The following is a 142,003-nucleotide window of genomic DNA, read 5'->3' on the forward strand; positions in this document are numbered from 1 at the left end:
CTTGACTCCATGCTGTGTGTGTGTGTGTGTGTGTGTGTTAGTCAGTCATGTCCGACTCTTTGCAACCCCATGGACTGCAGCCCGCCAGGCGCCCCTGTCCATGTGCCTCTCCAGGCAAGAATACTGGAGTGGGTTGCCATTTCCTTCTCCAGGGGATCTTCTTGACCCAGGGATCGAACTCAGGTCTACTACATTGCAGGCAGCCTCTTTACCATCTGAGCCACCAGGGAAGCCCAGCTCCATGCTAAGGGCTGGATAAATAAGAGCCAATCATCCCTGGAACCTGCCCTCAGGTAATGGGGAAGACCTGGAGCTAGGTGCTCTGCAGTGATCTTGGTGGCTCAAGCACTGAGGCAGCGGGAAGCACAGGGGGTTTGGGAACACGAGGAGGCCCAGGGGGCTTAGGGCCCAAAGCCTTCCCAATGTTGCCCCACCATGTGGGAGCCAGGGTCCTGCCGCAGGGGCACACTGGGGCTTGTCCCCACCTCCTGGCAGTGACCTGGGGGCTGCCACCTTCTCAGTGCCTGGACACCTAATTGGACACCAGGAGGCCCTCCCCTGGCTCCTCCACTCAGATGGGTCCCTGTCATCCTTGATGGAGCCAGAGACCTTCCTGATGAGCGGTTGGACCCTGACCTTCTCAGGGTCTCAGGGATAGCTCGCTTCCCTCCCTCCTGCTCACTCGCTCATTCAATGCACACCTCTTTTTGTTTTCAGTTGCGGCGTATAGGACTTTTAGTTGAGGCAGGAAAACTCTTAGCTGCAGCATTTGGGATCTAGTTCCCTCCCTGGGGATCGAACCCAGGCCCCTCGCACTGTGAGCGGGGAGTCTTAGCCTCTGGACCACCAGGGGAGTCCTCTCACAACCCTTCACTGAGACGTGATGGGGTGTTCAAGTTCTGAGCCAAAAGACTTCATTCCTTGGCTCATTCATTCATTCTTTCATTCACTCCACAAATCTCTATGGGGCATCTCCTCTGTGCCAGGCAACCCCTGGGTGCTGGAATTTGCAGGGAACAAAAACAATTAAAAATCTCTGTCTTCGTGGCACATCATGTGGATGGAGATGATAAAAAAATGAGTAAACTACACCGACCGTCAGATTCCAACAGTGTCGTGGAGAAAACACGGCCCGGGTGTGGGTATAGGAACTACTGTAGGGGCCATGCTGTTCCTCCTCCTTTTAATGCTGAGAGGAGCATCTGAGCCCGGCTCCAGGTCTGTGAGTCAGTTCTGAGATTATCCTGATGTCAGAAGTGACCACACAGAGGCCCCCAGAGTGGGTGCCACACTGGCCAGTGTTGACGAGCCAGTCGGAACGGGGCCGCGCCCCAGTCTCCACCCTCAAGCCGTCAGCTCCTGCTTTGGCTCAGACTCCGGAGGCCTTCAGGGATCAGAGGCCTTGCTAAGTGTGTGGCTCATGTGGTCAGTCCTCCTGGGGGTCCCACCTGCCCCTGGTCACAGCTGGGGAAGCAGCGGGCTCAGAGAAAGAGTGCTGGATGGAAGTAAAAGGATTCCAGGCCTGCCCTGGCCTCACCTGCCTTGCGAATTTGAGGTGCCTTTCCCACTCTCTCTGTCTCTCTCCTCATCAGTGGAAGCAAGGAGTTGGGTTGAGATGACCCCTGAGGCTCTGCAGGGTCCACAGTTCAGTTTCCTCTGCACGGGATGCTCTTACACGGACCACACCGGGACAGGCACGTTGACAGCCTCTCCTGCTGATTCAGGGGGAGCCTGTGACATCCTTTCAAAGTCCAACATCCTTTCAAAGTATCTCAATTTTCAAAATGAGATTGGTGTGTGTATTACCAATTAAAAGAACAACAACAACAAAAACGAACTTTAAATGTAAGCCTTTCTAGCAATACGTTTCCTCCTCTTCCAGGAGCCAGTCTGTTTAGGAAAGTACAGCCTCCTGACTTGACCTTGGGGCCACCTGGCTGGTGGCGCAACATCTCAGGACCCGTTGCAGCAGGAGCTTCAACCAACACCCTCTGCACTCGTCCCTGCGAATGTGGGTGTGCCGCCCTCCCCAGGGGCACACCTGCTAGAGTCGGGCCCCTGGGCACCGAAGCCCAGTTGGTTCATCTGGGAAACCCCCTCTCCACCCATCCCCTACCCTGACACCCTGACACACACAGACACGCAGACGCACACAGATATACACGCAGACACATGTACAACCAGCACCCTCTGGGTGCTTTACCCACCCCTTAGTCAGTGATTAAGACATATTTGCTAAATAATAAATGAGCACAAGCTCTCAGATCCAGGAAACCAGAGAGCCAGCTGGGCCCTGCCTGTCTGCAGCTCCGCTGCCTTCCAAGCTGCCTGCAGTCGGCTCAGAGGGAGAAACCGCTGAGCTGGGCTGTCCCACGGAGGCTGGCCTGAATGCTTCTTTCGTAATTTTTGAGACTGGGAGAGCTGGCACTGGTGGGGGGGCACCTCGGGAGGAAGAGAAGATGAAAGGGGTGCTGTGTCCTAGGAAGGGCTTCTGGAAGCAAGGCTCTGGCCTGGCCTGGGAATGTCTCTGAATCCCGCACACCCACCACCTCTGAGGAATTCCCCACCCCCATGTCTGGCAGGGCCCATGAGCACGGAGGGTGCGGACCAGCCAGTCCACATATGCTGAGGCTCACGAGCCCTCAAATATGTCTTCTGTGGTCTGGTCCACCCAGCCTAACTGGCTGCTCCCCTGCTGAACTTGAACTTGACTCTCTCCAGATGCACTGCGGTTCACAGGGAGCCTTGGTCAGCCCACATGTGTCCTGTGTGGAGTTGTCCTGGGGTGCCTCTAAGGAGTCTGCCCTCAGGATCACCGGAGGAATGGACTGGTCCCAGTTCAGCTGGGTGTCTGCTATAGAGTTGGGGGTGGGTGGTGGCCAGTGAACTGAGCATCCAATGGAGCTGAGCTGGCTTGTTGAAGGTGAGGCCCTGTTCTGGCCCCAGAGAGCATCCCTTTCTTACATCAGAACCCCAAGGACACTGCTGCCCCCAGGGGCAGGTGGAAGGTTCAGGAAGGAAACTGTAGGCATTGAGGTTCCAAACTCAGGCCCTGGTGGGAGAAGGAAGCAGGAGGTGGGGGGGGGGGGGAGTGGGGGGGTGGCACAGGAGAGGGTACATCTGAGACAGAATCTACTCCACTCTGGAAGGCCCTTTAGGAATGATCTTGTCCAGTGGTTCACAATCTGGGATTTTTGTGTACCCTGTTAAAAATTACAAAAATAAACGAGAGTTGTCTGACAAAATTACCATTACCAGACCTTATTTTACAAAAGAAATGGCAATACTTAACCTCCAAAATGTAGGAGGAAGGGCGGGTGTGATTTCAAGATGATGGATGGTCCTTCATACAGAAAATGCTGGGCTTATTGGAAATCTCAATATGTAGTGTTTTTATTTCTTCCTTGGGGATAAAAACCTCCTCACTGACTCGCTGCTGTGAGCAGGACAGTGTTTGGAACAACGTGGATGTCGAGGGCCAGAAAGAAGGATGTGTTTGGGATCCCACGGTGAGTGAGAGGCAGAGCAGACCCCGAGTGCAGGGCTCATTCCACAGCACAGGTTCCTGGGAGCTGCGTGGGCTCTGACGGCCTGCATGGGTGGGGATCTGCTCCCCGCTGGAGGCTGGGCAGGACGACTGTACTCAGAGCCCCAGGGGACAGGCAGCCTGGACCCCACCCCTCCCAACCTCCCACGGTGCCCCGAGACCCACTCCAGCACCCGCTCCAGGCTGTAGCTTCAAGTTTTGCTTCCTGCCTGGCTGCCAGCAGTTCCCTCTGGGAACGCTCCGTGCCCTTGGCTGCCAGCTCTCCTGGCATGACGCATCTCCGGTGCCAGGAGAGAGGGGGCCACATGTTCCCCATATGCCACCAGGATGGGTCGTTTCCACTGAACAGCTGAGCTGCCCTCTCCTCCTCCTCCTTCCCCCAACAGACTTCCCTGCCTCTCTTCCCTTTTCGTTCCTCGAAGGACCTCCCACTGCTGACCAAGGAGACAAAATGGGAAGTTTCAGTGTTTACAGGGTCTGCGTACTTTCCAAAGCATGGTCAGCTGCATTGGTTTCAGTTACAAATCTACAGAGCCTGGAATCAAACAGATGCCTAGCTAGTGCCAGGGTCTGCAGAGACAGGTAAAGGTGAGCTCCTTAGGGGATGACCAGCCCTCCATCTCTCCATCCGTTCCCCACGCCATCATCCATCCACACATCCATCTCCCCATTTCTCCTTTCATTCCCTCCTTCCCTTTCTCCATCCTTCTCTCCATTCATTTTTCTCTCTACCTCTCGATTCCTTCCTCAGTCCCTTCTACCATTCTATCTCTCCATCTATCAGTTTCTCTCTTTCTGCATCCTTCTCTTCACCCCTCCCAGATTCCTGCACTCAGACTTCCATTCCTTCTTCCAGTCAATCAATCATTTTTCCCCCTCTCTCTCTCTCCATCCTATCAACCATCCATCCATCCAAGCATCCACCCACCCACCCACCCATTGAGTCACCCATCCATCCATCGACCTCTTAATCCCTCCCCCTCCACCCCTCCGTTCGTCCATCTACTTCCCACCCTTCCATCCCTTCATCACCTCCTCCAGTCCTCCACTCATCCCTTTACCCCTCTCCTTCTATTCTTCCCTCCTCCCTCCACCAATCCCTGCCCCTCTTGACCCTTTTTCTAACCATCAGCCTTCTCTCCACCCCCCTTCTTCCTCTCCAGCCCTCCTCCACCTCTCCTTCCATTTGTCCATTTCTCCATCCATCTCTCCAGCTTTGGAGAGCTCTCCATGAACCAGGCATTACCGCCGTATTCCCTCAGGGGGCCAGCATGCAGCATGCTGTAGTCTTTCAAGAAATGTTCGTTCCCTAGTGGTCTAGGTTAGGATTTGACACTCTCTCAATGTTTGTTGACAGGACCTAATGGTGCTCCTGCCTTCTGGAGTTTACCCTAGCCTGAGAATGAACTCCATAACTAACTCTGATTCTCTTAAGTCGGTGGTCAGGACTAAGTCTGTGCTTGCAGAGCAGGTGGACAGAAGAGAAACCTTGGAAGGATTCAGCTTTCCTGCATACCTACGGTGAGCCAGGAGCCTTACTTATTCTCTCTCTTTTTAGCTCCTAGCAGCAGTGCTGTGAGGCAAATGTGATTTACCCCCATTTTATGCATGAGTGAGGAACTGGGCCAGAGGCCCTGGCATGGGAAGGAAATGAGTCTCTGCCCTGCTGTTAGCTCCACTCGGGGGATCAGATGGTGGTGTCTTTTCTGGTTTCCCTGTAAATTCCTCCTCCGGCACATCCAGCATTCCACCAAACACAGCCTCCACCTCAAGGCTGATTTACTTACTCCTGTTTGTTCCCTCAGTCTGGAATATCCCTGTCTTCTTTTCCACCGGAAGAAATCCTGCCTACTTGCCAACACTGATCTCCATGAATGCCTCCCTCTGGAGGTCTTCTGAGATTACCTCCACCTCCACCACCTTCAGCGAGAGGACATCATTTCCTTTGTTCCCACAAAACTGTGTTTGCTCCCCATTTACATATCACATACTCTGCCTTGTCTGAAGATGTGTTGAGGGAGAGGGTTGCAAGTCTGTCCATCATCTTCCTCTAGGCTCCTCTAGTGGGGTGAGGGGCCTGCTATCTGAGTTACCTTGGTCGTTCCCCCCGCCTCTTATCCCCACACAGAACCTAACACCAGAACACACACAATGGGAAAGCAATATACGTAGCTGGACCAGATTTATTACCAGGGCTGATAGGAAGAATACTTGCCAACCATCAGAGTGTGGACACCGACCCATCAGAAAGCTGAGAACCAACAGGGCATTGTCCTTGTCTATCGTTTCTGAAGAGCTTCAGGCTTTCACTCAGCCCCTCCTGGCCTGATCTCTACTTCAGAACAGGAGAGAGGCCAAGAGGTGGTCAGCCTCTGGGAAGGCTGGAGGACCCCAGCTGTGAGCTTGGGGAGCCCAGGCCCAAGGAGGCCACACTGGACGCCTCCTTATTTTGCCTTCCCGGCCCTAGACCAGCCCTGTCCAGGCCATAGAGCATCTGGGAAGGGAGGAGGAGAATCTGGGAATCAGATAATTAGAGCGAACATGTAACATGCTCTGGGGGCTGAAACTTGACATGCCCCGTCTCATTTAACCCAAACCACTCTCTCAGGGGCACACCTTACTTATCCTCATTTTGCAGACGGAAAAGTGAAGCTCAAGAAGATGAGATGAGAGACTTCCCTGGTGGTCCAGTGGTTAAGAAGCTTCCTTGCAAAGCAGAGGACATGGGTTCAATCCCTGGTTGGGGAACTAAGATCCCACAAGTTGCAGAGCAACTAAGCCTGCCTGCTGCCAACTGCTGAAGCTGCATGCCACAGCTAGCGAGTCCAACTAGAGGGTCCGTGCACCCCAACAAAGACCCTTCGTGATGCAATGAAGCTCTCATGTGCTGCACCTAAGACCCGGTGCAGCCAAACAAATAAATAAACATCAAGAAGATGAGATGATTTCCCCCAAGACTTCCCAGCTAGTAAGCACATGGCCAGGGGAGGAATTCAAACAGTGGGACAGCCAGGGCTCAGAGCCATCCAAATGACCCACTCCCCTACCCTGGCATGGAGTGGGCCAAGAGGGAGCCTGGGCGTAGGTGGCAGGTGGGGCCCTTTTGGACAAGAAGAAGGTTGGAGCTGGGTCACCAGGCCTGTGCCATTCGCCCCCGGTTGTCTCATTTGTGGGAGCTGAGCCTGCAAGGACCATCTGGAAAAGAGGCTGCTGTGTGCTGGCAGGGCCTCCTGCGCCAGCTCTGATGCAAGCCTGGCTTTGCCACCAGCATGGCAAGGCAATTTGCGGGACCAAGGAGGCGTCATTGAACTCTTAGCTTTTATCCATAAAATAGGTGCCATAATATTTACATCGCAGGCTGATTGGGAGGGCGTGACAGGCACTTGCCCTGTCTGTTGCAGGCAATCACCTTAGTCCCCTCGTTCCTCTGGCCCCGGCCTGTACCTGGGTATCCAGGCTGGGCGTGGAGGGGGGTGGGAGTGCGGGTGGGCTTCTGCCACAGCCGAGGTCCCCTCTTTGGCTCACATGGCCTGTCAGCGCAGGTGTCTTGGCTAAGCATACTGCAGGTCCCTCATTGGCCAAAAGACGGGCCACGTATAAGCAGCAGCCAGGATCAACCACAGCCTGGCCAGCCTGGGGCGCTCTCCCTGGCAGTGCTTCCTCAGATCCCCCCTCCCCACTGCCTGGGACACCCAGGATGAGGGCCGCTCCCTCGGTGCCATGCCATGAGGCTCACTGCACAAACACCTGAGCTCTCACTTCACTAGCTATTTTCAGGGCCGTTTGACAGATGAGACAACTGAGGCCCAGAGAGGCTAACCGCTTTGTCCCAGATGGTACACCTGAGGCAGTGGTCAGGCCGAGGCCAGCCCCAGCCGTGTGGCTCCCTTCACTGTCCCTCTCAGGTTCTTGCGTGAATGACAGTGCCCGGCCTCCACAGGCACAGTTCAACCATCATGGGATAAGGTCTGGGCCCCAGGGCACTGGCCAGGAGGGCTGTGCTGGGTCAGACAGCATAGAGGAGAAACAGAGGGCTTCCACAGAGATGAGGACCACCACTTCCTGGGCCTTAAAGGCCCGTAGGAGACACCCTGGCTTCACGGGAGCCCCTGCCCTGGGACCTCCTTATCCAAGCTTCCAAGTGGGAGTCCCTCCCCAGCTTTGGGTCCCAACTCGCCTGATGAAAGTGACACCCATTTCAGTGGCGCCTTCAGCAGGCGGGCAGAAGGGAGTCGGAACCCCCAGCCTCACCAGCATCGTGTGCCCAGGGCCTATGCAGAATGAGTATGGGAAAATAGGCCGCCCTCCCCGCTGGTGGTGCCCCTCTGCAGAGTGAATGGGGAAGAGGGGAGCGAAGGGGGACAGGGTGATGGGACGGAAAGCAGCCACAGAGAAAAACAATTCAGAGCCCAGCTTTTTAAAGTTTCTTCTTTGGGGGACCAGAAACTTGATCTGGGTGGGAGGGGTGCCACCCGCCTGCTCCCATATATCCAGTTTCAAGGCCTCCACCTCTGAGCGGTTTTCTGTCCCTGGGATCCCGCTGCCTCTGGCAGGTGAAGAGAGAGGAAGCTAGACCGGCTGGGAAGGAGGCCCTTTTCCTTCCTCTGGAGCCTCCTCCCACTTTGATCCCTTCCCGGCTGGCTGGAGGAGAAAGGCAAAGTCGCGAAATCCACCCCCCAACTCACCCGCCTGGGCCCCCAGCCACCCTTCCCCTCCCCACGCCCCAGGGCAGCTACCAAGCTGGAAAGCCCTGGAAAAATAGTGGCAAGGATGCCATTGACTGGGAGGCAGTAAAACCCAGCTCCTGGGCCAGGACCAAGCATGGGAATCTCCAAAGCTGCTTCTTCACTGAAAGCTGTGCAGGGAGGGGGGGGTGGGGGTGGGGTGGGGGTGGGACAGGGGCGAAAGGGAACTGACCATTCAGTGGGACCCTTTCGTCTCCTGCAATGGTCACAGCCCTCCCAGGCTTGGTCACATGGGAGAGAACTCAGGGCCTGTGGTCACCGACCGTGGCTGCAGAGTGACCTTCCATGGGGATGCCCAGTCCTGATGATACACCCTACGAAGGACGTGCAAGATGAAAAGTGCCAGGCAGTGGATGTCAGAGTCCAGAGATCTGCCTGGTAGAAGTCTGTTCTTGCAGCTGTACAAGGGATTCATGCCGGCTTTGGGGGGAAGTATGAAAGGAGATCAGGGCTGGGGAAGCTCTCTCCAGGGCGCCCCATAAGCTCCAGCCCCATCACCACCCTTTCAGGCCCGTCTCCATGAGGAACTGGAGAGATAGGGGGCCTGATAGCTCCCGTATACTTTGCTGAAAGGTATCGTCCATGGAGCCCAGGTTTGCTGTAACCCCTGACAAATTTACATATTTGTGTGATTGCTTTTGATTGGGTCTCCAACCCAATCAAAAGCTCTGTGGAACCCCACAAACAATTCTACCCGTATGTTGGTGAGTCCTACTACCTACCCACTACCCAAGCACAAACTCCTTTCCCCCAACAGTCTGTCTCTTTGAGAGCAGAGAGCACCTTCCAGCCACAAAGCCCCATTAGCGGACTGTGCCAGCCAGACCCCAGCTAGGAAGGTGCCTGAACCTGGGAAACCAGGGCGGGGGAAAGGGGGCCAGGGCTGGCATCCCCTGATCCGCCCCAGCTGTTCAAACATCCAAACCCCCTTCCGTCTTCCTTCCAGTGTCCCTGGTCAGCACTCGACCTGACTCACGGTCACCCTGGGTCCCTGCAGTAAACACCCGGCAGAGATTTCCTCCTGGGGCCGGAAGGCCACCAGCTCAGGGCAGCTGCCCCAGGAATGGGACAGAGGGCCATGCTGAGCTCGGCAGTGGGTGCAGGAAAGGGCAGTGGAGGAGCTGAGTGACCCCGAGGGTCGGCTGCACCCAGGTCTTCTTGCCTTTTGCCCATTCTCCCACGGACATTCACATGATGCCACAGCTTCCACCATTGGTGATGGATCCATCTCAGTGCACAGAATTCCTCTCCACCCATCCTTTGTTGCAGCCCACTGACCCCTGTGTCTCTTCGCTCCCGCCTCTAGCTTTGACCACACTGTCCTCTCCTTCAGGCTCTTCTCTGAGTATCTAAATTCTGTCTACTTTCAAGTCCCCCAGTAAAGTGCTTCCAGGTAGGAAGCACCTCTCTCCATCCTCTGACCCCACGGTACCTTGTCTCAGTCATGCTAAGTCATGCTAAGTCACTTCAGTCGTTTCTGACTCTGTGCGACCCCATAGACGGCAGCCCACCAGGCTCCCCCGTCCCTGGGATTCTCCAGGCAAGAACACTGGAGTGGGTTGCCATTTCCTTCTCCAATGCATGAAAGTGAAAAGTGAAAGGGAAGTCGCTCAGTCGTGTCCGACTCTTAGTGACCCCATGGATTGCACCCTACCAGGCTCCTCCGTCCATGGGATTTTCCAGGCAAGAGTACTGGAGTGGGGTGCCATTGCCTTCTCCGACCTTGCCTCTGTGGCTCTGGTCATTTTCTGTCATATCTGATAGCTATTTGGGTGAAGGTCATCCCTGCCTTCCTGCAACTCTTGAGACCAAATGTGAGCTGAGTCCTGCCTTGGAGTCCCCAGCGGGTGCCTAATCCACTGCCTTGGAGATGAACAGGAGGAGCTGACACTTCTTAACCTAGTAACTTTTCACTTGCTGGTACTTCTTACTTTTCTCAATGAGCCCCACACAAACATGGTGCGGTGGATACTGCCATCCACATTTTACAGATGTGGCAGCTATTGTAAAAACTATTTTTTTTTATTATTTACATTTTCCAATGCACTGGGGCACACAAGCAGGATAGATGCTTTTCCGTGTTGATTTTGTATCTGGCAGGCTTGCTAAGTTCTCTTGTTAAACCTAATACTATATCCATGCATGCTTTTGGGTTGTCCATGAAATAATCACATTGTTTGCAAAGAGTTATTATTTTTTTCTTTCTAATCTTTATATCCTTTAATCTTTGAGAAGCTTAACTTTGTCTTATTATCTGTCTTACTGGGCTGAGTGGAACTTCCAATACAATACAACTAGGAGTGGCATTGTGTGCTGAGTTGTTCAGTCGTATCCAATTCTTCGCAACCCTTTGGACTATAGCCCACCAGGCTCCTATGTCCATGGGATTTTTGAGGCAGGAATACAGGAATGGGTTGCCATTTCCTCCTTCAGGGCATCTTCCTGACCCAGGGCTTGAACCCACATCTCTGTCTCCTGCTTTGCAGGAAGATTCTTCACCTGCTGAGCCATCAGGGAAGCTCTCGAAGTGGCATTAGCACGTATGTTTGTCTTATACCCAATTTTAAAGGGAATGTTTTCCATCACTTCTCATGTTTTATGAAGTCTGCACTAGAGTTTCTGAGATACTACTTATTAGGCTAAAGAAATATTTCTTCTATTTCCAGGTTTCTAAGAGTTTTTGTCATGAACAGATATTTACTGCACTTTTTCTGCATCTGTTGATTATTATATAGCATCTGTCCTTTGACTTGTCTGATGCGGCAAATTACATTAATCTGTTTTCTAAAGTCAAACCAACTTTGCATTCCTGGATAAATTGAACAAGTCATGATGTGTTGTCATTTTTATTCTTTAGAAGATTCGGTTTGTTAACATTTGGTCCAGGATTTTATCTCTGTGTTCACTAATGAAGTAGCTTCCTTTTCCATAGTGCTGTGTCTGGCCTGGGTATCATGATTTAACTTGCCTTATAGAAACAAACTGGAAATTATCTTCTTTTTTCCTGTCCTCTGGAATATTTTGTGTGGAATTAGAATTATCTGAAATGATTGTTTGGTAGAACTTGCCTATAAAGTTGCCTTAGCCTGGTGTTTCCCATTTGGAAAGTCTGAAACTTCAGATTCCATGTCTTCTGTGGCTCTAAAACTATTCAGATAGGGGGATGGGGTGGGGATCCTGTGTTTACAATTTTAGAGATATCGTTTTACCTTGCATTTCTTCAGGTTCCAATTTTTTAAGTTTTATTTTTCTAAGAATTCACTCATGTCACATAATTTTAAAAATGTATTTGAAGAAAGTTCACAATATCTTCTGATAATTTGGGCAACTTAATTGAGGTATAAGCTCCATTAACTTTTCACATACAAAGCATACAATTGGATGAGTTTTGACAGATATACACTTGTGAAACCATCACTGCTTTCAAAATAGTGAATATATCTCTTGTCCCCCCAGATTTGCTCATGCCTCTTGGTAATTCCTAGGTCTCCCACACTGCAAGTGGATTCTTTACCATCTAAGCCACCAGGAAAGCCCAAATATAGAGTTACTATCAGTTCAGTTCAGTTCAATCTCTCAGTTGTGTCTGACTCTTTGCGACCCCATGGACAACAGCATGCCAGGCCTCCCTGTCCATCACCAACTCCCGGAGTTTACTCAGACTCAGGTCCATTGAGTCAGTGATGCCATCCAGCCATCTCTTCCTCTGTTGTCCCCTTCTCCTCCTGCCTTCAATCTTTCCCAGCACCAGGGTCTTTTCTAATGAGTCAGTTTTTCACATTAGTTAGCCAAAGTATTGGAATTTCAGCTTCAGCATCAGTCCTTCCAATGAACACCCAGGATTGATTTCCTTTAGGATTGACTGGTTGGATCTCCTTGCAGTCCAAGGAACTCTCAAGAGTCTTCTCCAACACCACAGTTCAAAACCATCAATTCTTCAGTGCTCAACTTTCTTTATGGTCCATCTCTCACATCCATACATAACTACTGGAAAAACCATAACTTTGACTATATGGACCTTTGTTGGTAAGGTAAAGTAATGTCTCTACTTTTTAATAAATGTTGTCTAGGTTGGTCATAGTTTTCCTTCTAAGGAACAAGCATCTTTTAATTTCATGGCTATAGTCACCATCTGGAGTGATTTTGGAGCCCAAGAAAATAAAGTCTGTCACTGTTTCCATTGTTTCCCCATCTATTTGCCATTAAGTGATAGGACCGGATACCATGATCTTGGTTTTTTGAATGTTGAGTTTTAAGCCAACTTTTTAACTCTCCTTTTTCACTTTCGTCAAGAGGCTCTTTAGTTCCTCCTCACTTTCTGCCCTAAGAGTGGTGTCATCTGCGTATCTGAGGTTATCTATATTTCTCTCGGCAATCTTGATTCCAGCTTGTGCTTCATCCAGCCTGGCATTTCACATGATTTACTGTACATATAAGTTAAATAAGCAGGGTGACAGTATACAGCCTTGACGTACTCCTTTCCCAATTTGGAACCAGTTCCTTGTTCCATGTTCAGTTCTGTTGCTTCTTGACCTGCATACAGATTTCTCAGGAGGCAGGTAAGGTGGTCTGGTATTCCCATCTCTTGAAGAATTTCCCACAGTTCGTTGTGATCCACACAGTCAAAGACTTTAGCAGAGACCACGAAGCAGAGATAGATGTTTTTCTGGAATTGTCTTGCTTTTTCTATGGTCCAATGGATGATGGCAATTTGATCTCTGGTTCCTCTCTGTTTTCTAAATCAGTCCCTTTGCCAGATTCCCGAGTTGGGGAATCTGTTGTGGGTCCTAGAACTTTTGCAACAGTGTGAGAACGTCTTTGATATAATTGTTGTCCAGTTTGTGGGTCATCTGCTTGGTGGCTCTGTGGATTTATGCCACATGCTGCGCCTCCCAGGTCTGCTGCAGCCAGAGCCCCTGTCCCGGTGGCAGGCCACTGCTGACCCAGCCTCTGCAGGAGACAAACACAAAGGCAGGTCTGGCTCAGTCTCTGCGGGGTCTCTGGGTCCTGGTGTGCATAAGGTTTTGTTTGAGCCCTCTAAGCATCTCTGGCAGGTACGGGGTTTGTTTCTAAATGGAATTTCGCACCTTCTACCATCTTGTAGGGCTTCTCCTGTGCCCTTGGACGTGGGGTACCTTTTTTTGGTGGGATCCAACATTCTCCTGTCAATGGTTGTTCAGCAGTGAGTTGTAATTTTGGAGTTCTCACAGGAGAAGATGAGCACATGTCCTTCTACTCCGCCACCTTGAGAAAGAGGAGAGTCGCTATATGACTGAGCAATCCCAGTCCTAGTAAACAAATGTCCACACAAAAACTTGTACACAATTGTTCATAGCAGCTTCATTCATACTCGAAAAAAGTAGAAACAACTCAAAAGTCCTTTGGCTAATGAATGGATGGATAAAATGGCTATCAGACAATGGGGTATTATTTGGCAATAAAAAGGCATAAAGTATTGGGTTGACCAAAAAGTTTGTTTGGGTTTTCTGTAAGATGTTACAAAAATCCAAAGGAACTTTTTGGCCAATCCAATACTGAGACATGCTACACATGGGTCAACCTTAGAAGGGTTATGCTGAGTGAAAGAACCCAGTCACAAAATACCGCATAGTGTGTGGTTCCATTCAGCACACACCTGACATCTGAAAAGTCCAGAACAGACAGATCTATAGAGACCAGAAGAGACCAGAAGTAGAACACAGTGGCAACTTAGGACTGGCGATTTTGAGAGAAGTGGGGAATGACTGCTGATGGGCATGGCGCATCTTTTTGGTGTGATGAAAATATTCTAAGACGGATGACTGCACAACCCTGTGAACATACTAAAAACCATTAAATTTCACATTTTAAATTGGTGAATTGTGTGGCATATGAATTATATCTTAATAAAGCTGCTGTTTAAAAGAAGAAAGACAGAAGCATACAAGCAAACATTGGCTCAGACTGAAAAATAACTATCTTAGAGCTAGCATTTAACTTTTAATTGAGTCTGAAAATTTTGTCTTTTAATGAGAACATTTAGTGCATTTGTATTGATTGTGATTACTGGAGTATTGGGCTTATTCCCACCGTCTTATTTTGTGCTTTTTATTTGTACAGCTTTTTTCGTTTCTTTTATGCCTCACTTTGAATTAAACAGATTTAGTCCTCACTGAAGAACTCATTAACTGGAGGAAAACTAACAGGAGGGACAGAAAGTAATGATATCCGCCAATGCCCCCAGATCCGCCCCCAGAAAGGTCAGTCTATTTTGAGGTGAGCTTTAGCTTCTCTGTGGCATTCTGCCCATAGGGCCAGCTGCTCTGTGATCTGCTTATATACCCAGGAATAAGGCGAGGTCCAGATTTTCATGCATGTTGAATTCCACTCCCCCAACTAGTTCGGCAGCTTTATTTTCTATCTATTCTTTTCGTTGTTACCTTTAGTAGTTTCAAATTCTTACTTAGCAAAACAAAGCTCTGCTGCTGCTGCTGCGAAGTCGCTTCAGTCGTGTCCGACTCTGTGCGACCCCATAGACGGCAGCCCACCAGGGTCCCCCGTCCCTGGGATTCTCCAGGCAAGAACACTGGAGTGGGTAGTTCTACTTTAATATGTTGGACTCCCCCTAATTAGACATTATTTGCCTTGTGTGATACAGACATTGTGTTTTGAATTTAACCACATGTTTACCATCATCTGCTCACCATTCTTTCTTTCACTGTTAGTCCTATCAACTCTGAGATATTTGCTTTTCTGCCTAGAGTACATTAAAAAAAAAAAACAAAAAACTGTTTCATCAAGCTACAATTCACATACCATATAATTTATCCATTTAGTACAATTCAGTGATTTTTAATATATTCACAATTGTTCAAGCACCACCCAGTCAACTTTTCATCACCCAGCATGGCTATCCATAACAATAACAGTTACAGTCATTCCACACTCCCCCACAAATCCCGCGGCCCTAGAAGACCACTGAACTATTTTCTGGCTCTGGTGTTGTTGTTCAGTCACTAAGTCATGTCTGACTCTTTGCAACCCCATGGACTGTAGCATGCCAGGCCCCTCTTTCCTCCACTGTCTCTTGGTGTTTGCTAAAATTCATGTCCATTGAATTTTGATGCTATCTAACCATCTCATCCTCTGCCGCCCCCTTCTCTTTTTCCCTTCAATCTTTCCCAGCATCAGGGTCTTTTCCAGTGAGTCAGCTCTTCGCATCACATGACCAAAGTATTGGAGCTTTAGCTTCAGCATCAGTCCTTTAATGAATATTCAGGGTTGATTTCCTTTAGAATTGACTGATTTGATCTCCTTCTAGTCCAAGGGACTCTCAAGAGTCTTTTTCTCCAGCACCGTAATTCAAAAGTATCAGTTCTTCAGCATTCAGCCTTCATTTATGGTTCAACTCGCACATCCGTAGATGACTACTGGAAAAAACATAGCTTTGACCATATGGACCTTTGTCGGTGAAGTGACATCTCGTCTCTGCTTTCTAAAGCGCTGCTAGGTTTATCATAGCTTTCCTTCCAAGGAGCAAGCGACTTTTAATTTCATGGCTACAGTCACCATCCACAGTGATTCTGGAGCCCAGAAAAATAAAGTCTGTCACTGTTTCCACTTTTCCCTCATCTATTTGTCATGAAGTGAGGGGACCAGATGCCATGCTCTTAGTTTTTTGAATGTTGAGTTTCAAGCCAGCTTTTTCACTCTCCTCTTTCAGCTTCATTAAGAGGCTCTCTAGTTCTTCACTTTCTGCCATTAGACTGGTATCATCTGAGTATCTGAGGATGTTGATATTTCTCCCAGCAATCTTGATTCCAGCTTGTGATTCATCCAACCTGACATCTCACAAGATGTATTCTGTTAAATAAGTTAAATAACCAGGGTGACAGTATACAGCCTTGTTGCACTCCTTTCCCAATTTTGAACCAATCGGTTGTATATTTGCTTATTTTGGATGTTTCGCATGAATGGAACTATGCAATATATGGTCTTTTGTGATTGGCTGGCTTCTTTCATTTAGCATAGCATTTTCAAAATTTATCAAACTGTAGCATGCATTGGTACTTCATTCCTCTTTATTGCCAAATAATGTTCCACTGCATGAATATATCACACTTTCTTTATCCATTCATCAGCCAAAGGATATTGGGGTTGCTTCTGCTTTTTATTGAGTTGTTTCCAGTAACGCTGCTCTGAACGTTTGTGTATGATTTTATTTTGTATGGATGTATGTTTTCATTTCCATTAGGTATATATCTAGGAGTGAAATTTCTGATTCATATGATAACTCTATGCTTAATATTTTGAGGAACTGCCAAACTGTTTTTCAAAATGACTGCACTATTTTACATTTCCATCGGCAACATATGAGGGTTCTAATTTCCCCACATCCTCACCAGTGCTTGATATTTTATTGTGAGTATAAAGTGATATCTCATTGTAGCTTTGATTTGCATTTCTGGGATGACTAATAGTGTTCAGCCTGTACTTCTGTTTCCATGCACTAATTGTCCATTTGCATGTATTCTTTGGAGAGATATCTATTTCTAAATCTTGTGCCTATTTTCAACTGAGTAATTGGTCTTTTTACTATTGAGTTGTAAGAGTTCTTTATATATTACAGATAGTTCTTTATCAAATATAGGATTTGCAAATATATTCTCCCATTTTTTGTTTGTCTTTTCATTTCCTTGGTGGTATTCTTTGAAGCATGAAAGTTTTCCATTTTGATGAAGCCTAATGTACCTATTTTTTCTCTTCTTGCTTGTGTTTTTGGTGTTGTACCCAAAAAGGATCTAAGATTTACAGCAAAGTCACTAATATTTACACAAATGTTTCCTTCTAAGAGTTGTACAGTTTAAGCGTTTGCATTTTGGTTTATGATGCATTTTAAGCTGATTTTCATGTGTGATGTAAGGAAGGCTCCAACTTCACTCTTTTGTATGTGGATGTCTACTTGTCCTAGCACATTTGTTGAAAAGACTATTCTTTCCTGGTTGAATTGTCTTGGCACCCATTTCTATAAATGCACTAGCTTATTTCTCTATTCTCAGTGTTGTTCCATTGATCTTTAAGTCTATCCTTATGCCAGTACCACACTGTCTTGATTACTACAGTTTTATAAGTTTTAAAATTAGTAAGTATGTCTCCCACCTTTGTTCTTTTCCAAGTTTTAGCTATTCTTGGTCTCTTGAATTTCCATATGAATTTTAGGATCTGCTTGTCATTTTGCTGGGGGTGGAGAGGGAAATAGCCAGCTGAGATTTTGAAAGAGGTTGCATTGAATTTATAAATCAATTTGCAATGTATTGCCTTCTCAACAATATTAAATCTCCAAATCCATGAACAGGATATCTCTTCCTATTTACTTAGGTCTTCTTGATTTATTTCGCTTGGGTTCAGCAGGTGAAAGCTGGCATTGTATTGATTTACATCCCAGATATCCTGAATTGAAAATCATTTTTGGCCTCTGCAAGTTTTTGTCTTTTAATATTTTATCTGGCTTGTTTTAGTTGATGTATTTAGGAGGGAAAGTCAGAGCAGCTCAGTCATCATATGACTTAAAGAGCCTAAGCATTTTACATGTACAGACTCACTTAGTATTCTTAACAGCCCTGTATATGGGTACTATTATTTCCCCCCATTTACAGAAGAGAAAACTGAGGTGGAGGGAAACTGAGTCATTTCAGCACTACACGGCCAGTGTTGCTGAAGTGGAGATTCTAGCCCAGGGACTCTGACTCGAACCACGCACTCAGCCACTATGGGCCAGCTGCCTCTAAGTGCAGCAGAAGATGAAGCCGGCGGCGGCCTCCAGATGAAAAGGATCCAATGGAGATGATTTGAGTCACAGTGAAGGTCACCCACAGTGGCTGCCATCGGATGACATGCTCTTTGCTAATATCCACAAGCCGCAATGCAACTTCTCAATGACCCAGAGTTGATCAGGTTCATGGAAGCTGATTCACACTTAGTGTGAATGATTCACATCATTCCCAAAGGATGCTGCATAAACCAGAGCGCCAGCTGGTAACGCACAGAACCACCACTGCCTGCATATCACCTCCTCTCTAGGAAAGCCAAGGCTCCGGATGTTTGCATGGGGAGAGGGGAGCTGGATGTGGGATTTGAGTGTGCACCGGTTCCCAGAGTATACTCTGAAACTCACCCCTTCTACAGGATTAGTAATACGGATGTCAGAGAAGTTTGACAAACACCAGAGTAGAATGAACAAAAGGTAAGCCCATTTTAAAAATAAAAATCCAAGCACAGTTGATTTAGAATGGTGTGCCATTTTTAATACCATTTTAGGCGCTGGGGACCCAGTGAAGAAGAGCAAAGCAGATGGAAATCCTTGCTCTTCTGGAGCTGCCAGTCTAGGGAGGCACAGAGGCCAACCGTTATGCTACAGAGCCCATAGCACAGTGTCGGACGGCGCTGTGTGCTGAAGGGAAAGGGGGCTGGGCGAGGCGAGCAGGGCATCACGTCGGGGTGGGGGAGATCTAATTAGGGCAGCCGGGGAGGACGTCAGAATAGGGAACGTGAGCTGAGCCCCGCATGAGTGGAGGAACTTCATCTTCAGTTTCTATTTGTCTCCACGGTGTGACCTTTTAACTGTAACTGTGTGTTATTTTTATAACAGAAACGTGAAGCGTTCACGAAAAGCTAAGATGAGGTCGGGTAGGTGGGAGGTAGGTGAGGAGGGTGTTTTTGCACTGCTTCCTAAACTGATTCAACTACACTGCTATTATTTTACCGGTGGTGGCGGCGGTGCAGGTGGTCTCTGATGAAGCCCGTGCAGGACTGGCAGCCTGGGGGACCACAGCTGGGAGGCGCCTCCTGGGGCAGCCTCGGGGACCTCCTCCCTGTGGGCCTCAGGGCAGGCAGATGACGCTGTTGTTGCTGTTGTTCAGTGGCGCAGCCGTGTCCGACTCTGCGACCCCATGGACTGCAGCACGCTACTCTTCCCTGTCCTTCACTATCTCCTGTAGCTTGCTCAAACTCATGTCCATTGAGTTGACGATGCCATCCAACCATCTCATCCTCTGTCACCCTCTTCTCCTCTTGCCTTCAGTCCTTCTCAGCATCAGGGTCTTTTCCAATGAGTCAGCTCTTCACAACAAGTGGCCAAAGGATTGGAACTTCAGCTGCAGTATCACTCCTTCCAATGAATATTCAGAGTTGATTTCCTTTAGGATGGACTGGTTTGATCTCCTTCCAGTCCAAGGGACCCTCAAGAGTTTTCTCCAGACAGAGGATGCAGGGAGAGCAGTCTCCCAGGTGGAGGGTCTGGGAGGCTCTCCCATCTCCCAACACCAAGATAGCTGCTGCCCTCTATACTTCAGATTCTGGGTCCCAAGTGGCAGGAGGTGGGGATTAACAGCCTCATGGTGTGAGGTTGTTCCTGAATAAAACCTCCATCTGGGTATTTGCTTGTGCGGCACAAGGGCCTTGGCAGGAAGGATGAAGATCTAGTGCTGGGCACTGGGGCTGCAGCCCTGGCTCTGACGGAGGAGCAGGAGTTCGTGCAGACAGAGTAAGACCTGAGCTGGGAATGTGCACACACGGCAGGGCCTCGCGCTGGGGACGGCCGCCGTGGTGCCGGGAGGTGGGTGCTGAGAGCGTGGGTGGGAGGTCCTTGTCCCCTAGCTGGCCACAATGGCAAAGGACCAGACATCTAACTTTGAAATGGACCTTGAGGACTTAGTCATGAGCATCCCACTGCCCAGCAAGATGGCCTGACATTCCCCTTCCCCAGGGCAGGGCCCCGAGGAACGTGATCTCATGTAAGCCTCACACTCCCCCGGTGAGGCCAATCTGGTTACTATCCTTGTTATAGAGATGAGGCTTAAGGGGCTAAAGTTACTCATCCGGGGCCACCCAGCTGGTGGATGGAGAAGCCTGTGGTGTATTCGGATCCCTTGGCACGGCCTCCAGGACCATACTGCTCCAACAAGACAGAGCAGCCTCCAGCCTGGGGCGGGGGGCAGTGGTGGGGAACAGGGCAGCCTGAGCCCCCTGAGCTTGGTTGGGGCTGAGGGCCCCAGGGGACGACTCCTTCCCCCACCCAGGATGTGTCATATTCTCAGGGGCAGCCAAGGGTAAAGGGTAAGCTGGCCGGGGGCAGGGTGGGACTCGGGAGGGTGACGTCACCTCCCTCTTAGTAATGCTTTGGCAGAGCCCGAAGCTCCCACCTTGGGAGGGAGAGGGGGGAGGAGGGGCGGCCCTGGAGCCTGTGGCAAGGAGGCTGCCAAGTCGGAGATCAGGAATGGGCACCCTGCCAGGAGCAGCCGGGACCAGGCCTCCTGGGCAGGGGGGTCTCCAGGAAAAGAGATGCATCCCTAGAGTCCTGGGAGGGGACTCTGGAAGGAGTATGCACATCAGAGGGAGTGTGGCGCATTGGTCTGTCTGTCTGGCACGGCTGGCAGCCAGACGTCCGCTGATCGATGCTCTACTATCTGACGGCCTGAGCGTTCATCCTCCGCAGTGTGGGATGGCCTGTCTGACTTACGTGCCTGGCCCTTGGAGACGGCGGAAAGGATGGGCTGAGCCTCCATCCACTTCTATGAAGCCTGGGGCTAGTCTCTCGCAGGGCCCACGTGTCACCCTCTCTGAGCACCCAGGGTCAGGTTGAAGGAAGGGAGGAAATTAACATCCAAGGGTGGCCAGGTGCCAGAGCTGAATCTGACAAGGACCTGCCCATGACGGCTTGCATTCTGGGAGGGGAGGGCAATTTATATGCATGAAGACAGACCCCAGCCGGCGCTTTGGACAAGCCCACTCACGGAGTGGAGTGGAGAGCCTCTTTACTCTTGTCTTCTCACGTCTCTTTACGAGCCATTTGTGGGAGACAGTTCACCCCCCGTTTCTGGATGAAAACTCGGGCAGTTCCACTACTTTTCTGTCTTCTGCGAGGGGACAAAAATTCTTAGGTCACTTTAAGTGGCAAACATGAAGTCAGGCTAATAACTCAAAGCGTCTGGTCCGCGGTAAGCGTCACACCTTTGAACTTGGCTTAGAGTTACTTCTCCTGCCCTGCTGTCCCCCACAGGCTGTGAGCTGGAGAAGGCCAGACCTTCCTTCACCCCGCACACGCCCTTGCTCCCCCGCCCTCTTCCCTCATCTTGTGTTGAATATTTGAGTTTCAGAGGCTGCCAGAGCCGAGAGAGGAAGAAGCCGAAGTCGAGGGAAGGAAAGGTTCTATTTCACTCGTTCCCTCCTGAGCTGGCTTCTGCTCCCGGGGCCCTGCAGAGGACAGCGCTGACTCTAGGGGTCCTCAGGACCGCTTTCCACCTCCCACGATGTGGGCGTGTGCCTTCTCCACGTGGCTGCTACCCAGTCAACCTCAGGTTCTCCAGGGCCACACAGACTCTGTTTATTGTTTCTCAAACTTACTAGACCACAAGATGGTGATGATGACGGCGATGATGGTGTTGATGTCCTGTATCTTGTAAAACACCTCAGCAGACCAGGCCCATGTCTGGACCACAGAAAACACACGTGTGTCCTGTACATGCTCTAGGGTCCTGGCCCATTCCACCCTAGACACCCCTCCCTTGGCTCATCCCTTTTCTGGCCCTTTCAGATTTCCCTGGTGGGAGCCAGCTGCATCTGGGCCACTGTGTGCCTGACCACTGGACACATGTGTGACCAAGCGAAGCTTCTCACCAAGCCCGAGGGAGGGGGCGGATAGTCCCACCTCCCCCCCTTCACAGGGGCCAGAATCCAAGCCCCCCTAGATCTCCCTCCAGAGAAGTCCTTCTGAAAACATCTCTCTCCTCCTCTCTAGGTGCCTGACCCATTTACACCCTCAACATGGCATACTGTGAACCTGTTTTCTGCCCAAGCTTCCACTACGGCTCCTGCCAAACTACAACCCCTTATCTGTTCCCGGTCATGTTCCCCCTCCAGGCTCCCAAGCTTGTAAATGGCCCTTCATCATACTCAGTTGTCCATGTTGGAATCTGGGAACTTTCTTTGACCCTTCCTCTCTGACCCAAATCAGCCCCCTTGCTCTGGGGCTTCACCCATCCTGGAGTGACCAACCCATCCCATTTGCCTGGGACTTCCCAGTCTTTAGCCTTGACAGCCTCGCATCCCAGAGATTCCCTCAGCCCTAGGCAGACCAGGATGGCTGGCCACCCTCCTCTGTCTCCCCTGCTCCAAATGATCCAGGCTGCCGGCACCTCTTGTTCAGACAACTAGTCTCCCTGCCCCAGTTCAAGCCCTTCCAAACTGCTCTCCACACAGCAACCAGAGTTATTCTTCAGGAGGCCAATGTGGTTATGTCGCCCTCCTCTAACACCCCCCACCCAAATCCTCACTCACTTGCTCTCCACTCACCTCTCCTCCATCCTCTCTCCTCTCACCAGCTCTGTACCTTCTGCCCCAGCCCATGGAAGCTGGGAATTTCCACTGCTAAGGAGAGGCTCAAGCGATTGTTAAATCATGCAAGCGTGGGGCAATGCTCAACGGACTGTTGCCTGACTTCTTCTCTGCATCACCTTACTTCTTTCTGGCATGGAAATCACATTCATTCATTTAGCAAAGAAAGAATGTGAAAGTGTTAGTCGCTCAGTCGTCTCCTACTCTTTGCAACCCAAGGACTGTAACCTGCCAGGTTCCTCTGTCCATGGGATTTTCCAGACAAGAATATGGGAGTGGGTAGCCATTCCCTTCTCCAGGGGATCTTCCTGACCCAGGGATCAAAACAGGGTCTTTTGCATTATAGGCTGATTCTTTACTGTCTGAGCCCCCAGGGAAGCCCAAGAATGATGGCATGGGTAGCCATGGGATCTGGAGCCATGGGCTCCAGGGGATCTTTCCAACCCAGGGATTGAACTCACATCTCTTAAGTCTCTGTCTCCTGTACTGGCAAGCGAGTTCTTTACCATTAGCACCACCTGGGAAGCCCGTTCATTCAACAAGTATGTATGAAATGCCAGTGTGTGCCAGGCATTGTGTTCCAAGCAGGAGGTGTGACAAAGAATAAGTTAGAAGCCCTCCCTGCCCTCAGGGAACCTGGAGTTCAACAGAATATACAAACCGTAACCAACAATTACAATTACTGTCTCCAGAGCCCCAGTGGGAAAACAGTGCCTGGTATCAGGCACTGAGAGCCTGCTCTGCGTCTGCTGGCAGCTTTACACACGCGCCCACTCATTCAGTCCTTCCATCAGCCCTACCTGGTGGGACGGTGATTACGCCCTTTTCTCAGAGGGTTAACTAGAAGGTTAACCCATTTGCTGAGGGCCATACAGCTTGGGAGGTTCTGGATTTGAACCCGTGGCCCGTGTGTTCAGTGCTATCTTGCCTTGGGAGGAGAGGGCCATGGGAGAGCACAGCAAGGCACCAGCGTCACTTGGGGGTGTGGTCAGGGGTCCCCCTGATGGCTGATCTGAAGGAGGAGCGGGGTTAGACAGGAGACCAGAGGGAGATGGTTCCAGACCCAAGCGGAGGATGTTTCTAAGCGCACTAGCACAACAGAAGCGCTCAGGGCAGTCCTGGAGTGCAGGGCTGGCAGCTTAGTCCAGAACACCAGGCAGGCGAGTGTGGGAGGTCCACCTGCCCAGCAGCTGGTGAATCTGGCAGCGTGTCCACATATGTGTAAATGGTACCTCCCCCAGAAAGGAGGCCAAGCCCCCCGGCTGGGAGTCGGGGTGGCTCGGTTCAAATGACCTGTGGCCACCACCCACTTGCCAGCTGTGTGACTCTGGGTGAGCCACTTAACCTCGCCAAGCCCCCTCAGTTTTCCCACCTGTAAATGGGGTGATGGTAAAAGTTCTTAGGTCTTTGGGTTGGTTGGAAAAATAACTAAGAGAATGTGTATGAAGTTCTGAGCACCTACTAAGCGCTGTTTTTTAGTGTCTGTGCATATGTGGCTCTGAGCATTTTCCATCCAGTTTAAAGATGAAGAGACAGAGGTCCAGAGACTTAGAGTAACTTGTCAAAGGTCAGTGAGGGCACCCAGTGCAGGGGTCTTCCCAGTACCCAAGGCCCCCCAGGGGAAGAGAGCCCTGTGTGGTTGTGGGATGTGAAATTCCTGCATTGCCAAGAAGGAGGCCTCCCTCAGGCCTCCTAGCCTAGTACCTCCTTACTCTCCCGCTCCCCCAGACACACCCCCTGGCACTCCTGGACCACAGGAGGGCTCCTTGCAGTTAGACTCTGATCGGCCAGGACACCTGGGTGGGGCCTGATGCCAGCCTAGAGGAGGCAGCCTTGGAGGGAATGGGACTCTGGGAACCTTTGAAGGCCTGCAGCTCAGCCCCCAGCCCAGAAGTATAATCACCCTGGGAGGAGGAGACAGCCGAGACCATCCCTGAGTTCCCCATTTGTAAACAGTTCAGCCAGGAGGGGCAGGGCGCTGTGCCTGGTGCCTGGTGCTGGAAGATGGCTGTGGTCCAGCGGCTAAGCGGAGGGGTGGGGCCGGCGGGTGGGGATGAAGGATGGGCAGGACTTGTTGGCTCTGGGGGCACATGCTCCCTCCTCCCTTACCTGCTGCCACTTGGCAGCATTACCTGAGCATCACGGCAGAGAATCCAACAGTTCTTGGAGTTGGGGAACATTTTCCAACACCCCACTACACTTTCTTTCTCTTCTCAACCTCCCAGTCTCCTATCTGCCATTTTCAAAGCCCAGGGGAAATTTCAAAAAAAAGTCTTTTTTTTTTTTTTTAAAGCCACAGCTATGGTAATAGAGTAAGAAGAGGCTCGACCTGAATTCAATCAAACCTGGAATAAAATCATGTCCCGGCCACTCACTCGTGAGGTGGCCTCAGGTGGCCACGTCACTTCTCTGGAACCTCAGTCTTCCCATCTGTAAAGTGGGGATGACCTTCGCCCCCCCAGTGTTGCTGTCAGGGTTACACATGCTGAGTGAGGGCCTGCCGCTCAGTCGGGGTCCAGGAAACGTCAGCAAAGAAAGAACGCTGTGGGAATAGGCACACGACAGACCCTCGACAGATATTTTCTGATTAAATAGAAGACTGAATAAAAAGGAAATAAATTATCCCGACATCTGTGCTTTTGTCATCTTAAAAGCACACGGGAATTAGAGGCATTGGATGGGGTGAGAGAGGAGCAGGGTGAGACATGGCATAACTCTCAGGGAACGGGAGGCTGAGAACATTCTTAATGACGTCAGCTCCCGTGTGCAGAATACATTATGACCTCAAGTGCTGCTGGCTTGCTCTGACATTGAGGCTTATCTGGGAAGGAGATTCAGAACTGAGTCCACGGAGATAGATTTTAGGTTCCCATCTTGCTTCTGCCTCCAGCCATTCAGGGCAGTTTGGACAAGGCCTGTGCCTTCCCCCGGCCTCAGTTTTCTTGTCTGTAAAGTGAAGACCCAGTTACCAATGTTCAGAGCTGCTGGGAGGGTTACATGGGCTTCCCTGGTGGCTCAGAAGGTACAGCGTCTGCCTACAACGCGGGAGACCTGGGTTCGATCCCTGGGTCGGGAAGATCCCCTGGAGAAGGAAATGGCAGCCCACTCCAGTATTCTGGTCTGGAGAATGCCATGGACAGAGGAGCCTGGTGGGCTACAGTCCACAGGGTCGCAAAGAGCCGGACACGACTGAGCGACTCCACTTTGGCTACTTTCGTGTCGAGGGTTTGGTCCAGTAGGCTCAGCAAATGGTAGCCATCACTGTTATTAGCTGAGCTCATCGCTGTGTCAGTTAGCCGCTGCTGTGTAATGCCCATCCCCAAATTTAGGGGCCTAAAACAGTCGCCGTTTAGTTAGCTCACGGTTCTGTTTAGCAAGCTGACAATTCAGGCTGGGCTCAGCTAGGTGGTCCTTTGGCTCTCCTCTTGTGTCTGAGGTTGGCCACAGTCAACAGATGTCCAGGACAGGAACCCGGTCTCTCGATTCGCAGTGCAGTGACCCTCCCTCAGCTGCCCGCTCTGCCCTGTGACGGCATCAGCAAAGCCCGTGGCTTTCTCAGATACTTCATGGCTCCATACTCCAACCGCAGTCGGAGCCGGGCTGCCCTCTTCAAATCACTGTACCCTTAGGAGATGGAGACCAGACCCCACACAGGCCAGCTGCATGAATCCCATTCACGGAACCCGGTGACCTGCATCCACCAAGAAAACCCCACGGAGTCCCTGCCCCCTCAGGCCTCAGAGGAAGGAAATACACACAGCACCCCTGGACACGCGGAGGTCCTCTGCCCCTCCCCATATGGTCGCCCCAGCTGTCCACCAAATAAGCTCATTGAGCTATCTCTGGGAGCTGGTTTAGACCATCACGAGCTAGCGATAGCTTCTGCTGCCCACATCCAGTGAACAGGAGGCCGTGTCCATTCCCCTTGGTAGGGGTGCCTGGTTCCTGTGCCTCTTCTCAGGTCACCAGCCTCTTGGTGGGGAGGGGGGCGGGGGCGGCAACCCCTGCAGTGCTCCAGGCAATGAGGACATCAGGCGACAATGACCAGTCTGGACAGGCTTCTTCCATCCGCTATGCCTTTACTGGCTGGGAGAGACAGGGTCTTGGTCATGTGTCCCCAACATGGGGCACATTTTCCAGTTTCTGTTTATGGCCCGTGCCCCACCATAGACTGTGAGCTCCATGATGTCAGGGACTGTGGCGAACCCCAGTTCCTTCTACAGACCCTGGCACATAGTGGGTGCCCAATAGCTACTGCACAGATGGACGGATGAAAAGTTGGATTTGACTGCATTGAGTCTCTTCACAAAGGGCTTACTTCCTCTCTCCTTTTCTGAACCAGGAGTCTTTATTCCTATTGGCCTTGAAAGTGAAAATGGCTCAGTCCTGTTCAACTCTTTGCGACCCCATGGATTATACAGTCCATGGAATTCTCCAGGCCAGAATACTGGAGTGGGTAGTCTTTTCCTTCTCCAGGGGATCTTCCCAAACCAGGGATAGAACCCAGGTCTCCCACACTGCAGGGGGATTCTTTACCAGCTGAGCCACCAGGGAAGCCCAAGAATACTGGAGTGGGTAGCCTATCCCTTCTCCAGGTGGATCATCCTGACCCAGCAATCAAACCAGGGTCTCCTGCATTGCAGGCAGATTCTTTACCAACAGAACTGTCAAGGAAGCCCCTTGGCTTTGAGGTCTATCAGAAAGGGCCTGAGCACAGAGCCACTGGCCTGGCGGCCAGGGTGACCGTCATGGGAGGCGGCCATGTGCAGCGGCACAGGTTGCCCACTGCCGCCTCCGGGGGCGTCGTTTCTTCAGACTACAATGTGACTGACTCCTCCGGGGTTAGTGTAGTGGGGCAGTCACAGCAAGTGCCTTAGCTTCTCCAAGTCTCAGTTTCCGCAAACATAGGGGGCATCCAAGGTGCTGGGGTATGAGGGGCAAAGGTTGACACTCAGGGCACGGCGGCCGCTGCGATGGTGATGACAATGGGCATGATGACAGGGAAGGAGGCAGGTGCCAGGGAGACGCGCCCAGCCTGCGTGACTGCTAGCTGCCCGCCTGCGCTCTTCTTACCGCCTGGCACAGGGGAGTCATGCCTTGCCCTGCAGAGCTGGCCCAGCCCTTATTCCCAGCTCCTCCTCCAGGCTCGGTCCTGTTCAGAGCCTGCTTCCCACACTTGCCCTCCCTCTCTCCTCCCTGCAGCTTGGCGGGTGAGCCTGAGCCTCTCCCCCCATCCTATCAGACCCAGGACTGGGACCCCTCCAGTCCCCCGAGACGCCGAGTCCTCCATGAACCGGCAGGAAGAGGGGGTCACCCTGAAAGCCCCAAAGTGGCTCTCCTAGGTGTGTGATGCAGGGCAGGGGGCAGACCCCTCCACACTGGTCAACCTCCATCAGTGCCTTCCTGCCCGCACTGCACCCCCACCCTGAGGCTGCTGGGTCTCTCCGGCTCCCACCTTCCATCCTCCCCTCCCCCCCAGCCCCCCTGTACTTCTGGCTCTTCCTGCTGGTGCCCCCACACCCCCAGCATCCTGCAGGAAGCCCACTCCCGTTCCCAGAGGCGCTGCTGGAGGCATCTGCGGTAACGTTAGGGCGTGAGAGGGGAGCTTGGCTCTGGGCCTGACATTCCCCCGGCCCAGAAGGCAGGTGCTGGGGAAGTGACTTCAGAGGGGGCTTCTGGGGGATGGGGGGGCGTGCATGGCTCACTGCCTTCTGGCAGCCCCTCCTACCCCTCTGCATCTTCCCTCATGGGGCAGGGGGCTGGACACACATTCCTTCCTGCCCGGCCACAGCCTCATAGACCAACCAGCAGTTCCTGGTCTGGAGGCACCGGAGTCCTCCAACCTGCACGTTCACATCCAGGGAGGCCCACCCCAAGGAGATGGGGACCTCCCTGAGGCCTAGGACCGCCCTGGGAATCCACTAACAGGAAGTAGCTCAGGAAGTGCTTTAGGTCATTTGATTCCCACAATAACCCTGGGAGTCAGGAACTGTAGTCCCCATTTCACAGATGAGACTAACAGAGGTGATGTCACTGGGCCTGTCGCCCCCCGCCCCCCAGGACCAGCAGGTGTTCTGAATTTATTTGGTTTGGGCCAGGAAGGGGGGTGCCAGGGGTCGGGGGAGGACTGAGTCCTGCAGAGTGTGGCTGGAGGGGCGGGGGCTGAGTGATGAGCCTCCCACCCGCTTTCCTGTTTGTTCCACTGGCTGTTCATTATGCTACTTCCTTCCACAGGATGCCAGAGGCCTTGGATGGGCCCCAGGGGTCCCCAGCAACACTCAGCATGGACCGTGCTGTCGGAAGCTGGCAGTTGTGTGCGTGTGCGTGTGCGTGTAGGTGTGTACAGGTGAGTGTGCAAGACTCCCCTGCATTCACCAGAATACAAGTGCCATGGAGGTGTCTTTGCAGCTGTGTTCTCAAGGCTGTGCTCTCAAGGGTCTAGTACAGGGCTTGGCTCATAACAGGTGCCCATTAAATGTTCATGGGATGAGTGAATGAATGAATGAGCCCATAGGTTCCCAGGGAGCAGCGGGTCTTCACCCGGAGGCAGTGTGACAACTTAGGTCTCTGTCCCTCTGCAGGGGGCGGAGGTGGTGGCAGTCCTGGCCTAGGAGAGGCGCTGGTGATGGCCACGCCAGCATCACGATGACTCACTTCGCTGATGGCTCCTCGGCCTGGGGAACTTGCTCACCTGGAAGACCCCAGAGCAGGGGCTGGAGGAGTCTCTGCCCTGGAACAGGCACGATTGGGGTCGGTGGAGGGAGGCTCTGCCACACAGGCCTGAAACATTCCAGGCTGGCAGCGTTCGGCCTTTCCTGCTACCACCAGCCACCTGCAGCTGAGAGGAGAGCTGGAGGTCCTGCCATCCAGGAATGGACTGAGCTCAGGAGGTTTCAGGGCCTGTGTGTGTGTGTGTGTGTGCACAGGGCTGACATTCAGAGGTTCTCACCTATACAGCCATGCTAGTTACTAAAACATTGAAATATTTCTCTACCGGTGGAGGCAGTCAGGCCCCCAGGCCTGCTCCCAGGAGACCCTGCACTGCCTGCCAATCCACGCAGAAGAGCCCTATTCTGACCCAAGTGATGGTCAGTGTCCGTGTCACACAGCATCCAGCCTCCTGAACACTTCCTGGGAACCACCGTTGGCTCCCCCAAAACCCAGAGAGCAAAGTGGTGCCCACCTAGGCCTCCTACCTGGCCCCCGGGAGCCGTGAGCAGGCACTGCCCAGGGGTTCAGCACCCAGGCACTGTGGGGGCCCTTTGTGGCCAGTCCCCTGCATAGCATGCCCCCCGGCCTGGGCATCAGTGGGGGAGATGGCAGCCTGGGGGTGGCCCTGCCCCCACAGAAGGTCTGGCAGCCCCTCAGCTGGCCCAGCTCCTGGGGAGGGAGGCAGGAGGCCAGAGCCCAGGGTCCCTGCGGACAGATGACCGGCCCTCGGGGCCAGCTGGGCATTAGAGAAGCCGGTTTATGGTCCTTCCTCATGGAACTTCATGGGCCTGGGGGCAGGGGGAGGGGAAGGAGGTGGAGAAACTGGGTCGTTCCAGGAAGCAGGAGTGAAGCTCAGTGCTACGGTGACTGGGTTTTGTAACACCACCCTGGGGTCGTCCCGGGAAATTGGGGGCTGGAGAGCAGCTGTGGAGGCAGGGGGATGTCCTCAGAGTCAGCTCCCTGCCAGTCCAGGCCTGGTTCTGGCACCCTCCAGCTGCCAGGCCCACACATGCCTCACGAGGTGGGCATGCCCCAGGAAGCGGCCCGGCCCGCATCTCTCTGCCATCGTCTGTCCTCTCTAAGGTATTCGCAGACGCGGTTTTGAGCCCGCCCCCACTCCCTGTGGCACAGGACCCGTGAGGACGGGCCCGGTAGAACCTTCAGCACCCCGCCTCCCGTCCCCTTCACCCGCCTTGGGAGGTGGCCGAGGACCCGTTGAGGTCGCTGGTCAGCAAGCGGCTGGGGAACAGGAGCTACCTCAGGGCTCCCTTGCACCCCCACACCAGCTTCTCGAGACTCCCAGCCTCAGCCCCAGGGCCCCGGGCATCAGAGCCCGGCCCACCCGGGTTTCACATCGTGTTCTCAGCCAGATAACGCTGTTCTGCTGCTGTTCTGTGGGGAGGGCGCTCTGGGCTTTCTGGACCATCCTGGCTGTCCTATTCTGCCACCCAGGCCCAGGGGGATTGAGGAGGAGAGAGGCGCATGCGGAAGAAGTTGGAGGTTTCCTAGTGCTCACCTGACTGCTGGCCCCACACTTGTGTCAGCCCCAACTCCAGGGGCCTGAGGGACCTGAGATGGACCCCAGGCAGAGATCCCCGGGGTCTGACACCCTCCTGCCTACTTGTCCCAGGCATCCCGCTGGGCCCTCCCCCACCCCCACGGGCATTACTGAAGGGCAGGGAAGTTCTGCCCTATGACCACCTAGACTCTCCCCCCACCGCCTCACAGGGCCCCGGGCTCCTCTGGCCCCGCCTCCTGCAGCCCCTCACCCTCCATATGGGCCCCACACCCTCTGCCACCCTGGTCTCAGACAGACAGGACAGACATCTGCTCAGCTGGGCGCACTAGGAGATGGGCAAAGCCCAGGGAGACAGTTGTTCGCTCCGGTTCAGGGTTCCTGGGGGCCCAGGTGCCCACAGGTTCCACATCCTTCATGTGACCTGAGCCTGGCGTGACCCTGTCATCCTCCCAACATTCAGATGAGAAAGGTGAGGCACCAATGGGTGATGAGGTCTGCCAGGGCTCGCATGGCTCCTGAGCCCCTAAGCTTCCTGTTTGAGCCCAGATCTGCCTGACCCACGGACTGAGCCCTTCTCAGGCCAGGGGATGGGTGTCCCCCATCCCCAACCTTGTGCGGTGGAATTGCTGCCTGGGTGCCGAGGGACCACTAAGCTGAACCAGACCCCATCCATGCCCCCGTATGGCTCTGAGTCCAGCTGAAGTACCAGATTTTCCTTGTCTGGCCAGGAACCACAGCCCTCAGCCAAACACCAAGCCTTGTCTCTTTTCTTAGCCTCTCTCCCCCTGTAAGCCCACCGTGGGAGAGGGGTAGCTCATGGGTCCCTTTGCAGGGCAGAGTGATGGTGGTTTGTTTAGTCGCTCAGTCGTGTCCGACCCTCAGCGACCCCGTGGACTGCAGCCCACCAGGCTCCTCTGTCCATGGGGTTTCCCAGGCAAGAATATTGGAGTGGGGTGCCATTGCCTTCTCAGTGGGGTCAGCTCCCAGCTGCCTTGGCAGTAGGCCCACACTCTCACCTGCAGACTGTGCCATCCAATGGACAGGTTATGGCTCCCACTCCTTTTATTTTTAAAATTACTTTTTAATTTCGACTGTGCTGGGTCTTCATGGTAGCACACAGGCTTTCTGTAGTTGCAGCTGGAGGGCTCAGTTGCCCCAAGGCAAGTGGGGTCGTAGTTTCCTGACTGGGGACAGAACCCACGTCTCCTGCGTTAGAAGGCAGGATCTTAACCACTGGACCACCAGGGAAGTCCCTCCCACTCCTCTTAGCAATAGTAGAATGTTGAGGGAACTAGTTAAGCTCTTGTTCTTCATTGTCCTTATCTGTAAACTGGGGGTAATCATGACCATGCACCTCACTGGACTGTAGTGAGCAAATCAGTTAACATTTCAGTGGGACCAGTACAGAGTCAGGGCTGGCCAAGCACCAGCTATGCAGAATGTCACCCGGTGGGTCTGAGCACCTTCACTAGATCTTCCTGGGTCCTCCTTGACAGATAGCACAGCTCCTGTCCCCATTGCCAATAACCAGCTTCAGGTCAGGCCCAGTAGGTCCACTTAAACTTTCTGCTCCTGCCATGAAGGGATTTCAAAGTTTGTGGGTCTGAGAGCTATCTTGGGGACTTTCCTGATAGCTCAGTTGTAAAGAATCTGCCTGCAATGCAGGAGGTTCCAGTAGTCATGTCTGGATGTGAGAGTTGGACTATAAAGAAAGCTGAGAGCCGAAGAATTGATGCTTTTGAAATGTGGTATTGGAGAAGACTCTTGAGAGTCTCTTGGACTGCAAGCAGATCCAACCAGTCCATCCTAAAGGAAATCGGTTCTTAATATTCATTGGAAGGACTGATGTTGAAGCTGAAACTCCAATACTTTGGCCACCTGATGCAAAAAACTGACTCATTTGAAAAGACCCTGATGCTGGGAAAGATTGAGGACCGGAGGAGAAGGGGAGGACAAAGGATGAGATGGTTGGATGGCATCACCGACTCAATGGACATGAGTTTGAGTAAGCTCCAGGAGTTGGCCATGGACAGGAAGGCCTGGCGTGCCGCAGTCCATGGGGTCATGAAGAATCGGACACGACTGAGTGACTGAACTGCCTGAACTGAGCCATCTTGAATTCTAGATTCTGGCCTATTGCAGTCTTCCTAGTGCCTAAGCTAAGGAAACCTTGAGAAATTAAAGCTATATATCTGAAAATTTTCCCTTTATTGCCTTTACCACCAGGAAGCTCAGAGGTAAAATTATATAGGGTTCAACTAAACAACTAGAGCTCAAGGTTGGCAACTGCTTTCACTCTGCATTCCAGCCAGACTGATCAACTGTGCTGAGCTGAGAAGGATTCAGAGGCTGCACTGAGGGAGATCAGCTGGAAGCACAGCCCGAGTACATCTGGGCTCAGAAAATGAGAACCGTGATCAATTAGCGATGTCTGTTGTGAGCGCAGCCATGGGGAACACACTCTGTGCACACCATGCATTTGCCATCACCAGGCTGGCCAACTCAAACTTGTGTTTATTTCATTCAAGTCTATGCTTCTTCACTGTGGTGGCTGTTGTTTAGTCACTCAGTCGTGTCTGCCTCTGCAACCCCATGGACTGCAGCGCGCCAGGCTTCCCTGCCCTTCACTGTCTCCCAGGATTTGCTCAGACTCATGTCCATTGAGCTGATGATGCCATCCAACCATGCCATCCTCTGTCTCTCCCTTCTCCTCTTCCCCTCAATCTTTCCCAGCATCAGGGTCTTTTCTAATGAGTTGGCTCTTCGCATCAGTTGGCCAAAGCATTGGAGCTTCTTCATAAATTTATTATTTTCTCTATTGTTTTATATTTTATTATATGTACTTCCTTTGTGGAATGAGGCAGATTATAAAAAAAAATAAATAAATAAAATCAGCTGGAATGGCTTCACTGGGAGCCCTCAGCCCTCTGAGCTGGGTAAGAGCTCCAGGGGAATCCCTGATTAAGTAAACAGCACCTTGGAGTTAAAGGTTTCTTCAGCCCAGGGCTGTGTCTGATACACCCCACAGGCCCCAACTCGGTTTGCCTAGGGTTTTAGCCACAAAAAGCCTCTGGCAAGAATTTAATTAGGTTCAGATCAAGTGTTCGACTGTTCCTAAGATGTGTCTCCGCCCTCCTTCCTGGATAGACAAGCACTGTCTCCCCCGGCCCACCCTCCAGCCTCGCTCTCTTTGGGGAGGGAGCATCTCTAAGCCACATCTTGTCAGGGCCTGAGAAATGAAAGCGACTTGATTCAGGAATCACCTTGGAGGGCTGTGCAAGATGCTGGCTCATTCTCCCTGGCCCAGATCTGCTGCGCCTTGGAATCAGTACTTTGGCCAGGTGCACCCCAGGGAGAGACCCACGGGGCTGGGAACCATTCTGGGTCTCACCAGGCTCCTGGGATGGGGCAGCAGCGCCACCTGGTGGCTCCTGCTGAAACACCCTACCCACCGCTCTTCCCGCCCCACTTTAGGGAGGTGAGTCCCCCCATCCACCCCCTCCTCTGCCTCCAGGGCCTCAGAGAAGGCAGAGAGGAGGAAACGGTGGAGGGAGTGACCTCCTAGATGGGTCTTTCCCCCGGCCTTCCAGACCAACCACACTTCCAGACCCACCCAGGGGACCCCCCACGCTCATATTCCTAAAGCAGCCGCCAGGGCAGAGCGTCTGCACAGCCCCCTAAGCTTCGTGATGCTGGGCAGGGGTCTGTGCTGGGCTTCAACTTCCTTACTTGAGTAAGTACAAGTAAGAGCTTTCTTTAAAGATGCTTCTTGCATCTTTCAAAACCTCCTGAATTCTGCACATCTTACTCCATCACATTTCTTCAATATGAAACTATTTCCTTCCTTTGTAAAAAAAAAAAAAAAAAAATAGATGCTCTAGAAAGAGGCAGGCTTTATTCTGTGGCTTCACTGACCCACCTCCACAGTCAGCCCACTTTGGGTTTTTTTCTGGGGTCACCTGTACCCTAGGGGTACCATCGACACCTGTTTGAACACACAAATCAAACCCCAGCCACGCCGGGAGCCAGACAAATGAATCAGAGCCAGGCATCACACTTCTCATGTGCCAGCTTGAACTGGGGGCCAGAGGTGCCCCTAAAGGAGCCCCTGTCCTGGGAATAGCAGGGAGGCGCTCCCCACTCTTTCCCACAGGCCCGGCCACCCTGTCCACATCAGCTCGCCCCTTTGGTCCTTCCCGCCTGCCCTCAGAAGCAGCATCTCCACCACGGCAGGCTGGATTGTTACAAATCCTCTTTAATAATCAGTTGTGTGTGTTTTACAGAGCTGTGCCCTGGGCCCCTCCCCACTCCCCTTCAAGGCACAACCTTACCCACCCATTCCCTGGGGGACAGAGGACAGGAGAAAGCATCCTCACTTCCCTGGACTGCTCAGGGCCCTGGTGAATGCAGGGCCAGCTCTGTGCCACACTGGAAGGGTTCACCCCCTGCTTCCTTAAGTGGCCCAGGGCCAGTCCAGACCTTCATGCCCAGGCCACCCCCCTTCAGCCCAGCTCACGCAGGCCCTGCCCCCACAGCGTGGCCCAGACTGGCCTGAGCTGCTGGGTGGGGCTGGGTCAGGCTGAAGAAGGGGTGCCGCTTCTCATGTCAGGTCAAGCCCACCCTCTCCCACGACCTCAAGGAAGATGGAAAAACCAAGGACAGAGCATCGGAGTGGAAACAAAGCTGACCCACGCAGTGGGCAGTGACAACCCAGGGTGCCTTATCCAACCCCCACCCCCCCAGTTTATAACACACTTTCTCCCATACAATATATACAGCCCCCAAGGCAGGTAGAAACCCAGTCCACCTGTGCAGGGAGCATTTTCTTTGGGTTGCTAAGACAACCCTGCCAGACAGGGAGTGCGTGGAGGAGCCACAGAATAGCTGGGGCTTAAGGCTGATGGCAGAAAAGCAAAGGAGAGGGGTTCAAGTCCCCAGGAAGCACCCCCCTCCGACTTCCAGCCAGCACGGGACGGACAAGGGGTCTTGGCAGTGAGGTGGGAGGCGGGCCTGGAGCGGGGGAGCCTAGGAGAGACCCCTAGGAACCCTGAGGTTGGGGGGACAGGCAGGGAGGTGGGGACAGCAGCCGCCTCAGTACTTGGGCACCTTGCTGTAGTCTTCAGAATGGACATGCCGGCATAGGAACATGGACAGGAACATCCCCAGGAGCTGGTGAAGGAGGGGGCAACAGTCAGAGGCGGGACCCCAGAGGAGCATCCCGCAGTCCGGGTCAGCACACAGGGCCTGACCTGGACAAAGCCGATCCTCAGCTACAGCCTCAGGACCAACCTGTGACTCAGGTGGCAGAGGGCCCTGCGAGGGGCAGGGGTCAGGCCAGGCTTGCCACGGGTCCTCTAGAAGCCGATGGGCCTCAACTCACCCCTCCCTCCACCCCGAACATCTGCAGAGCAGGTTGAATCTGGTGGGGGGCAGCACGGGGTGGGGGTAGAGGGGAGGGGACCCAGACCTCGATGACAGCGACGCCCACACACACGCCGAGGATGACGCCCAGATTCTCCTGCAGCCAGCCCTGCACCTTCTCCATGCAGCCCTGTGAGCAGAGAACACAGCCACGCCACCCCACGATGGGCCGCGTCACCCTGACACGCAGGATCACGGGGCGGGGCCACCCCCAGCCCGGAGATCCGGCAGAGCGGGGTCTGGGTGGTCCTCGAATGGATCCACTGATGAATGCAAAGATGAAGGTGCAAATGACGAGCAAACAGATGAATCAAAGGAAGGCGGGAACAGCTCCGTGAAGAAAGGTCGATGGAGCAATAGCCCAGATGAGGCTGGGGGCCGGAGGGTCTGAACCCACCGTGCCCCGAGCCCAGCCCCACCCCGCCGACAACCATCCACGCACCTCGTGGTACACCGGCCAGTCTTGGGGGTTGTTGCCGCTCTGGGTCTTGTTGTCAAAGGGGTCCTCGCAGAAGCCCTTCTGCGGCATCATGAGGGCGTCATCCTCATCACTCTTCTTGCAGGAACAGGGGAAGGTGATGCTGGTGCGATTCATGAGCTCGGTGTTTTCTGTCCAGTTGAGGTAGCTGACCCAGCCGCAGCACTTCACCTGGCCGGGGGAGGGGACAGGGTGCTCGAGCCCACCGCCCGCTCAACTGGGGGCTTCCTGGACAGGCGCTCAGGTCTGCCCTGTCCAGGTCTGCCCCTCAACTCCCACCCCCCACCCCGGTCTCAGCCAAACCCCCAGGATTAGCGTTTAGGTTTCACTTTGGCCTTTGTGAGCCACAAGGAGTTGAAAGAGGCCCTCGGGATACACCATAAACTATGAAAACAGAGGGAAACAAAATCAGAAGCAGCAAAAATAGAAAACAACAGAAGGGATGGTCAAGTTGAAAGGACATGGGCGTGCAGGACATGAGGAGGGCAGATGGCATACGACGGGGGTGTGGGGGCTGGAGTCAGGCTACCAGGGTCAAATTCAGTTCTGCCACCTACTAGCTACTCAACTCTGGTCAACGTGCTGACCTCAACTTTCCCATCTGGAAAATGGGGGAAACTAACTCCCTAACTTGATCTGTTACGAGGATGAAATGGGACGAGGCAGCAAGGTGTCCAGCTCAGGTCAGGAGGGCACAGCGGTCGCCCAGGAGAGGCGGGTTCCACCTGCAGGCCTGAGCACATGCTGGAGCTGAGGTTTGGCTCTGAGCTTCCTGGTTGCCAGAGCGAAAAGCGAGATGTGGTACCTCTGCCTTTTTAGAGGAGAAAATGCTCAAGATGATCCTGACGCAAAGAAACCTCGTGAAGGGGACCCCGAGAGGCTTCAGATCACAGGCAGCTTGAATTACCAATGGGACCGGGATCTCAGGGGCGAGGCCTGTGTCCAGAAAATGCCCCTGAAGGCAGAGCGGAGTCGGGGGTGGGCCCTGTCAAATGTTGGCCCTGCCCCATGCACAGGCAACTTGCTGCACTTCTTTGAGCCCCAGTTTCCTCATCTGGAGAATGGGGTGATGACGGCCACTCTGCTAGGGCTGAAGGGCTAGTACGAGTCAGCTGCGTGCCATCATGCCCGGCACGTGGTCACTTCCCCGCCGGCCTCCTTCCCGTCTGAAGAGACGAGTTCCTGCAAGCAGCCCGGTGGCCAGCAGGGGGCGTGCCAGGCACACTCAGGCGTTCACCCGCTCCGGTCAGTTTCTAGTTGAGGGTTTATCGTCTACCTTGCTCCTTTCTTGCTGGCTGCCTCCTCTCCATCAAGAAAGGCTGGCACCTCTGAGGGGCACCCACAGCCCCTCCCACACCCAAGCAAAGTGAGGCAGCTTCTCTTGGTCGTTCAACTGCACCAGGCAGAGCCCTGCTCACCAGAGCACCCTGCGAGGACACTCCCGTGTCTCAGTGCCCCTGCATCATAACTAAACATCACCACTCACAGGCCACATGATAAGTGCCTCGGGCTTTACAAACTCATCGCACGTGAGCGTGGATCAATAGTCCCATTTAAGAGATGAGGAGACTGAGTCAGAGAAGGCCTGGCCAGGAAGTAGCTGAGTTTTGTATTTCAGTCCCTGGGAGCCTGACTCGCTGCCTGTTTTCTTACCACCATCCCAAGCAGCATCTGATAGACATTAAGTCACCAAGAGGTCCTGCCTGCTGCAGGAATTCCCCCAGTCAGTCCACCTCCTCCCCTGACACTTGTTTATCCTGGCACCCACCCCCCCGCCCCCACCCTGATCTCAGCAAAGGGTCTCGGCAATTGTGGATCAAACCAAAGGTGGGATGACAATGTCTTCCCGTGTGCCTGGAGCCTCTCAGGTGACACAGGCCCCTCGTGTCACCAAACCTCAGTGACACATGTCGGCCAGGAAGTGTCTCCCTCCCCTCCTTCACTGCTCGGAGACCAGATGTGCCCACGTGGCCAGGGCAGAGATCCGCCTCTGGTCTCCGGGGTCTCCTGGTGTCAGGCTTTCCTGTGCTGCCCCTTCCCTGCCCCTCACACCCACAGGCCTCCCCGAAGGCAGTGGGTGGGAGGGCCAGCAGGTCCTCTTGTGACAGACGGGGAGGCTACCGCCCGGGGAGGGCAGGTCCCGGCCAAGGGCGCACAACATCCGGGACCACCCAAGGGGGGCGTCTGGGACCTTATCACCGAGGGTGTTTGCTGTGTGTAGTGACTGGTTTGACATCAAGGCAGGAACACGGACATCAAGGCAGGCTGGGAACCCAGTCAGTCAGTCAACCCGTTTCTCTCTTCCACTTTAATTGAGGTGAAATACACTAAAGTGTGTTGGGCTTCCCTGGTGGCTCAGACGGTAAAGCGTCTGCCCGCAGTGTGGGAGACCTGGGTTCGATCCCTGGGTCGGGAAGATCCCCTGGAGAAGGGACTGGCAACCCACTCCAGTGTTCTTGCCTGGATAATCCCCATGGACAGAGGAGCCTGGTGGGCTACAGTCCATGGGATCGCAAAGAGTCAGACACGACTGAGCAACTTCACTTCACACTGAAGTGAACAAATGCATCTTGACGAACTTTTCTACCCATGTTGTCATAACTGCCACCTGGATCAAAATTTGAATAGAACATTCCTTTCGCCCCGGAAGGTTCCCACGCCACCTCCCCAGAGGCGGACTTCACGTGGGCCTGTGTAACTTCTCAGCCAGGACACGCGGTTTCCTCCAGGGGGAGCGCCCAGCCTGGCTTGAGAGGAGCGGGTGGAGGACTGCCCCCACCTCTCTGGCCAGGGGTGGGGAGAGCGCTGTGAATCCTGGATCAGCCTCTGGGCCTGGGGCCCCTGGGCAAAGAGCTGTGGGGGTAACCGGGGGTCGGGCAGGAAGAGGGGCTGCTCAGGAGCTCCTGACCCCAGCAGACACACACTCACACCACCAGCGTCTGTCGGGCACGCCCGGGCCCACAGGCACCCAGAGGCCTGTGCGCGTGGTCCCTCACCTGAGCCTGCACGTAGTCCCAGGCCTCCTGCAGATTGTCCCCGGAGCCGTCCGTGTAGTTGTGAATGAGCTTGGTCACGATGCTGCCCATCTCCTGCTTCAGCTGCAGAGGAGAGAGCACGAACCACGGTCAGCATACTCGAAACCCACGACCCCATCCCTGGTCACACGTGCTTAAGCTGCCTCTCCGCCATGACCTGAAATGCCAGGGCTATGCTCACTGCTCAGAAGCATGTTGTCACCGGTTCCAACCACTTTCCTGGTCCTCCCTGGGCGCCAGCACCCCCGACCCCAGTGCAGTCAGGTCAGCCACCCCCGCCCGACCGTCTCCTCAGCACTCAACAGCACGTGAGCCTGTGGATGAGAATCTGTCCACATCATTGCTGCAAACTGTCCAGCGGCGGGCATCTCACCAAGCTCGGGAGAAACGCTGCCATCTTCTCAACTGCCCACAAGGCCCTACACCTTTTGGCCAACTCCTTTTGTTTTTAATTAACTCTTTTAATTGAAGGATAATTACTTTACAGAATTGGCCCTGCTGCTTCCAGACCTCGTTTTCCCTGCTCTTCCACCTTCCTTTTCAGTTACCGGGTCTTTGGGCAAGGCGCACTCCTGCCTGGGGCCTTTGACTTGCTGTCCCCTTGGCCTAAAATCTTCTTCCCCCAAATATGAACGTGGCTCATTCTCCTGCTCTCTTTAGAGCTCTCCTCAAATGGCTCCTCCTCAGAACGGCCTTCCTGAACCACCCAGGAAAATCTCAGCCCTTCCCTATCCCCTGCCAGGCCCTCCTTATCCTGTGAGGGGAGGCCCGCTGCAGGTTTTTCCCTGTAGCCTCGTCATAGCACGCTCATCTGCTTCCAGGATTTACAGTCTCTCTCACCACTAGAACATCAGCTCCGTGTGGGGGGCAGTGACTGAGTCTGAGCCAGCCTGGCCAGGGGGAAGTGTGTGGCGAGCATGGAGAATGAACGCACGAGGAACCCTGCCACCTGCCCAGCTCCAGGGCCCCCCAGAGTTCACAACTGCCTAGGCTGGCTGGGGATGTAGGGTCCCTGTGGGAGAAGAGGGAAGCACCTGCTTTTCTCTAACCCCGCAGAAGAAACCCTTGTTTATAAAGAAGGTGGGTGAGAGGTGCCGGGATCAAAAGGCTCCGGCCCCCAAGGCCCCTTTCTGGGCTTTGAACAGAGGATCTCACTATGGCAGCTTTTCAGGAACCAGCCCACTGTGCAGCGGGAGGTGAGACCCAAACCGGCCCCACCTGCAGACCTTGCTCAGGGGCCTCCCCAGGCGCCCCAGCTGGAACAGGCTGCTCATGGTCACCTCTTGCCCCCACAGAACCTCGGGGCAAGGGGCCTGAGAGGAGTGGGAACACTGAGGGGACAGCCCATGCCTGCCCCTCGGTTCCTGAGAAAGAGGAATCTGGGAGGTGGGACAGGGACCTCTAGATGGGGGCTTTCAGAGTGAGCGAGCTCAGAACTCCATGAGTGGGGGCTTCCTCCAGCTCCCCACGAACACAGGGCTCAAAGAACCCACATCCTGCAGACCGCCCTGCGGGCCCGGCCCCCTCCGTTCACCCGCCCCAGGATCGCTCTCTGTCCCTCTCTTACCATAAATTTCTTAGTCAAATATTTCTCTGGTTTTACTGGAGGAGATCTACAACTTGCAAAGCTAGCCTGTCGATAACTAATCACAACAGTATCAGCCAACTTTGATCAAGCTTGTTATTACCAGTACTGGACGAAGGACTTTTAATGCATTATTTGACTAACCCTCCAGGCAGATAGATGGCCTAGGTATTATGGAGAGGCAGAAAACAAGGCCCAGAGAGGTTAATTAACTTGCCCAAGGTCTCACAGCCAATATGTGAAGAGCTGGGGTTTGGACCCATGTCTGACTGATTCCAGAACCCAAGTTTTTATCCATTGAGCTCTATCAGCATTTAAACCACATGGCCATCGCTTGCAATAGGTCATACCAGTTTCTTTTTCTTTTTTTTCTTTAGCACTTAATCTTTAATTGTTTAATTTGGTCAAAATCTATGGAAGTCTACAAAAATCTACAGACCATATGGCTGTGTAACGCAACACATGATAGATTGTAACAGTACCATACGGAGAATGTAAAATGTAAAGTTAGACATTAGGTTAACTCACAGATGTGAATATAGTCTTTTCTCTGGTGATGACAAGGACCACTTACTTTAAAATTCTCTTAACGAATAATTAAAAGCTGCCTAGGTATCATTTTGAACTGTGGTGTTGGAGAAGACTCTTGAGAGTCCCTTGGACTGCAAGGAGATCCAACCATTCCATCCTAAAGGAGATCAGCCCTGGGTGTTCTTTGGAAGGAATGATGCTAAAGCTGAAACTCCAGTACTTTGGCCACCTCATGCGAAGAGTTGACTCATTGGAAAAGACTCTGATGCTGGGAGGGATTGGGGGCAGGAGGAGAAGGGGACGACAGAGGATGAGATGGCTGGATGGCATCACTGACTTGATGGACAAGAGTCAGAGTGAACTCCGGGATTTGGTGATGGACAGGGAGGTCTGGCGTGCTGTGATTCATGGGGTCGCAAAAAGTCAGACACGACTGAGCGACTGAACTGAACTGAACTGAGGTATCATTTTAAGCTCCCTCAGTTCTCTTGTTTGGAATGAAAGCCCTTGAGGTCACTGCAATGAGCAGTTTTAAACCAGAGCAGCTCGGTGGTTTCCCCATGTTACACAGCGAGGGCTGTCTGCCTGCAGAATCTGAGCCTCTTTGCCGACCCTCTCCGCTCCACCTCTGCTCCCCAGTGAGCAGGTGACCCCTGAGGCGCGGAAAGAAGGAGGTCCCCAGGGGCACTTGCAGAGAGAGCGGTCTCCCCCCACATCCTCCCACCAGCCCTCCCCCCACCGACCTGGGCTCTATTTATACCCGGCATGGTTGCCACAACAGCCCCGACTTCCCTGTTTCAGCCCCCAGAAATGAGAAGGTGATGGAAGCTGGGTGGTTTCCACTGAGGCTGGGTGGTTTCCATGGAAACACCACATCCATCCTCCAGCCCAGAATGGGGCCAAGGGACACCACTGGGCCAGGGGGGCCACGGTGGCAGGGTCTGATTCAGCTCGGCATTGATGCCTTGGGACCCCATTGCCCAAGAGGCAGTGTCGGGAGCCCGGGGAAGTTACCCTGGCAACCAGGCTGTTACTGAGACAGGGAGGAGCAGGGAGAAGCAGCTCACCATCTCACTTCATCCTTGCAGGGGCACTCTGTGGTTTCTGCCTGCCCCATGTCCACTCTCCCTCTTTGAAACAGCAACTCCCTTCCTTAGCAGTAAGCACCCCTCAAACCCTCCATGTGGCCGAGGAGTCCTGCCCCCTCGCTGCCAGGGGCAAGCAAAAACCCAGGCTGCCACTTAGCACCTTCTACACCCTGGCACAGTGAGTGGTTCAGGGATGGGCAAGTGACCCGAGGGCCCTCGCTTTCTGCTAATTTGGTGGGATGAGAGCCTGAGTGGCCACCCCAAGCCCCCCTGGGGACATCTGGCCTGAGAAGGAAGCCAACGGAGGTGAGCAGGGCTGAGGATGAAAACAGACAGTGCCAGTGGCAGCCTTTAGAAGCCTGGATCCAGCTGAGCCTGCAGCCAGGTCAGGCCAGTTTCAGTTGGGTTACTGTTACATGCAATAAAGAGGCTTGCCTAGGAATGGCTGCATAATTTACAGCCCAGTGTAAAGTGAAAATGCAGGGCTCCTTACTTCAAAATGATTAGGAATTTCAAGACATCAGCCCAAGCACAGAAACCTTCTCAGTGTGGGATGCTGTGTGGCTGCTCAGTGTGCACTCCTAGGAAGCTGGTCCTGCTCTTGCCCAATACCATCCTCCCTGCTTCCCCAAAGAGAAAACCAAGGCGCAGACAATGAGGACAACTTCACAAGATCAGACCGCGGGCAAGCTGTGGAGATATACCCATCACCAGCCACGTGCATCTCCAGGGCCCTGAGATCCTGTCACAGCAAGCCACCCAGCATCCCCACCCGACCCCGACCCTGCCGCCCTCTGGGACACCTTTCCCCCTGCCCCACCCCAGGCTACGCTTCTATGTCTCTTTGTGGTGCGACTTTTCTGAGAGAGGTACAATCAGAAGACAGCATTTCATCCAAAACGAAGAATCCTTCTCATACTTTTCCAGGCTCTGCTTAAATGCTCCCTATGATGGGAAACTCAGTACCACACAAAGTAGCACATTGCAGGGAGGCTCTTGGTACAATCAGTTCATTTTAAGTTGAGCCCAAATGGCTTATATCCATTGGTTTCCATCCTCCATCTCCCTCCCAAGTCCCAGCTGGGACCACACAGAACAAATCAGATCGTTCTCTCCCAGGACAAACGTCATTCAGATGTTTGAGACCCAACCTCATCTCCCTTTACCCCTTTCTCCCCAGGGTAAATCTCCAGGCTCCTCTGCAGCCTCTTTGGGATGGTGTTCAGCCCTCTCTCCATGCTCTTATGTGCCAAACTGCCTCTCACAATGAGGGGTCCCTGTGCAACTTAAGGGACCCACACCTTCTCGGCCTCTCCCCCTGTACACAGAAGGGGTTGCCAAGCACTTTGAGGCTTCATCCTAAGAACCTGGTAAGAAATGAGGACCCTTTGGCCTGGAAGATGTGGAGGGGGTAGCATTTTCACTCTTAGTGGCCACCTAGGTCTTTCCTGAAAGTCTGGCTGCAATCTACACAACCAGCTACCGAAGAATTCAGCCGGGGGCCGCGCCATGTACGTCTGTCCTGCCCCCATGATGATAGGCTCCCCGAGGGCGGGCCCGAGTGAGGCACTGGAGTCAGACACGCAGGTGCTTGAGAGTGTCTGCCCACTGGTCTCCAGAAGGACAGTCTGGGTGCCTTCTTCCCCTTTCCCGAAAGGGAAGAGAAAGGTCCCCACCACCCCCACCTCCACCCCCGTCCCGACTCCAGCCATCTCCCTGTGGCCATGGAAACCCAAGCTAGTGAATCAGGAAGTTTCCATGGCAGGGAGAGCTGTCTCACAGAACACGCTGTCCCCAAGGAACTCGTTTAATCACCTGTGTGTTCCCTCCTATGGGCACTGGCTGGTTGGCTACTGTGGGCCTCTTGCGTGGGAGAGGGAAGGAGAAGGAAGGGAATAATGGCTTTCCTGGCCGGCCACCCTCTATGCAGAGCACACAGCAGCCCAGCTGAGCCCCTTCACCACCACCAGCCCCCTGCCTCCGCCACGGCGACCACCCAGACCATGCGAGCCCGTCCCCTCACACTCTCAGCCCTCAGGCCTTCTGCTCAAGGTGAAAGTGAAAGTATTAGTCACTCAGTTTGTGACCGTATGGACTGTCGCCTGCCAGGTTTCTCTGTCCATGGAATTCTCCAGGCAAGAATGCAGGGGTGGGTTGCTATACCCTTCCCCAGAGGACCTGCCCAACCTAGAGACTGAACCCGGGTCACCTACGTTGCAGGCAGATTCTTTACCATCAGAGCCACCCAGGGAAGCCCCCTGATGCAAATTCTCAGAGCCTCAGTGGCCTCACACATGCCGGCCTGTGTGAGTGCACCCAGTCTAGCACCCAGCACCTTCTGGGAACCAGTTACTAGTTCACCCTCTCCTGCACTGACCCCTGCCCACCCTCTACCACCCGGAAAGAACAAGCCAGCATCCCAGCGTGACAGAGCTGGGAATGGCCCAAGAGGTCACCAGGGGCTCGGGGAGGCGGAGTAACATGTCCAGGGCCACATAGCAGGCAACGGCAGAACCCAGACCTGAGTTTTTCCCACTAAAGGGGGGCTGGGTAATGATCAGACAAGGACACAGCCAGAGCGAGCTTAACTCCATGCCTAAATGCCGGATCCCACCGCCCTTGCTAACGTGAGCACTGGCATCGCTGACAACAGGAGCAGCTGCCCATTCACTGAGCCCTTACGAGGCGTTAGTGAAGCCGGCAACGGTGACGGGAATAGCAACTCTCGCACTGACGCCAGCACGCATCTGCTCTGGGCCAGGCGGACACTAGGCCCTTCCCCTCTGTCAACGCCTCCACCCTTGGTGCCCTACTTATAAGGTGGCCTTCGGGGCCAGTGCGCCCCGGCACTGAGAAACGGTCGGATTTTAGGCAGGGCTGGAGGGTGGCATGTCACCCCCACAGTCTCTTCCATTCTGTACTTCCCAGGGGGCACCTGAAGGGGGTCAGCCAAGGCCATCAACAAGCTCATTTCCATCCGGGTTCAATTTTGCCACCAAATGAGTTGTGAGTGGTATGTTGGGTTTCTGAAGTGTTTTTTGGACTTTGGAATTATGGCTTAGGGAGAGCGGACCTGTAGGATCACTGCCATTTGACAAAGGAGGAAACTGAGGCACAGAGGGGCTGAGTAACTTGCCCAGGGTCTCAGAGCAGGGCTCCCACATGGGCAGCTTGGTTCTGGGGTCCAGGCCCCGGGCCAACACACCTGTTTTCTACAAGCCTTGAAGTCTGGGCTCCCAGCAACCCTGGGGCTGAGGGGAAGCCAACCAGGTCTATCCTCCTCCGTTGACAGAAGCAGACCCCACAGCTTGGAAGGCCCGTGCTTTGCCCAAGGCGCCCAGCCTCCCCTGCTGCTGCCCTGGGAACGGTGGCTGCTGGGAGGAAGGACACTGGAGACCACTTCAGGGAGACCCCAGGGGCTCAGTCCCTCCCACCTGCTCAGGAGGCCTGGAGAGGGAAGAAGACAGGGCCTGTCACCTTCCAAAAAAGCCTTTTTCCTTCAGGCTCACCCAAGTCCCACCTCCCCAGCTGGGCCTCATCTGCAGGAATAAACACCACCAAGGGCATGTTTAGTCTTCCACTGGGATTTACAATGTGCTGGGGAAGAAAAAATAAATCATTCATTCCAACTCGGGCAATCGGGTGGCGCCAGAACTTCCCCGGCGAAGCCAGGAAATTTCCCCCTGCTTTCCAGAGAAGAAGGTGGGCCAGGGGGAGGTGGGCTGGGGCTGGGGGCATGAAGTGTAGAGTCTGAGGGCTTGGGGGAGGCAGAGAAGGGGACAGTGGAGTACCGTGACACACACAGCCTGGACTAGAGTCAGGAGAGCTGATTCTCCAAACCAGCCCGGCTCTGGGGCTGGGTGTCGCCTCTGGGGCACGGCTCCTGGTTGGCAGCCAAGCAGATTATGCCAGCTAGAGGGGAGGCAGCGTGGAAGGAGAGGGAAGCACAGGCCTCGGGTTGGAGTGGATGGGAATGTCCGCCTGTCGCATTTGAACTACATAGAACCAGGGCCAAAAGTCACTGCCTTCCTGGGCCTCAGTTTCTTAAACTTGAAAATGCCAGTAAAACTAAAACGAGTGTCAAGCGACCAGCTCAGCCCCTGGGACGTGACTGGTGCTCACAGATGGACACCGTCTTTATTACTGTGAGGTGGGACAACACGGGGGTGAAGAGGCGGACTGCCCAACACCGTCTGACTAGCTTCTGAGTCACAGGAACCGCTCACTGCGGCCCCGCTCTCATCCACTCTCTTGGTGATGTGCTCTATGACTACATTGGAAGCTGGCTCCAATGCTCCTAGGAAACAGACTGGGTAGATTATAAATAAGCAAAGCTGATTCAGGTAGGAACCACTATAATGAAAATTTCACCAGTGTGAACTGGGAAGCCAGGTGGCCTGGGTTCAAACCCTGGCTCTGCCACTTACTGGCTGTGTGACCTTTGGCCCAGTGACTTAACCTCTCTGCGCTTGGGTTTTACATCTGAAAAAGGGTACTCATACCCATGACCTCAAAGACTTGCTATGAGGAACAAATAAACGCAGTATATACAAAGCGTTTAGTACCAGGCTTGTTCTAAATTCTATGAAGTATTACTTGATGACGTTGCTGTAATGTTTTCTCAACTTCCTTCCTAGAAGGATCTGTGGCAACTTGACCTTCAAAGTGGCAAAATGTAGGAGTCCACATGGCCACTGGCTCTGCCGGCCCTGTGGGCGGATGGGAACTGTGGTCCTGGAGGGAAGGCAGGATCCAGCCTCAGCTGGGCCCAGGGTGAACTCCGACTGGCCGCGTGGCGCCTGGGCCCTCACCTGGCCTGGCTACTGCCACTGTATGCCCTCAGCCCTCACCTGGAGCATGCGGAGGCGAGGCTCAGGGAGAGCAGGCATGGAAAGTGGCTGACACTGAGCCCAGCATCTGGTGTGTGCTCAGTGGGGATTAGGGATAAGGGGCTATCGTTACTATTACTGATGCTGTCGTTGTTAATCATCTCTCTGAGCATCTGCTTCCCGGCCCATCAACACAAGACTTACACAGCAGAGCTGCTGGGAGGACGAGACGAGATAATGTGCGTAAAGCTTCTAGAAAATAGCCAGTGCACAGAGCAGGTGCTCCATAATGCTAACCGTGACAGTCACGATCACCTGCACACCCAGTGGCCAAGAGAGCCCCCTTCTCTCTTGCGTCTCTGTCTTTAGAGGCTGAAAGCTGGTTACTCACTTTCTCAGCCTCCCTTGAAGCTAGGAGTGCCTTTAAAACTCAGTCTGGAGGAGACTGGTCAGGGGCTTGCTTTTCGGATAAAAGGGATGGCCACGGCCGGCACTGCCCCACTCCCTTTCTCCTGGCCAGAGCAGCACAGATGTCGGGCCTGGTGCTATGGCAGCCGTCTTGTGGTCATGAGACAAGTGGCATGACGGAGGAAAGATGTCATGATGAGCAGGCTGAACAGACAGCCAGAACCAGGGCCTCTGGAGCTTCCAAACCTGACTTCTGGTTAAATCAACAACATACGTCCTTAGAGTTTAAGCCCCAGTATGTCTGATTTTCTATTCCTTAATACTGAAGGTCTTCCCTCTGACATGGGAATAACGTTTTCATGGGCCGTCTCCTCCCTGGGCTTCATCTGCGGACGAGATGCTGAGAATTACGCTAAGTGTTTCGCTAAGATAATCTCACTGAATCATTGCAGCAACCCTGAGAGTTAAATTATTAATGACCCCCGGTTACAGAAGGTGAAGCAGGAACAGAGAGGCAAGCAGCGTGCCAGTGGCCACACAGCTAGAAAGTGGTGGGGTCCAGTCAATATTGGGCCCAGCAGCGACTCCACCCCCCCGTATTCTCCCCACCCACCTCTAGCATCCTGCCATGCGACCACAGGGAACCGGAGGCCCTGGAGGCTGACCTGGCACCTGCGAGTTTCCTTTTTTCTTTCTTTTTCCTGAAACGCATGGCTTGGAGGATCCTAGTTCCCCGACCAGGGATTGAACCCACACCCTTGGCGGTGAAAGCATGGAGTCTTAACCACCAAACTTCCAGGGAATTCCCCACTTGGGTTTCTTCGTGACAACCACGAGGCCTCTTGTCTGTCCCCCACCCCCAAGCCACCCCCACCCCTACTCCCTACCGACGTGGCTAGTCCAGCCCAGGTCAGGGTGGGGACGGGGTCGGGGTGGTGCTCACCTGGCCCATGTTGAAGTAGAAGAAGACCCCTGCAGTCACCTGGGCGATGAGGATCAGCAGGAGGAAAGCAAAGTACTGGGGATGCAGAATAGACACAGAGTCAGCAGGGTCCCCACCATGCCCCCCTCACCTCGGATGCCCCCACCCAGACTGGGCCAGGGCCCCCTGGGAAGGATGAGATGGGGGGCTCTGGGTGGGTAGTGCTGGGGGGACCGTACTCACCATCCCCAGCAGGCAGCGGACCTCTTTGACGGCACCCAGGCAGCCCAGGAAGCCCATGAGCATGGTGAGGGCCCCCACGCTGATGAAGACGTAGGCCGCCACCTTGAAGGAGGTGGAGGAGGTCTCTGCCAGTGGAGAAGGACATTGGATTCAGCCTGTCTCGCCCTTGCTGAGTGCAAAATCGGGGCAGGGCTGCAGCCACATCCCTGCCGTGGGGTCGGGACACTGGGGTCAGCCATCCAGCCAGGCACCTGCTCCCTCCCCCGCTTTGGAAGTGGCCTCCCCTAGATGTGTGCCCCGCCCCCTCCCTGCTTTCCTTTTTCTCCTTAGCACTTAGGGGATTGAAAAGACTCTAGTTTTACTGACTTCTCTCGCTCATCGTCTGTGACTCCTAGGAGCCTGTAAGCTGCATGAGGGCAGGGACCGGTCCCTGCTGAAACCCTGCCCCCGGGACAGTGTCCAGCACAGCAAAGCGCTGTATGAGTCACTTGCTGAATTACGCTGAATTACGTAATTATTGCTGAATTAACGAAACAGACTGGCAGGTTCTGCTGGGGCTACGGACACGGAGGCCTACCTTCCTCCATGTCCATAAACAACGAACGTGGCTCCTCTTGCCCACTCGCTATGCCTCAGGGCTTCACACGTCTGCCAGAACTCTGCCCGGCAGGCACTAGCATGCCCATCTCACAGATGAGGAAACTGAGGCTCAGAAAGGCACATCAGCAAGGGCCAGAGCTGGGATTTGCGAATAGGCAGACCCAATATTTTGTCCACCTGATGCAAAGAGAGACTCACTGGAAAAGACTCTGATGCTGGGAAAGACTGAAGGCAAAAGGAGAAGAGGGCGACGGAGGATGAGATGGTTGGATGGCATCACTGACCCAGTGGGCATGAGTTTGAGCAACCTCCAGGAGAGAGTGAAGGAGAGGGAAGCCTGGTATGCTGCAGTCCATGGGGTTGCAAAGAGTCAGACACGACTGAGAGACTCAACAACAGACTCCCAACGCCAGGCTCTTTCCACTTCTGCACGGGCCATGTGCACTGATGCAGGCGTTTCTCTCCTTTATTTGTTTGGCCCACAGAGATTTACCAGGAACCTCTGCGTACCAAGCGCTATGCCAGTGCTAGGTATGCAGCGGTCAGTCAACCTGCTGAGGTCCCCACCCCACAGAAGTGACGTGTAGTGGGGTGAGGGGTGTGAAAGGCCACGAAGACGCTGAGGCTGGCTAAGATCAAGTGAGCACGGCAGACACCTGAGGCGGGAGGAAGCTCGGGGCACGGGAAGACGGAAAATAAGGTGAGAGAGAGAGGGGAGTCTGACAGGGGATATACGGGGCAGGGGAAGGGGTTGGTGCCTAATGGCAATGACGGAGCACCCCCGGGCAGATGGAGGTCAGAAATCTCGACCAGCATTTCCCAAGAATCCCAACAGATCACGCAGGGAAGAGCTCAGGTCCTCCTCCAGCTCCCAGGTGTAGGGTGTGTGGAGCCCACTCCAAGCCCTGAGGCTGTGACGTGCCAGGAGGGCCCGGGGGGGTCGCACCTCCCGTGGGCAGGGGGCTGCGGGCGCTGTCCTCTGACAGCCCCGGGCACTGCAGGGAAGCTGGTGAAGCACCCTCAGGGTGTGGGGGGGCAGGGGGGCAGAGCTTCCAGACGGCAACAGAACAACCCCGAGAGCCTGAGCGGATCAGGAGGACCGCCATCGGGGATGCAGATTCCTGGGTCCACCACAGCTGGGCAGACTTTGCAGGAGATGACCCGGAATCCGCCTGTTCATTGTGCTTTCCCAATGACTTGGGCACGCCCAGGGCTGCCAAAGGGCTGACTGACAGCGACTCTGGCAGGGTGGGGGCAAACCTCAGAGGGGCTGAGGTCCCCACCTCAGCCACAGAGGGTGCGTGGGGGCCCTTAAGGAATACCACAAAGCTGGCGCATGGGTGGGTAGGAGCGGGTGATCCAGCCCCACTTCCTGGGCACAGACAGAAGGTTCTGGAGCTGAGGAAACGCCCTGGCCAGCCCGCCTCACTCTCGGGCATCAGGGCAGGGCGGCCACCCCACCCAGCTCCCTAAAGGAGACCCAGAAAAGCTGAGCAGAGGCCCCGAGGGGGTGAGTGAGGAGACTTCCTTCTTACTCCAGGCCCTCACCGCCTGGGCTCTCACCCACCAACAAGAGCAGGGGGAGGCGGTCAAATGTTGCTTTTTCTTAAACTTCCTGGGTTTGGGTTTCAGCAAGCCCTCCCAGTGAATCCTCCTCCTCCCAACATCAACTGGCACTGCCTGGAAATCCACGGTGTGCCAGCCCTGAAGAAGGCCCTTTATCCAAACCAGCCTGCTGAATTTCTGCCACGGCCCAGCGAAGGTGGCTGCACACCCTGATCCGTCTGTTGGGGCCCGGAACAGCTAGGAGGCTGCGGACGGGGCCCAAGGGGCAAGGCTGGGGGCCGAGAGCCCGCCGCCGCCACCACCGCCACTCGGGGCCTTCTCCTGGGGGACCAGCCGAGGTGCGAGGTCTCTATTTCCCAGAACATTTTGTCAGTCCCTGTCCTCCTCCAGGGCCTCAGGGCTGCTCCTGATCTGAGCAACATGACGTAGGAAGGGGGCACGCATATAGCCCAGGTCCTATGCACCGAGACTGGCATCCTCTGGTCTTGTTGGGTCTCAGAGGTACCAGCGAAGTGGGCAGGAAGTAGCCCAAACCTCCCAAAGTGCCCAAGGGCCACGCAAAGTCAGTTGCTACCTACCCCCAACTTTGCTGCCAATGGCTCTGACCCCTGTGGGGTGTGGGCAAGCCATTTTCTGGGCTTCTGGCTTGTTTGTTTTTTTTCCTCTGTGAAATAAAACTAGTAATTCTGGTTTCTTAAAGATGTTCTAAGGATCAGATGGTATTATAAACTGATTTAACAATCATTTATGCAGGGTTTACGATTTACTAGAAACCCTTCTAAACTCGTTCAGACATTAACTTGTCTAATTTCTCAGGATGGACTTCATGATGTGGTCTATTATTACCTTCATATTACAGATGAGGAGGTACAGAGGGTGGAGTAACTTGCCCAGGATCACACAACCGGTAGATAGCAGAGCCAGGACCGGAACCCTGGCATCGGGCTTGGTGCTCTAGTCCTGACCTGCCGTGCTGGCTTCTGCTCCTGACGGTGTGAATGCGGGGCATGCTGCGGGGCCCGGTGGTAGGGGGCAAGGGGGGCACTCAGGAGCCATGCCCCTGGTTCCCATCCCTGTTCCCCACCCTCTAACTGTGCCCTTGGACAAGTGTCTACCTTTCCCCTCAGTTTCCTCCATTGTAAGATGGGGCTGGTAATGCCCAGCCCCAGGTACTCCCAGTGAGGACTCAATTAGGTAAGGGGAGAGCCGTGTCACGCAGGCTCTGGGCTCACGCACACAGTAGGCCCTGGGCTCCTGGTTCTGACTCTCATTTGCTGCGAGACTCTTAGCAAGTCTTTTTCTCCCTTTCTCTGAGCCTCAGTTTACTCAAGGGTATAGTGACTGGGCTAACAAATTAGTGTTTCTGAACTCTGGCTGCCCAGGAAACCACCTGGGAAGATTTTTAAAAGCCTCAGGGGGTGCTCTGGAACTCCACCCACACCCCTGGAGTCAGTTCCCTTGGGGGTAAGGTCAGGCCTCGGTATCTGTAAAATCACTCAGGGGCATCCAGGGGGCCTCCAAAGCCTGGCCAACTTGAGATTCTGAGCCCTGAACAGGGAGGACCCTGGGAGCACCGGGCGGGCAGGCCGCAGAGGGCAGGAACGCAGTGGGCTGGCTGGGCCCTGAGACTTTGCCCCGAGGCACAATGCCCGCTGAGTGTGCACCACGGCCCAGGAAGCAGGCAGCCTGGGCCAAGCGAGCGGGGCCAGGGAGAATGTGTCCCATCCTCCTTGCAGGGAGAGCGTGGGGGATGTGGGCACCCAACTGTGGCAGGAAACCCAAACCTTAGCCCCCGGATGGGGAGCGGTCCACGCCCTGCCCCCAGCAGAAGTCAGGACTGACAGTCCCAGACAGCAGCGGATATGGTGGAGGGGGGATCACCCTTGCCTCCCTTCCCTTCACGTCCAAGGGGAGGCACAGCCCCCCGGGGCCCCCTCCATCACCCATCCTAGCCTGGTTCCGTTTCATTCAAATCAAGCAGCTGTCATGGGCCTGAGTCCAAACCTGCTGCCTCGGGCAGCTGCTGGGAGGGGAAGTGAGCCAAGGACCCGCTCACTGAGGGGCGTGGCATCGCTGGACTCCGCTCTCTGCCTCAGGACGTCCGCTGGAGGCTAGCTCAGCAAGCCTGGCAGGCTTCCTGGAGGAGGCGGCGAGAAGCCCAGAAAGGCCTCCTATCGTCCTGGCAGGGAAGCCTTGGGCTTCTTCCCCTGCAGCTTCAAGAGGGAGACAAGGGGCTTCCCCTACCATCTGGACCAAAGCTCTGGGGGTCCGAGTCCCACACCTGTCACTCTGAGGTTGGATGAACCTGAGCCAGGGATGTTACTTCTCTGAGTCTTCATTTGAAAGGCAGGAAGTTCCTATTGCCCGAGGCTGCTGTGAGGTTAAGGCAGTTTATCTATGTCAAACTCTTGGCTCCATGCCTGGCACACTGTGACCACAAACGGCAGACGCTGCCTGGCGCCTCCTCATCACTGCACTTGCCTGGCCCACCTGGCCGGGGCCAGGCACACAGCAGGTGCTTCATGCATGCCTGCCGATCTGCCACTCCTGGCTTTTCTTCTGAACTGGGAAGGGGAGGTACTACTGCCCATGTGTTGCTGAGCAGGCAAGTGGAGGCACGGAGGAGGTAAGAGGCTTTCTCAAGGTCAGGGCAGAGGGAAGGGGCCAGGATGGAGAACAAGCCTCTCTCATCCCCCAGCCTTCTCCAGACAACAGCAGCTTTGTTTGGAGAGGGAGAGAAAATTCCTTCTGAAAACCCCTGCGGAGAGGCCCGGGGGCGGGGGGAGGGGCGGGTGGTGGGGTGCAGAGTGGTCAGCAGCAGGACCTGGGCAAGGCAGGCCCCGAGGGCAACTGAAAAAGGGAGAGTCGAGGACTTGTGGGAGCAGCCCCGCCTGCTGCCCCGCCCCTTGTTCAGAGGCAGCTGGGCCGGGGGGGAGCAGGGGGACCCTTACGTAAGATGGAGATGAAACTGTTCTTGTCGACCAGGATCCATATCCCGAAGCCCAGGATCACCGCGCCCAGGACCTGGAAGAAGAAAGGGGCAGTTAATGGGGTCCCCTCCCAGCTGCCCCTGGGTGGGGGGGGCCACATCCATCTTTGCCCAGCCCAGGATGTCAGGGTGGCCTCAAGCCCCGAACCCCAACTGCAAACAACTCCAGCAATCCGGAAAGCAGGCCAGGAGTAGGAAGTCCCTCCTCTCTCTGCTCTCCCCTACCCTACACTGTGTGCGGTCAAACCGAGGGTGCTGGCTCTGGGGGTGCCGCCTCTTGCCAGAGGGACCCTCCTGGCCCTTCCCCAGCTTGGGGGCTTGGAGCTTCCCAAACAAGCCAGGCTCCGGGGCACTTGGAGCCTTCCGCAGACTTGATCATCGAAGCTCAACCTGTCCTCAGATCTCTCGGCTCCAAGACCACTTTTCACGGGAGACTTCCTGACCCCCAGCCAACTAAGGGGGCCTCAACTGTGGGCAACCACCATCGGACCCTTCTTAAATCCACTAAACCCACTGGGTTTAACTCTGCCGCATGTCCCTCTGGCTGGACTGTGAGTTCCCTGAGGGCAGGGCTGGGTTGCATGCAGCCTATGGGGCCTGGCACCTACTGTACCAGGGGCAGAGGACTCAGCAAGGGACTGAGTTCATGAACCAGACTGTGTACATACAAGATTAGAAAAGGAAAGGAATGGAGTGTGTGGTGGGGTGTGGTCGTGTAGGCCCAGGCCCAGGGATTTCCTGCCTCCCTTCCCTGCACCAGCGGGCAGACGCACAACCTGAGCCTACCTCCCCAGGTGGAACCGCCACCAGGATCCACCCTCCCATCAAGCCAGCTACACGTGGGGAGGGGCCCCCAGTCTGGGCCAAAGCACAGATTCCCGTAAGGGGATGGAGGTGGGGAGGCCTGCATCACCCTGCAAGACTGGCCTTCCCCTGGGGCCTGGCCTGGGTCCACCTTGGGGATAAACCACCTTCAGAGTCCCAGTGCGTCCCCATGCCCCTTTACCACCAGCCCTGGGCTCCGGCCTCAGTCATCATCCCATAATCTCAGGGGCTAGGCCAGCAGCTGCTGATAAAGCCCTCAGCCTGGGATGAGCCCCTTGGCCCCAGGGGCTTCGTCAGTCTTGCTCTACAGTTATTAAAAAGCTGGGGCCCTGTGTAAGGTGAATGGGGCATTTGCTTCACATGTAAACTGTGACTCAGGGGATACCAAAACCACTCAGTAACCAACATAAATGAGTTCATAGCGATCATTTTTAAGAAACAAAACCTCATGGGGAAAAAAAATTCATGATGAACAAAATATCAATCTTTTAAATAAAGACAGGCTTGGTGTTAACTGATTTTGCCTTTTGAAAAGGCCCAGGGCCCCAGTGTGGTGGGCTATTGCCGACCCGGAAGCAACTACCTTGGTCGCCTCACCCTTAGAGGCAACACCCCTTAAAGACAACAGCAGCTGCGGCCATGAAGTGGAAAGAACAATGACCCCCTAACATCTGCCCCCGCAACTCACTTGCCGCCTCCTCTCTCCCTGTCCTATGGGCCCTGTTATTGTCCTCACTTTACAGATGGGGAGACTGGGGTCCTGACCTTCCCTGAGGTCACTCAGTTCACCCATCAGGGGCTCAACGTCAGCTCTGATTGCACAGCTTGGTCACGTGGCGGCAAACCAGGGTCAGGGATGCTGGGGGTGTGTCCTGGGCCTCGGCCCAGAAAGCCAGTCCCTGAAAACAGGAAAACTCCGGGACCCTGGGGGTGGGGGCGGTGGGCGAGTGTCCACCCGTAAGTGGGGGGCACCTCAGACCACACAGCTCGCTGGGAGGAAGGAAAGTGAGCTTGGCAGGGCCTGGCAGTTAGGTTTCCAAAGACTCCTGAACCCCTCCCCACCCCAGCCAAGCACCCCAGCATGGCTGGCCCGGGGTCTGCCCTGCACTCACACCCACGTGAAGGAGCCCCGGTCTGCTCACCTGCACTCATGGGGCAGGGCTGCAGGAAGAATTGCCCTCCCAAATAGAGAATGCAAGACAGGGCGGAAAATTCCCTCTGGGAAAATATTTTACCCCCAATAGAGTAAAATCCCAGACTGCCCAGCTGGGCTTCTCAGCTCGCCTCCAGGAGCCCAGCGAGCGAAGCGCCTAGCACGATCTTTTCGGTTCCTCTGCAGGTCTGGGGACTACGGTCTGACCGCTTGCCAGGTGCTGCTGGATCTGCGCCAGGCCACGGGACAGCCAGGAGCGAGGCCAGGTAGGGGGCCGAGACCAGGACACCCCCTTTCTCTGTGAACCCAGACTGGGGCCACGGGGCACACCCCTCATGAACACCTCTCCCCAGACCCACCAGAGCCTCCTGGCAGGGGCCAGGTGCCTCACAGGCCAGCATCCTACCTGCAGAAAGGCCACAGCACCCGTGGCCTCAAAGTTTCTTTAGATCTGAGAAAAGCTGATGACGGGGTAATTTTCTGGGGAGTTTGGGGTCACGAGGTGGGGTAGGCCAGGGTGTACACGTGGACCCGTGTGCATACGTGAGAACACACGGCAGCCAGAGCGATTTTGCCAAACCACAAGTTCAATCACGTAACCGCTTCCCGCTGTGCAGGAAACACAGACCCAGATCCTTCCTGGAAGGGCTGCTTGCCCAGCTGAGAGAGGCTCGCTGGGACCCACTCCCCCGGTGCTGGGCTTCTGGTCCTGCCAGCCGCATACGTAACTGCAGGGCATTCTTGCTGACTGCCCCGATGAGATCGGCTGCCTCATTATCTGCTCTCTTAGGGACCATGTCCTTCATGCCCAGCACCTCCCACAACGGCAGCACTATTGTCCACTTGAGCCAGTATTTGATGGAAGCCCATCACCCCCCGGACCACAGGCCCCTGAGCGCAGAAGCCATGGCTCTTCCACCAAGTGAATGTCTACCTGGCACCCAGGATGGGGTCTGAATACACAGGGCTGTCAAGTGTACCCTTGGTGGATGAGTGACAAGTGATGGGTAAATGGACACACACACACACTGTCTCCTTTCATTCTCTCATGTTTCTCTCACCCTCCTGAGATAAAAAGCTCCCCCTCTCTCCCACTACAGCGCCACCCATATCCTGATGAGCCCTCCTGGGCCCTGGTACCCGGGGAGGGAACACCTGCTCCCTGCCAGTGTCCTGGAGCAGCTGGGAGGAGACGAAGCGAGACCAACCCTCAGAGCATGGCCCTAGGGAAGCTCATCTAGGCTCTGGTTCCGTGGGGAGCCTGGGAGTGCAAGGGACACCCTGGCCCCAGACCCTCAACCCCTCTCCCTTCCTCCATGAATTCTCCACCTCCCTCCCTCCCGCTGCATGGGGGGCTGCGTCCCCAGGCCCTGCCACCTCCTAGCCTGTAGCCCAGACTCCCCACTCAGGCCCTGAGAGTCCCAGGGACAGAACCACTGGCTCCCACACTCCACCCCTCATCCTGGCTGGCTGGCCCTTAGAGCTGGGCCTCAGCCGGGAGCACAGTGCCTGCCAGGGAAGGAGTGGTTCGGGCTGTGCGGACAGCCGATTTCCAGAAGCCTGGCCCCACCGGGAGGGCCCTGAAGGCCGAGCTGGGAAACTCAGGTGCCCAGGCCCTGCGGCCATCAGTGGAGGGCCGGCGCTGCAGGGCGGCCTCAGCAGCATCCTTGAGGCGGGGAAGGTGGGCCAGAGCTAGGGTGGACCCACTGCAGGGCAGGCAGCACCAGGGCTGTCCATGTCCATGCAAGTGTGTGCATGCATGTGTGGGTACATGTGTGTGCATGCATGTGGGTGCGTGTGTGGGTACATGTGTGTGCACATGTGTGTGCACGGGTGTGAGTATATGGGTACATGTATGCGTGGGGGTGCATGTGGGTGTGGGTGTGCGTGGGTGTGGGTGTGCCTGCATGTGTGGGTACATGTGTGTGCATGTGTGTGCATGCATGTGGGTGCGTGTGTGGGTACATGTGTGCGCACATGTGTGTGCACGGGTGTGATTACATGGGTACATGTATATGTGGGGGTGCATGTGGGTGTGGGTGTGCGTGCATGTGTGGGTACATGTGTGTGCACATGTGTGTGCGGGTGTGGGCACATGTGTACATGTGTGTGGGGTGCATGTGGGTACGTGTGTGTGCGTACATGTGTGGGTACATGTGCGTGCATGTGTGTGCACGGGTGTGGGTACATGGGTACATGTGTGTGTGTGCATGTGAGTGCGTGTGTGTGGGGGGGTACATGTGTGTGTGTGTGTGTACATGTGTGTGCACGGATGTGGGTGCGTGTGTACATGTTCGTGTGTGGGGTGCATGTGGGCATGTGTGTGTGCACGCATGTGTGCCAGCAATACACCTGTAAACATCTATGTGTTGGGTTAAAGTTATGAGAGGGAGTTTAGCATGATGCTTTGTTTGGACAGAGGAGCCTGGGAGGCTATAGTCCTGGGGTCGCTAGGAGTCGGACACGACTGAGCGACTTCACTTTCACTTTTCACTTTCATGCATTGAAGAAGGAAATGGCAACCCACTCCAGTGTTCTTGCCTGGAGAATCCCAGGGACGGGGGAGCCTGGTGGGCTGCCGTCTATGGGGTTGCACAGAGTCGGACACGACTGGCGCGACTTAGCAGCATACTCCTGTGTAACTTGTAATGTAAAAAAACTTTTTTTCCACAAGGAATTCATTGTGGAAAATTTGAAAAATGCAGAGAAGCAAAAAGAATGAAACCAAAAATCTCAGGAATCCCAACATGAATATTAAGAGGTATTTTCTGTTCCTCTCAAAAATATGCATGTATATATATACCTTTTTAAAAATAAAATTGAGTCATAATAAACATCCTATAAACATTTTGATTTTTTTTAACAGTATCGGGTGAACCAATAGCATGAGAGGCCACAGCCCCCAGCGCCACTCCTTTAACGGTCTCTCTAGTCCACTCTCCACCCACCCCGACCCCCATCACACACTCACACTCTCACACACTACTCATACACTCACTCACACACCCACACATGCACACCCACGTTCGCTCACACATACACACGCTCACATACCCCCACACACATTCACACATAATCTGACATTCACTCACACACATACTCACCCATAAGTGTGTGCACATATGCATGCACACACACACACACACTCACATATAATCTCACATACACTCACACACATATATACTCACCCATAAGCATGTACACACATGCACACACATACACACACACTCATTCCATCATCCTGGCACCTCCGAGGCAGGAGGAGTCCTCCTGTGCCAGACCAGAGAGGAAAATCAAGGCCCCGGGAAAAGCAGCTCCAGATGTGCACGGAGCGAACAGCTGGGCGGCTCCTGGCCCGAGAGGAGGGTGGGGCTGGGTAGGGGCGACGGTGTCCTCACTCTACCCACCCTCTGGGAGCTCGGAGCAGTGGGGGACACCCCTCACCATGTGGGTGGGGGTGTGGTGGGGCAGCTGAGACCCAGACCCACTGCAGGCAGATTCCTCAGGGCTGGAGGAGGAGGATGCGGAGTCAGGACCGGACAAGGAAGATGCCACTCTCCCCACGCCCACCTCCCACCCAGACCGCCCTGTGGCCTCGGCGGAGCTCCGGGAGAGGGAAAGACTGGGGCAGGGGCCCAGTGTTCTGCCTCCGTGCCAGCTGGGAACGCTGGGAATCTCCTTCCACCACCACCTGCTTCCATTTCCAACAATCTGCCTGAGGCCCCAGCCTCGCCACACCCCACCACCAGCCCCAGGCTGGAAGGTCTTGGACTGGGATGTCCCCAGGAAGACAGTCTCTTTCCTAGGCAGTTGGACAGTGCCGGTCATACTTACAAAGAAGAGCAAGTTGAAGAGGAAGAGGAAGTACTTGGTGACTTTGATGCAGGCTGACCCCATCCTGTCGGTCCTGGAGCTCCCTGGGCAGAAGAGAGATGGCAGGTCTGTCAGTGCTGTGCAGGACCTGGGCTGGGGGAGGACAGGGAACCGATGCCGATGGACACCCCAGACCCACTGACCCTCGATCACCCCAGCTCACCCTCGCCACAACCTCACGAGGTAGGTGCCAATGACGTCAGGTCCTATTACAGGGGACCCTGAGGCCAAGAGGTTAGATGACCGACTCAGAGCCACACTGCAGTGGGGCGAGGGTGTGGGTGGCAGTTAGGGTCTGGCTTAGCCGCTCCACCAGGGCTGGGCCTACAGGAAAGTTACCAACAAGAACCCTCAGGCTCCCTGAGGTCAGACACAACCAGAATGCCTAATGGCCAGCCTTCAGGCCCCACGGGGCCAAGGGAGCCAGCAGAGGCAGCTGGGGCTGAGACAGCTGGCCTGGGACAGCTGCAGGGGCTGAGCTGGCCTGGGGGTGGGGAAGTAGGCACCAGACCCTGTTCCCACTGCCCCGTGGAGGGTGGGGAGAAGCAGCCATGGAGCAGAGGGAACAGAGGGCCCAAGGCATGGACTTCATCCCTTCCTCCTGCAAGGGTGAAAGGCCATCCTGAGCCTGCAGCTCCCCGTTCACGTGGAGGTCCCCTCACCCTGGTCTAATCCATCATTTTTGCCAAATGGGAGCTCAGCTTCAATTTTCTACACCTCTAGGGACCAGAGTAGGGGACTTAAGGGGGCGATTTGGGCACAACATGAAACAAAGCCGTCAGAGGAAGGAAACAATGACCTGGGTGGTAGTGAGCGCCCTATCCCAAGCGGCGTGCAAGCAACAGCTGAATAAAGACTTATGGGAATTCAAGTGCTACAGGGGGAGATTAGACTGAACACTCCTCCAGGCTACCAGCGTCCAAGGCCTGGGTCTGAGAAATGTGGGAACAGCAGTGACTCAGAGCCAGGGAAGTCCAGCCTCAGCAACTCCACCTGGGGCCTCCTCCAGGCCCAGAGGGGCAGAAAACAAGGGTTCCCCTCTTGTCAAGAGATCCAGAGATCTGAGATCCTGAAGCCAGGCCTGGCCCCAGGAAGGCCTGCTGGGGGTGTTCCCCATGAAGGAGAGCTATTGTCTTCTGTCTCCCCTCCCAGTGCAGCGCCTGACAACCACAGGCACTTGGTAAACCGGCACAGAACAAAACAGCAAGAGAAGAAAGAGCCTCTCGCCGAAGGAGGCATGCTTTTCTTGCTGACCATGGCCCTGCTTGAGTTTCCTCCCCGTGAAGGCAGAGGGGCTGCCCCAGGCTCAGCCCCAGGCCGCCTGTGGCTAAGTCATCCCTTCCTGAGAAGAACCCCACCACTTGGGGGAGCGGGGACGCTGGCTGCATTCTTGTGAAACTGGAGAAGTGTGGAAACGGTTGTTCCTTTGGCAATCGATGCTGGCCGGCGCTGGGGCACAGGGAAAGGAGTTTCTACCTTTTCTGGCTGCACGTCCTCCGTCCAGGCTGGGCCTCCAGGGCAGCCTTGCAAGGTTGCAGGTATTCAGAAAGGGGCGATTTTTAGACAAGCGTAACCACCTGGCCGGCGCTTCCCCAGTGGCTCAGCAGTAAAGAATCCACCTGCCAGTGCAGGAGACTTGGGTTCGATCTCTGGGTCGGGAAGATCCCTTTGGAGAAGAAAAGGGCAAATCTACTCCAGTATTCTTGCCCCAGAAATTCCATGGACAGTCCATAGGGTCGCCGAATAGTCAGACATGACTGAGCGACTGAACAAAAACAGCCACCTGGCCTCCCCCATGAACAGCGCCGACTCCGGGCAGCTGTCGGAGTGTGTCATCCCTTTAGTGTGGAGGGTCTTCCTCTCTGGCGGGGGTCGGGGGCAGGTGGAGGCAAGTGAACTAACTTGCCCGAGTCACAATGATCCTTAAGCAGTGGTGTGGTATTTGAGCCATAGAACCACCATATTCCACTTTGTTTGATGAGAGTGGTATTGCTTTTTATTGATTTTTATAACGTGGCACTAGTGGTAGAGAAGGGCTTCCCTGGTAGCTCAGCTCGTAAAGAATCTGCCTGCAATGCAGGAGACCCTGGTCCTATCCTCAGTTGGGAAGATCCACTGGAGAAGGGTTAGGCTACCCACTCCAGTATTCTTAGGAGAAGGCAATGGCACCCCACTCTAGTACTCTTGCCTGGAAAATCCCATGGACAGAGGAGCCTGGTGGGCTGCAGTCCATGGGGACACGACTGAGCAACTTCACTTTCACTTTTCACTTTCATGCATTGGAGAAGGAAATGGCAACCCACTCCAGTGTTCTTGCCTGGAGAATCCCAGGGACGGGGGAACCTGCTGGGCTGCCGTCTATGGGGTCGCACAGAGTCGGACACGACTGAAGCGACTTAGCAGCAGCAGCCAGTATTCTTGGGCTTCCCTGTGGGCTCAGCTGGTAAAGAATCCGCCTGCAATGTGGGAGACCTGGGATTGATCCCTGGGTTGGGAAGATCCCCTGGAGAAGGGAAAGGCTACCCACTCCAGTATTCTGGCCTGGAGAATTCCATGGACTGTATAGTCCATGGGGTCACTAAGAGTTGGACAGACTGAGTGACTTTCACTTTCACTTTTGGTCTTCCCTGTAACTCAAATGGTGAAGAATTTGCCTCCAATTCAGAAGACCCAGGTTCAATCCCTGGGTCGGGAAGATCCTCTGGAGAAGGAAATGGCAACCCACCCCAGTATTCTTGCCTAGAGAACCCCATAGGCAGAGGAGACTGGTGGGCTACAGTCCATGGGGTCGCAAAGAGTCGGACATGACTGAGCAACTAACACTCTGGTAAAGAATCCGCCTGCCAGTGCCGGAGACGTAAGAGGTGCAGGTTCGATCCTGGGGTCAGCAAGATCCCCTGGAGGAAAGCATGGCAAGCCACTTCAGTATTCTTGCCTGGAGAATCCTGTGGACAGAGGAGCCTGGTGGGCTTCGGTCCATACGGTTGCAGAGTTGGATACAACTGAAGCGACTTAGCACACACGATAGCTCCAGACCCAAGGGCTGTGAAGTGCTGCCTCCCAGGAGTGGCCCTGACTGCAGAAAGGGGTCTCTGGGAATGGCTGGGATTCCATTAAGTAGGTGGTGAGGACCAAGGCCACTGTTAAAAGGAGCTCTGGTTTGCAGGCAAGGAGGAGGCAGAGGCTGCTCGGCTGGGATTCCCTGATACTACAGGCAACCTTGCTGGTCTCTCTTCATGCACTCAAATTATACTAGGAGTTCAGCAAAGTAAGCCCTTCAGCATCCTATGAGCAAACAAGCTCAAGAAGGGTGAGGGAGCTTGCCCAAGGTGAAGGGTACATGGACCAGCAAGGACAGAACCCAGGTCTCCTGGCCCCTGAGGCCACCTCCTCCTCTCCAGGAAGCAGCTGGGTGGATTCAGATGCTGAAACAAGCAGCCCCATGTTTGACAGGTAGGTTGGCCAATCAGGGGAGGCCCAGAGACTACCTGAGACTCATCTAAGGGAAGAGAAGGGGCTGAGAATCAGAGCCTGGGGTGATGGGTTGTTCCTGGACCTGTCAGCCAAGATCCAGGATACAGAGTGTTTCTGCCCCGCGAGTGCTGACACTACCCCTTATAGAAGCTGGGAGCAGGAGATGAACACGTCTTCCATACTGGGCAGAAGATGGGTGGCCACACAAAGGGCAGGAAGTCAGCTCAGGCTGGGGACACACCCAGGTCGCCCCTGATGCAGGGTGACATCAACCTCAGTGAGATCACAATGACCACCAAGCCCTGAGGAGACCCCAAAGTCAGAATCCGAGGGTCTGGGGTCACACTCTAGTGGTCTCAACTTCAGTCTCTTCATCCACAAGGTAAGAATAAGGGTTGGTGTAAGGCAGGGATTGGCCAGTTAGGGCCTGTGGATCAAATCCAACCCACCCTCTAGATGCTGTATGGCTCACAAGAACAGATTTTACATTTTTAAGTAGTTAGAAAAGTAGAAAAGTCTCTCAGTCATGTCTGACTCTTTGTGACCCCTGGAATTCTCCAAGCCAGAATATTAGAGTGGGTAGCCTTTCCCTTCTCCAGGGGATCTTCCCAACCCAGGGATCAAACCCAGGTCTCCCACATTGCAGGTGGATTCTTTACCAGCTGAGCCCACAGGGAAGCCCCAAATCATACCCTCCCTGACTGGGAACCATTTTAAGTAGGTGGGAAAAAATAAAAAGAATATCTTGTAACACACGAAATTCAAATAAATAAAGTTGTCCTGGCCCCCAGCCATGCCCACCCTTTTATGTATTTGCCCATGGCAGCTATCACAAGAAATGGCAAAGTGGACTGGTTGTGACACAGACCACTGGCCTGCAGAGCCTGAAACATCCCCTGCCTGGCCTTTTATGGAAGAAGACTGAAGGCTCCTGGTGCAGGGGAGCAGACAGTACACGCATACGTGTCTGGAAGAGACAGCAAGAACCAGGACTGCTGATAGCTTGGGATTTTGGTGGAGAGCAAGCTGGGTGGCAGAAAGTGAATAATCAGAAAGAAGAAGATGCAGGATCCCCCAAGGGTTCAAATCCTCATTCTGCCAATGCACGGCTAGAGAAGGGACTCCTGGGGCCTCGTTGCCCAGTGGAAGCCCGTGTTATAAAGAAAAGCGAGGTCAGCGCCTGGCACAGTCAGGGCTGGATGAGCTGGAGCTGGGGAAGCGTCTTCATCAGCGCTTTCCCGAGACGCGATGGGTGAGCGTTTCACTTGCACATCAAATTAGACAAAGAGGGAGGCTCCTGATGTTAGGCTTTCCTGTACACACTTTCTGTAAACACGAGGAGGTCTGCCCATGCTTTCCTGCGAGGATGTCTTGACAGTCACAAAACAAGGGAAGGAGATGCAAGCCCATCTCTTTTGCAAAATTCCGGAACAGTCGCTGACAGCTCTGTGAGCAGCAGGAAGGAGCTGCTGATTTCATGGAATACTCTAGAGCAGGGAAACGGACCATTTCTAAGCAACTTCAATTTAAATTGACCAAATACATAAATTCTACACCAAATCAGCTTGTACAATGAAATTATTATACTACTGCTATTTTACTAACTCCAGCTCATCCTTCAACACTCCAGACATCCACCTCCTCCAGGAACGCCACTCTGGCCAACCTTGTCACCACCGTCCACTCCCCACGAACACACAGGCTGGTTAGGAGCCCTCGCCCTGCTTCCTTCCAGCAGCACTGGGTACTACAGTGGTCCCCACAACAGGCCCTGGCATCAGACTGCCTGGGTTTGAATGCTGTTCTATCACCTCCTGGCTGTGTGACCTCAGACAAGTGACTTAGCCTCTCTGAACCTCACCTTGCTCATCTGTGAGAAGAAGAAACATATAACCCACTTGGCAGATTTGCCCAGAGATTAAACTAGATAATGTGGGTCAAATGCCTGGCATGAAGGAGGCTTTCAATAAATGGAGGTTACTATTATAACTCATGAAGCTGTACAGTAACTTTCTACTTATTTGTCCATCTCCCCTATGGACTGTGATATCTTGAGGGGAAAGGTGATGTATCCTTTATGAGGTCAAAGTGGGCTCATCAAAAATTTGCTGAATGAGAGGCTAGATGGATGCAGGGAGGGAGGGAGGGATGAGTACATGGGTGAAGGCATAGGTGGGTGATGGACAGATGAGTGGATGGAGGGAGGGGTGAGCGGAGAGGGGGTGGGTGGATGGATAGAGAGGTGGATAGAGAGGTGAAGGGGAGGGGAAGGAACTTCCACATGGAAAACCAGGACTTTTCAGATGTGCAGTCACTCGAAGGGGGCCTGAGATCCGTTGCCCCTAAGTCAGCTGAGACTCCCTTTTCAGACTTCTTCTGTCTGGTCCCAAGGTGTGGGCTGGGGGATGTGTAGGGGTGGCACTCAGCGCCAGCTCTGCATGCCAGGACCCACAGTCACGGCTCCCTTGCCTTCCCCGGGGGTAGGGGGAAGCCCGTGGGGAAGAACCCCTTCTTTAAGAGAACCCCTCATCCATGCTGGGCCCCAGTTCACCCTGGTAGAGTGGGAGGTAGGTTTATCCTGCACCTGATGAGGAGGAACCCCCAGCCTGACCCTGGAACCCAGATGTCCCTGAACAGCCCTGCAGAGACCAAGTGGGGTGGGGTGGGGGGGATGCTGTGGCCCCTCCAGGCCCCGAGTCTGGAGCTTTAAGCTCGGCGCCTGCTCTGAAGGGACACCCTGCTCTGCCCTGCTTGAGACCCAGCACAGGTGACTGTCCTTCCCACCCCAACCCCAGACCTGCCTCTTCAACCGTCAAGTGACAGGCTGGGACCAGAGCAGACGCAGTTTCCAGGATAGTTCTTCAGAATTCAAGTCCTAGAAGACAGGGCGTTCGGAACTAGAGACTCCCCTGTCACCAAGTCTATGGAGTGCCAGTTCTTCTAGAGGGTCACATTAGGCTATTAGCATCTCCAAGACACCTGGCAGTAAACACCGCTGACCGAAAACCATCTATCTCTCAACAGCCTAACATCGCACGGAATACATCTCAGAAAATGCCAAGCCCAAGGCTCCTGAAGGTCCCCTGGGACGGGGCTCCTGAACTCTAACTGCTGCAGGATTCAGAGACGGGGAGATGAACGGCCCTTCGACCCACCAGCTGGCTCAGACACGACACCCGAGCCACGCTCGGGTCTCCTCCTCCTTCCTTCATCCCACAGCCAGAATGGGTCTCCTCCAACCCTTGCCCCTCCCAGCTCCCCATCCCACCTCCAACCTGGGCCAGTGCAGCTCCCTGGCTGCTCACGGGATCCCCTCCTGCCCTCGTCAGGCCATCAGGCCCACTGCAGGGAGGACTCTGGGAAATGCAAACTAGATCTTGTCACTCCCTGGCCTGCAACCCTCCAATGGTGACGGAGCCGAGGCGTTCGCTGTAAGATCCAGACTCTTACGTGGCTGGTGAGGCCCCGCCTGGTTGGCCCCTCCCCTCCTCCGTCCTCCCCATCACACGTTCGTTCCTAAGGCCACTCCTTCCTGTTGTTCTGTACACCAGGCCCCTGCCCACCGGAGTGCCTTTGCCCTCTCAGTTCCTCTGCCAGGAGCACTCTGCCCACAAAGACCCGGGCTGGGTCCCTCCCTTCCCCTAGGCAGGCAGAGGTATTTCCCCCAGAGGCCTTCTCTGAACACCTGATCTACAAGGCTGGCTGGCCGGCTGGCTGGCCACAACTCCAGCTTCGTGTGGGAATCAAAATATGCTAATATGCAGCCCCTGGCCCCTGCCCCAATCAAATCATCGGGCTCTTAGGTGTGGGGTCGGGGGAGTCCCCTGATGCAGCTCGGACACCTGGGCCCGTCACATGGCCCTGCTCACCGCAGCCACCTTGCTGCTCCACTACCGTGACTGGAGCCCCCATTAGAACAGAATATGGTTCTGTTAGTTCTATGCTTCTAGTAGAATATGGTTCCTTCAGGGCAGGGGCTGCATCCGTCTCATTTACCCAGTAACCCACAGTCCAGGACAGTGCCTGGAACACCGTAAGCCTTCCGTGCGTATCTGCAGGAAGAAGGAAAGGAAAAGAAGGTCTGGGGAAGTCAGGAACAGGTCCTTAGAGGGAGGCAAACCAACTTTGATCCTGCAACTGCGGGTCTCTTGCTGTTGTTCCGCCACTCGGTCGTGTCCGACTCTTTGCGACCCCGTGGACAAGCAGCACACCAGGCCTCCCTGTCCATCACCAACTCCCGGAGCTTGCTCAAACTCATGTCCATCCAACCGATGATGCCATCTAACCATCTCATTCTCTGTTGCTCCCTTCTCCTCCTGCCCTCAGTCTTCCCCAGCATCAGGGTCTTTTCCAGTGAGTTGGCTCTTTGCATCAACTGGCTGGGGCTTCCCTGGTGGCTCAGATGGTAAAGAATCCTCCTGCAGAGCAGGAGACCTGGGTTCCTTCCCTGGGTTGGGATGATCCTCTGGAGGAGGGGATGGCACTCCAGTATACTCCCACTCCAGTATTCTTGCCTGGAGAATCCCCCTGGACAGAGGAGCCTGGCGGGCTACAGTCCTTAGGGTCGCAGAGTTGGACTCTACTGAGCAACTGAGCATATCAGGTAGCTAAAGTATTAGAGCCTCAGCATCAGTCTTTCCAATGAATGTTCAGGGTTGATTTCCTTTAGGATTGACTGGTTTGATCTCCTTGCTGTCCAAGGGACTCTCAAGAGTCTTCTCCTCCAACACAGTTCAAAAACATCAATTCTGTGGCAGTCAGCCTTTTATTGGTCCAACTCCCACATCCATACGTGACTACTGGAATGAACAGTATGAAAAGGCAAGTCTCTGGTGCTTAAAAATAACATCATTGGCTTGTGGGGAGGGGGTTACTTCCCTTCCCGAGAGATTGAATTTTAATCTCTGCTGGGTCAGAAAAGGCTGACAGAAGCCGTGAACCCTCTCTCTAGAAAGATGCACAAAGACAGGCAGGCACACACTTTCTTCTGGTTTCATGGGGTCACTAATTCTAGAAAGCCAGGGCCTTACTTCCCCCATCTCCCGATTGCTAAAGCAGGGGCCCCCAATCTTGGCCAAACCTTAAAATTAGCTCTAAACCTTGCTGGTGCCTGCCCTGCTAACCCCGCCCCCAAGCCCCTGAAATCCTGATTTAACTGGTCTAGGGTGCAGCCTGGGCACTCAGTTAATTTCAGTCACTCAGTCGTGTCCGACTCTTTGCAACCCCATGGACTGTAGCATGCCAGGCTTCCCTGTCCATCACCAAGTCCCAGAGCTTGCTCAAACTCAAGTCCATCAAGTCAGTGATGCCATCCAACCATGTCATCCTCTGTCCTCCTCTTCTCCTGGACACTAGGGTTTTATTTTTTTAAGCTTCCCAGGGGATTCTCATGCATCAAGACCCAGTGTGGCCTGGTCCCTCTGCTCTGAGTGGGGATGTCTCGGACCTGGGAACCCTGGGGCAGCAGGTCCTGGCCAGGGAGAATCTCATGTGAAGCTTCCTGTACCTCTGCTCTGTCCTCCACTTCCTGGAGGCACATTCCTGGGGTGATTCACACTCCTCCACTGTGTAGGAGGAGACTTTTGAGATCATTACTTTTCTCAGAGGGGCCAGAGAACGCAGGAGAGCACAGATCCCACAGCAAACTCAGGGCTGAGCACACCATGGAGGACTTGAAAATTCCCAGTCCAGAGCTTTTCTCTTTCCACCTGCTGCCCTGACCCAGCTCCCTGGGCCTTCCTCATAGAGAGTTAAGGAGAACTGACTGCTTCACACAGTCATCCTTGGTTCTCACCCCTGCATCTGCTACCTCCGGGCCACACAATCTGCAGAGCTGCCTCCTTATCAGTGAATGGAGAGACCAAACCCACCCACCACTCACAGGTGTGAAGGTGAACTGGACTCAGGCTCCACATAGTAGGGCTCGATCCATGCAGGTCCCCTGGCCCCCTCCTCCCACTATCCCTGCCCGAAGATGCCAAATCTGCCGTCTCTTACCAACTGTGTGGCCTTGGGCAATCACTTCAGCCCCACGCCTCAACTTTCCCACCTGTAAAATGGACTTAATAATGGGCTCTGGTGAGGCTTGCATGATTTAGTATCTGTAAAGCGCCTGGCACCTAGTATGTGTCTAATAAATGCCACCAGTTACGATGATGATGATGATTATCCAGAAGTTGTTGATTTCCTGACCAACAGTCCAAAGCCCTCTCTGCAGGGCCACGAGCCAGCCTCTAGATACCTACAGGGGAGTGCCAGAGAGTGACTACCCCTGCTCCTGGCAAGGGGGGCAGGGTGAAGCAGGGCGGGGCTGGGCCACCTGAGGAAGGAGGCCTCTGCCCTCCGTGGGGCCAGGGCCTCTGTCTCTGAGCCTCTGGGCTGTGTCTCAGCAGCCTGCCTGAGACCTGGGTGTCCAGCCAGTTGGGTGAGTTGGACAACTGATCCCGTGGGAGCACAGGCAGCTTGGACAGAAAGAGCAGAGAGCAAACCTGGCTGGCTGCTCAGCTCTGGAAGCCTGCCTGTCGACAGATAAGGCCACCTGCACGCTGGTTCTCGGCCACCCAGCTCTGCAGTTCTCTGGACTTTGTCCCGATTGCCCGAGAAAAGAGACGGGTCACAGGTGGCTGTGTTTGTTTTCATCTGTGGCAGGTGATGTGGCTCCTGAAACCCATGCTGACTCCCTGCAGGGGGCTGGCTTTTTGGCCTCGCTGTATCCTCCTTTTCACTCTCTGGTCGCACTTTTCCCCTTGTTAGAACAGAAAAAGGAAAAGCTATTACCCTGGACAACTGGAAAATTAGGAGGCCCTCGGAGTTGGTTGCCATTTCTTTCCCCAGGGGAAATGGCAACCCTCTCGAGTATTCTGGCCTGGGAATTCCATGGATAGAGGAGCCTGGTGGGCTACAGTCTGTGGGGTCACGAAGAGTTGGACTTGACTGAGCGACAAAACAACAGCATGATTAGGATCTGAGCTTCCTTCAGGACTTCGGTGTGAATCCCAGCTCTGCTTCCTACTGTGTGACCGCCAGCGAGGAAGTTACTCAACCTCTCTGAGCCCAACGTCTCAGCTCTAACACAAGGATACTAGCAGGGCCTCCCATCTTATAGGGTTGTTGAAGGACTGAGATGAGGCATGTAAAGAGCTTTGGGGACACTATCAGCTCCTCACAATGCAAGTGAGCAAACCCCAAAACCACCACCATGGGGTGGAAGAAACGGGTCCAGATCAGACCTTCCCAGGAATCCCAGGATTTTAGAGCCCAAGTTTAGTTCAGTCGCTCAGTCATGTCCAAACTCTTTGCAACCCCATGAACTGCAGCATGCCAGGCTTCCTTGTCCATTCCCTGTCCCCAACTCCCAGAGCTTGCTCAAACTCATGTCCATCATGTCCATCATGGTGATGCCATCCAACCATCTCATCCTCTGTCGTCCCCTTCTCCTCCTGCCTTCAATCTTGCCCAGCATCAGGGTCTTTTCCAATGAGTCAGTTCTTCGCATCAGGTGGCCAAAGTATTGAAGCTTCAGCATCAGTCCTTCCAATGAATATTCAGGACTAATTTCCTTTAGGATGGACTGGTTTGATTTCCTAGAGCCCAAACCAGAGCTCAAAGCCTTCTGCTTGTCTTACCTGGCCAGACTGCAATAGCAGAGGAACAGCACCATGTCTTCGTATCAGCCCATACCCCCCATCCCTCATTTAATCCGTAACAACCCTTGAGATATTATCACCCCTATTTAACAGATAAAGAGACTGAGACTCGGGTTCGGTGACTTGCCTCGGGTCGCACGTCAGTGGCTAAGCCCTGACTGAACTCCAGGTCTGCCTTGAGACTGGAGCTCCTCTCTCTTCACCTGCTGCCAAAGCGAAGGAGGTCGATGGTGGAGCCCGCCAACCCCACCCTTATGTACCTCGGTCTGCTTGCCTGACCCCCTATCCCACCCCAGCTCCAAAACCTGACTCTTGGCTTCCTGTCAGGAAGGAAAAGATCAGCCCCACCAATCCTGGCCACGCTGTTCCTTCAGGGGCTGATGAGGCCAACAGATGTGGCCCTTCCTTGCTTTTCTCTGAAGCCCAAGCAGTGAGATCAGAGGGCCTTCGGCATGAAGAAGGGGCCACTCTGACAGAGGGTGCAGCTTGGGGAAGAGCAGACCCTTCAAATCTTGCAACCTCCCCACCAGGCCTGATGCAGCCAAAGACTCAAGCTGAGGTTGAACCATAGCCTCTGATCTTTCCCTGTCCGTGACTCCCTTTCCTACGTTTTTTGCAGGCTGCTTGGGCCCCATGCAAACCCTGCTCCCTCCTAACCCTGGGAGCTAAGGCTCACACACTCAGATTCACAGTGCTAGGAAGGCCTTTGACGTCACCTGCTTGAGTCTTTATTTCTATGATGAAGTGACCGAGACACAGAGAGGACCGTGGACCCCCCTATTCTGGGGAGTGTATGTGTACCGAGCAGGAGGGGGGTTGGTTAGAGCCGTCAGTACTTCCCAACCTGTTTCACATCATGACACGTGTGGAGAAGTGCACATTTGTTCAGCACCCTGAGGTGGACAGACAGGACTGAGCCAGGGCTCTGCTCCCAGGGCCTGAGGAGATAACCAGCCATTTGGGAACATCACTTGGGAGATGCTAATTTAAAGGGATCAGTTCAGTCGCTCAGTCATGTCCAATTCTTTGCAGCCCCATGGACTGCAGCACACCAGCCTTCCCTGTCCATCACCAACTCCCAGAACTTGCTCAGACTCATGTCCATTGAGTCGGTGATGCCATCCAACCATCTTTAGGAGTATATGAGAGGATGCCCAGGAGCCCCAGAGTCTAGGGGCCCTAACAAGAAGACCCAGATTCCCAAGTGGGTGCTCAGGGTGTCAACCAGTTTCTGAGGACCCTTACCCAGCCCCAGGTATGGAGGCAGAACAATAAATCAGTTCACAGTATGAACTGTGACTTGAGAGAGACTTAAATTCCAATTCCATTTCACAGCGACCTGTAACCTTTGGCAATCTGCCTACCCACCCTGAACCTCACTGTCCTTGTCTATAAAATGGGGATATCAAAGCTTGTTCAGGAAGATGGTGGAATCAACTCGCCAAACCCTAGGAAGCAAGCATGGCAGAGGCAGAAGTCTCTGGGAAGAGGTCGTGTTAGGCAGAGTCCCCCCCTTGCATGGCAGGAGGAGGGTATGCATAAAGATTGTCCCTTGAGATGTGGGGCGCAAAGAGATTCCTACAAACTGCCCCTGGAAAGTTACCATCCATCACCCAAGAACTTGAAACAGATCCCAGGCAGAGGGAGGGCTGATGAAACGAACAACTATGACAGCATCCTCTCGTGAGCGGTGCTTCACTGATCTCATCTCCTTTAACCCCACAACCCCCTGCCACGTGCGGAGCACAGCTTCTGTTCTCTACGCGGGATGTCTGGGGCTCAGGAAGGCAGTGGCGCCGTCTCCAGTCACATGGAGGACAGTGGCCCAGCTGCACTGTGTCCCAGACCCTCCAACTCTGGAGTCCAATGTCCTACCTGCTTTGTGACACCGCTCCCCCCTGCCAAGTCTTCTCATATGGGGTCACAAAAGCCCAACATCAAAGCCCATGGAGTCAGAGTATCCAGGAGCCGGGCCAGGTGTCTGCAGGTCTGACAAGCACACAGTGCTGTGGGACTCTCACCTTATACCCGGCAACTGTGGCAGCCGTGGGTGCAGAGGGTTGGGGGAACCTCCAGGACATGAGTAAACCCAGGACTAATCCTCAGAGGCGACCTCAAAGAGGGCAGCAAACCTCCTCCTCCCAGAAGGAGAGGGGACTTCCAGAATGGCTCATGGGGACTTCCCTGGTGTTCCAGAGTTTAAGAATCCGCCTGACGATGCAGGGAACATAGGTCAATCCCTGGTCCAGGAAGATTCCCCAGGCTCTGGGGTAACTAAGTCAATGCACCACAACTCCTGAGGCCGCTTGTCTTAGAACCTGTGCTCTGCAGCAAGAGAAACCACCCCTATGAGAAGCTGAGCACCTCAACTAGATAAAGTCCACACGCAGCAATGAAGACCCAGTACAGCCAAAACAAAAAGAAATAACGGCTCATGGGTCAGAAAGCCTGAGCGGCTGCCCTCCCAGACAGCCCCCCAAGTGGCCACGTCTGTTAGGTTTCCGTCCTGAGTCCATGTAGTCCATTGAACCCCCAACTCCGGCAGCCCCAGGCTGGACACAGGAAATGAATGGATGAAACCTACCCTGCCCTCGGGGAGTGCTCAGTCTGGAGAGGGGACAGACAGGAAAGTGAGCAATTGGACATTAGCAATGTCCCCCAGGATTCAAGAATCACAAAAGCTAGCGCCCTTGCAGTTACTAACTGCCAGAGACTGTGCTCAGTCCTGCACATGGCTCCGTGTATCCTTGCAACGACCCTATGGGGCAAGCGCTGCTTTTGACCCCCTTTTACAGTTGAGGAAACTGAGACTCAGGGTGGCAAAGGGACTTGACCATGGTTTACACAGACCACAGGGCTGAGAGTTGAACCGCGAAGCCTGACCAGAGGCCCTGAGCATAACCTACTACCTGCAGAAAAGAAGTGATTAATGATGCAAAACTAAAGTAACCTCGCCTAGGCCCAACCTATATTCACAGGGTTTCACAGCCCCGCCTCTGAACACAGGCAATTGCAGACATTCTGCCAAGGCGCCAGGTCCCAGCTTGCAAACCCTACCCACCCAGGGGCCTGGGCAGCTGGGGGCAGGTGCCTAAAGAGGGGTTCACCTCTGAGTCAGGGCTGCGGAAATGGAGACTGGGAGCTGGGTGTGGGCCCTCAGCAAGGTGATTAGGGAGAAGGAGGGGAAACTCTAATCAGGGACCTCACATGGCAGCAGCCACAGCACACACACCCCCCCGCCCTGGGCTCAGGAAGGAAGAGATGGGGCCACTGTGACGCCACCTCCTCCGAGCAGCCTCCCCAGAACATTCTCCTACACAGACGCACACAGGGCACTATCTGGCAGCCCTGATCATCTCAGTCTGAGTAGCTGGGGTGGGCATTGGGCAGATAGAGCTTCAAACTTTGGCTCTGCCCACCCCTCAGTGTCACTTAACTTTTCTGAGCCTCAGTTTCCTCATCTGAAAAGTGGACTAATACTTCCTACTTCCCAAGCTGTAGTTCTCAGCACCTTCCTAGGCCTAAGAGCTATCCTGGCCTTGGGAATATCTGATGGACAGAGAGACACAGACAGAGAGAGGTGAGTGAGACACAGGAATGGCAAAGAACTGCACACACAGGTATAGGGGCGCTGTCTCTCATGAGTCCTGGGGGGAAATGCAGAAAAGATGGGGAAGGAAGGAGGGTAGGGGCAGGTCTGTGACTCTAAGAATTTGGAGGAGAGGGGCAGGATGGAGCGGGGTCTTCCACCCTGCTCAGCCAGGGGAGGAGGGGCCGGGGCGGGGCCTCTGGGGCCTCCCCGCTCTGTCCTGCAGCCCTTCCTCCTCACCGTCTCTTCCCATCTGCATCTGTCCGTCTGTCTTTCTGGGGCTTCCTCCAACCTTCCCCTCTTCCTATTTCTTTGAGACCAGATCTCAAGTCTCTCTTCTCACATCTCGAGGGCCTCTGAACACCCAGAGTGTCCGGGGCACTCACCCCAGACTCCAGCACAGACAGTCCTCCCCGTGGCAGGCATGGGCTCCAGGGAGGAACAGCCCAGGGGACCCATTTCCACGGTCAGCTGCAGGGGTCCAGGCCCCCCGAGGCTGGGGGGAAGGGCTGCACCTCCACACGGCGGGCAGAACCCAGCCCCCAGTTCCCAGGCAGGGCAGTGGACATGTAAACGGCCCAGACACATGGCAGTTGGGGCGGGAAAGCGGGTCATGGGGGAGACCAGCGCAGCCTTAGGGGGCTCCCTACCCAGGGCCCCCGGGACTACAGAGGGGCAGGGCCAGGACAGCTCCCCTACGCTGGGCTTGGCCAGGGTGGCCCCTCAGCCCCTGCTAGGCCCTCCAGAGATGCCCTGGCTTCAGAGGCACAGGAGACTGATGGGGATGCTGGTGGCAGGGGAGGTAAAAAGAGAGGCAGGGAGAGGGAGACAGGCAGGGATAAGGAAAGAGAGAGAGAATGATAGGCGGAGGACAGACACCTCTGGTGGAGAGGGCCTCCAGGGCAGCCAGGGCTTCAGGCTCCAGACCTCAGGCCCTGCGGTCTCCATGCAAGAGCCCAGGCGGCCCTGAGGCGACCCCTGACCAGGACTGCAGGCCTTACTGGTCCAGGCAGGACACCACCCTAGGAGCCAGCTCAGCTCTGCCCCCTGACCACCCCTGTGCCCTCACCTGCCTCTGTAGCCGAGAGTGCTGCCTCCCCCTGTGGCCTCACGGATGGACCAGCCAGCACCACCCTTCTCCCACCAGCTTCAACCAAGGCCCATTCCCTCCTCAGCCCGCTCTTCTCAGCCTCAGCCTCCCCCAGATTCAGGGAGTGCCAAGCAGTGCCTGGACAAGCACCCCCTCTTCCTACACACACACACCACAGAGACACACACAGAAACACACACACACAGACAGAGGCACACACACACACAGAAATACACGCACACATAGAAACACATGCACACACACACACAGACACAACACAGAGGCACACACAGAAACAAACGCACACACACACACAGAGACACAGGCCCACACACACACAGACACACACATAAAGACACAGGCACACACACGCACACAGAGACATACACACAGAGACACAGGCGCACACACACAGACACACACACACACACACACAGGTGCACACACACACACATGCTGATTCCTGAGGAACTGGGTCTTTATCACCAGATAGGTGCTAGAATTGCTCCCAGGCCTAAAGGAGCTGAAGCCGGATGAGGGACTTGACCTCAGGCAGCAGCACCTAAGCCACCAAAATGAGCACCCAGGTCCCAAACAGCCCCCTGGAACCTCCCCAGCTCGGGCCCTGGGGAGGAGAGACGAAAGCCCAGGCAGCCCCACACTCTCATTCCTCGTCCATCACCCTCAGCTGCCCTGCCTCAGCCGTGGGGGTAGTCCCTCTGCTAGCCCCTAAAGCAGGGAACCTGCCACCCTGACCTTGGAGATCTAGGGCTCTGTCACCCTCACCTTCTCACAACCCACTTCTCACTCCTGACTCCAGGGGCACGCCTGCGGCAAAATGCAGCCAAGATAAGAACGGCCACTGAGGGCTGGGGAATGGGGCTGGGGAGACAGGTCATGAGGCCCCCACTGCAGGCTTTTAAAAGTTCCCTCCCCTGTCTCGGATAACCACAGTTCACTCCTACCTTACAGGGAGGAGACAGTCTTGGAGAATAAAAATGCTCTCGCACAATCAAGGGAAGTATGGCGATTATTATCACCGTGAGAAGGTTCCGGGCCACATGGAGTTGGGAGGAGGAGGGTATACAGACAGACAGACAGATAAAGTGGAAAGGAAAGGGGCTTGCTGCTAGGATCTGTGCCCCCCGTGAGCCCCAGGGACCAGGCATGGGGTTCCGAGAGTTATCAGCACAGGGACCCTCCTTCCGTCAGGCGGTGCTTTGGGCCTGGGCCAGCTCTCCGGGCTGCACAGGAAGAAAGGAGCCTGGAGGGCTGGCAACCCCGCACACCAGGTCCAGAGCCAGGAACACAGCAGCCTGGTGAGCCTCCGGGGGGCCAGAGGGAATGGGGACTGTTTGTGTTGCAGGAGGAAAGTGGACATGGAAATGAACTGTGACTGGCCAGACTCCAGGCTCCTGGGAGGGAGAACACAGCACTTCAGGCCACCTGAATGCCCACCCCTACTCCTCCAGCTCTCCCAGGAGGCCCCGTGTGACCCTAGGAACACAGGTCACAGGCATGCACCCCTTCCACAGGCCTGGAAACTGAGGCTCAGGAGGCCCCGTGCCCAGGGCCACAACGTGGGGCTGGCAGAGCCTGTTGGGAGCGGATTCTGTCTGTCTGCCCAATCATCCCGTTATCTGCCTAGAACACCCCCAACCTGAGCAGATAGAGTTCAGGCCTGACACCAAGGCCCAACCAGACACCCAGCCCCTGGACTGGGTGGTGGAAGAGGAATGAAACCCAAGCTGAGTGCAGGAAAAGGGGAGTGGCCAGCGTTTCCCAAGAGCCTCAGCGGCCGGTGTTTTATCCATTGCATCTCACGCCAGCCTCACAGTGACTGGTGAGGAAGATGGCGTGCTAATTTTCAGAAAGAAGCCGGTGGTCAGAGAGGAGAAGTGACTTGCTCATGGTCTGAGGCTGACCATAAGTAGCTCAGCTGTCCCCAGCCCACACAGACCCCCGGGGGCTCGGGGCCACAGCAGCCAGTCGCTGCCCTCCTTGCCACCTCGGAGCACTAACTAATCCTGTGAGCCAGCTCACCTGCAGGGCAGAACCTGAGACCGCTGAGCTGGCTTGGCCACAGGGAAGAAGGTGGTTGGGGTTGGGTCTGGAGGGAATGAAGAAGACCCAGATCAAGAGAGGCAGAGCTGAAGGCATTCAGGCAGAAAAAGAGGGCAGGGGAGCTGAGTCTTGAGATCTGGAAAATTCTGCATGGTATATCTGGAGGGCAGGTACAGTCCTCAGGGGGACCAGGGGTTGAAGTGGGAGGAGGACCTTGGACCTTGGCCAGACCACCCTCTGTCCACCAGGGACCTCACATGTCTGGGCCTGGGGAGGAACTGGTAACAAGGGCAGCCTGGACTACCCTATCTTCCTTCTCCATGGTTCCCAGCCCAGAGCGAGGATCTCTGGCCAGCCTTTCCTGGAGTCCTGGGCCCCTGGCACCCAAAAGCCAACAGCCCAACTAAGAGCCCTGGGACCCCCAATCCTGAGCTGAGAACAGAAGGAGCCCAGAGTTCTCCCTTCTTACTTAGGAGGCAGCTGAGATGCTGGACCAGGCTCAAGATGGGAAGCAAAGACAACATGGGTTCAAGTCCTGGCTCGAGCCCTCCTTAGCTGTAGGATGCTGGACATCTCACTCACAGCCTCTGTCATGATCTGTGAAATGGGCCCAGTAATCGCCACCCCCTGCCTATTTCATAAGGGGCTGGGAGGCTTGCAGGAGTAAGCACATGAGAAGACGTCCACTGCTAAAAGCTATAAAGCATAAGGTATCATTATGAGAAATGAAGACTTGGGTGCCCCAAGGCCGAGGGTGACTTGCCATGGTCACACAGCCAGGGGGCAACTGAGCATGGTTTGAAGTATGGCTCCTGGTGGCCGGGCCAGAGTCCTCCTACTGCAAGACCCCGAGTCCCCGGGGAGCCCTGTCACTTGGGCTGACCTTCTTTGCATGGGTGGTGGGAGGGGCACAGGCTATGTCCCCCACACCCCAGCTCCTTCCAGGACCTGCTACCACTCCAGACCAGGGGGCCCAACCTTGGGGTTTAGAAATGAAAGCCCAGCTCTGCTGCCTTCAGCTGTGACCTTGGACAAGTCGTTCCAGCCTTGGGAGCTTCAGTTTCCTCATCTGTAAATGGCGGGGTGTGTGTATGTGATGATAACCTCTACTGGGGGGAGGGGGCTGGTGGGAGGATGACCAGACATCACAGCTGCAAAGTGTCCAGGGCCAGGCTTGGCACACATCAGATGGGCTCTCTCCCTTTCCTCTGCTGTGCCTGCCAGACAGCGCCTGGGCTCAACCAGAGAAAAGTTGCCAGCCTCCCAGAAAAGCGGCCCAGACCATAACTGGGAATGTAAACTGGCTGGAGGACATGAGATCTCGGCAGGAGATCACATTACTGGATGGTCAGTGGGGGTGAGATGTGGAGCAAGACGCTGGCTCAGAGGTGATGTGGGGGAACCTGGCTTCCTGTCCCCTCACATGGAGTCAGTCCCCAGGGCAGGCACAGGGCTTAGGGACTGCATCTCTGCTCCTGCACGACCCCTGCGCAGGGGAAGCCCAGAGACAGCACGAGCATTTTTGAGGGGGTGGGTATTCGGGAGGAGCATGGAAAGGTGACAACGTCAGCGGTCCTAAATTAGAGCTCCTGGTGGCTCTCCTTGGACATATCAGGTCACCTGTCAGAGCCTCAGTTTTCCTTTCCATAAAGTGGGAATGGTGGTGATTATCTTCTCCTCTTGCACACGGTTATATAATAGTGCATCCTGGAGAAGGGTGATGAGCTGGGGGCAGGGGCAAGCTGAGTTCAGATCTCACACCAGCCTTTGTTAAAGAAGCCAAGGTTCCTACCTGCAGCAACCCCAGGAGCTGAAATTCACTGCAGGGCCTCCTCTGCCCTAACCCACTACTCCATTGTTCTCAGACTGGGATCCCACACCAAGAGCAGCAGCATGTCCCGGGAACACATTAGCGACACACATTCCTAGGCTGCACCCCAGACAGACGGAACCAGAAACTGTACGATCTGCATTTTAACAAACCCTCCAGGAGACTCTGATGTATGTCAGGGTTTGAGAACCACTGCAACGCCCCATGACCCGCCTCCTATTCCAGAGAAACTTCCTCCCATGGACTCATCTCCCATTCCCTGGCTCCCAGCAGACTGTCGGGAAGGAGTCACCATGGAGAGAGGTCATTAAATAGTAAAGATCCCATAATTAGTTAATGACATGCCCGGCTCCCCGACAGGAGGGTCAAAAGTCAGACTGCAGTCGTAGAGGAAAAGCTCCTTCATATCTGTCTTTCTCTTTGTCTCTGACTGACTGTTCCACATGCATGCCCCAAGAGCCTGCCTACTTCCCTCCATGAGCCTGCTTGGCACCAAGGGACAGACGATGCCTTTCCCCTCAGGAGGTGGCGGTTTAGTCGCTAAGTTGTGTCCGACTCCTGCGACCCCATGGATTGAAGCCTGCCAGGCTCCTCTGTCCATGGGACTCTCCAGGCAGGAATACTGGAGCGGGTTGCCATTTCCTTCTCCAGGGGATCTTCCCGACGCAGGGATCGAACCCAGGTCTCATGCATTGCAGGTGGATTCTTTATCGACTGAGCTACGAGGGAAGCCTCCCCTCAGGAGACCTGGAGCTAAATGTAGGGGAGGGGGGGACATACACTCTGGTACGTATCACAGAGAGGGGTTTCCCTGAGAATCTGGTCCTCAGACCTTGAGTTTAAAAGTCATCTGACAGGAAAGCCACTTTGAAGAATTCAGCCTGTGAAGATCACTCAAGTTGAGAACCAGACATATGGACAAGGTGGTCACTATGGCAATGTGCGCACGAATGAAAAATTCAGAACGGCCTCAATGTGCAACGGCAGGGGCATGTTTAACTGGGTCACGGCAGACCAATGTGGTGCGATGCTAGGGACCTGGGAACCACGCTGTGGAAGAATGTTGAATAACATGGAAAAATCCTGCTTCTATAGTGTTACCCTGAAAGCATCAGCACAGGAAGTGGTTCATATGTGAGACTCCAATCTTGTGTGTGTGCGTGTGTGTGTGTGTGTGTGTGAACACCAAACCCTTCTCAGGACTTATCTCTGAGCAGTTATTTCCTCCTCTGCATCTGTTATTCACCCTCAAACTTTTTCCACAAAACTATTGCTTCAGTAATTAGAAAGTGTTTTTTTTTTAAAGGGCCCATTAGTTCAGGCAGAGATGAAGGTTGTTATTTTTTTTTTTTAATTGACAGAAATGGATTGGGACTGACATACACACACTACTATATATAAAATAGATAACTAATAAGAACCTACTGTGTAGCAGGGGGAGCTCTACTCAATACTCTGTAATGACCTATATGGGAAAAGAATCTAAAAAGAATGGATATTTGATTATATATACAATGGATTCACTTTGCTGTACATCAGAAATTAACACTGTAAATCAACAACACTCCAACAAAAATTAGTAAAAATAAACAACAACAAAAAAGTTGACAGAAATGTCTCTTTCCTACATCAGAATCATTGACCTGAGGGCAGAGAGGGAGGGTGCTATAAGGGAGACTTGGTTACCACCCCTCCACGCACACACTCAGGGAGTATTCATACTCTGCATGGTCCCCAAGTGGTCCCCATGACCACGATCAGGACCAACAGATGGAAGGGAGGATAGGTTTGTTCAAATTCTAAACGGTATTTTTTAAGAGTCTGATCCATCTGGACATGAAAGGCAGTGAGTTCTCCAAGCCTTGAGGTGTTCGAGCAAAGGCTGAATGTTGTCCAAGGGATCAGACGGGGCAGATAGGTTGACTCAGGGAACTATAATGCTGCTCACAGGACAGCATTATATGATCTCGTGAATTTAGTCACAAGCCCCCAGCTTTGCCCTCACTCTCGGCCAAAAGCACACACGGGTGGAGGCTGGTATCGGAGAGTCTCATGCAGGACTGAGCCCATAGAGGCCCAAGGCCCTCCTGACCCCAGATTTCCAAATAGCCCCAGAACAGTCCTTCACTCCAGATCAGGGACCTCGGTCTTTGGGGAAGAAGGACTCTGTTATTTCCCCCGAAGGGGTGGCAGGGGCAGCCTTCATTCATCACTATCACCCTCTTCATCCTCTGGCTTGAATGGAGGGCGTGCTCTGTGCTGGGCCCACCACTGTTTCACCCAGAACTATGATCTCATTTAATCCTCACCGAAAGTTATGAGAGAAGGGATCAGAGGGGCATCGGAGAGCCCCCGACATGGCCTCCTGCGGCTGTGAGTTCAGAGAGGCCAGGGGTCAGGCCACGGAGGCCTCTCTGCCTAGGTGCCCGACAGTGACCCAGGGTCTGGCTACCCACTCACTTGCTGCGAGATCTCAGACAAAGCAGTCATATCCACCCCCACTGAGTTTCTATCTCTTTTATACATAAGGACGTCTCACCGTGTCCCATTGCAACAGCATTCTCATATTCCATCTCCTAAGACAGTGTGTGGGAGAGTGATTTTCCAGCCTCAGGAGTAGAATTACTCATTGCTAACATTATCGTCAGCAACGTCAAATGAACATTAATCAGTGTTTGCCTACCAGGTATCATTAGAAGCGCCCTGTAGGTATGAGGCGGAACACATATTCTTTTCTCCACCTGTTTCCCTAAACACCCGTGCCGGCCGAACACCTGAGGACTGGCTCCACCCACTTCTTCGCTTCTTGCCAGGACCCCCAGCAGAAGCTTGTCTGATTGGTTCATCTGGGAGATGGTAGTACGCTCAGTGGGGGTCTCCCCTTCTCAGTGAACCAGGCTGTCTGCTGGAAGCATTCCATCTGGGCTGCTCCCCTGCACAGTACCAGCTTTTGCGGAGAGGCTGGCTCCTGTTCAGAGCCGCCTGTGACCGGACGTGTAACTCTGCCAGTTCCAGGGAAGAGTGAGCCAGCCCTCCAGGCACAGATCTAAAGCCATGTTTTCCTGCCTTCCTTTGCAGCTCCATCTTTGTCAACTGCGCTTTTCACTTGGTTCCAAATTCAGAAGGAGAGGGCTTCCCTCTAAACTTAAAGTGTGAAGCTCCTGTAACCTTCACAGCATCCCTCTGAATTGTTTGTTATTATTATCATTCCTATTTGACAAGTGAGGAAAGTCAGCCCTCTGGAGTGAAAGACTTTTGAAATGCTTTCTCAACACCAGGCAGCACTTGGGGCGTGTCCACCACGATGCAGGCTGGAGTGGGCCCCCACATATGTCTGACACTTGACTTCCTCCACAGACACTCCCTCAGTCTTTTGAGGCTTGACAAATTGACATTCATTTCAAACCAACACCCCACCCCCTTTTGAAATAAATATGATTTATTAACAACAACAAAACCCTCAATGTGATCCCCAAGTTCACATAATGCATTTCTGTTTAAATATGTATAGTACGTTTTTTGATAGCTTTATCGTGTCTATTCTTTCTTTCTTGAGCATAAAAATAATGTGGGTTTATTGCAGAAGATTCAGAAAATGGGGAAAAGTTTTTTTTAAAAGCCTGTAATTTGATCAAGATAATCCCATTATTATGTTGTATATAAATGTATTCATCTGCTTTTTAGCCTTGTTGAATGCAGTCATGGGGGTGGGGGGCACTCGGTCATTTTGTTTCTGAGGTGTCTCTATGACACTGTGGGGACCTGCCCCCCTCCAGTGACTATTTTGGGGCAGGAGAACAGGGTGGGTACCCACAAGCCCTTTCCCTAAACAAAACCCTGCAGCTCCCCACTGTGATACTGCACGGGCTTCTCTTACAAAAGCCAAGTGCAGCCAAATATACGATAATAAGAGTTTTGCAGCCAGAGAAGGGCTATCTCTTGCCCATGGTCATATGGCGAGTAAAGGATGAGATGGGATCAGAACTCAGGTCTCCAGATTCCCAGACTCAAGCCTTTCACCCAAGACTGCCCCCAAAGACTGAAATCCTGCTCCCTATGAGCTTACCAGGTGGCACAGTAGTAAAGGATCCACTTGCCTAGGCAGGAGACACAGGAGATGCGGGTTCAATCCCTGGGTCAGGAAGATTCCCCAGAGTAGGACATGGCAACTCACTCCAGTATTCCTGCCTGGAAAATTCCATGGACAGAGGAGCCTAGTGGGCTACGGCGACTGAGCGCAAGCACATTAATAATAGCAACACTACCCAAAACAACCGGCACATATTAATACAAAGCACTCACTGTGTGCCAGGTACGTATCACACAGGCTTCACACCCATTGATTCGTATCATTCTCAAACAACCTTATGAGAGACATACTCTAACTGTCTACATTTTAGACGCTGAAACGGATGGGCAGAGGGGTTAAGACCCTTAGGGTATGCCTAAGGTCACACCCAGCAGGTAAATAGCAGAAGCAGAAATGATAGTCGAATTCCAGAGTCCACAACGTTGCCTATGGTTCCTTCTCCACTGTCCTGGGCCAAGGCCAGCTGGACCTCCAGCAGGCTTCTGGAGTATTTACTGCCTGAGAAGCAAGAGAACTGGCCTAGGGGACCAGCCCCCGGACCAGCTCACACTGCCACTTCACAGCGGAGCCGCAACCGAACCAGGCTTCCTAATGCTCCGTTTCCAGCACTTCATCCACTTTCCTGCACGGGTCCTATGGGCCCAGGTCTGGAATCCTCAGCAACTCCCATCCTTAATCACCCCTCAACACAGCAGGGAAAGCCAGGGGTGGGGCCCAGAGAAAGGCAAAGACAGAAGCCAGGAAAGAAGCCAGAGGCGAGAGCAGACAGGCTTCCAGAGCGCCTCACTGGGTGGTCTCCGGGGATGATGTTGGGGGGAGTGGGGGTCTGGGAGGGCATCTTCCCATCCCCCAGCCCTGAGCCTGCGCCTCACGGGACAGGGTCACCTGGCACAGATAACTGCTGACTTGAAGGTGGCTTTTCTGGCTGAGTCAGGGTTCACTAAAGGCCAGAGATGTCCCCACCAGGCTGGGGCTGGAGGAAGTTGGGCTCTTCCCCTCTCAGGAGGGGAAAGGCCAGGCCTCACACGGGAAGCCGAAACCCGGGCTGAAGCAATCCAGCCGCCCTGTTCCCACCTCCCTGAACCCCAGTTCCAGGCCCCCAGGGTGGGCAGTCCTGAAGGGCAAGGCAGGGGCGTGAGACCCCTGCGTCCCAGCCCCACCCTTGCCCAGGAGTCACGGAGGATCTGGCTCAAACTGGGTCCCACTGGGCCACTCTGAGGAGAATCATTCACTCGTTCCAACTCCATTTCCCAAGTGCCCGCTGTGGGCCAGGCTTTGTGCCTGGAGTCGGGACACAGAGATGGACAGGGCCGCCCCTGACTGGGAGGGTTCCCAGGGCCACTCCACGGGCCACCAGCAGCGGGGAGGCAAGGGCTCCGTGTAGACAAGCACTGAGGGAAGAAGGGAAGGGAGAGAAAGGGTTTCAAAGGAAGTCTGCCAGTGACGTTCAGACCCACTTCCCCTCAGGAAGCTTAAAGTCACTCTGGGGAAACTCAGGGACCCCCAGGAAGGACACCACGCAGGCGGAAATGACTAGTGTCTTGGGGCACGCACACGAATGCTGGCGAGGCGCAGAGGGCCTGTACGCAAGGCTGGGGCTCTGGGGGATGTTTCTGGGGCCTGAGGAGCAGCCTGGTACAGCCTGGAAAGACTGGCCAGATGTAGAAACTAAGGACAGTGGCAGCTGTCATTGAGGGAGGGTTCACCATGTGCAGGCAGAAAACTGCTAAGCGCTCCACAGGCAGTTTTTTTGTTTTATCCTAATGTCACCCTATGAAGTATTAAGCATTATTATCCCCAATAAACAGATTCAGAAACTGAGGCTCAGAAAGGGTCACCTAGCTAGGGATGGGCAGGGCCAAAACGTCGGCTCCAGTTCTTCACCACAATGCTGGTCTATATTCCTAATCTTTGTGGACAGGCAGAAAGAAGCGAGGGTGCTTCAGGTAAGAGATAGGCAAGGCTAGGAAGTGGGATCGATTACCGTGTGTTTGAGAGGAGTTGCCCAGTTCCACTTTGTACGGACCCTGTGTTCTGTGTGTGTGTGTGTGTGTGCGCGCGCACACACACTCACATGTACCCTACTTTGCAAGTGTCCAGTGTTACAGAACTTCCTGAGAGCCAAGTAAAGAATAAGTCATTAGCAGAGCAGGGAAGGACAGACAGCCCGGAGAGGAGAAGGAACTTCTGAAAAGTCACACAGAGGAACCAGGACGAAGTCTAAGGCGCAGACTGCAGGCCTCTTTCCTCCCTTCAACTGCCTCTCCAGGTCAGCCCAGAGTGAATCTGCTGCTCACAGGAAACCCACAGTGTCAGGGGAAACCCAGGGATGAGTCAGGAACCAGGCAGCCCTCAGACACCAAGTGGGCCCGTCACAGAGGCCCTGGGCCTGCGGTCCGCCTCCTCCCAGGCAGTGTCAGGGGGTGAGGGGAAGAGGGAAGCCAGCATAGCAGGACACTCAGTCCATGTTTACCTCTGGGCTTCCCTCCTGGCTCCTCAGACCCAGGCTTAAGGGAGGGGAAGCCGGTGGGCAGGACAATTCCTGCTGAGATTAAACCAGCGCCCCCCACCCTCACCCCGGCCCTGGCCCTGGCCTGCCCTAGAGAGGGGCCGAGGCTTTTCCCTCCTGCCTGCCTCTCACACAGCCAACTCCTGACCATTTGATGCTCTTGGTGAAATCGTAACTGCCCCCTGAGTTCACCGTGGGGTGGAGGAAGTGGGTTTAAAGATTTGGAGCCAGGGGTCAAGGCCAAGCCAAAACCACGGGGTGCCAGTGGGCCCCAGATGCTACAACTCAAAAAGAATGCTTGGGGCTTGGGGTTGCCGCCCTCTGCGCCAGGAGGGGCTGTCTGAGTCTCAGAGGGGGACAGGGGCTGCGTCCCCAGGGTTGGGGGGTAAGAAGGCGGGAAGAGCTTCCAGGCAGTGGTTCAAAACTCTGAGGCCTCAAGAGAGAGGGGACTGCCCCACACTGCCGAAACTTCAAAGGAGCCCTGGAGGAACCAAAAAAAATCCCCCCACCATGTGAGAAATGTGTGTTCCCACTGGCTAACCTTTCACCCCGGCCCCTCTGGGCTAGACGAGGAGGGGAGGGGCTGCAGGCACTTCTTCCCAACCACCCAGCTCTCCAGCCCCCGCCCCCTGACGACTGGCCCAGACGCCTGTCCTACAGAGCCTTCTTGGGCGACTCCCTCTCTATCACTCTGCAGCACTCGCCACCCTCCCCAGCGCCTGTACCCACCCAACCCAGCCACCTTCCTGAGTGTCTGCCATGCTCTTCGGTCTAGGCTGGGTGGGGGCTAGAAAGACACACAGGGCAGATTAGACACTGGGACACTCGCTCTCCCCGCCCCCAACAGCACCTCCCCCCAACCCCAGCCCCAGACCTCCCCAAAGCCCCCGTGGGCCCTCCTTCCCCATCACTACCGCCATTGGCTCATTCTCCCTTGACCGCTGGGTTCTGAACCCCAGCACATCTGGCAGACTGTCCATCCTAAAGTGCCACTCTGACGAGGTCACTCCCCTGCTCGGAAACCTTCAGCAGCCCTCAAGGTCTATAAAGCAAATCCAAACATTTCATCTTGGCATTCAAAGTCCTCCACGAGTTGATGCAACCTACCATTCTCCCTTCCCATTCCTGCTGAGTCTCAACTCTTCAGCCAGACTGATCAATCAAGCAGTTTCTTCAAAATTCCCTGACCCCTCTTCCCTTTTCCATCAAATCTGAACCCTGGTCTTGGTGGTCAAAAAAGGAGGCACAGTGGTACTGAAGCTGTGCTTATAGTATCTGCTGTATAGCATGTGGGCTACTTTCAAACACGGTTGAAAAAAATTTCCCCTGAACACGCTGATGCCCTTACCTTCCTCTAGGCATCTGTCTCTATCCAAAACACTGCCTTAGCTGTGGATGCTGAAACCTTTGAAATGCTTAAGGCCCACCCAAGAGTCCACTTGCTCCAGAAACTTTCCTGAAGATCCCTTTGACTCTTCGTCTATCTCCTATCAGAGTCCCCTTGCCCAAGTTCCTTACCAGAGTGTAAGCAACTAAGGACGGGGTAAGTTGTCATCATCCATCAGTCATCACATGGGGTGGAGGGGTGGCGGGAGGACTTTCCTCTAGATGTTTACTAAGCACTGTTGGAAAGGAACATCTCTTCCCTGCGCCCCACACAGGCAACACCTACTGACCCCTCTCCCTCCCCACCATACCAAACTCTTAATCTTATGCCACTCAAAAGCTTAGAGAGGGAGTCTGGGGCCCCAAGTTGATCTAAGCCCAAGCAGGACTTGGAATCACAGGCAGAAAGTTCTGTTCAAGTCTCGACAACTCCAGGAAGCCCCTTCACCCCATGCCCTGGTTTCTCTAGTGTCTCACCTCTCTTGGGCACCACCCCTCCCATACCTCCACATGCTGTCCCCTCCACATATTCATAGTACAGCCCTCAATCAAACTCTGTCCCATGGTGGTTTTTAAGTCATGTCCAACTCTTGTGGCCTCATGGACTGTAGCCTGTAAGGCTCCTCTGTCCATGAGCTTCTCCAGGCTGCAATACTGCAGTGGGCTGCCAGTTCCTTCTCCAGTAGTGCTTTCCAGCTGGTTCCAAAGTATAGGGCTCCTCTTGCCAGGAGATTCGAGGAGTCAGTCACCTTCAATGCCCAACCCTGATCAAACAGATAAGAGGTGCACACACTGCCCCGCACCTCCACCCTGAGCCCAGCATGCAATGGGAGAGCTGGATTCTGGCCACCAGAGCAGTTCCATATCCATGACATCTCATCTGGCCTTGAGCTCTGGGTGTGAGTTATCTTCTCCAGCAGAGGCATGGTGGGGGTAGGGACCCTACTGGGAGCAACTCAAAATGAGTGCAGAACCCGAAGGCTATCACCTAGCTCCATCTGATATATAATAGATGTTAAGTAAACATCTGGGGGGTTATTTAGCCAGATACCTAACGACTGGAAGAGTATTACCCAAAACTCAGCTAGTCTTTGGTCCAGATGACACCTCCCCCCAACCCCAAAATGGACAAAGTGTTGCTGGTGGCAGGTGGCGAGTTTTGGCTCTCACAAGGTCAGGAGGAGCTTCAGCCAGCCCTCCAAAAACAGCCTCATTCCCAGGCAGGAAGCCAGTCTATCACCTGCCCGTCCACATCAGGGCAGCTGTCACACAGGGAGGGCTCACTGGGTGCCTGGCGCCTTGCTAAGCACTGTATACACATTATTGTATTATGTCCTCCCTACCAGGTGGCTCAGTGGTAAAGAATCCGCCTGCCAATGCAGGAGTTGCAAGTTCAATTCCTGGGTCGTCGGGAAGATCCCCTGGAGAAGGAAATGGCAACCCATTCCAGTATTCTTGCCTGGGAAATTCCATGGACAGAGGAGCCTGGCAGGCTACAGTCCACAGAGTCACAAAAGAGAGGGACACAACTTAGCAGCTAAACAACCACCACCATCACTAGCATTGATTATCATCACTATGCCCATATTACCAATGAGGAAACTGAAGCATGAAAAGTGACTGGAACCCAAATCAACGTGGTCCCAACTCCCTGACCACCGAACTAGCTACTATGGCCCAACACAGAACACCCACCGCCACCAGGGACAGAAACCTCCAGCCCAAGAAGGAACTTGGCATGCAGCAAGAGCCCCAGGCTCTAGGCTTAATATTGGGCCCAACGTTTGGTGGGGTTTTCCCTTGTCTTCCCCACTTACCCAGATAAGAATTTGTCCCCTGGCTTCTGCCAGGGGCCTCCCAAGCCTGCTCACCTGGAAAAGCCCTGGGGCGGGGGGCGGGGGGCGGGGGGCGGGGGGCAAAGTCCCGCTGAGTTTCCCACCCCACGTCTTACTGGGCTCTCAGAGGTGTGGGGAAGGGGAGGCTGAGACTTCCCTGACTTGGGTCTCCACGCCCCCTCCGCCCCCCAGCTTTCCCAGGCCTGTGAGTTCAAGTCCCATCGGAGGAATGAGTGAGACCCTTAAAGCAATGCGCTTCAAGCTCGCAGAGAGTTCGCTTTCCTCACTCTGCGGGGAAACAGACTGTAGTCTGGGTGACGCGATCTGAAATACCTGTTGCAGTCCGCTCTCACTTGCCGGCCTCACCTTCCGAGGGTTCCCAGCGAGAAAGGGCAGTGGAGGCACGGAGTCCACCTGGGTCCAGCCCCTCCTTGTACTGGAACCCGAGAGGTCCAAAGCCGGCTAATCGGGGGGAGGGGGGGAGGGGGAAGCGCCTGGGGTCACACAGATGGTGCGCGGCGGAGCCGGAGAACTGGAAGGGGGCTGGCGGTCAGGACTTGCGAACTTAAGCTCCTTCTCAGTCAACCACCAGCTTGCCTTCGCGGCCAGACCTGTCACTTGTTCCGAGAAAGCTGCCCCGAGCGGGCTCTGGAAATTGGGGGCGAAGACTAACCTTGCTCGTGGTTTGCCGGAGGGCCTCCCCCACCCACTTCTCACCTGCCGCCTCTGCTCTCTTTTTTTTTTTTTTTTTTTGCTCGGAGGTGCAAGCTCAAGAGTCGCCCGCTTGCGCCCCAGTCCTCCGCGTCCGACTGCGCAGCGACGGGTTCAGTCGCTGGATCGTCCGTCCCCCTCCCGGCGGTCTACGGGGAACTCAACGGCCTCGGCCTGGCCCCGCCCCCTCCGGAGGGCACGCCTCCGGGCACGCCCCTCGGCCTCCGGACTGGGCCCAAGTCCCGCCCCCAGCCCCGCTCCCAGGCTCTGCCGGAACGTGGCTGGCCTCCCAGCCCGACCCGGCTCCGCTCGCCTCGGCCTTCCCCCTGCCTCGAGCCCTGTGGCGAGTGGAGCTGTGCCCCTTGCCCCGCCCCGCTTACGGCTCCCCTCAAAAACACTCCCAGTCGGCCCCGCCCCCATGGTCACCCTGGGGATGGGGCCCTCCCTAGGCCTATCCCACCCACCTCCAGCCCCCGGGCCTTGCCTGGATAAAAAGCTCTCTCTGGCCCAGGCGCCGAGCTCCAGCCTGGGATGGGTGGGAAGCACCCCCCACCCCGCCCTACCCCCCTCCACCCCCCGCCCCGTCTCAGTGCTACCTAACGGTCCCGCCCCTTCCTCAGCCTTCCTCAACATTCCCAGGCTCCTCCCAGGCCACTGGAAGGTCCTCCCAGCATCCCCGCCTCTGCCTCCCTCCGCTCCGGAGCTAAATCCCCCCGCCACCAGCCCTCCTAGGAAGAGGCCACTCCCTAGGAACGCCCCTTCCCTCGCTTCACCGCCTGTCTAATCCTGCCCCGCCTTGGGAAACCTACCCCGGGCAGGCACGCCTCCGGGGGAAGAGCGGGGGGGGGGCCCACATTGGCATTCCAGGGCGGGTGTATCCGGGTGCAACGGGGGAACGGCGGCGTGGGAGCGGCTTGCGTTCCAAGTCCGGGCCTCTATCAAGATGTAGCTTGGATCCAGGCACTATTTGAAAATACTAACAGCCACCACGGATTGAACTCTCGCCATCGGCCAGGCTCTATGCCAAACTCTGGCTTAAGAAGAGTACTTTACAAGGACTGGCCGTTGAATTCACAGGACTCTGGCCAAATGTTGCGTCCGTTTTACCGATGAGCAGCCTGAGGCTTAGAGAAGGGAAGTCAGGGGCCTCCCGAGTCTCAGACGGGTGGTGAGCAAGACCCAGCCCCAGGGCCGTGAATCATAAGGCTTGATGCTGCACCAGCTTGTCTGGACTGGCCCCTGGAGAAGTAGCCCAGACCAGCCAGCTACTGAGACAGTTCTAGCAGGCTGCCGGAGGTAAGGGGAGGAGGCGTGGGTTGATGAGCTGGGTGGCAGGGAGGGGTTGCTGGTCCATCCCTGTGAAGGTGGCTTTCTCTCTTGAGAAGAAGTGGCTCAGAGTTAAGATGGGTGGCAAAAGATCTCCTGATGGCTGTGGTACCCCCCCTCCCTTGCATCCCATCGCCAGCCTTGGGTCCCTGTGTAATGACTAGAGCCATTGACCTGTCTTGCTGACAAAGCTCTTTCGCTCCCATTATCTCACTGACATCTCACAAGAACGCCATTGTGGGGAGGGTATGATTATGCTGGTGTTGCCTGGGTGGAGTAGGCTGGGGAGCTGGATCCCTGCCCAGCAAGGTGGTTCCCGAAGCACGGTCCTCAGACCAGCAGCAGCAGCAGTGGTAGCATCTGGGAACTTGTTAGGAACATGTGTTTGGGGGCCCATCTCAGATCTACTGAATAAGAAACTCTGAGGGGGTGAGCCTAGCAAGTTTGCCTTAACAAGGCTTCAGGGTGATTCTGAGTCACACTCAAGAACCACTGTTCAGCATAAAGGTGAAGTTAGTGTGATGTGAGAATCACAAAGACCAGGGAGGCTCTTGGGAGCCTTGTGACCCAAGGCAAAGCAAGGAAGGTACTTAATTAACCTCTCTAGACTGAGCCCTCGAAAGGGAAAATCATGGGAACAATCTTGAGGGTGGCTGAGTGTTTGGCCACTCTTAGATACCCTCCCTGCTCAATAAATAACTGCTCTCTTTCTAGTAAAAAGTCTCCTTCATAGAATCTCCACATGAAGCTGGAGGAGTGGGGTTGGGGAGTCCTCTAAGCCTAGAAATGCCCCATAGTGTTGTCCTTCCTAGAAGGACACCGTCTTCCTACAGGGGGCCAAGAGCCTAAAAAGCCCTGGGTGATATTGATTCTGCTGGTCCACGGACCACACTTTGACAACCATGGTGCTATTCTGCCTTGGGCTGGCTTCCCACTCCCCACCCTAGCCAATCCGTGCAAAATGGCCATACACTACCTTCCTTTCCTACCCTGCTCCAGATCCCTTCCCTCAAGCTGGGGGTGTTGGTGATGGTGATTGGCAGGTGGCTAAACAGCTGGATTCCATCATCCCTCCCTACCCCCTTCCTCGACTGAACGGAACTGAAAATAAAACATGTCTGTTCTTCTGCCGTGAGAAATATTCTTTACAATGACCAAGAAGGCCATGCTGAAATTTCGAATTCTTGTACTGTTTGGAGTTCTGTGCGGGAATGTGACGGTGTGGAGTATGTTGGCCCTGACCCCAGCCCTTGGTGCCACCCACCCCAGTTCGCTTCCTAGCTCCATCTCTGCCCTGTGTCACAAGTAACCTAGGACACCGGCCTGTGAACACCCCAGCCCACAGGCCCAACTCTGTCTGCACAACTTGCCTACAGCTACCACTAGTCACATCTCTAGGGGTGCATGAGGGGGCATGTTGTCCCCCTGGATGGACCTGGAGAAGTTGCTCATATACATCCTAAAACTATGCTTGGGCCATTTAGGCAGCGCTATCTAGATTTTTAGATACCTGAAGCATGATAGAGGAGGGGTTGGGGTGCAGGCTCTGGGGAGACACAGGTGGCCTCCTGTCCAGGGTGATGAGTGGCACTGCCGTTCAGCCTGGTCTTCCCAGCACCTAGCCTAGTGCCAGGCACACACTGGAAGCTTAAGGTACAGTCATTGAGTATATGCGTGTCTCAGTCATTTAATGAAATATAAAGTTGGGTTGGTTTTCTAGCATTTCCTTCCAGCCAGAGTCAGCCTTTGTCATAACTTGCCTCAGGCATTTTTTCTGGCAGAGAGCTGAGCCACCTCTAGTGAGAGATTACAGATAGAAGTCTTTTGGGAAATCTCCAATCCATTTCAGAGATGAATCTGGGAGTTCTGGAGGCAGGAAAAGGAGCAAGAAGAACTACTCTAGAAAGACTTGGGGCAAGCCTTCAGATGACCAACTTGGAGATAGGGGAGACAGTGGTTATGGCAAGACCTTGAAAGGGTGTGGTTGTGGGGGTTTCAGCCTCTCAAAAGATTCTCCACTCCAGAGGTGGCTCAGGAGCTGCAGAGCAGGAGATCTGAAGGTCCTTGTGTGGTGCAAGAGCATGGGTGTCAGGGTCTCACTGATGCCTGGCCCAAGGTAAGTGGCCAAGACATTTTACAGCTCTGGGGGGAAAATGGAGGGCAAGAGGTGCATCTGTTTCTGATTGTTGTATAACAAACCACCAATCATTTATTCAGCCCACAAATCTGCCGTTGGGGGTTGGTTCCATAGGGAAGGCTTCTCGCTGTTCTACGCGATATCAACCTATTCAACTGGAAGTCAAGGATCCATTTTCAAGATGGCACACTCACCCAGCTGGCTAGCAAGTTGGTACCGGCTGTCGGCTGTCGGCTGGGAGCTCAGCTAGAGCTGGGGACCTGTTCCTCCCCATGAGGCCCGGCAGGCTGCTGGGGCCTCCTCACAGCAAGATGGCTGGGTTTCAAGAGCTAACAGAGATCAAGATAGAAACATTGACATTTTATGATGTTTAACAGCCTAGCCTCAGAAATCATGTTGCATCACTTCCTTTGTATTCTATTAGTGGTGTGTGCATGCTAAGTTGCTTCAGTCGTGTCCAACTCTTTGAGATCCTATGGACTGTAGCCCGCCAGGCTCCTCTGTCCATGGGATTCTCCAGGCAAGAATACTAGAGTGGGTTGCCATGCCCTCCTCCAGGGGATCTTCCCAATCCATGAATCGAGCCTACGTCTCTTGCGTCTCCTGCATTGGCAGGCGAGTTCTTTACCACTAGCGCCACCTGGGAAGCCCTCCTATTAGTAGAGGGAATCACAAAGTTCCACCCGGTTCAAGGGAGGGGGCATAGTCTCCTTCTCTCTATGAGGGGTTGCAGTGTCCTAGAAGCCCTTACAGGACAGAAAATATTGTTGCAGATATTCCTGTTGGCAGGAGAATCAATCTGAAAAATACAATCTGTTTTGAGCAGGACCTCAGAATGACTGTAGTAGAAAGTCCTCTGGTGGGAACTGAGAGTCCGAATTAAGCTGATTTAAAGAAAAAGGTGCCCAATATTTGCTCACACAACCATTTGTGCACAAATAAATCAGAACTCTGGCAACGGACACATAATCTTGAGTGTTTGGGTTGTTTAGGATCATCCTTCTTCAGAGTCCTCAGAATTTCAACCTGTACTGTGTCTTTAAAGTTCTAAACTCAAATAGCAACCGTTGGATCCTCATAACAACAATCCTGGGAGGTACACACTATTGATTCCCATTTCTAAGATAGGGGAATGGAGGCCCTGAGAAGGTAAGTAACCAGCTCAGGGTCATATAATTAGTAAGTGACAGAGGAAAGAGAAGTGAGAGTTTATAGCCAACCCAGTTTTCAGTCGCAAGAAACTGACTCCAATGGGAAAGGCCCAAGTTGGGCAGGACACAGACACCCAGATGTTGACCACCAGCACCAAGCCACCAGGTCTATCTCTGAAGGCTCACACTGAACCAAAGAGCTGCCCCCGGGGTCTTAAAAACACCCACCTTCCTGCCTGAGAAGCAGGAAAAATGCTGGTCTCTGGGGAGCTGGGTTCCACCCTTGCTCGGCACACACCTGCTCCTTGCTGTGTCCTCTTTCTGAGTCTCGGGCCAGGAAGTGGTCAATAGCAATTTTTCAAGCCTGGGTCTATGGTTGAGCACGGTAATGTCTGCATTTGAATGGGCTCAGCAGGGCCAAGGCCTTCACTTTCTTCTCCAAAGGACTGGATGAGGATCTAAAAAGCTGGATTAGAGCTGGGACAGGACCCAAAGTGAAAGCGAAAGTCACTCAGTCGTATCCAACTCTTTGCAACCCCATGGCCTATACAGTCCATGGAATTCTCCAGGCCAGAATACTAAAGTGGGTAGCCTTTCCCTTCTCCGGGGGATCATCCCAACCCAGGTATCAAACCCAGGTCTCCCCCATTGCAGGCAGATTCTTTACCAACTGAGCCACAAGGGAATCCCCAAGTTCCCACCAAAGGGACTGAGCCATTGGTTGCTTTCTTTTCTTTTTTTAATTTTCTGTCTCAGCCATTTAACAAAGATCATTTAGACCCCTGCTTGCCCCCTACTACATCTGAAGGTCTGAGGGTTAATCCCATACAGCCCTGGCCTCATGGGGCTTTTGGTATATTTGGGAAGCTGACCCAGAAACCAGGGCAGGGGTGTCCCACAGCATGACAGCACCAAGCACGATGGCAACATTAACAACAGAGCCTCCATTCTCAAAGTTAGCTCTTACCACGCACCAGACGATTTAAAAATGGCTACGAGTATATTTAACTAACTGGATAACTAGCGTTTGTGTAGTGCCTTACATATTATTAGGGTCACAAAGGTGGCTCAGACGGTAAAGCGTCTGCCTGCAATGTGGGAGACCCGGGTTCGATTCCCGGGTTGGGAAGATCCCCTGGAGAAGGCAATGGCACCCCACTCCAGCACTCTTGCCTGGAAAATCCCATGGACAGAGGAGCCTGATAGGCTACAGTCCATGGGGTCGCAAAGAGTCAGACACGACTGAGCGACTTCAATTTCACTTTTTACTTTCACTTTACATATTGTAAAGCTTTTTAAAAAACACCTTGGGCAACTGTTTCTTAAAGGATGTCTCCCCATCCTCAGTTCCCTGTTACATCTGTTGTTTTCCGCTTTTGGGCATCAGGTCAACCCCATGGCAGGGGTTGGACACCCCAAACAGTCATGAGCCCACATGCCAATGAATGTTCATTTATTTATTTATAATTGAGATGTATGTGTCTTGATTATAAATAAATGTGGAGATGTATGCTTCTTAATTATGTATGTTATAAATAAACGGTAGCATTTCTGTTATAAATAAAAATCAAGATGTAGACCTCTCGATTATAAACAAGTAAATAAATGGCAGCACCTTGCTCCCATTTGGCATAGTTTGAATTGTATGCAAAATCAAAATTTTAAAAAACAAGATAAAAAAATCATTTAAAATATTCAAGATACATAAAACATGCACAAACATAAAAATCAGTAGACAACCCTATTGTTTTCTCCTTGAACCACAATAAACCCTATTGGAGACCGTTTCTCATGGCCTGTGTGCCCACAGGGAAGAGCAGAAAAGAAGAAAACAGAGAGGGCTCCTCTGGGCAACCCTATTTCAGTGTCTTTAAATACGCCTACATCCCTGAGATGGATGGGGAACTACTACCAAAATGGGACCAGAAATGGCAGCTCTCACACCTGCCATTGGGTGGAGCTGCACAAGACCAGCGTGAGATCCTTCCCTAAACGAGGTGCAAGGCTAAAAAGAACACTCCCGTGACCCCAAAAGCCAAGGATGTAGACAGTGTCCTCCATAGTAAAGTTGAGGATGCCAAAACTCAGAGAATTGAATTGAGAAAAAAAACATTTTGTTTTTGTCATGAGTATTTCATCATTGGGGATTTCACAATATTTAGATGTACAACTTCTGAGAAAGAAACAAAAAATCCAGAACACCCTGCTGTGCCTTCTGATAGGGCAATAGCTAGTGGACCTGAGTATGACACCCCCTTTGCCTGTAATGTACACCCCCCAGCTGACCACAGTCCCCACCTCTCCCTATTGCGTACCTGCCTTGCTCTCCTTATCTCTGTGGAGCCTGCCTGGTTGCGGTGGGCAACTGAGCTTGCAAATCCTGGGCTCAACACAGGCTGGTTGAACTGGCGTTCACACTGAGAGCTCTCTGGGTAGCAGCACCGCCTCACAGACCTCTGCCAGCAGACATCGCAGACTTCCTTCCCTTCTCCCCATGACCCTCCCTAAGAAAGCTGCAGTGTTAGCACTGTTCTCTGTGAGAGGTGGTTTAAGCTCAAGTCCCTGCCCGGATAACTTTCTGGCCAGATGACCTTAAGCTTGCATCTTCACTTGTCTGGGTCTGTTCCCTCGTCTGTAAGCTGCAGACAACATACACGCAACAGTTGCTACAGTGGGGCGTTAAGGTGGACCAGTCAGTCGTCTCTGAGTCACTGCTTTCACTAGCAGGTGTGTAGAAACTACAACAAAAACAAAATATTAAAAAAACTTTTCGCTGGCTTCCCTCTGAAATGAGCATCGAGCGCCGTCTGGTGTCTGTAGCTCTCAGTGCAACCGATCAAGAGAAGCTTGGAGAGGAGAGGCTGGGGGGAGAGGCAAGGGTCCCCAACCTCCACCCTGGGCCTCGGGTCAGTTCAGGCTCCCAAGAGCAGAGTGCGGGCCCAACATGAGGGCCAGGCAAGGGCAGCTGTGGAATTAGGTATCCTTAGGGGGTTCCAGCTGCAAAGTCCTTACCCAGCGCAGACAGAAACTTGGCTTGGGATGTGGGAGCCAGTGTTAGTTGGCCTGCAGTGCCTTTGGGTGTCTGAAGGCCTTGAAGATTGATGACTCTTGTTTAATAATGGTGATGAAAAAATATTTAGTAGGCATTGAGATGATATTAAGTAGGCAATGAAATAATATTACAGTAGGCATTGTATGGAGGAGATAACCCCACGTCCAAGGGCAGAGAAGCCCCAGCAAGACAGTAGGAGGGGTGAAATCACAGTTAGAATCAAACTCCGTACCCGCCAGAGAGGCTCAGAGGGCTCAAACAAACCTTATGCACACCAGGACCCAGGGACCCCACAGAGACTGAGACACAACTGTGTTGGAGTGTCTCCTGTGGAGGAAAATTCTGAAAGAGATGGGAATACCAGACCACCTCACCTGCCTCTTGAGAAACTCTTATGCAGGTCAGGAAGCAACAGTTAAAACGACATGGAACACAGACTGGTTCCAAATTGGGAAAGGAGTACATCAAGGCTGTATATTGTCACCCTGCTTATTTAACTTATATGCAGAGTACATCATGAGAAACGCTGGGCTGGAAGAAGCACAAGCTGGAATCAAGATTGCTAGGAGAAATATCAGTCACCTCAGATATGCAGATGACACCACCCTTATGGCAGAAAGTGAAGAGGAACTAAAAAGCCTCTTGATGAAAGTGAGAGAGGAGAGTGAAAAAGTTGGCTTAAAGCTCAACATTCAGAAAATGAAGATCATGGCATCCAGTCCCATCACTTCATGGGAAATAGATGGGGAAACAGTGGAAACAGTGTCAGACTTTATTTTTGGGGGCTCCAAAATCACTGCAGATGGTGACTGCAGCCATGAAATTAAAAGATGCTTACTCCTTGGAAGGAAAGTTATGACCAACCTAGACAGCATATTGAAAAGCAGAGACATTACTTTGCCAACAAAGGTCCATCTAGTCAAGGCTATGGTTTTTCCAGTGGTCATGTATGGATGTGAGAGTTGGACTATAAAGAAAGCTGAGTGCCAAAGAATTGATGCTTTTGAACTGTGGTGTTGGAGAAGACTCTTGAGACTCCCTTGGACTGCAAGGACATCCAACCAGTCCATCCTAAAGGAGATCAGTCCTGGGTGTTCATTGGAAGGTCTGATGTTGAAGCTGAAACTCCAATACTTTGGCCACCTGATGCAAAGAGCTGACTCATTGGAAAAGACCCTGATGCTGGTAAAGATTGGGGGCAGGAGGAGGAGGGGACGACAGAGGATGAGATGGTTGGATGGCATCACCGACTCAATGGATGTGAGTTCGAGCAAGCTCTGAGAGTTGGTGATGGACTGGGAGGCCTGGCGTGCTGCAGTCCATGGGGTCGCAAAGAGTAGGACACAACTGAGCGACTAAACTGACTGACTGAGGCATTAAAAACACAGGAAGTCGAGTCTAGCTGTTAATGCAGAAAAATTTACTAAACAGCACTTGCAAAGCCCCCTGAATTGTTGAGTGGATTTGGGATTGGCTAGAGATTCAGGCTTAAGCTCAGTTTCCAGGAATAAGGCCTCAAACTGCACTACATGCTTCTGCGTGCTTTGTCGCTCAGTCGTGTCTGACCCTTTGTGACCCTGTGGGCCATAGCCCAACAGGCTCCTCTGTCCACGGATTTTTTTTCAGGTAAGAATTACTGGAGTGCATTGCCATGTTCCCCTCCAGGAGATCTTCCCAATCCAGGGACCTAACCCGCATTTCCTGTGTCTCCTGCACTGCAGGTGAATTCTTTACCCACCCAGCCATCAGGGAAGCCCAAACCATGCTGCAGCACTGGTCTAATAAGACAACTGTCCCCATCGCATCGTCCTCCTGATCCCCCTCTGCCCCAGGAACTGCAGACCCTTGGGAGCCCACCACCTCCGTTATGACAGCGAAATACAGAAGCTCCTTGCGGAGCCTGTTCCCTCCAAATGCAAGCCTTGCAGGCGAGTGTCAGACCCAAGGCCCCAAGGCCGCTGGCCTGCAGGTGCCAGGGAGGCTGGGAATTGAGAGTTCTGATGCTCGCTCAGGGAGGCAGAGCTTGCAACGTGGGGATTTCTTCCAGTATAGAAAGATTATCCAAAAGATGCAGGGTGGCTGTGAGCATGACAAGTGTCCACTGCAGCTCCTGCTGATGAAGGGTGTACCACACACCAGGCTCCGGACATTATCCCATCTTATCCTCACACTCACCCTCAGAGGTAGGGACAATTACCACCCCTGTTTTGTGGAGACAGAAACTAAGGCTCGTGTGTTTAATTAAATGTAATGAATAAGATCTCGCAGCTGGGAAGTGGCAAAGCCAGGAACAAGTCAAGATCAGCTGAGCTCAGTTCAGTCACTCAGTTGTGTCTGACCCTTTGCAACCCCATAGACTGCAGCACACCAGGCTTCCCTGTCCATCACCAACTCTCAGAGTTTGCTCAAACTCATGTCCACTGAGTCGGTGATGCCATCCAACCATCTCATCCTCTGTCGTCCCCTTCTCCCGCCTTCAATCTTGCCCAGCATCAGGGTCTTTTCCAATGAGTCTGTTATTTGCATTAGGTGGCCAAAGTATTGGAATTTCAGCTTCAGCATCAGTTCTTCCAATGAATATTCAGGACTGATCTCCTTTAGGATGGACTGGTTGGATCTCCTTGCTGTCCAAGGGACTCTCAAGAGTCTTCTCCAACACCACATTTCAAAAGTATCAATTCTTCGGCGCTCAGCTTTCTTTATAGTCCAGCTCTCACATCCAAACATGACTACTGGAAAAACCATAGCTTTGACTGTATAGATCTTTGTCTGCAAAGTAATGTCTTTGCTTTTTAATACACTGTCTAGTCTGTAGTCACCATCTGCAGTGATTTTGGAGCCCAAGAAAATAAAGTCTCTCACTGTTTCCATTGTTTCCCCATCTATTTGCCATGAAATGATGGAACCAGATGCCATGATCTTAGTTTTTTGCATGTTCAATTTTAAGCCAGTTTTTTCACTCTCCTCTTTCACCTTCATCAAGAAGCTCTTTAGTTCCTCCTCGCTTTCTGCCATAAGGATAGTGTCATCTGCATATCTGAGGTTATTGAGATTTCTCCTGGCCATCTTGATTCCAGCTTGTGCTTCATCCAGTCCAGCATTTCTCATGATGTACTCTGCATATAAGTTAAATGAGCAGGGTGACAATATACAGCCTTGATGTACTCCTTTCCCAATTTTGAACTAGCCCGTTGTTTCATGTCCAGTTCTAACTGTTGCTTCCTGACCTGCATACAGATTTTGCAGGAGGCAGGTAAGGTGGTCTGGTATTCCCATCTCTTGAAGAATTTTCCACAGTTTGTTGTGATCCACACAGTCAGTCTTTAGCATAGTCGTTGAAGCAGAAGTAGATGTTTTTCTGGAATTCTCTAACTTTTTCTATGATCCAATGGATATCAGCAATTTAATCTCTGGTTCCTCTGACTTTTCTAAAACCAGCTTGAACATCTGGAAGTTCTTGGTTCAAGTACTGCTGAAGCCTGGCTTGGAGAATTTTGAGCATTACTTTGCTGGCATGTGAGATGAGTGCAATTGTGCGGTAGTTGGAGCATTCTTTGGCATTGCCTTTCTTTGGGATTAGAATGAAAATTGATCTTTTCCAGTCCTGTGGCCACTGCTGAGTTTTCCAAATTTGCTGGCATATTGAGTGCAGCACTTTCACAGAATCATCTTTTAGGATTTGAAATAGCTCAACTGGAATTCCATCACCTCCACTAGCTTTGTTCGTAGTGATGCTTTCTAAGGCCCACTTGACTTCACATTCCAGGATGTCTGGCTCTAGATGAGTGATCACACCATCATGATTATCTGGGTAGTGAAGATCTTTTTTGTACAGTTCTTCTGTGTATTCTTGCCATCTCTTCTTAATATCTTCTGCTTCTGTTAGGTCCATACTGTTTCTGTCCTTTATTGAGCCCATCCTTGCGTCAAATGTTCCCTTGGTATCTCTAATTTTCTTGAAGAGATCTCTAGTCTTTCCCATTCTATCGTTTTCCTCTATTTCTTTTCACTGATCACTGAGGAAGGCTTTTTTTTTTTTTTATCTCTTCTTGCTATTCTTTGAAACTCTGCATTCAGATGGATATATCTTTCCTTTTCTCCTTTGCCTTTCACTTCTCTTCTATTGCCTTTCACTTCTCAGCTGTTTGTAAGGCCTCCTCAGACAGCCATGTTGCCTTTTTCCATTTCTTTTTTTGGGGGATGGTTTTGATCCCTGCCTCCTGAACAATGTCACCAACCTCCATCCATAGTTCTTCAGGCACACTGTCTATCAGATCTAAACCCTTGAATCTATTTATCACTTCCACTGTATAATTGTAAGGGATATGATTTAGGTCTTACCTGAATGGCCTAGTGGTTTTCCCTACTTTCTTCAATTTAAGTCTGAATTTTGCAGTAAGGATAATTGGGAACAAAAGTACCCTCTACCACCAGCTCTCCTAGCACTGAGAGCTGCATTCTAGGCCGCAGAGTTAACATATGAACCAGTTGCAAAGCAACCGAATGCCAAAAATCACACCTAACACCAATTCACATTTAATGATCTTTCATTCCTTCATTCCATACCTGTTTGAGTGTAGACTATGTGGCGGGCAATATTCTAGCACCGAGAGGACAGTCATGGGTCCTGCCTTCTTGGAGCATCTTACCATCCATTGACGGATAAACAATAACATATGTAATACGGCAGGTGATGGGTATGGAGTGGGTTGCCCTGCCCTCTCCAGTATTCTTGCCTAGAGAATGTGTGTGTCTGTGTGTGTAGATTAGACACTCCTGAAGCAGGGGAAAGGGTAGGGAGTTTCTGGAAGAAGGAAGGTATTTCATGTAACCGGTCACGGAAGCCCATGTGAGGAGGTAACACGTGAGCAGAGCCCTGAATGAAGTGAGGGAGGAAGAGCATCCCAGACGGAGCAGGCGCCTGTGCAAAGGCCCTGGGGCTGAGGCTAGGTTGGAATAGGATGCATGAGGGGCAAGTAATAGAAAATGAGGCCAGAGAGGTGGCAGAGCCAGGTGCTGGATGGTCTTCCAGGCTTAGGCTTTTAGTCAGAGCAGGGAAATGGCACGATCTGAGTCCTGTTTTAATGGGATCCCTCAAGCTGCTGGATTGAATACAGACCTCGGGGAGGCAAGGCTGGAAGAGGGGAAACCAGAGAGGGTGCTCCTGCAATAATCCAGGTGGGAGATGACCTGGACTGACCAAGGTGGCCCAGCAGGCATGCAGTAGCATATTCATCGGCTTAGATATATCCCCAAGAGCAGCGGGCAGTCACAATGAGAGGAGCCCAGAAAACATTACCAACACATGCAAAAAGATGGAAATCATAAAGAGAAAGGGAACGTATACCTGTAGAAAGCCCAGTTGCGAAAAGCTCCGACAAGTGAGCCCAAACCCAAGCTGCTGGGTTTGGAAAATGCTGGAAAAGTGGAAATAATCCGGTTCAAGGCTCTTCAAAGCAAATTTTACGGTGATGAGCATCTTCATAGTTTTGTGGACGTGCCTGGGGTCCCCTAGGGTGGTGCCACGAGTTCGCGCCCCACCACTCGCTTCCTCCGGCAGCTCTGCGCTCAACTGTTTAATATATATGTCAGATTAAGATTTTTCCGAAGGGCCACACAGACACACATGGTCAAAATGACCTAAAAAAAATACTTACCCAAACTTCCCTCTCTAATGAACCAACTCCGTGTCCTGATTCTGTGGACGACGTGAGAACGTTTGCACAGCCGGTAAATACAGGGCAGAGACCGTGTGAGCAGGAGCATCATCTCAGCGAGTGTCCCCAGAGGGCTACATCCAGCGTCCACACCGTGTGATGGACCACGGGCCACCACCGTCATCTTATTAACAATAATAATACACATTATTAAGTGTACTCATTTCCCTTCTACGAAAGGAAAAAAGCCTGGGAAGAAAGAAGGTGAGTCCAGAGGCCTGGAATGTCTAATCTACTAGTAGGAAAGCTCAGTAAGGGAGGAAATGAGACTTCATGTGCCCACACGTGGGCTCCCACCCGCTGAACATACTTTTTTTTCATATATGAGAAAGTAAAGATATTTATAAAGGTGTTACTGGACATTTGATTTTAACATTGTCTTTGTAGTAGACACATGCTCATATACACTTGTTCTGTTCTCGATTTCATCATAAATTAAAGAAGATACAAGTAGAAGGACTAATTCCTAACTCACTCTATGAGGCTAGGATTACCTTAACACCGAAAACAGAAAATGGCATTATGAGAAAAGAAGACTACAGACCAGAATCTCTCACGAACATAGACACAAAAATTATCCACAAAAATCTTAGAAAACAAATGCAAAGCTAACAACGCCTTCTGGTTTCCTGCTGTGTCCTCAGCAACTAGAACAATGGCTGACACATAGCAGTTATTTATAAATACTTTTCAGTGAATTGATTGGCTCCTGAGGCAAATTAGAATCATATCCCCTCCCCAACCTCCAAGTAGATCACAAGCTAGGCTTGCAGCCATCTGATCTTCATGGCGAAGGCCAGGCACGTTTCCCCTCTTCCCTCCTGTCCTCTACTAGCCCAGTTCAGCCCTTCACTCTGATCACAGCCTCTAGTCTTGAGCCTCTGGGTCCCATCAACTGAAGAAAAATGCACAACCTAAGTTGCAGGTTATGTTTCATCTGGGACCTTACTGAGAACTGTAGCCTGGGAGACAGCCTCTCAGGTCGCCTTGAGAAACTGCTCTGAAGAGGTAAGGGAGGATCAAGTATTTGTGGTTTTTGCTGGGAAAAAAAAAAGGTAGTCAAACATTAAAAGATTACTAATCGCTAATCATAAAAAAATATCTCAAGTTAATAATCTTAGTGATTTTCTATGTATGGGAAGATGCAAGAGTCTGAGTTCACTGAAATTATTGCTTAGTTATACGTCTTAACTCTCGAGGACCGGTACCTGTTTTTCTTCACCCTGAATGCCCCTGAGGGTGTACCACAGGGCGCAGCGGCAGTGGCCGATGCCCTGATGGCAGGCGACATTTGTCGTTTCATGAAATGGCAGATAATATTTTTTGTCCACAGCCCACCTTGGAGTAATCATTGCAACGTGCAAATTTAATTTTCCTCTTCTGTTTAAAATCTGTCACCATCTCCATGGCAGGTGTTCACGGTGAGGTCAACAGCTGTCGATGACTCCTTGGGTGTCCAGAGGAGGTGAAGGATGGGCTGAACAAGCATGACTCCTACGACAACCCCCTTCTTTTCAGCCAGAGAAGCCTCACTTGTATAAGCTGTCCGCAGAGGCAGTGTGACACCGAGATGAAGGGCAAGGCTTATAAAGCCAACCTGTGCGTGTACACGCCTGCTCAGTCGTGTCCGACTCTGTAGACTCTGTGCGGCCCCATGGACTGTAGCCCGCCTGGCTCCTCTGTCCATAGGATTTCCCCAGCCAGAATCCTGGAGTGGGTCACCATTTCCTTCTCCAGGGGATCTTCCCAACCTTGGGACTGAACCTGTGTCTCTCGCATTACAGGCAGATTCTTTACCTCTGAGCCACTGAGGAAGTCCTGAGTTCAAATCCTGACTCTGCATCTCTCAATCTGTGTGACCTTGGCCAGGTTGCTCAGCTTCTCTGAACACCCATTTCACAAATGAAGCTAACATTATTACCATGTACTTGACATATCACAGGGTCTTCCCAGATGGTGAAGAAGCCACTACCAATGCAGAAGATGTGGGTTTGATAAGATCCCCTGGAGGAGGAAATGGCAACCCACTCCAGTATTCTAGCCTGGAGAGTCCCATGGACAGAGGAGCCTGGCGGGTTACAGTCCATAAGGTTGCAAAGAGTCGGACACGACTGAGTGACAGCATATGCATGATATCCCATGTTGCTACTAATATACTTACTATCTGAAAATGGAGCTAATGACTCTACCTGTCTCCTAAGGCTGTTGGGAAGCTTCAATGAGTTTCTTCAGATAAAGCACTTTGGACAGTGACTGGCCTGTAGTAAGTGTTCAGGAAGTGTCATATATTACTGTAAATTGCACTTCTGTATTGGATTAGTTTGCCCTGACTAAAAGGAAAGGCTGTGAAAATTTGGTTTTCATACTTTACATTGCAATTATTCTTACATAAGAATATTATATGCTTGACGTTTCTTGAGGGAAGCTTCTCTCTTATGCTGGACGTTTCTTAAGGGCGAAGATCTCATTTAGCTCTGTGTCCCTGACACCTTGAACTGTGCTTGGCAAAGAATAGACCTTCCATAAATGCACACTGAGGGAGGGTGGAGAGGAGAGAAACTGCCCTGGTTCTTTTCCAGGGCTACGCACAGAGCATTTAGCAGCATGTCATACTTAAGAGCTGCCACCAGGTGTCGCCCTTGTCTCTGAAATGGGGGTACTTCATGGCTTTGTGCGCTGGTCCAGGCTCAGGCAAGGGCACAGGAAGGGGACACGGGAAGATGCTGCGGGCTCAGTGGATGGGCAGGAGGGGAGTTTTTCAATATCCAGGGGAAAGCACTGGGAGAAGCATGAAAAATCTCACCATAGCAAGCCTCATGCACTGTGGAGTCCTCAGGCCTGGGTTCTGGTCCTTGCAGGGAACAACATCAGGAGGGTCCCTTCAACCCTTTAAGCCTCAGTTTTCCTCATCTGCCAAGTGGGGGCAATAATGCTACCACTGGCCATAGGCAGGCCCTACTGGATAGTCGATAAGGATTTGATCTGCTTTATAGTTTCCTTATTTGTCTTTAAGTTGAAATTTCCCCTACATTTGGAGGGATACAGGGGGCATTTACAGACACGCTGGAAACATTTTTGGGTGCCTCTTTTGAACCCACTTGGATAGAATGAAGATCTTTCTCAAGAGGCAACCATGCTAGGGCTAAGGGGATAAGGGCATGAAGTGGACAGTCCTCTCTCACCTCTGTCCCCTCAGCCTCTTTGGCTGTATGACTCGAGCAAATCCCTTCTCCTCTCTGGGTCATTCTCTCCTGAAATGGGATGGGCGAAGGTCAGGAATTCGCAAGCTGATCTTTAGCAGCAGATACTGCATTGAGCCACATCCCATGTGGAGTCAGATGTGGGAGCAGATAAAGCAAGACTGTCAGGGTCTGGAGGGGCCAGGAGAGGAGCTATGAACCCTCTGATCACCCCGCTCCTGCAGTGACCCTGAACATCCCCAAGGTCCCCTCCAAGTGCAGTTCGATGACTCTGCAGGTCCTCCTCTCCCGGCCATGCCGCTGTCCTCACCCACCCCCGGGACTTCCCATCCCCTGAACTTTCCTCACAGTCTCAGGCCCAGGGCATGTGAGGCTTGGGGTTTACGGCCCCCTGGCAGGGGCCACCAGCTTCATCCATCACTTTCTGTAGATGGGAAAGTGATGGAGAGGCGATCAGGGACTAGTCCAAGGTCTCCAGAGCCTGGGAGTGGCTGAGCTGGGGCTGGAAGCCAGGTCCATGGACTTCCCGGCCTGAGCTGGGTCCTCCCCACCAAACTGCACCCCACCTCTGTCCCTCACCCTAGAGCCTCTTCCAGGCTGCTGGAGAGGGGGCTGGATGTCCATAGGTGCCAGGCTTGGTGTTGGGGCCAGTGGGATGCCAGCCGGTCTCTGAAGGTTACCACCTTCACGGTCCCCTCCCGGTGGCTAATCAGCTCCAGGCCCGGCCTGCCATAGCTCCCAGGATGCTCTCGAGCTGGGACCTCACTCCAGCCAGCTCCCAACTCCCCGGAGCTGGGATGAGCCCTGCCTCCAAGCCTGCGATGCTCACTGTCCAGCCCCATCCAGCCCTTGCTTCTCCCGACGCTTTCTTTCGCCACACTCTGCCCTCTTGAGGACGTTTGAGGAAGTACCCAGGCCCCACAGGGCTCGCAAGCTGGTTGCTTACAGCACTCACTAGACTTGGCCCTTGCAGGGACGCCCTTGGGTTGCGCCTGAGGTCATCTACCCACAGAGCACACAGACAGATCCACTCAAAACTTCTGTCAGCCCTCCCTCCAAACAGATACCTGACGAGAGCCTCCACGCCATCTGCCCCACCTCCGGCCCAGACAACCGTGGTTGCACGCCTGCTCCCTCTAGCTCTCCTTCAGGTCCGTTCTCAGCTAGCATCCGGAGCCATCTGTCGAAGCTGAAGATGCCATCTGGCTCCAGCCTGCCGAACTCCTTACCCAGCCTCAGCCTGCACGCCCTGGGCCCTGTTCTCCTCACCCCTTGTCAACTACTCCTTCCCCCATAACTCACCAAGCTCCAGCTGCACCGGCCTTCTCTATAGTGCGAGATTTGTACCCACCCCAGGACACTTGCTCTGGCCACTCCCCTTGCCTGGACTCCCCTTCCTCCAGAGAACCACATCACCCAGGGCTCAGCTGAAATGTCGCTTCTCAAAGAGGCACCTTTAAGGACCCTAAGGTGGCCCTGCCCCTCCCCAGGGCTCATTCCACTGTGTCTTTTCCTCACATCTCTTACCAACTAAAATCATTTTGTCCTGTCTCTCACCTCCCCACCCACATGTATGTCCCCGAGGCAGGACTGTGTCTGCCTCCTTGCACTGATCTGCACCTAGAGCAGTTCTAACCACTGAAGGGATGTGTGTGGCTTAATTGGATGAATGAATGTGTGCCTCATGTGTGCAGACTGTCCAGGAAGGTTGTTGTTCAGCCGCTCAGTTGTGTCCAGTTCTTTGCGACCCCCTGGACTGCAGCACTCCAGGCTTCCCGGTCCTTCACCATCTCCCAGAGTTTGCTCAGATTCATGTCCATTGAGTTGGTGATGCCGTCTAACCATCTCATCCTCTGCTACCCGCTTCTCTTGCCTTCAATCTTTCCCAGCATTAGGGTCTTTTCTAATGAGTCAGCTCTTTGCATCAGGTGGCCTAAATGTTGGAGCTTCAGCATCAGTCCTTCCAGTGAATATTCTGGGTTTAGTGGGAAGGCAGGATGTGCAAACAGAAATACCAGGTGGAAGGGAGGCCTGCTGGGCGTCTGTAGGCCACTTCAGATGACCTCCTGAGCTTGGTGTCCAGCCTGGAAACACAAGAAATCATGGACCAGGTGAGGAATAAAGAACCCCAACTGCCCTGAGGTGAGCTCCATGGGCAGGCAGTGAGGATGTGCACTCCTGTAGTTCCAGAAGATGACTTTAAAAGCCCACGAAGACCCAGCAGCACACAGCACCCAGTCACGGGGCCAGGGCGCTGTCAGCCCCTTTGCTACCTTCCCTCCTGATCACGCCCAGGACGAGGCCTCAGTTTGCTGCTGCTGCTCCACCTTTAACTCTCCTTGGACATTCCCAACCTCCCCCGCTAACTGCAGCCTCCCTACGGTTCGTACCTCTCTGGTCCCTCCCCCAGCTCACATAAAAACACTCCTGCCTCAGGCCCTTTGCACATGCTGTTCTAACTGGAATGCTCTTTTCTTTAAAAAAAAAAAAAAAAAGATCCATGTGGCTCTGTCCTCATTCCCTTCAAAGCTTTGCTCAAATTCACATCGAGACCCTCCCACCAACACTCCCAATGCTCACTTCATCTGCAATTGGGATTCCACTTCCTTCATCTGCCATTTCTTTCTAATTGCTTTATTCTAGCCCCAGAACAGTGGCTGGCACGTGGAAGGAACTCCCAGGACCGTTGCCAGCTGAATGGGCAGAAGAGAGAGGGGGGCAATGGGACCACGGCCTTGGGCAGAGACAGTTTCCAGTGAGACTAACAACACTGTTTTATCTTCATGGTATTTATTTTTCTGGTTACCTTTCATTTCTTATGGCAAACAACACTGTAATTTTCCATTTGTAGAAGTGATTTAAAATTCCCTTTTAAAATAAATTCGCTGAATTAGAAAGCGTACATTGATCTCAAAAATAATATTCAGTTAACAGAGTTACAGGTGGTAGGCACACGTGGCAGAAGCTGGGAAGGGGGACCAGGAGTGAGTGAGGCTCGCAAATGCTGGAGTCCAGGCCTCCCATTTGACAGATGGGGAGGCTGAGGCCCAGAGTCTGAGTTACTCGTTCAAGGTCACAGAGGAAGTTAACAGCAAGGTGAACATGTATAGCCTGGTCTTCCCATTTCAGGCGTGGCTTTTCGCATTTCCCTTCTAAATTCTTTGTTCCATCCATCAGTGGACATTCAAGGGGTGCCCAGGGCTATTAATGGCTTGTTCTGAAGATAATAGAACTGAGGACCATTTTTAATGACTGTATCTCCATCACCAGAACAGTGTCTGACAGGAGGCACATTTTAGACGCATGAATAGAGAGGAGAGAACACACTGAACCCCAAATCCTTCCCGATGAGCACACAGTGCTTCAGGGAGAGGAAGCGGACCCCGGGAGGCAGCGGCAGGCTGTGGAGAACACCTGTGGGCATAAATCTCTGGTGGGAGATGCCCCAGCCTACCCCAGAGGAGCAGTGGGGAGGAGGGCGCTCCTTTGGGATCCGGAGCCAACGTGGGCTGCGTGGGGCAGGCCGGGCTGCAGGGAGCAGCAGAGCGCAGAGCTTGCTGGATTCCTTCCTCCAGAGGACGTCCATGGCCGTGGGCTCTAGCGTGGGAGTGAAAGCTCAGGGCCCGCGTCTGACGGCTCTGGCCTGGAATCTGGTCCTTGCCACTCGCCAGCACCACCTTCTTTATCATCTTCATCATCTTCCTGCCTCTCTAAAAGGCTGACATCAGGATTGAATGAGACAGTCCTCCCAGAGCGCTCACTGTAGCATCGGATCCATAGAAGGAGCTCAGAAGATGCTAATGCCTGGTACTTTGGGATTGCGGGGTCATGTTCATTGATGGGTTAGGAGTACCAAGAGGTCTACTCTGCATATGTCTTGGTAGCAACTTTCCAAAGCTGTCTGTTCCTATTTCTTTGAGGAGACTCAGTGACGCTAAAAGGTCCTGCCCCTTTGAGTTTGGGGCTGGAGAGTCTGGGGAGGCTGCACCAGGAGACTGGAGAGAGCTCAGGATTAAATGGGTGATGGAAAGAATCTCAGAGGGCCCAAGACCATTGCCATGACTACGTAACTGAGTGGGGACTAGAGGCCAAGTGCATGGGCCCCCTGCTGTGTGTTCCTACCAGCTTCCCACAGTTCCTAGCAGCTTCCAGACTTAAGAAATGGAAGTTTACTTGCACTGGCCAGGCCTTTGAGAAATGACATGTCACCCTGGCATTGTCGCTGAGCTGGCCCTGAATGACTGAGGACAGAACCAGAGCCTCAGTTTACCCCTCTGTAGAATGGGGAGAAAAGTACTGCCCAGTCCATCTCACTCGGTGACCTCAAAGTCACATGAAACCATTCTTCTTTCTCTTTGATTCCTCCTCCGATCATTTCGATTATTCTGATTTCCAAGCTGCATGGCTCAGCCTCTGGGGGCCAGGGGACACCTAAGGACTGAGCAGATGCCCCTCGGGGCCTGAAGACTCGGAGGAGCAGGGTCTCAGAGGTCAGGCCTCAGGGCTCTGCAGAAGCGTGGGGATTCTTTCCCAGGGCCCCACCGGAGAAGGATTTATGGTTTGGCCTGCAACGTGGTGAACTGCTAAATATGCAGATTATGGGTACAAATCCGGGGGTGGCTGGAAAGGCAGCCAGGCGGGGAGGCAAGGCGGTGGGGGGGGCACTGGAGGACTGGCTGCCAGACCTTGTGTGGGGGTGGGGCCCGGCTGTTCCAGATGGGGCTGCAGATGTGCATATGGTGGGCGTTCTGGGGTGGGGGGAGCTTAGCCCCTGTGGCCTCACCCCACCTCCTCACCCTCCCCGGGCTTCCAGACCAGGTCCACTGAGCTGTTCCCCTCGCAGCTCCAGCCAGTGAGACCCTCCGGGCACTGGCTCTTTGAGCAGCTGCACGATGGGAGAAGAGGGGAGAATGGGGAAGAGGGGCATGTTCATTGTTCAGATGGGGAAATCAAGGCACAGAGACGTGTTAGGGTCACGTCCCCGAGGCCACAGGGTAAGGTGGTGACCAGGTCTGAAAGCCAAGGCTGGTCTCTGGACTCTTGGTTGGCCCCAGGCAAGCCCGGGCGGGGAGAGGGGTGACTCAGCCCGTGGGAGCTCAGGTTCATTTTCCAAACAACCCAGGGCACCAGGCGGGGTGTGGGGGGCATCACTATCTCACCCGTGAGGACCAGGAGACAGCTGCCCGAGGCGCCCTGGCTGGAGGCGTAGAGCTGGGTCTGTCCCAGGGCCGGGGAGGGAGGAAGGGGCCTCCGCACTAAACATGGGCCGGCATCCTTAGACCAGCTGGAAGTTTCTGGAAAACAAAGCTGGGTTGCCGGAGGGGAGAGAAGTCGGGATGTAGCCGTAGTTTAGGTTGAAGTTTGGAAGCGCGAAGCTGCAGAGGATCCGACAGTCGCAAAGGCGTGTACGGGGCGCGTGGTGTCGACGGGGCGACAAGGCACCGAGAGGCCCAGTCATTCCTTCACGGGACCCCGCCTCCGGGTGAACTCATGGCACATGGACCTGAGGCCCTGGGTCCCTGCCCAGGGTGCCTGGGATGGGAGAAGCAGTGCTGAGCCCTGAGACCACAACCTTCCCTCGACCTTGGACGAGGTCCCTCAGCCTGACCCACAGCTGGTCCTGAGAATTAGGTGGGCTCCCCCGGTGGCTCAGCTGGTAAAGAATCCGCCTGCAGTGCAAGATACCTGGGTTCCATCCCTGGGTCAGGAAGATCCCTTGGAGAAGGAAAAGGCTACCCACTCCGGTATTCTAGGACTTCCCTTGTGGCTCAGCTGGGAAAGAATCCTCCTGTAATGCGGGAGACCTGGGTTGGGAAGATCCTCTGGAGAAGGGAAAGGCTTCCCACTCTAGTATTCTGCCTGGAGAATTCCACAGACTGTATAGCCCATGAGGTCACAAAGAGTCCAACACGACTGAGCGCCTTTCACTTCCGAGGATTAGGCAGACTCGGGGTGCCTGGGGTCCCACCCCATCCAGCTGTTGCCTCCTCCCCACCTGGGGTACCAAACCGCAGGAGCCCCACCCATGTAGAGGAGATGGCCCACTGTCCCGAGCATCCTGTTCCTGGGTCCTAAGCCCCCTCCCACTTGGCCTAACAGGGACCAAGATGGCAGTCGGGAAGCAGGACATCAGAGACTCAAAGTGGCAGGCGCTGGGATGGAAGGGCAAACCCACCAGTAGGAAACGAAAAATGAAATTGGAAGCACAGAGCCCACTTGGGTGTCTGAGTCAACAAAATACTCCCAGGACCACCGGTTGTTTTCTCAAGGCAAAGGGGCACCGCCCAGGACATGACTGGCGTAGGTAGATGCAGACACCCTCGTCACCCACAGCAAGGGCTGCCAGAGGGAGGGGGACTGCTGGCCTGGCCACTCCCTCCTTCACAGCAGGATTCTGCCCCCAAGGACTCTGCTCCACCCGCTCGTGGGTCCCCACGTTGTACCTTTGAAGGCACACATGGCTTTGGGGGAGGTATTCTCAAGGACAGAGTAAGCTAAGCGTGAACTGGAAGTCTGAGAGACCCAGGGACGAACCTGAGTCTCTTGTTTGCTATATGACCTTAGACGAATGGCCTAACCTCTCTGAACCTTGTAGAATAAGGGTTGCTGTATGCCGGACCAGGGTAGGTGCTCATTAAAAAGGTCATCTCCCTTCTTCTGTTTCCCCTTGAGAGGAGGCTTCTGCTGCCCCACCCCTCCTATTGCCAATGCACTAACAGGCTCCTTCTCCCCTGGCATACTTCTTCCTCAGCGATAACAAGATTATGAAGTGAAGTGAAGTTGCTCAGTCGTGTCCGACTCTTTGTGACCCCATGGACTGTAACCCACCAGGCTCCTCAGTCCATGGGATTTTCCAGACAAGAGTACTGGAGTGGGTTGCCATTTCCTTCTCCAGGGGATCTTCCTGATCCAGGGATTGAACCTGGGTCTCCCGCACTGGAGGCAGATGCTTTACCATCTGAGCTACCCGGGAAGCCCAACAAGATTATAGGCAAATGAATACGTAGCAGTCTTAGTTACCAGGCCCTGTTCTGGGTGTTTCCATCACTGCAGGGGAAACTGAAGCACAGAGTGGTCAAATCACTCGCTCAAGGTCACACGGCAATGAAGAGGCCAAGGAGACACAAGTCTAGACCTGTGGGGACCTAAGGCTTTGCTTTTCAAGTCTGCCTCTTCTAATGAATCATAGGCAGACTTCAGACTGGAAAGATCAATAAGGTGCGGGCAGGGCAGTGGGGTCTTGGGACAGAGAGCATAGCCTGGCGGGGTCTGGAAAAGAGAAGGGGTTCAAGGGCAGGGCTTGTCTCCTCCCAGTTCTGCAGAGGGAGGATCTGCCCCTTGCTGCTGTGTGGCTCATGGGACTGGGGGCCCGGGGGAGGGTCATGTCGGAGCTGTCAGGGGGCCAGGAAGGCCAGGAGAGTGTCAGAGACAGGCCCGGACCTCAGACACACATGGGCCCTGCTCGCTGCTCCTGGAAGGGCAGGGATTTCTCCTCTGCCTTTGAGAGAAGCCGAGTTATCAGAAGAACCTTCAGGCAAAGCTCTGAGCTTCCGAACGTGGCCTCCCCACGCTCACCCCCCAACCCCAAGCCAGCCGTAGCAGAAGGGCGCTCATGCTGGGAAAGAATGTTTTCTCCCCCATGTCACTTTATTGAGTTCAGCAGAGCCTTTTATTTCTAATTCAGGAAGTGTCCTCACAATAAAGACATCATCGATACATTAACTCACTTCTTCAAAATCTCAAGCACATTCTGCAGAAAGAGAGCTTCCAAATGGAAAACAACATGGCAATAAAGCTAGCAGCGTGGGCCGGGCTGGCGCTACGTTCATGGCTGGGCTCTGAGCGGGGAGGGAGTGCGGAGCGGGAGGGAAAAACCTGACAAACCCACCAGGAAAGGCAAACTCCCACCATCCCGTCGAGACGCTCATCCCACAGTCGGCCTCCGTGGCTGGGCATGGTGTCACTTCACTTCCATCTGCTGCAGCAAAGAAATTACAAGAAGCCATGTCTCCGTGTTAGCGCCCTTGGCCATGCTATTAACACCATTAACACACTCGCAGGAGGACATTCGAGCTCATTCTCTGACTTCCAATGGCCTCCGTATCTGTGAAGTTTTATTATTGCACCCAGAGGCCTGCAGTAGGATTTGTTTTCAGGGACTCATTCAATTCAGGCCTCCCAGCATGCTCAGGGGGCTTCCCAGGTGGCGCTCGTGGTAAAGCACCTGCCTGCCAATGCAAGAGCTACAGGAGACACGGGTTTGATCCCTGGGTCGGGAAGATCCCCTGACAGAGATAATGGCAACCCACTCCAGTATTCTCGACTGGGAAATCCCATGGACAGAAGAGCCTAGTGAGCTATGGTCCATGGGGTGTCACAAAGGTCGGACACGACTGAAGCGACTTCGCACATCACACTCTCGGGAGCAGGGGACATCTCTGCCCATTTTACAGGTTCGGAAAACTGAGGCTTGTTCTGTATCACACAGCTCGAAGGTGAGAGTCAGGATGGTGTCCAAGAGCTCGGACCCAAACGCCCTTGCTGAGAGGAAGGCTTTGGTTCTTGGAAGTCAGTGGCGGTGTGTGTTGGGGCGGGGGGCCTCCAACCTGACAGCCTACTTTACCTTCAGCTTCAAAGTTGAGCCAACTTCTTGTCAGTGAGAATCTACTCATCCGTTCGTTTATGTGACAGATGCTTGCAGAGAATCTTCTAGAAGCCAAGGCTTATGCTAGTGTAGGGATAGAGTCATTAAGGAAAACAGCAAGCTCCCTTGAATTTCAGGATCTGACCCCTTCTTGCCTACCACCCCTTTCCTTACTAAAGAAGAGGCAGCTTTAACCGCCTCTCCCCAACCCCGATCCTCCTCCAATCCCTTCCCCCTCCATGTGGGCATGAGACAGAGGCTGGTGCCCCCTACTCACTCCCCACAGCCCACCCCCCACCTCTGCCCCGGATCCTTCTGGTTTCAGCTCTGCCTGGGACAGGCCAGGGGCAAGGGAGCCCCCTGGGGAGCCTTGAGCCACAGCCCAGGAGGGGGCGGGAAGGGAAGCGGGGCAAGCAGAGGTGTGTTTTGAAATCTGCTTCCTTTTGGCCACGCTTGAACTTCCAAGCAGCCGGGTTTGACTGACAGGCGCGGAAAGGGAGCGCCGGCTCCCCGTGGAGCCCGGGGCAGAGATGGAGGGACTCTGTGGGGCTCGGGGCTCCAGGGCCCGCATCCTCTGCCCTTCCTCCCTGCTCTCAGCCAAGCAGAGCCTGGGGGCCTGGGTCCCCTCTCTGGGCCCAGGAAGTCCAGGGCAGAGGTCTTAGAGTCCCAGACAGGAAAATCCCAGAGTCGCTGCAAGCCTGAGCCCTTTCAAGCAGTCTGGTCAACAAGGGCAGGCAGCATTTACTGAGGGCATACTGTTTATTCTTAACCCAAACGCTTATTAAAGGAGTTCGTCATTGGAAAATCCTTCCGCTAGTGCCCAGTGTATACACAAGCATTGTGCTATGCTGTGCTTAGTCGCTCAGTCGTGTCCGACTCTGAGACCACTTGGACTGTAGCCCGTCGGGCTCCTCTGTCCATGGGATTCTCCAGGCAAGGATACCGGAGTGGGTTGCCGTTCCCTTCTCCAAGGGATCTTCCCAACCAAGGGATCAAACCTAGGTCTCCCACATAGCAGGCGGACTCTTGACCAGCTGAGCCTCCCATATGTATACACGCACACGGGCTTCCCAGGTGGCACGAGTAGTAAAAAACCTGCCTGCAAATACGGGAGACATAAGAGATGGGGATTTAATCCCTGGGTCGGGAAGATCTCCTGGAGAAGGGAATGGCAACCCACTCCAGTATTCTTTCCTGGAGAATGGGACAGAGGATCCTGGCCAGCTAGCGTCCGTGGGGTCGCAAAGAGTTGGACACGACTGAAACGACTTAGCACAGCACACGCATATATGCAAGTGTATGATCAACTATATGCATTCCTGAATGAACAAAAGAGTTGAGGCTTGACTCTGCTGTCTGTTCAGCTCAGATCTGCCCCCTGCTCTTTCTTTATCCTCTGTATCTCAGGGTTGATTCCTGCCAAAGGACATCTCTGAAGCTCCCTTGCTGACCGGCTTCCTGTTATCCTTGGCCAGTGGGATGAGCTGGTTAGAGATTAGAGGGCAGGAGGCAGGGCTCCTCCAGCTGTCATCTTGGGTAGTCTGTACCACCCCTATGCTCCCGGGTCCTGGGGGCAGGAAGAGCTCCCTCTGTGTGCCAGTTCCTATGGGCAGCCTGTGCCTAAATGCGATTCCAGCATCCTTCCCTGATCCTGGTTCCTGGGCACTTACTCCTTGGTCCCTCTAGTCCCAGGGATGTTGCAGCTTCCTGCTGCTACTTCTCCTCGAGTTGCCCCTCATCCCATAAAGTCTTTCAGCTTGGCTCTTCCAACCCCTTCGAAATGAGTGCCCTATATTAAATTCCTTCTGTGGAAAGAACTGCAGGAGTCCTGGTTTCCTGCCTGGATCTAATAAAAGCCCTAACTATGTGCCAGGCTCAGGTTCTTGCCTTCAAGACGTGTATAACCTAGTAGAGAATAAGGGTGTTCATCCAATCATCACATAAATACATACTACAGAAAGCAGTCAGGGCTGTCAAGGACAGAGGCTATAAAGAAAGGTCCTGTCAATGAGGCTGGACCTCACCTTGAGATCAGGCTCCCCCGGAGGAATGGATGTGTTTTCAGGCACTGCGTGAGATGCTTTCCATCCATCAGTTAACCTCACAGCAGCACGGCAAGGTAAGGGCTGTTTTCTGCATTTTGTGGATGAAGAGATGAAGGTCCAGCAAGGTGCAACCTTCCATTGCAGCCCCACAGTCCTGGGGGGCCTGGTCTGTGATGGGGACCCAGGCCTGCCTAATCTTTGCCTGGCTCCATGTGGCCCACTGTCTGGAAATGACATTTTGCAGAGGAGGGAACAGACCTAGAGAGGAAGAGTGACTTCCCCAGAGTCCCCACACCAGGAGAAGCCAGGTCACCCTGTCCTGGTACTGATCCCAGGGGCCACCTCTGCCCCGTGAACTTCTCCAGACATGCTCAGCTATAGACTCAGCACTTCCTCCCTCCCCCACCCTCTGCTTCCCTCCAAGCCCCAGGCTGAGGCCGCTCCAGAAACCACAGCTCTGGGCCCAGTGCCAGAGCCTGCCCCCTCTGCGACCCCTCTCTTACTGTCCTGAGTTTCTGAAACTCACTCTCTGTCTCGGGGGGAGAAGAAAGCTTTTGCAGCCCTCCTGAGGCTGTGTGTGTGTGTGTGTGCGCGCGCGCGTGCATGAGCACGCTTACCTGGGGCACGTCTCTCCTGCAGTAGGAGGTGGGGGACCCTTCCAACCAAGCCTCACTGTGACTCAACCCCCGAAGAGTAATTCCCGTAGGTGTGAGCACAACTTCCTGCTGCATAGATGGGAGGAAGTGAGGGATTGCGGGATGCTGGGGGTCCGGTGGGCTTTCCAGGGCTGAGCAAGCCCCTGCAACAGGCGCTTGGGGGCATGGGGAGGGGCCGGGGGCTTTCTGGCGGGGAGGCGGTGGGGACAGAGAGCAGCCCCAGGGAGAGCTGGGGAGGCAAGACTCCAGGACATCTGGGCTGGGGGAAGGTGCAAAATATTCATGCAGGAGGTGAAGGCCCGGCTCTGCATGGCCCTGAGGGCTCTGACAGGAAGTTAAGGCCTCAGGGATCAGGGAGTTTGGCTGGGAAAGGGCTGGCGGAGGGGAGCAGCCCCAGAGGGAAGCTGGCTGACGCCCCCTGGAGTCGACGGGGACACTGAGGCTGAGAGATTTGTTCAAGGCAGAGACTGGAAATGACCTAACTCTCAGTGCTTCCAACTTTCCACCCCATCATTCCTATATCTGTGCCAACCGGGAACAGCTTCTTTAAAAGAGCAAGCATCTTCGCCTAAGTTTCTGTGGGAGATGGGAGGCAGCACTGGGCTACAATAGCCAGCCAGCGTTTATTAAGCTCTCACTGTGGGTCAGAATCTGTCTAAATATGAAGCTACAGCCTATTATACAGAGTGAAGCAAGTCGGAAAGAGAAAACAAATATCATAAATATATATATATATATGGAGTCTAGAAAGATGGAACTGTTGAACCTATTTGCAGGGCAGCAGTGGAGATGCAGACATAGAGAACAGGCTTATGGACACAGCGGGGTGGGTAGGAAGGAGAGGGTGGGATGATCGGAACCATATGCAAAATAGACAGCCAGTAGGAATTTGCTGTATGACTCAGGGAACCTAGGACTCTGTGACAACCTGGTGGGGTGGGAGGGGGATGGGAGGGAGGCTCAGGGAGAAGAGGCCAGATGCATACCTAAGGCTGATCCATGTTGATGTATGGCAGAAGCCAACACAATACTGTGGTTATCCTCCAACTAAAAGTAGATAAATTAAGAGAAAATAGTACACTCACAGGTGTCGTCCCATGAGTCTCCACAGTAACTGGACCAAGTAGATGATATACTCATCCCCATTCTACAGGTGAGAAAATGGAGGATAAGGAAGGTTAATTCTTGCCCGAGATCACTCACAAAGGCAGTGGGAGATGCAGGATTTTAATCCAAGGAGCCCCTCGTGGTGCCACCAAAGGCTTGTGGGAAAATGTCACGGCAGCTGCCCAGGACTGTCCTCTATGGGAACATCAGCAGGGACCTTATTGGTCCTCTGAGGCATCCTGGGCTCGACACGAGCTGTGGTTCCTCTGCCTTCATCCATCCACCTGCTGCTCATCCTACAGGAGTTTATTGAGCATCTGCTACATGCCAGGTGCTGGAGACGGAGCACAAAATCATCTGTTTACATTCTAGGGGAAAGATGGAAAATAAACAAAGAAATCCATAATGCCAAATACTCATACTGCTCCTAAACAGTCAAGAAAGGGGATGGAGATTGACAGGGTGGTATTTTAGAAACAGGGATCAGGGAAAGTCTCACTGGGGAGGTGATACCAAAGCAGAGCTGTAGGGAAACGATTTATCACAGCATGAACGAATTCTTCTCTGAAGGTCTATCTAATGTCTGTCTTTTTTACCTGACTGTCACTCCATTAAAAAAAAAAAACAAACACATTTTCCTGTCTTGTCCATGATGGTATCTCAATGCTTAGAATGGGACCTGGCGTATAGTAGACGCTCAATGATCAGTGCCTTGCACACAGCAGGTGAATGGATGAATGAATGAATGAGAGGCAGAAAATCTTTGCACACTGAAATTCTAATCGCACTCCTGCCCCAGAGAGGATGCAGAATTGTCAGTTTCCTCCTCTAAGCCTCCCTTCTGTAATCATCAGTGATGTTGAGTGTCACATAACCTGATGAAAACCATAATTCGAAAAGACACACACACCCCAGTATTCACTGCAACACTATTTGCAACAGCCAGAACGTGGAAGCAACCGAAACGGCACCGACAGGTGAATGGATAAAGAGGTGGTACATTTACACAATGGAGTATTACCCAGCCGTTAAAAGTAATGAAATTGGGCCATTTGTAGAGACACGGATGGACCTAGAGACTGTCACACAAAGTGAAGTAAGTCAGAAAGTGAAAAACAACTATCATACATTAAGGCACATGGGTGGAATGTAGAAAAATGGTACTGATGAGCCTATTTGTAGGGCAGGAGTAGAGATGCAGACGTAAAGAAGAGATGTGTAGGCACGGGGATGGGGAAAGGGGGGCACGGGATGAACTGCGGGGTTGGGGTTGACGTAATACATAGGGGCTTCCCTGGTGGCTCAGACGGTAAAGCGCCTGCCTGCGATGCGGGAGACCCAGGCTCAATCCCTGGGTCAGGAAGATCCCCTGGAGAAGGCAATGGCAGCGCACTCTAGTATTCTTGCCTGGAAAATCCCATGGATGGAGGAGCCTGGTGGGCTACAGTCCATAGGGTCTCAAAGAGTCGGACACGACTGAGCGACTTCACATTCTTTCTTTCTTTCTTTCTACACACGTACATAACCATGTGTGAAATAGCTAGCTAGTGGGAACCTGCTCTATAGCGCAGGGAGCCCAGCTCTATGCTCTGTGATGACCTAGGTGGTTGGGATAGTGGGGAGTGGGGTGGGAGGGATGGGTAGACATATAGCTGGTTCACGTCATTGTACAGTGGAGACTAGCCCAGCATTGTAAAGCAACTATGCCGCCGGTTGAATAATCTAAGAAAAAAGGACCCCTTCCCGCCCCAAAAGCAAGTGAGCAGGGAGCTTGAGGGATCCTTTGGGACAGGTGCTGAGAATCCCCACTTGTTAACCATCTGGGCCCAGAATAGGTGACTGAGGGAGCCAGCAGCAAGGCTGCAGGGATATGATGGGGGAGGAAGGAGAGCTAGAGACGGGACCAGCTCACGGAGCTCCAGACAGCCCCGATGGGCCATCACCCACACACCTGTGGGAAGCGGAGCCCCCACCAGGGCGGCTAAAGTGGTGACAGAAGGCGGCTTCCTCACAGCCGCACTGGCCCTGGAGCAGCAGCCCAGACAGGAAGGGGTGGGGGCACCTGCAAGCTCAGCACGGGGTGGGCACGGGGCTGTAGGCGGGCAGGCGGGCAGGGCCTTCCGGGAGTGTCCCAGGCTCAGGAGAGTCCAGCTGGCTGGCGGTCAGGGGCTTTACTCTACCAGAGGGAACACTCCCTCCTGGGTGGGAGGTGTTAGGGAGGGCCTGGGCTTTAGGGAGGCTCCTCTGTGGCCCAGTGCAAGGGCCAGGGGTCCACCTGCAGCCTCAGCGTCCCCCAGCCCTGCCCTCCTGAACTGAGATGGGCCTGAGAGGCAGAAGGTGTGGGAATAGCCAAGTGGCTGTGGGGAGCGCATGGGATGTCCATGTCAAAACCACTGGCTCAGCCACCTGCTGGCCGTGACCCTGGCAGGCATGTCCCTTCTCCGGACCTCAGTTTTTTCACTCTGTATAATGGGATGATCGCCATAATGCTGACCTCACAGGGTTGCTATGGGGATCAATGGGGGAAGCCCCATTGCCCTGCAAATGGTGAAGTGTAGGCATTGGGTCAGTGCTTCCCTGGTGGCTTGGTTGGTAAAGAATCTGCCTGCATGCAGGAGATGCAGGTTCGATCCCTAGGTTGGGAAGTTACCCTAGAGAAGCAAATGGCAGCCCATTCCAGTATTCTTGCCTGGAAAATCCTGTGGACAGAGGAACCTGGCAGGTTATAGTCAACAGGGTTACAAAGAGTCCAACACGACTGAGCAACTAAACCACCACCGCCACCACCAGGGGTTGGGTCAGGGGTAGGGAGGAAAAAGGAAACATTCCCTGCTTGCCAACTAATCCCCCAGACTGGCGCTGAGCTCAGCAGGCCAGCACTTGTGTTTCGGAATCAGATAAACTTGGTTTGAATCCTGGCTAACAATTCTCTGAGCCTCAGTTTCCGAGCCTGTAAAGTAGATGAATACGATAGATAGTAAAATAGAAAAACACTTCGCTTAGCTCCTGGCACACAGCAAGAGCTTGGTGAACGGTGGTTTATATCCTGGAGTAAATGCCAGGGGGTCAAGTGAAGAAAGGCAGGCTCCTGGTCATCTGGGGACAAATACCAGATGATTGAGGACGAGGTTGGTAAGGATGAGGAGCGGGCCTGGTGGGGGAGGGGTGCCAAAGCGAGCCTCCCAACGGCAGGTGGAACAGACGCCAAGGCTACAAGGACGGCTGGGGTGTCTCCAGGGCCCCCGGGCCCCCGGGCTGAGGGACCGGCTTGGGTAAAGGTAAGGAGGCTGGAAATGCTTGGAGGCTGGAGGTGGCTGAGGTCGGGAGGTTCCCGCTGACTTAAGGAAGGGGGCCAGGCCCCGTGCCCCTCCCTGCGTGATCCTGAGTCACTTCTGCCCCGTGCGGCTGGGCCTGTTTTCCCCAGCACTGCTTGGGGCAGAAATCCAGCAGGGGCTGCCAGGCTGACATCAAACCCTCCCACCTCAGGCCTGGCCTCAGCCCCTCTCCAGGCCTTAACGAAGCCATAAATCCCCAGGCCGGGCTGCGGGCGGGGCAGGCCCCCGCACATGTCCTGGCGGCTGGACAGGGGCCGGCATCTCTGGCTGGCGGTGACTGAGCGCCCCGACACCCCATCACTCATTCCCCACGCCCAGCCGCCCCCACCTCGGCCGCAGCCCATCCGTCTCAGCCGGACGCTTTCAAGTCCAGCCCCAGGCCTCTCTGCTTAGTGTTAAGATGAGCCCGGGCTCACGCGGACTGTTCTTATTTATCTTCAGGTTCGTCCCCCAGCGGCCATCACTCTGCGGGGCAGCCCCGGTTCTCGGGACACGCCCCCAGAATGCGATCCTCCTCCGGCTTCCTTTCCAGCCCCCACCTGGCAACTCTCGGAGAAAGCCTGAAGCCTGGGGCCGATTCGTCTTAGTCACCGGCCATGCTGGCTGGGCGTCTGGGGCCTCTGTTATCTCTTGGCAGCCTCACAGCAGCCCTTGGAAGCGTTAGCGCCTGTGCGCTCCGCCTGGGGAAACTGAGGCACAGAGTGGGGAGCAGCTCAGCTCACCAGTCGCCTGGGCTGCCTGGCTCTGCTGCAGGTACCATCTCTGGCCAAATCATGCAGGGCTTCCTGGGGCCTTTGTGCTGCTGCTCTGCAAGTTTGGGCACATTCATTCACGTCCGGTATCCTCGGCTAGACTGGGAAGTCCTCCAGGGCCTCCAGGCAAGGCCCATGCTGTGCTCCAACCCTCACTCCAATCACAGGATTCTAGACTCAGGCAAGGAGATCAAACCAGTCAATCCCAAAGCAAATCAACCCTGACTTTCTTCGAAAGGACTGATGCATTGAAAGGACTGATGCTGAAACTCCAATACTTTGGCCACGTGATGTGAAGAGCCAGCTCATTGGGAAAGACTCTGATGCTGGGAAAGATTAAAGGCAGAGGATGACCTGGTGAGATAGCATCACCTGCTCAATAGATGTGAATTTGAGCAAATTCTGGGAGAGAGTGGAGGACAGAGGAGCCTGGCGTGCTGCAGCCCACGGGGGTCACAAAGAGTTAGCCACAACTTAGCGACTGACAGACGGCAACAACAGACTCAGGCAAGGGGAGGGAGATTAGTGCTGGGTTTCAGAAACGTGGCTCTGGAATCACACAGGCCAGGACTGACTCTGTATCCCAGCTCATGACCTTGGGAGTCAGTTCAGTCTTTGGGTCTTTACCAGGCTTCCTCCATGCAGAATGAGGACAAGTAACAGCACCTGGAGGTAACACATGGGAACTTCCTGGAACCATGCGGGCATAGGACAGGAGCTCCCTGAAGGCCTATGACTGCGTTTCTTGCCACCATCTCCCTCCCAGGGGCTCTTGACCTGGGGTCTTCAGAGAGGTAACAGAATGGATACCATCCCTTTATCCTGGCATTTCCAAGCCCCTTACAAGCCCTGCTCAGGGAATTCTGCCTGGGCAGAGAATGTTCTGTCTTGGGGGTGATTAGAATTCTGACAGCCCAATGTGGGTGGACACAGCGGTCATCTCAGAAGACGGCCATGGGCATGTCTGAGGAATAAGAGGGGCAGAGGGGAATTAAGTACTGTTGTTGCTGTTCAGTAGCTCAGTCGTGCAACCCTGTGGACTGCAGCACGCCAGGCTTCCCTGTCCTTCACTCTCCCGGAGTTTTCTCAAACTCATGTCCGTTGATTCGATGATCCCATCCAACCAGTTCATCCTCTGTCTCCGTCTTCTCTTGTCCTCAGTCTTTCCCAGCATCGGGGTCTTTCCCAATTAAGTATTACTTTAAAACAAAATGTGTTTGAGAAATAAGATCTCCAAAACACAAGATAAGAGCTGCCTTTCTTGGAAAAAAGACTGGGAAGTTCTGATTTGGTCCAGCCCCGCCCCCACTCTCCTGCCCCAGGTCCTGGCTTGATGCTGCGGAGATGACCTCCTCTTGTCAGCCCTCTGAGAGTGGGCCCATTCTCCGGCTGAGAACACCGAGTGTTAGGGAGGTGACCTGACTTGCCCACAGTCACACTGGCAGAGCCCAGGCCAGGCCTCCACGCTGCAGAGGTAGAGACCTCAGGGAAGAAGACATAGCACAGACTCTGGAGTCAGGCAGACCTGGATCCCAGCCTAGCCCCACCACCCACTGCTGTGAGAGTCTGAGCAAACCTCACCTCTCAGCTGGAGAGAGGGCGTGAAACCACGTGATGAAGTTAAGGACGAGATCTCTAGGTGATCTGGCTCGTGAGCACATTGCAATGGAACCTCACAGTTCCTGACACCCAAGGGTCTGGTGGCCGAGGCCCCCAGTGTCCACACCCCCATCAGCTCCAAGGTCTGTTGCTGGAGCCACAGCCTGGTTGCTAGGGTGAGAGGGAACTTCCCAAACAGAAGCTCTTGTCTTCTGCTGCTGCCCAGATGTAGAGATGTCCTTGGTCACAGAAGTCTTTGAGTGGCTATAATCCCCTTTGACCTTGGGATGAGGAGGAAGGGAGAAAAGAGATGGAAGAGAACTGGAGAGTTCAACATTAGGCAGCATGGACATCCAGGCCTCTGTTTCCACACCTGTGAGATGGGTGAGCAGGAAGGAGACTCCTTCCAGCTGCACGCTGGGTGTGGACCTTCCCAACGCTGAGGCAGGAGACAGGCGTCTCTGTGCCCTTCCCGTCAGAGGTCTGTAACTCCCATGAAGCCAGAGCTGGGAGAGACTTGAGTGATTGCTTCCTTCTACAAATGAACACAGAGAAGGAAAGAAACTCATCCAAGGCTATATAGGCAGGAAGTTCATGGCACAGCCCAGGGAGCAACACAGGTGTTCTGACCTCAGCCCAGGCCTCACCTGCTATACCACGCTGTGTGCAATAGAAAGACCCTGGTTGTTGGATGAATGATTGAAAGTTCAGTGAGAAGCCCTAAACTCCTCCTTCCCTTCCTCCTTACTTCCTTCAGTCTTGCCTTTCTCTTCTCCTTCCTTGCCCTCCTACATACTTCTCAGTTCAGTTTAGTTCAATTCAGTCGCTCAGTCGTTTCCGACTCTTTGAGACCCCATGGACTGCAGTACTCCAGGCCTCCCTGTCCATCACCAACTCCTGGAGCTTACTCAAACTCATGTCCATTGAGTCAGTGATGCCATCCAGACATCTCATCCTCTGTCGTCCCCTTCTCCTCCTGCCTTCAATCTTGCCCAGCATCAGGGTCTTTTCCAATGAGTCAGTTCTTCGCATCAGCTGGCCAAAGTATTGGAGTTTCAGCTTCAGCATCAATCCTTCCAATGAATATTCAGGACTGATTTCCTTTAGGATGGACTGGTTTGATCTCCTTGCAGTCCAAGGGACTCTCAAGAGTCTTCAACACCACAGTTCAAAAGCATCAATTCTTCTGTGTTCAGCTTTCTTTATAGTCCAACTCTCACATCCATACATGACCACTGGAAAAACCATAGCCTTGACCAGACGGACCTTTTACACTCCAAATGTCTGCTCTGGACCAGGGCTTTGTCCCAGATACTGGGGCCTTTAAGCTGAGCTGACCAATCACATCCCGATCCTCTGTTGGCTCTTAGACAAGTGGGCAAGAAGGATCCCCCTGGGAGCCCCGAGACCCTGCCTGTCCCCCAGGAGTCCCTCTCTCCCCAGCGCCTCACCCACGATGTGAGAGGGTTAAAAAGCACAGGGCAGTGCAGGCCCACGCCCGGCCCACGCCTGGGTCGACCAGCCAGGCCACCACTGGGGGCTTGCCGTCTTCCTTTTCCTCCTCCTCCTCGCTCCTTTTTTTCGTTCAAGAAACATATGTCACTCGCCATAACTCATGTGCTTATTATAATCATGACCAGATGCTTAATGGCATGTAATAAAACCACCACTAACCTGGCCCTGCTCACAAATCTCTCCCCCTTACCCCCACCCTGCGGCCAGCCCGCCTGCCCCTCAGCTACTCTTGACAGTTTCTCATGGCAAGACTGACTTGAGGAAAAGGGACAAAAGGGAAAGTGAATTCTGTCATTCACTTCTGGCTCATTCATTCTTTCATCATCCGTCTCTCATCCATTCACTTTTTTATGAACTGTGCGCTACACGCCAGACACTGAAGATGCAATGGTAAATGAGGACAGGCTGACCTCTGTCCTCCTCAGTCCTCTGGGAGGAAAGATCGATGTCTTGTAAACAGGTAATTAAACCCTTAATTAATTGCAGTTAATTACAGGGGAGATTACCTAACGGGACAGTCTATCCAGACTGGATAGTCACCTTCAAGAGCAGAACCGTGTCTATCCGATGCATCCACATACATTGGGTCCCTAGAAGGTCCTTTTTGGATATTTGTCCAGGGAGTGAATGAATAAAGGAGTGAGCTGTAGATCAAAAAAGGGTTTGTGAAGGACAGAGGTTGAATTCTTAAATAATGTCTCCCAAATGGTGAGTCCTGAGTGACTCTCACTTGACCGGATTACATGAAGAAAAGAGTAGAAATTCTATTTGCTTTTGTTTCTCAGTTTTAAAAATAAGACACAAACCTCTGCTGGAGAGAGAAATGGCAACCCACTGCAGTATTTTTGCCTGGAAAATCCCACGGACAGAGGAGCCTGGCCGGCTACAGGCCACGGGGTCGCAACAGAGTCAGACACGACTTAGCAACTAAATGACAACAGCCTAACACCGCGCTGTGACGCGACCACGCTCCCGTTAAAAAAGACCCTCAGTTACTGTCCCTGGGTACATCCCCGACTGGGTGATTAACACTGGTTACACTAATGAATAAATAAATGTGTGGCAATCAAGACTTTCCTTTGCCCTTGAAATGCATTGGTACCATTGTCAAAAATCAATAAACCATAAACATAAAAAAAACAAGAAACAAACATTTTTTCTGGCGTTGAACACATGCGTTGATGGTAGAGTATGTGGTATACACATGAAGTCATAAACAGCTCTCCATGCAGTGGTGGGATGCGCTCTGTGCTTACTGCTGGGGGAGAGGCACGTTATTGAAAGAGTTGGAAAACCTCTTCTCTTAGCTCCCTGGTGGCTCAGCGGTAAAGAAGCCACCTACAATGCAGGAGATGCAGGAGACTCAGGTTTGATCCCTGGGTCAGGAAGATGCCCTGGAGGAGGAAATGGCAACCCACTCCAGTATTTTTACACATGGGTGGGGAGAGAGTCCCCGTTTTCTCCCTCTTCTTCTAAGGCTGCCTAGACTATCAGACTAGGCTCCTATCCTACGACTTCACTGAACCTGTGTGTGTCCACTTCAGTCATATCTGACTCTTCGGGGCCCTAGGGACTGCAGCCTGCCAGGCTCCTCAGTGAACCTTAATTACCTCCTAAAAGCCTTATCTCCAAACACAATCACTTTGGAGGTGAGGCCTTCAGCCTGAGTCTGGGGGGACAACCTCTGCTCTAAAGGATGGATGGATGAGGACTTGGGGGAAGGGGGAAGGTGCTGGGGAGAGGGGACCACATTCTGGTAGCAGTGGCTGCTTTAAAGGCTCGGACATGCGGATGAGTTTGGGAATACGAGGAATAAAATCCCCACCTTTCCACCCAGCATTCTTAGAAAAGCATTTCTTCCCTCTAGTCCCATTTCATGCTGGCTCAAACCTAGCACTTTTTCAGATGTGCAAAACAACGTGGGAGGTGGAATCAGCAGATGATCTGAGTTTCAAGCCCATGGAGGCTTTTGCACAGCAGGATGGCTCAATGGAAATGGTCATGATATAAACGTGTAGTGCGGGTGTGATGTCACGGTGTGTGCCCCCGGCCAACACCTAAGGCGTACAGCTTCATTCTCCTCTGTACTGATGTCAAAGCCTCTGCTCCACCCACTCTCCCTCTCCAGTCTCTGCTTGCCCCACTTCAGGCCCCGACCTGGATTGCTTCCAGCACCCATTCAGACCTTCCCGAGGTCTATCCCATGCAAAGATCGGATGCAGAGTGATCCTTTTAAAGCAGAGGAATTTGCCACTCATAGGCCTAAGCCCTCAGAGCTTCCAGCACACTCGGAATACATCCGAGTCCCTGCTGCGGCTCCCCGGCATGAGCTGTGTGAGCTGGCTTCTGGTCACCTCTTCCAGATGCACACCCATCCCACCATTTGGCTGCTGTGTGTGCCATCTTGCACTTGCTTGAGCACACGGCACACTCCCACCCCAGAGCCTTTGCATCACCCTTCTCTCTCCCTGGACCTCTCTCTCTCCTTTCACCCCAGTGACCCACTCCCTCACTTCACTCGGGTCTCTGCCCAAATGACATGGCCTCAGAGAGGTCCTCTGGGCCTCCCCACCCTTATTCCACTTTCTTTTGTGAATAACACTTATCACAGTCTGACATATTATGTATTTGTTTGTTTATTTGTGATATTGCCCCTCTCCCACCAAAATGTAAGCTCTAGGAAAACAAGAAGGTGAGTCTGTTCCTGACTGCATTTTGAGGGCTTATGAAAGCATCTGAGCCCCGTCAGGTGCTTATGAAACATTTGCTCAATGATTGCATAAATGAGCAAATGAATAAAAAGGGTTTTTGCAACTTATCAAGTGGAGGGAGATGGGAGAGAAGGAAGGAGACAGACCACGGGGAACTAGGAGACCCTGGTAGGAGGTTTGGGGCTTGTACTAATTGAAACAGAGAGGTGTTGAGGAATTTAACGTGATTTGGTTGGTTTTTTGTAAAGATAACTCCCCTAGGCATGCCATGGTGGAATAAAAGGGGAGAGCTTTCGACTATGGAACTGGGATGGAATTAGGGGCAATCTGATAAAATTATGGGGAAAGCAACACTTTTAGCCTCAGTCTCCCCCATTTAGCCTCTCCCTCTCCCTGGTGCCCCCGGTGATCTCTCTAAGATCCATTTTTGGCTAAAAAAAAAACAAAGGAATAAATACGGGGGTGGGGAAGCCACTGTCCAGCACACCCAGCCCCCTGCGCATTTTCTCTCTGTTCTCTGCGTGTCTTCCCCATTCCCGAGTGTGTGAGAAGAGGGTCCGGCCCTGATTTATGCTGCTGACAGAGAATCTAATGAATTGAAGACATAAAAGCATAACAAGGTTCCCCCTGGGATAAATCCATTCTGGATTTGGGCCTTTGAGAGGGGCACGTGGCCACGCTGACAGCCCAGTGTCCGTGATGGATGTAGCTCTGGACGCCGCACTCGGGGGCACCGAGGAGCTCGTTGGGGGTGGTAATGGGAGGAGCTGATGTAGACTTAGGAAGCTCTAAAACATCCCAACCTTGTAGCAAAAGGAGCTTAAGGCAAATCCAAAGCGGAGATTCCAAGCACATGTGGGGTGTGTGCGGGCTGGTTCCAGTGTGGGGGGAAAGACATATGGGGAGCCTGAGGCAGGCAGAAGAGTGGAGGCAGGACCCAGGGACCTTGGTCCCAGCCTTGGCCCAAACTTTGTTACTAAATGAAATTCTGGACAACCCCCTAGCCACGCATCTATGTCCACCTGCAAAATAAGGTTTTAAACAAATCAGAGGCCGAAAATGTCAGTGCTTACAGGAGTCCAGGACAGATTTTGTGTAAATGGGTGAAGTGACAGGGGAAGAAGCTTCAGGGAAAAAGGAGAACATTTGTTCTGTTTGTAAGAAGGGGCCACCCTTCAGCTCTAACCAACGGGCTTTTTGTCAGAGCTAGGTCCCAGGAAGGAGGCGGTGGCAACCCTTCTGCTTATTGAAGAGAAAGTGGGGTTCATTCTTCCATGGAACCTCCCCTTTTAAAAATGCTCAAAGCCAGTTACATAGAATTTTAAAAGATGCGGGCTGAATCCTCCATGGGGGCCACCTGTTTGAAACCTCCCAACGAGGGGAACACTCAAGAGTCCTGTCTAACTTTAATTCAGTTAATTCAACAACCATTTGGGGGGGTTCTATGTATGAGAGGCACCAAGCTAGACACTAGGGAGACACATGGAGCAACACGGGGCTCAACATTCAACAGCTCTTTACCAGACAGAGCAGTGTGACTCGAGGTTCTGCAAACAGCCGAGAGGTGGCCAAGAGAAGGCAGGACTGGAGCTGAGGCCAAGGGCAGGCAGTGGGAGATTCTGAAGGGCCCGGGCACGCTGCGGGAAGAGGGACTCTGTCCTGAGCTCACCCCGCTTTGAAGGTGGGGGTGCGAGCTCAGACTTCCACATTAGAAAGAAAGCGCCCTCTGGTGGCTGTGTGGATGATGTGGCGCACAATCAATCAGGAGGATCACCCTGGCAACTGTCTTAAGGATGCAGGGAGAGTTGAGGTGGCCTTGGACCCAGGCAGAGGGAAGGAAAAGAGGGCACCTTTGAGGGACTGACGAATTCCTCTCCCATTTTCTGGGGCATTTCCCAGATGACGGATGCCAACAACACTGAGCTCCTAGTGGCAAGTGACCAAAACCAAAGGCGGCTACTTTGCACAGACACAGGTAGAAAACCAGGCTTGGATGCTATGCCCTCATGAGAAGCAATGCCCTGAGTTGCACTATGGAACTGGCCCAGGAATAAACCACCATCATTCCCGAGCAGACCTCAGCTAACTTGACAGTCGCCAGATACCATCACTGGTTTGGGGACACTCAATTACTGAGCAAGTGAGGATAGTAATCCCTGCTTCTATGGGGTTGCTTTGCAGCTCAATGACAACCCTATCTGTTAGGCACTCAGCAGGGCACACAGCGCCTGGTGACAGAGCCACTCAGGACACAGCAGCTGCGACCATTGTCTTCAGCATCCTTGTCATCGTGATGGTAAAGCCAGTTAGACTGGCTGCCAAGGCAAGGCCCCTGCATGGTCCTCCTGTGTGCTCAACAATACTCTGCACATCTTAGGGGCTTCATATTCTAAAGTCATATTCAAGCTTGCTACTTGGAAGGAAAGCTATGAGAAACATTGATAGCATGTTAAAAAGCAAAGACATCAATTTGCTGACCAAAATCCATATAGTCAAAACTATGGTTTTTTCCCAGTAGTCATGTATAGACATGACAGCTGGACCATAAAGAATGCTGAGCACCGAAGAATGGATGCCTTCAAATTGTGGTTTTGGAGAAGACTCTTGAGGGTCCCTTGGACTGCGAGGAGATCAAACCGGTCAATCCTAAAGGAAATCAGTCCTGAATATTCATTGGAAGGACTGATGCTGAAGCTGAAACTCCTATAGTTTGGCCACTTGATGCAAAGATGCGACTTATTGGAAAAGACCCTGATGCTGGGAAGGATTGAAGGCGGGAGGAGAAGGGGACGACAGAGGATAAGATGGTTAGATAGCATCACCTACTCAATGGCCATGAATCTGAGCAAACTCCGGGAGATAGTGAAGGACAGGGAAGCCTGGCGTGCTGCAGCCCATGAGGTCTCAAAGAGTCAGACACAACTGAGCAACTGAGCAAAAACAAAATTCTAAACTCATCCAGCGTCTGTGTGAAATGACTGAATAACTAAATGGAAAGGTGGACGGAGAGTGTGGCAGGAGAAAGAATGACAGACGTAGCCAGATCAATAAACCAAATGTTTTCTTCAGTTGAAAGACCACTCTCGTCTTTCCTTCACCTTAACCATACTCCAGACAAAGGGAGAACAGATGTTCTCTTTGTCATACAGAGGATGCCCCAGAATTGGTGAGACACCATCTGTGGCCAGTTCCGTGTCTCCCACTGGGAAAGGATTCCAGATGTTTCTGAGGAGCCAGTTGCCCAGCCAGCGGGGGCTGTCATAGAGGAGAGATCAGGGTCTCTATGTGTCAGCTGAGATGAGTGTGAGCCAAGGGGAGGGCGTAGATGAAGCCCAGCTCCAGGACACAAACCAGGAAGGTGCTCGATGCTCACGTGTTGCAACACAGGCTTAAGAGTACAGAGGTCTTTCTCACCCCTGACATCACATCACAGAGGGTGTTAGAAATGGTGGGAATCCACCAAATATTCCAAGTGGTCCTTCCAATCTCCCAGAATCCCTTGCAGCTGAGGCAGGCCCCCGGGACTCCCTGGGTCAGTGGACTCTGAACAAAGTCTCTGGGCATCCCTGCCAGACAGAGGCAGTTAGAACCAGCATTACTTCCTCATCTTTCTATCCTCCGCCTTGGAACCTAGCAGGCCACCTGTTCCAGAAGCTTCTGCTAACACACAACAAAGTTTTGGGGAGTGAGGGTGAGAAGGGTATTCCACCAAGCTGCTGAGCTGGGTGGGTCTGTCAGTTACCATAACATAGCCTGGTCCATCCTGACTAGTAGTAGGATTCACATCTAAATATGTCCCTACCTGTTTCAGAGACAGGCAAGAGCTCATAGCTTTATCAACATGAGAGTTCATTGGAAGGGCTCTCAGAGTCTTCTAGTTCAGCCACCCCCTTTTCACAGATGGATAAGCTGAGACAGGTCCAGAGAGGAGGAGCAACAGCCTCAATGAGGCATTAGAGTGCTGCATGGGTGAGTCCTCAGCTGGAGTCTCCTGGTCTGCAGCCCATCAGCCCAGCTGATCAAATCAAAGCTTCAGTGAAAAATAATTTAAAAGTTCAAGAGTCTTGCTTCTTCGCCCTGGCTTCCTTCAGACTCTGCAGAGACCCCTTCTCCTTAGTTCCCAGTCCCTCCCCTTCCCTCCTCTCCCCTGCTGGAATTCTGCCTGCTGGAGTTCTCGAGTGAGGTTTAAGCCCGTTGCTGACACCCAGAGATGGGCTCCACCATGTGTGTGTGGCTGAGAACCCAGCACTTTGTGAAACCATTAAGGCCTCTTCAAGGAGCCACAGGCTTTACTTTGCAATGAGCAGCCCGTATGAGCCCCACCGTTAACATGAACGGTCTCTCAATTCCCAGATGTCTGCACATCCCTCTTCAGGGTTGAGAGGTGTCCATTAGTGCATGGTGGGGTGCAGGGAATTGACGGAGAAGTTCAATGTAGGCATCGAACCATTTACTACACACCCTCTTTATGAGCCTGATACATTTCCCCCCATGCAGGAGTGGATGTTCTGGCAGGAGAGCAGACATGGAACAATTAATTGCAATTGTGATAAACATCATGTGTGAGATACACAGGGCAAGGAGGGAGCAAATAACATTGTCTAGGACTGGGTAGAAGGAAAGCCCTCTTCCACAGGATCGAATCAGGTGAGAAAAGAGGCGGGGCAAGCATTCCTGGCAGAAGGACCTGCATGTGCAAAGGCCCTGTGACAGGAAGGAGCCTGGAACGTTTGATGACTTCAGAGAAGTCAGTGTGACAGGAGGAGAGAGAAAGACAGACAGTCAAACAGAAGGAGGGAAGGAGGGAGAGAGAAAGAGAGGGGAGATGAAACAAGATAAGATAAAAGCCTGGTCATAGATCTGGGACTTCATTATTTTTATCCAGAAAGCCACTGAAGGACTTTAGACAGAGCAGTGACTTTTAGACTGATGATGATGGCTGCTCTGTGCAGAACTGACCATGTGGAAGAAGAAAAACCAGTTTCAAGGCTACCCCAGTGGACCAAGGAAGAGACAGGCCTTTAGTTAAGATAGTGACTTGGGGAGATGGAGAGGGAGGAGAGATTCAGGAATATTTGGGGGGTCGAGTCGGCAGACTTTGGTGATATGTTGTATGTGGCTCTTTGCTGGAGATGAGGGAAGAGTTGTCAGATGTATGACTTGGGCAACTGATTAGAGAGTGATGCCAATTCTTGAGATGGGGAAGACTAGGTTTATGAGGTAAGTGATTAGTTTATAACCGTTTGTGACTCTGAGTGGTGGAACCAGGAGGTCGGTTCTGAATGAGAACTCCCTACCCTGTAGGCGGTAGCAGAGTTGTCAGGTGTCCACCTCAATACTTACTCTCTCTTTCCTCTTTAATAATATAACCCTTGATTCTTAGCTGGGCATAGAACTACCTGGAATAAAGAGGGACTTTCTAGCCTTCCTACTATCAAGGTGGAAGCAGAAATGCTGTGTTCAACAACAGGAAGTGTCCCAAACAGGAGAAAGCCTACCTTCCTTTGTTTCCTTCCTTCTTCTGGATAACTGGAAAGTGGACTTGATGTCTGGAGCTCAGGCAGTCATCTTGTATCATGAGGAGGAAGGCACATGCTGAGAATGTAAAGAAGCAACACGGAAGGAGCTGGGGATGTGACACTGTAGAGCGTCACACCAGCCCCAAGCTACATTCTTCTGGACATCTTTGCCATGCACCTGACCTGATCCTATTTAATACTAGGAAATCTGTCCCTAACTATCAGACAGCCCTCAACAGCCCTCTCTGCCAGCTACAATGACTTTCCTGTTCCTGCAGTGCTCCAAGCTTGCTCCCTCCGGAGACTTTGCATTTGCTGTTCCATCTTCCTGGAATGTTTTTCCTCTTCGTCTTCCCATTTAGCTTCACTCAAACATCTGCTCTCCAGGGAGGCATCACCACGCCTTCCCAACAAAGGTCCTGCACATAAGATTTCCTCCAACATAGCATCCTATTTCCTTTCTTACAGCATTTGTCACAGTCCAGGTATTTCACTCCTGCGTTTGTTTACTTGGGATTTACTGCTTCCTCCCAAAAGAATGGGAGCTTTACAAGAACAGGAGCCCTTCTCTCTGTCTACCCCGCATTTCCCAAGATTAAAGAGAACCCAGCATGCACCATAGGCTTAATACATACTTGTTGACGGATTAACAGAAGAAACTAGAGTAAGTGCCTCATTTTACCAAGACTACTGAGACCAAAAAAGGGAAACTAACTAGCCCAAGGTCACCGCTCAGGTCAAGGCCAGGCTGGGGTCCAGGCGTCCCAACACTGAGGGCACGGTGTGCCCGTCACACGTCTCAACAGGGACAGGCAGACCCTCGGTGGGCACCACCATCCCCTCTCTGTCTCAGGAGTGGGCATCTCCACGTGCGTGACCTTCCGCCAGCCTGGCTTGGCTAACCTGGCTCCTGCACCCCCAGACTGGGCTCCCGAAAGGCCTGTTGTCCCTCTCCTTTCCCCAGAGCAGCATCACCCTGAGGGGCCTCTGTGGGAGGGGGGAGGGAAGAAGCCTGCTGGGGATGGGCCTTGGGCCACATCTGGAATTAAGAGCCAAAAACCCAGCTCAGCGCTGATAATGCTTTATTGACAGGAGATGAAAGTTGGGCGGGCTGTCCCTCTCTGCGCTCCGGCTCGCGCTGCTTTACGAGGTGTGATGTTCTCTGGGAACTTCGGGGGCCCTCCCCACCCCCTTTTCCTGCTCCCAGCCCACATTAGAGCCTTCACAGGCAGGAGCCCCTGGCTTGCACTCCCCACCCTTGGCCAGGGGGTGGAGGTGGGGGATCTGTCCCACCTTGGAAAAGACTGAAGAGGCCCAGGAAAGTGAAGGTTTGTTCCTGCCCTGCCCATGGGACCTGTCTGCCCCCAGCAGCCTCAGCTGAGATGAACCTTCCTTTGCCCATCATGTAACATATCACAGGTCCTGGGAATTAGGACAGGGACATATGGGGGGGGGGGCATTTTCTGCCAATCACATGAGCTAAGAAAGAGACCCTCCTCGGGGTGGGGGGGGTGTGCACACATGCATGTGTAGGGTGGGTGGGTGTGCAGAGAACTGAACATTCTAGCAGGAATCCACTCATAGTCTGAGGGGGGGCAATAAGACAGGTATATGCTTTACAGGCTGTAAATTCAAGTGTGTCAACAAATGTAACTTCTTTGTTTTTCTAGGACCAATCTTGATTTCTCTCCGGAGCCCTCTTGGTGCTGATGCAGTAAAACTTAGTCCCGTCCAGGCAGATGCACTGACAGCCATGAATGTCTCGGGCTTTTCCTGGGCCAACGTGGAGGCAGGCATTACTCAGTCTGGGACTGCTGCCTCCTCCTTCATCCTTCAGATGCAGTCCTCAGCTGCCGGCGCCTCAGGCTGATACCCGCGGAGACAGCTCAGCATCCTCTGGGCCTCTCCTTGATTCTGGGTTCTCCTCCACTTTGGGTCCCTACCTTTCTATCATCTAGCCAAACTATAGGGATTCCCTTGCTCCAAGTCCTTCTTTCTCACAGACACATGTGATCATTGTCGTTCCTTGGGGGCTTCCTTGGGCTCTCCCTGAGCCACGAGATGCCGTTTCCTTCGGCCTGTTCATCTCCCAGAGTAAAGAAGGCAGTCCTTCCCGCTTCTCTGATTCTGCTCCAGTACTAGCAGAGCCCCCATTCTGACACAAAGCCTCCCACTGCCTCCCCCAAACTCTGCCATTCCTGAAATAAACCCTTTTCCCAAATTGCTTAGCTCTTCACCTAAATCTGTTGGAACAACAGACTGGTTCCAAATAGGGAAAGGAGTACATCAAGGCTGTATATTGTCACCCTGCTTGTTTAACTTATATGTAGAGTATATAATCAGAAACGCTCCGCTGTATGAAGCACAAGCTGGAATCAAGATTGCCAGGAGAAATATCAATAACCTCACATATACAGATGACACCACACTCACGGCAGAAAGCGAAGACGAACTCAAGAGCCTCTTGATGAAAATGAAAGAAGAGAGTGAAAAAGTTGCCTTAAACCTCAACATTCAGAAAACTAAGATCATGGCATCCGGTCCCATCACTTCATGGCAAATAGATGGGGAAACAGTGACAGACTTTATTTGGGGGGCTCCAAAATCACTGCAGATGGTGATTGCAGCCATGAAATTAAAAGACTCTTGCTCCTTGGTAGAAAAGTTATGACCAACCTAGACAGCATATTAAAAAGCAGAGACATTACTTTGCCAACAAAGGTCCATCTAGTCAAAGCTGTGGTTTTTCCAGTAGTCATGTATGGATGTGAGAGTTGGACTATAAAGAAAGCTTAGCACCAAAGAATTGGTGCTTTTGAACCGTGGTGTTGGAGAAGGCTCTTGAGAGTCCCTTGGACAGCAAGAAGATCCAACCAGTCCATCCTAAAGGAAATCAGTCCTGAATATTCATTGGAAGGACTGATGCTGAAACTCCAATACTTTGGCCACTTGATGCGAAGAACTGACTTGTTGGAAAAGACCCTGATGCTGGGAAAGATTGAAGGCAGGAGGAGAAGGGGACGACAGAGGATGAGATGGTTGGATGGCATCACTGACTCAATGGACATGAGTTTGGATAAGCTCTGGGAGTTGGTGATGGACAGGGAGGCCTGGAGTGCTGTAGTCCATGGGGTTGCAAAGAGTTGGACGCAACTGAGTGACTGAACTGAGCTCACCTAAATCAGAGTGAATTATAGAATGTTGGAATCGTTGATCTTTCTCGGTTGCTTGTGACACCTCCCTGGGACCACAGCTAAAGCCTACTTAAAACTGAAAGGATCAGTACACAAAGGTGAGAGGTGCAGAGCATCACAGGGTTAAGAAAGTTGTAGAAAAACATATGAATTGAGATGTTGCATATCAGCCGGCTGCGATCCCAGCATGATAGGCCACCATTGCTGAAGCTGTTTCCTTTTCTATAAAATGGGTACAGGGAGGCTGCTCCCCACCTCAGAAGTTTATTGGAGAGTTTCATGGGCGTGCTTGTGAGGATGTTAGCCTGGAGACTGGCACTCAAGCCCGACATTCCCGCCCTGCTCTTTTTAGGTGGTGGGTAAGCTCTATTGATTTCCCATGAATGATATAAAATCAGCAAAAACAATGTTTAAAAGTAGTTTGTTTACAGTAGATTCAAACCTTATTCCAGCCATACTGATCCTGTAATCTTCCATCCATCTCTTGTTCTTAAACTCAGCACTGGTGTAAAGTTGGAGAAATGGGGCCTCGTGTCCACTGGAAACATCTCCATCGCGACAAAGTCTCAGAGGTTTCTCCAGCTATTTCTCCCTCTCCCCAACACCAGTGACCTCTGACCCTGCGGGGAGACCCCACCGAATCTGGCCCATGGGTTTGGGCATTTCTCTCCTGCTTAAGCCACAGAGTAGCAGGCACACCGGATGTGTGCAGCGCCTACCGCATGTGTGTCTGTGGGGCACTTTTCACCTGGCTTCATATCTAGATGGACTTCTCCTTTTAGAAAGGTGTCATAGACTCACTCTGAATGAATTTACCCAGTGCCTTGTAACCTCACCTCCAAGACACCTGCCCATTTTGTGGGCGGGGGCAGTCACAGGCCCAGTTACAGTGGTCAAGGATGCGAATTCTGGAGCCAGAGAGACTCAGGTTTAAATGTCTGCTCTGCCATCCCTCATGCTGGGTGATCCACGTAAGTGACTTCATTGACCACCCCGCCTCAGTTTCCCCCTCTAACAAATGAAGGCATTAACAGACATGACTGATGAGATGACATCTACATGTTCTCAGGAGAACTGAATGAGGTCATGTACAGATCCATTTCACAGATGGGTAAACTGAGGCCCACGTTGCTATCCCAAAGACTCATCCAAGGTTATGCAAGATATTAGATAAGAATTGTGTGAAAGAGTCTGGGTCTTCACATCAAAATATAAAAACCCCTGACAGGTAAACCTCTCCTCTCAGAGGCTGTGAGCTGGGCACAGGCCCCTCAGTCTTGCATCAGCCCCCCTCTTTCCCCTCCCCTTTCTCCAGCGACATCCTCCTCTCTGTCCTAGCCATGGCATTGGTGTCCATGTCTCTCTGGCTCTCCAGACACGGTGACTATGCCAAGATTTGGAAGAGGGCTGAAGGTACAGCATGTGCAGAGGCGCTGAGCTGGAAGAAGCTTGGCATGTTCAAGACGCACATGGAGGGGAATTCTCTGGTGGTCTAGTGGCTAGGACTTGGCATTCTCATTGCCAGGGCCTGGGTTTGATCCCTAGTTAGGAAAGTAAGATCTTGCAAACCACACGGTATGGCCAAAAAAACAAAGACTGACATGGAGGCTAGTGTGAGTGGTGTGTAGGGGTCCTGGGAGGAGGGGGAAGAGGGGACATTGGCGAACTCAGCAAGACCGAGTCTCCCAGGCCTTTGTAGACCATGCGTGGCAAGTGCAGGGGAATTACATGATCCCAGTTGGAATTTTAAAATATCCACTTTCTGTGGAGCATAACATGCATATGGGTTAGGGAAAGAGACAAGAGAGAAAGCAGAGACTGCCGTTTGAGGCGTGTTCCTTTATGAGGGCTGCCACAACCAAGAACCACTGGATCGGCAGCTTAAACGACAGAAATGTGTTGTCTCACAATTCTGGAGGCTGGAAGTCTGAGATCCAGGTGTTGGCAGGGTCGCTTCCTTCTGAAAGCTGGAAGGGAGAATTGACTGGGGCCTCTCCCCGAGCTTCTGAAGTTTTGCGGACAATCTCTGGCATTGCTTAGCTTATGGAGGCATCACCCTCATCTCTGCCTCCTTCATCACGTGGCATTCTCCCTATCTATGCGTCTGTGTCTGAATTTCCCCTTTTAATAAGGACACCAGTCATGTTGAATTAGTGCCCATCCTACTCCAGTATGACCTCATCATAACGAATTACATCTATAAGGACCCTACTCCCCAACCAGGTCATAGTCTGAGGTTTGAGGCTCTAGGATTTCAACATATGCATTCAGCATTTTTGAACTTTTTCAAAATGCGTCCCAGGAGGCTAGTGCAAGAGTCCAAGAGAGATATAACCCGTGGCCCGGATCAGTGATGTCGGTGGAGACGGAGAGAGTGGTCAGAAGACATTCCCAAAGCAGCGCTGATGGGACCTGCTGACGGATTGGATATATGGGGGTGGGGGGAGTGGTGGGGGTGGGGAGCGAGGACCCATTCTGGCTTGAGGAGCCAGGGGGCTGTCAGGTGGGGGCAAGGAAGTAGGTCTGGGGGTGAGAAGTCAAGAGCAAGGTTTTGCAGCCAGCTGTGGCAGACACATCTGGAGTTTGCCCCGGCTTACCTCGCGGGTCCACCTTGTCCTGGGCTGAAGGAAGCAGGCCTTAATGAGAGGCAGCTGTGGCCAGGCGGCCGGCTCACATTTGTTCTGCTTTCAGCATCAAAGGCCTGAGAAGAGGTTGTCCGGCCCTGAAGGCCATGGCCATCCATCTTGGAGACTACACAGCCAAGAAGCCAGGTCCCCATGGCCAGTGGCTGCTCACTCCGTGAGGAGGATCCCTCCTCCCCTTTCCAGCACAATTTCCTGGCTGCAGCTTTAGAAACTTCCCCTCCACTCAACGTCCTCCCACCTCTACCCAGAACCTGTTCATCCCTGTGAGGAGACTGATCACATGAGATAAAGAGGGAAAGCCTCATGGTACATACCTGACCATCCCCAACATGGCCCCCAAATATATTGCTAATGCTAAGTCACTTCAGTCGTGTCCGACTCCATGTGACCCCACAGACGGCAGCTCACCAGGCTCCCCCGTCCCTGGGATTCTCCAGGCAAGAACACTGGAGTGGGCTGCCATTTCCTTTTCCAATGCATGAAAGCGAAAAATGAAAGCGAAGTCAGTCAGTCGTGTCCAACTCCTAGCAATCCCATGGACTGCAGCCTAACATCCATGGGATTTTCTAAGCAAGAGTACTGGAGTGGGGTGCCATTGCCTTCTCCGCCAAATATATTAAATTCTACTTAAAACAAAGGAAGGGAGCCATTGTGCTCTGGCTCCATCCCATCTGTTTCAGAACCCAGAGCTGCCTCCAACCACCATCCATAAAACAGAGGGAGAGATAATACCTACATCATTATGATTATGATCAGTTACGAGACCTATGTGCTTATCATATGGTAAGTTCCTGTTGCTACTACTCTTGCTGTTATCTTTGTTATCTGGGAATAATCATTTTATATAAAAATTTTGTATTTTAGATGTTTACCCTAACAAACCAACAAAGACTTGATCAAACCTTCTAGACTGATCTTCTGCTTAAGGTAAAAATTTAAGCAGTTATGGTATGATAAAACCTCAAATTTCATAATAAAAATATTTATATCCAAGCCATGTGCTGGAAAGATCACCTACTGCAGCAGGACTAGACA

The 142,003-nt window shown here is 53.2% G+C and overlaps 1 protein-coding gene, 2 long non-coding RNA genes and 1 other non-coding gene across 8 annotated transcripts; 3 read left to right on the forward strand and 1 right to left on the reverse strand.

Annotated features, from left to right (window-relative positions):
• Window positions 1–35,127: 35,127 nt before the first annotated feature.
• Window positions 35,128–91,171, reverse strand: CD82 (CD82 molecule). 5 transcript variants are annotated; one of them, XM_044929232.1, is made up of 9 exons: window positions 91,148–91,171; window positions 60,400–60,482; window positions 54,550–54,622; window positions 49,433–49,557; window positions 49,211–49,285; window positions 39,788–39,889; window positions 36,756–36,962; window positions 36,360–36,443; window positions 35,128–36,061 (listed from the first exon to the last, which is right to left on the reverse strand). In XM_044929232.1, exons 2-9 carry the CDS (start codon window positions 60,460–60,462, stop codon window positions 35,984–35,986), a joined length of 807 nt encoding a protein of 268 aa, XP_044785167.1. In that variant the 5' UTR covers window positions 60,463–60,482; window positions 91,148–91,171; the 3' UTR covers window positions 35,128–35,983. The 5 variants fall into 5 exon arrangements, with proteins under 5 accessions (XP_044785167.1, XP_044785164.1, XP_044785163.1 ...); XM_044929229.2 differs by lacking the exon at window positions 91,148–91,171 and adding an exon at window positions 90,670–90,819; XM_044929228.2 differs by lacking the exon at window positions 91,148–91,171 and adding an exon at window positions 90,286–90,817.
• Window positions 46,635–57,491, forward strand: LOC123329705. Its single transcript, XR_006545234.2, has 4 exons — window positions 46,635–46,732; window positions 50,518–50,732; window positions 56,752–56,831; window positions 57,356–57,491. It is a non-coding gene; the product is annotated as an uncharacterized LOC123329705 (long non-coding RNA).
• Window positions 87,919–88,041, forward strand: LOC112579748. The gene has a single exon (XR_003104084.3). It is a non-coding gene; the product is annotated as a small nucleolar RNA SNORA61 (small nucleolar RNA).
• Window positions 91,172–91,174: 3 nt separating the features above from the next.
• Window positions 91,175–110,156, forward strand: LOC102416052. Its single transcript, XR_326527.4, has 3 exons — window positions 91,175–91,959; window positions 94,014–94,105; window positions 109,890–110,156. It is a non-coding gene; the product is annotated as an uncharacterized LOC102416052 (long non-coding RNA).
• The last annotated feature ends 31,847 nt before the right edge of the window (window positions 110,157–142,003 follow it).

This window comes from Bubalus bubalis, chromosome 16 (assembly GCF_019923935.1).
Source record: "Bubalus bubalis isolate 160015118507 breed Murrah chromosome 16, NDDB_SH_1, whole genome shotgun sequence".
Taxonomy (NCBI): Eukaryota; Metazoa; Chordata; class Mammalia; order Artiodactyla; family Bovidae; genus Bubalus; species Bubalus bubalis.

Bases quoted from the DNA above. Each gene is read 5' to 3' on its own strand.
- CD82 (XM_044929232.1), bottom strand. From the start codon at position 60,462: ATGGGGTCAGCCTGCATCAAAGTCACCAAGTACTTCCTCTTCCTCTTC. The intron at 49,558-54,549 runs GTAAGGGTCCCC...CTCCACTGGCAG, and splicing joins CAGTTTCATCTCCATCTTAC to AGACCTCCTCCACCTCCTTC. The intron at 36,963-39,787 runs GTGAGGGACCAC...TCCCCCGGCCAG, and splicing joins GGGACTACGTGCAGGCTCAG to GTGAAGTGCTGCGGCTGGGT.